General features: G+C 39.7%; 5 protein-coding genes, 1 long non-coding RNA gene and 3 other non-coding genes across 14 annotated transcripts; 8 read left to right on the top strand and 1 right to left on the bottom strand.

Moving 5' to 3' along the window:
* Positions 1 to 4,461: 4,461 nt before the first annotated feature.
* On the top strand, positions 4,462 to 17,253 carry LOC117299311 (secreted frizzled-related protein 3-like). The gene is made up of 7 exons (XM_033782823.1): positions 4,462 to 5,819; positions 11,653 to 11,703; positions 12,421 to 12,492; positions 13,037 to 13,149; positions 14,066 to 14,230; positions 14,824 to 14,984; positions 15,844 to 17,253. The coding sequence occupies exons 1-7, from the start codon at positions 5,366 to 5,368 to the stop codon at positions 15,884 to 15,886; spliced, it is 1,059 nt and encodes a 352-aa protein (XP_033638714.1). The 5' UTR covers positions 4,462 to 5,365; the 3' UTR covers positions 15,887 to 17,253.
* Positions 17,254 to 18,249: 996 nt separating this feature from the next.
* On the top strand, positions 18,250 to 24,520 carry LOC117299309 (BET1 homolog). Of its 2 annotated transcripts, none has more exons than XM_033782822.1 (5): positions 18,250 to 18,401; positions 19,354 to 19,534; positions 20,384 to 20,490; positions 21,593 to 21,649; positions 22,421 to 24,520. In XM_033782822.1, exons 2-5 carry the CDS (start codon positions 19,519 to 19,521, stop codon positions 22,574 to 22,576), a joined length of 336 nt encoding a protein of 111 aa, XP_033638713.1. In that variant the 5' UTR covers positions 18,250 to 18,401; positions 19,354 to 19,518; the 3' UTR covers positions 22,577 to 24,520. The 2 variants fall into 2 exon arrangements, with proteins under 2 accessions (XP_033638713.1, XP_033638712.1); XM_033782821.1 differs by having other exon boundaries at positions 19,350 to 19,534.
* A 629-nt stretch (positions 24,521 to 25,149) lies between these two features.
* On the top strand, positions 25,150 to 81,670 carry LOC117299308 (dynamin-binding protein-like). 5 transcript variants are annotated; one of them, XM_033782817.1, is made up of 26 exons: positions 25,150 to 25,227; positions 48,074 to 48,365; positions 49,855 to 49,980; positions 51,703 to 54,042; positions 55,091 to 55,282; positions 55,409 to 55,645; positions 56,261 to 56,343; positions 56,804 to 56,945; positions 59,291 to 59,302; positions 63,370 to 63,533; positions 64,618 to 64,686; positions 68,245 to 68,368; positions 69,337 to 69,428; positions 69,828 to 69,883; positions 70,217 to 70,310; positions 71,503 to 71,608; positions 72,290 to 72,420; positions 73,130 to 73,234; positions 74,645 to 74,776; positions 75,462 to 75,623; positions 77,282 to 77,374; positions 79,349 to 79,531; positions 79,735 to 79,914; positions 80,680 to 80,881; positions 81,085 to 81,206; positions 81,399 to 81,670. In XM_033782817.1, the coding sequence occupies exons 2-26, from the start codon at positions 48,074 to 48,076 to the stop codon at positions 81,576 to 81,578; spliced, it is 5,619 nt and encodes a 1,872-aa protein (XP_033638708.1). In that variant the 5' UTR covers positions 25,150 to 25,227; the 3' UTR covers positions 81,579 to 81,670. The 5 variants fall into 5 exon arrangements, with proteins under 5 accessions (XP_033638708.1, XP_033638707.1, XP_033638709.1 ...); XM_033782816.1 differs by having other exon boundaries at positions 25,153 to 25,227; positions 48,069 to 48,365; XM_033782818.1 differs by lacking the exon at positions 59,291 to 59,302 and having other exon boundaries at positions 25,153 to 25,227; positions 48,069 to 48,365.
* A 6,081-nt stretch (positions 81,671 to 87,751) lies between these two features.
* Positions 87,752 to 93,003, top strand: LOC117299501 (60S ribosomal protein L32-like). Its single transcript, XM_033783045.1, has 4 exons — positions 87,752 to 87,858; positions 89,641 to 89,758; positions 90,920 to 91,072; positions 92,748 to 93,003. The coding sequence occupies exons 2-4, from the start codon at positions 89,660 to 89,662 to the stop codon at positions 92,904 to 92,906; spliced, it is 411 nt and encodes a 136-aa protein (XP_033638936.1). The 5' UTR covers positions 87,752 to 87,858; positions 89,641 to 89,659; the 3' UTR covers positions 92,907 to 93,003.
* Positions 89,015 to 89,092, top strand: LOC117299722. Its single transcript, XR_004520102.1, has one exon. It is a non-coding gene; the product is annotated as a small nucleolar RNA SNORD35 (small nucleolar RNA).
* LOC117299721 lies at positions 90,195 to 90,273 on the top strand. Its single transcript, XR_004520101.1, has one exon. It is a non-coding gene; the product is annotated as a small nucleolar RNA SNORD35 (small nucleolar RNA).
* LOC117299720 lies at positions 91,401 to 91,477 on the top strand. Its single transcript, XR_004520100.1, has one exon. It is a non-coding gene; the product is annotated as a small nucleolar RNA SNORD35 (small nucleolar RNA).
* A 2,765-nt stretch (positions 93,004 to 95,768) lies between the features above and the next one.
* On the bottom strand, positions 95,769 to 101,931 carry LOC117299461 (26S proteasome regulatory subunit 6A-B). The gene is made up of 11 exons (XM_033783001.1): positions 101,827 to 101,931; positions 101,030 to 101,110; positions 100,802 to 100,927; positions 100,138 to 100,245; positions 99,584 to 99,693; positions 99,201 to 99,291; positions 98,512 to 98,655; positions 98,026 to 98,271; positions 97,193 to 97,338; positions 96,478 to 96,559; positions 95,769 to 96,036 (listed from the first exon to the last, which is right to left on the bottom strand). The coding sequence occupies exons 1-11, from the start codon at positions 101,875 to 101,877 to the stop codon at positions 95,926 to 95,928; spliced, it is 1,296 nt and encodes a 431-aa protein (XP_033638892.1). The 5' UTR covers positions 101,878 to 101,931; the 3' UTR covers positions 95,769 to 95,925.
* A 1,957-nt stretch (positions 101,932 to 103,888) lies between these two features.
* LOC117299462 lies at positions 103,889 to 106,950 on the top strand. The gene is made up of 4 exons (XR_004520078.1): positions 103,889 to 104,015; positions 104,659 to 104,783; positions 106,069 to 106,199; positions 106,732 to 106,950. It is a non-coding gene; the product is annotated as an uncharacterized LOC117299462 (long non-coding RNA).
* Positions 106,951 to 108,033: the final 1,083 nt, after the last annotated feature.

Here is a 108,033-nt window from a genome sequence, read left to right as displayed (position 1 = left end):
AATCAAGCATCTGAAAACACACAACTCCGTGTGACAAGCGTTTTTGTCTTTCATTATTATCTCGCAACTTCGAAAACCGATTGAGCTCAAATTTTCACAGGTTTGTTTTGTTATGTATATAATGAGATATACCAAGTGAGAAGCCTGGTCTTTGACAATTACCAATAGTGTCCACTGTCTTTAAAGCCTAATATTGAGGTATAAACACTAAACAAATAATTATTACAAATTTGAAGAGGTAAAGTCATTCCAGAGTTGAGCACGCGGAACTGACCTATCGCCCCGTGATTTACTACTCTTAGAAACATGTAATACATGTACAAATTAGCATTGTAATAGACGATCGATGAGATCGCACAGGAGTCTAAATAATTTCAGAAAACAATTGATTATTTTGACGCTTACCTGTCGTAGAATTAACTCTTTAGTGGTTGTGCCTTTCAGCTGACTGCTTCCCTTGTCCAAAGCTAATGTAGTAGTCCCGGCCGATGTTGTACCTTCCCCAGGTAGTAGTTCAAAAGTAGGACAGTTCTTTTCAGAACTGAGAAGTCTCCCGAATTCAGAAAATCTACTCCGCGGTAGTAGAGTATGTTATAAAGCAAGACAATTTCTCAGAGGAGCTCCAAGCAAGTAGATACACAAATGGTGTTACCGCAAACCAAAATGATATAGTGGCCAGATTTTGTTTATTTAAAGCGTTTCGTTGAAGGACTCTTGTTCGAGGTGTATCAATTTTCAACTGAAGATTATGCCATATTTTGCACTGCATCATTCAACCAGCGAAATTCTAATTCTAAGGCGGAAGGACTCTTGTTCGGGGTGTATCAATTTTCAACTGAAGATTATGCCATATTTTGCACTGCATCATTCAACCAGCAAAATTCTAATTCTAAGGCGGATTTATAAAATCCGAAAACTAATATTTGTGTTCAATAACGTCTTCAATTTGCATAAAGCCTGGTTCAGATACTTCCTGCGTATGCGATACGAATTTTGACCTCGTAAAATTCGCATCAGTGGACCCAGTGGGCAGCTCATGCGAAAAAACAGCCCTAGCTGACGTCAAAATTTGCATCGCATTCGAATGGCAGGAAGTTTTGAACCGGGCTTAAGACGCCACCTTAGCGGTACACGTGTGTATGGTTTATTTTATCAGGGGAGTGGATCTATTCAAGTCAAATCAACAATGATTTCCATATTGGTAAGCAGGGACCAATTTCATAGCGCTGCTAAGCACACAAAATTGCTTAACATGAAATTTCATCCTTGATATAAATAGGATTACCATCCAAATGTCCACATGATTTTCAGGATGAGCAAACAACAGCTGAATACCAGTAACAAGCAATATGCAACAAACGGAAATTTGGTTGGTAATCTAGCCTTGCTCAAGGCAGTCGAATTATTTACTCCGAAAAAGACCGCCGCTGTATAAAAAAAAACGTATTCACTGTGCGTAACATCGCACGACACGATGCCCCCGTACACTATCCGCATGCGTCCGGCCTCCGCATGTGGTGAGTGGTACGAGTGCAGATGATTTGTGTGCACAGTGGTCGTACGATGACAGTGTGTATATGGGTGGGCCATGCGGTGTGATCACACGCACCACGCACAGGGTATACGGGTGGGTTTAAAGCGGCGTCTTTTCGGAGCGAATAATGCGACTGCCTTGAGCAAGGCTATTGGTAATCCTGTTTTTATCAAGAAAGAATTTTCATGCTCAGCAAATTTTTGTGCTTAGCAGCTCTATGAAATTGGACCCTGAAGTGAGAATATCGTAAACAAATTAAGTACAGTGATGGAAGATTACAATATTAAACGCATCAGTGCGTACGATTTGATTGTCAATCAGAATTGCGCTATTTAGAGCGGTACCAGTGTGCATCCGCTCGTTAACCTATAATAGGTGTTAACCTATAATAGGTTAGCGCCTTAACGACTCTGGACACTATTGGTTATTGGTTTTTTAAAGTGTTAATTGTTTTACACGGAAAAACCTCCCTGCAAGGGCTTCTTAGTAGAATGTAAAATTAACAGTTAATTTTCTGTGGCTCAGTATTTTCGTTTTGGGGCGGGGGCAAGTGGGCACTGAGAAATTTTTAACTTTCTCGGTTACGATTTAAGATTACTCTGTGCTTATTTTTTTTCTTTCCGTTACGACAGTTTGTCATGTTTTCACTAATTAAGTTGTTATTGTGTACGTGTTTGTTTTGGGGGATGGCGCTCTTTAACGCTGTAATCCAATTAAATGTTGCCCTTTTTGATTTTCATAAAGATATGGTTGTATAAACCAGATATTTTCAAATAATAGTTATCGTTACTTGTTGGTGTGAATTTTATTTGTCAAGTTGTTTTACATTTATACTTCATCGCCTCGGCGGCTAAAATCACTACACCGTGACGTCAAGAAACTTTCGGACCCACGTAAGCTCGTGAGCCCCTGACAACAGCTAATCAAACGATCACTTTCGCCCTCTCGTGGTGACGGCATGCACCGGTCACCCTAAGTGACCCAAGTTAAACGAACGCACCCTGTGTATGTCAAATGAATGTAGGTGAAAGGTGATTATGGACTGGGCTATGGACTGACGTAGGACCGAAATGTGACCTTAGATGATTTAAAATTAAAACATTGGGCTCCCTTAATCACTTTCAGTGCGTCGTACTGCCCAGAAACAAGACTTATTTTATATATGGTCCTCCTGCAATCACGGCAGCTATTCGCAAAAATGGCAACGACCAACCTAGCCTTTCGTCAAGGGCTTCGTGGCTTGAACGCTTCATAAACAGCAGAGCGACTGGAACTGGAGACTACGATTCGCCATCCCCTTCCAGTCGTTTTGTATCGCGGCTCATACGAAGCTGTCTAATCAACAATTGGCTTGACGTAAGGCTACGACCAACAACCAGGCTCGGACTGGCAGATAAGTTTTGATTGACGGACCATGTCCCCATTATCAAGCCTGTCTGCGTCCCAACTCTTGGAACCAAAAGCTTTCCCTCATTCCTGTCAGCTTAAAGGGGCATGCTAGGCTCCACACAGCAGCGTCTCACTAGAGTTTGTGTACAGAATCGCTTGGCTGGGCCTAAATTCATAAAGCTGCTTTAAGCACAAAAAGTGGCTAAGCACATAATATGCTTGCCAGAATAAGTTAACCATGCAAAGTACTATGTCACCTGTACACAATATGGATGTGGCTAAGCACATTATGCTTACCAAAATAAGTTTACCAATGCAAAGTACGATGTCACGTGTACACAATTTGTGTCTGGTATCCTGCTCATTTCTGCTTAGCAGACAAATGGCAAGCAATACCTTTTGCTCCCAGCAGCTCCATGAAATTGACACTCAATTAACAATCTCTGTGTCAATGATAACTAATAAGTGTTGAAGTTTCAATTCGAATACAAGAGTTTGCAAAGAGTTACTCAATGTTCCTTAATGTTGTTCATTGTAGGTTTTCATGCTATGCTTCGTTTTTGAAAGGGGAGGTCACCAACGGCATTTTCGGTACGGGTACCATAATATGAGGAAATTGTAATGGGGCATTTGAAGGGGACCAATGCATTTTCTTCTTGGTAAAAAGGGCACCAAAGTATGAGAAATTGTAAATTTCTACTGGAGCATTTCAAGGGCACCAAGGCAATGACCAGAGGGCATGGACTATCATGCCTGGGTGTCTTTGTAATAATACCATGGAGGTAATACAAAAAGTGTACCCATGTTAAAAGATCTGCAAATAGTTACTCATTATTTATGTGGTTTTTTTTTGAGTCTGTGTGTCCTTTCGCAAGAGCATTTTTAGCAATGTTTACAAGTGAAGCAATAGCGAGAAGATTTGACATTTTTGTAAGACCTATTGTTGTAATTTAGCAGGGGACCCTTGCTAAATTACTGTCGTGTGAAATGGGTTTGAAAGTTACACATTTTGTTAGCGTCCATTTTGATTGATTGGATTTCCATATACAGGGTGTATGGGGTGTACGGCCTACACCTTTAACCCACTCTACTTTCAAACGCCAGCTAGGAAGGTCTAACCATGTCTAACAAGGCCTGATCAGCCAGTGATTACCAACGACTTGGGTAAACAACTGACAATTACTTTACAGCCCAGAGCTGTCACTACCCGGAGTGTCCCCTCATGTTAAACCAATGATTGACATGTGTCAAAAGTCTTACCTATCCATGTTGACGGGCCAGGAGGAAACACATGCTTCTAAGCACTGTGGTAGCTGCGCGTGGCCGGGACATGGATAAATAGCTGGAGGGGTGTATAGGGTGGGTGAGTTGTGAAGACACGTGACGCAGGGCTGAATTGCGATTCTGTGGTTTAGGGGTGATGGCGAGGCATGGCGAGGGGGAGGGGAAATTCGTGCAGTACTTTTGTTTATCAAGTGAGAAAGTTTGGCACACACTCTGAAGGGCAGAAATACCTAAAAAGAAAAAAAACTGGCACTTTCTTTTATGTTGTGTGGATAGGGAGTCTATGCGGTGAATTGCTCATGCTGTGTGTGGAATGGGACTGCAGTTTGTCCTATGTGGTTCTATTCACAGTTCTCATGGGACTTGCCAGCACAGTAGTTAGTGTTGCTATGTGGAACAATTTAATCTCCAAGAAATTCTCTTATAGTTTATTGTCTGCTCACCGGATAAACTAGGATTATATATATAGGACGCATGTTTTTTAGCCCACCGCATTCATGAAGCATTCTTGGACGTACAACCAAAGCTACAACTTAAACCGGTGGAGTACCAAAACGACGAGTAAAGAAAACACGGTTAGTGTCTGCGGCCAACCAACGTGAGCAGCCATCTAACCGCCAAAGTCCACGTGTGTGGATGATCCAAGTGACCAAAATCTCGGCTTCGATTGTGTCTTCGATCGTGGTTGAATTTCGCATCGGGCATGCAGAGCATGTTCACAAGAGGTGTACGATACTAGGCCTACCACCAGCCACGCGCACTTAAGACTACTTGACCATCTGATCAACTAGGTTTCTGTATGTTCGACGTTTTATCGTACGTAAGCATCACCGGAGTTCAGCATCCATTGTGTACAGTTGGAATACATGTACCTTTAGGACTTTCAAGTACCCTGAATCTTGAAATGCCCATAATTTTTGGGGGGCTCGGGAAGAGTTCATTACCGATTGTTACCTTCATCTTGATTTTGTGTCGATGAAATTGACTCAATCAGCCTCAGATACATTTTGGTGGATCAAGCAAACTAAGATTTGGTAACACTAGGCTTCACCGCAGCGCAATTAGCGTCACCTGACTGAAGAAGAGAGAGAGTGAGACGTCAGTGGAGTATTTTAATGAGCTTTGGTTTTTAGTGACTGTTGCCGATAATAAAAAAAAATGGCAAATCCTATTTTCGGAGGATTGTTCCTCATCTATGCGTTCCTGACCAGTAGTACCACCGAGGCTGCTGGCTGCGAGGCTATCCAGCTACCCATGTGTTCCGGTATGAAATACAACATGACTCAGATGCCGAATCTCCTGCACCACAGCGCTCAGGAGAACGCCAAACTCTCAATCGAACAGTTCCAAGATCTGGTCAACACAAACTGCAGCGATCTCCTCTTGTTTTTCCTTTGCACGATGTACGCGCCTATTTGCACCAAGAGTCTGGAGTTTGAGGTTGAGGCCATACCACCGTGTAAAGGAGTCTGCGTTGAGGCGCGGTCCAAGTGTGAGCCGACTATGCTGAGGTACAACGTAACGTGGCCGGACTATCTGTCGTGTCAGAACCTCCCAGAGTACACGAGAGGCGTGTGCCTCACGCCGGAGGCGATTGTGGACACGATGCCAGGTAAATATTATTTGATTTGGAAGATTTAAATTTGCATGGTGTGGTGGAACTTTGGAAGTATAACTAAGAGAAGTTTGCGGTAACACCATGTGTAGTGTTGGTGGTTCTGAAACAACTTGTTCTTTTTCAGAACCGACACTACTCAAAAGAGATTTTCACATGGTGTTACTTTTACCGCAAACCTCGGAAAAGTTTCGGGCTGGCGCCCCCACTTTCTCATTCGATATTCAATAACATTTTTACCCCAATTACCATGCACAGTTTCAAATTCTTTGATGTGGTTCTCGCTTCCATAAACATACGGGAATAAAGCAATATTGTCTACCTGAAAATTTCACTATTGTGTGTGCTTTCAGATGCATGAGAAAGGCTTCAGGCCTGAAGTCTTTAAATCAAAATAACCTCTTCTTGAACCTCAAAAACTAAGTAACTCCAGCAGGAGCCGTTTCTTCCTGATACAATATTTTATTTTCAATACAGCTCTCCTTTGCTCACTACCAAGTAAATGTTACTGCTAATATATATTTTGAGTTATAACCAAACGTGCCCAGTGCCTTTAACTGTTAGTCTTTTGACTAGTCAAAAGTGCATTAAGAGCTTATGCTTAGCAAAGCTTATACAAAGGGAAATCCGTGCGTACATCAATCACAAGGGTACTTAAGGTATTGACGAAGGTCGAGTACAACAATTAGCACAATACCTGTCACTCAATCAAGAGATGTCCCACTATGGGGTAGGTTTTTGTTGAGGGAGATTAGGAGGTGAATTCTTCTGTGAGTGTTTTCGATTTTCTTAAGACCTTTCTTGGATCCCCTTAAGAAAGCAGAGGTTGTTTTTAAGACGTGTGAACTATCATGAAGGTTTTAAATGGGTCATTAGAAATAATGAAGTTTCGGCCAATCAATCAGCAAGGCGTGGTTCTTGTCAGTGTATTGATAACGAAACAATTATTGGACAGAGGTTGCAGATCAATCACCCAGATAAATAAATGTCAATGGAATGATTAAGGTCAAACTTTCCATTAAATTGAAAAAAAAATTACTTTGTTCAAGAAAAACATATCAAGAAATGATTGTCATTATGGCGCGCTTCTCGTCATTAAAAGCAAAAAGGGTGAAGGTTTTGAAAGAATGCATTTTTTATTTTTACAATCTGATTGATGGTGTTGTCGAAAGTACGGCCTGGCCTGATGATAGGCTTCTGTTTGAAGTCCCTTACCAAAAACAAAATGTCAACTTAACCATAATGACCAGTGCAGTATCTTGCCTGCCAGAAAATCCAAAGAATGCACAAGGTCACACTTATTGTATACAAAGGTCACATGGTCTATACCCTCCCTTATAAGTAATGATAAATCTGTGAAAATTTTATATTTTCCATCCGTAATACCAATGTTGTTGGCACCCTTTGAGAGAGTTTACATTTCCAATTCATAGAAAAACACCCGATATAATTCCAACGATGTGACACCACAAGGTCTGTATTAAACCGCGTTCTGACAAAACCGCGGAGGTATTTTTTTTTTATAAACATTGCAGCCCATGCGGCTCCCTTGTTTGAGCCTTGAAAACCACACAAAACATCAAAATGTTCAATTGCCGCAAGGTAAACATGGAGAAAACACGTCGTAAAACCTCCATGGTAAAACTAAAATAGAACTTCAATCGCAACCACAAGCAAGAGTAAAAAATAGCAAACAACTAAACCGCTACATACTGAGTACCGATTTATTGTCGACCACAGATTTACCGTTAGGGAAAACAAAAGAAGAGGTTTTGTTTCTCAATCAAAATGTTTACGGGCTGTTTTTTATCTTACAGCAAGCCGTAGTGTTTCTTGTAAACTATAAACACTTTGCTACAGTGTTGCATTTCTCCAACCAGCGATTGCCTTTAAAGAGAACATAAACCTTCTGTATTGGACCATGATTGGACCTTTCATCAATTGCCTTAAAGGCAGTGGACACTATTGGTAATTGTCAAAGACTAGCCTTCACAGTTGGTGTATCTCAACATATGAATAAAATAACAAACCTGTGCAGATTTGAGCTCAATCGGTCATCAAAGTTGCGAGATAATAATGAAAGAAGAAAACACCCTTGTCACACGAAGTTGTGTGCGTTTAGATGATTGATTTCGAGACCTCAAGTTCTAAACTTGAGGTCTCAAAATCAAATTCGTGGAAAGTCACTTCTTTCTCCAAAACTATGGCACTTCAGAGGGAGCTGTTTCTCACAATGTTTTATACCACCAACCTCTCCCCATAACTTGTCACCAAGAAAGGTTTTATGCTAATAATTATTTTGAGTAATTACCAATAGTGTCCACTGCTTTTAAAGGCAGTGGACACTATTGGTAATTACTCAAATTAATTATTAGCATAAAACCTTACTTGGTTCCTAATGAAAAGAGGTTGGTATAGTGTAAAACATTGTGAGAAACGGTTCCCTCTGGAAGGAAGTATTTTTCGAGAAAGAAGTAATTTTCCGCGAATTTGATTTCGAGACCTCAGATTTAGAATTTGAGGTCTCGAACTCAAGCATCTGAATGCACACAACTTCGTGTGACCATGGTGCGACAAGGGTGTTTTTTTTCTTTCATTAATGTCTTCGACGACCGATTGAGCTCAAGTTTTCATAGGTTTGTTATTTTATGCATATGTTGAGATACGCCAACTTACTGTGAAGACTAGTCTTTGACAAGTGCCAATAGTGTCCATTGTCTTTAATATGACATTCGCCATCCTCTACCAGTCTGATTGCTGCTGTTCACAGTAAGCAAATACACGGTCAAACCATGTCAAAACCCAGCTATGTCTGTGACATGACAGTCAATGACGATTAAATCAAATTGCACCAGTTGTTCGCCACGAAAACTATGGTATAAATATATGTCACCAATGACCCACTAAACAGTCCCACACAGACACATTCCCAATCCATTACAGAAATTACTTTTGACATTTTATTGTAAACATAACTGTGTTCCCCTGGTGGGGAGCTAGCTAGGACACTGTTAGGAGTAAACTCAAAAATCACCGGGATCCGGTGAAAGCACCGGATGCCAGCTCAGTCTACCAACGGTGCACTCGTACCCTTTGACGACGCTGGTGTTTTCAGTTCAGCCGAAGGAATGCGAGATACGTGTCACACATTCATGTCACTCAGACATACATTTAACTTCCTGAAATGAGTGTCACCAGGGCCCGATTTTATACCTACATGCTCTAACTTAAAAAGCTAGTCTTCCGAAGTCTTTATTCGACAGTTCGTCACAATCATCGTTGAGTTTCCCTTTAGTGCTTTTAGAGTACACTGTTCTTATAAACGGCATGCGTTCCATTTTCCATGTTTAAAACCCACAAGTAGTTCATGTTTCACATAAAAATGTAGGTCAACGGAACCACCAACTGTCCCCAGGGCTTTGAACATTCTAGGTAAAGCATTTATTTCAACCTAACCTTTCTCCTCATCACTCTCCGAAAAATACTCTCAAAATTTTGTTTGGTACCACTCTTTTTCAAGTGGTTAAGAAGCACTCATGATTTGTGACAAATTGTCTGCCACAAGGGACTCGCAACATCTGTTGGTGGGTGTTTTCAGTCGCCTAGACGGGGTAGACCTCCAGACCCGCCCCGGTGCTCTTAGTAAACACCGACCTCACTCAAGCGATTCTTCATTATTTACAACTGACACTAATTGTTGATGAGCTGATAATGGTTTATTTATTGTGATGGCTAGCTGCTGGGTGGATGACGGGGGGACCTCCCCCGGCTTAGACTTGTTCAAGTCCTTTCTTTGCGGTTGTCTAGACGAAGGATCTAGAGTCTGAAGCATGACAGAGTGATTGTTGAGAGTTACAAAGAAGCAACTCAAAAGAGATACAAACTCGGTCTGACGTTGTATTCGCTTATGGGCCTATTAGGATCACACAAACGCTAGAGAAGTCAGTTACAAACCAATGGACAGTGAGTTACAATGAACATAACAATATTCCATTGGAGTTCATTCCTATATAAAGAGCTCAATCGTATGGTACAACTTTTTTAGCAGAAGATACTCAATAGGGGCTATTAAGAAAAAGTACACTAAGTAGAGAGGTCGATGAGATTTTTAAATTCTAGGAGCGAATCAGTTATTGGTGACGACCGCCAAAACGCACCCATAAGAGGGCGCTGTTTCTGGCATGTGAATCATGTATAGTTATCATTTTCAAATGCACTTGCAATCGTCGTTTTAAAGCACGTGTGTATGTACGCAATATTTTATCATGTATGTACGTGATACCTATTATGTACGTACACAATGATCGTGCACGTACACAATCTTATCGTGTACGTACACAATCCTATCATCTACGTGTGGTAACTTTCATGTACGTACATAATAATAATGAGTATTTTGTTGTACTCATGTGGCGGCACTACGCTTCCTTACCATGGCAACAAGAGAGCAGAAGGTTTCTACATCTCTCACGACGGTTGAGTGTTTAACCCTAACAGCCCTCCCAGGTTAACAAGGTCTGACATTGGAGGCCATCCATCAGACATTTAGACGCGAAACAATGTGAACGTTTCCCCCTCAACATGGTGGTGAAGATTGATACAGTTTTTTTGAAAAGTCATCAATTAGAAGAGATGATTTATATCCGGAAATCGTGTGTCGGTGTGATCAAGTTAAAGTCACTGCCGTCGATTTCACCAAACTCTTAATAGTATTTTTAATAATATTTATTCGGGCAATCACATTTACAAACACATGTACATACATTAAAAATATTTAAGAAAACAAAGTAAAACAACAGTGGGGTGCCCAGGAGAGCATAAAAGAGCCAAAAGGCGTATGTCTCCTAAACTTATAAGGATTAATAATCTTAGGACTTACAACGAGTTAAGTTTAGTGTCAGAAGGCGTTAGATGTTACGCATTGAACCAATCCTAAGTTAGGACGGGTTTACTCGTCCTAATTTGAGATACAATTAATCCTAGCGTTTCGTGAAAACGGCTGCGGGACACGTTTGGTAAAAAATAATGTCAACGACCAGTATCCTCACTTGGCGAATACCAACATTATGCCTTAAATAACAAACATGTGAATATTATTTTGGGCTCAATTGTTCATCAAGTTTGCAAGAGAAATGAAAGAAAATTTAATTCAAGAAAAACACTCTTGTTGCATTACTTTGTGTGCTTTCATATACATGTACATATTACTTGAGCTAAAGTATTTTATTATTTGAGTGAGACATTACCTCATTCTCAAAAACTATGTCACTTCAGAGGGAGCCGTTTCTCACAGTGTTTTATACCCAACAGCTCTCCATTGCTTGTTACAAAATAAGTTTTATGCTAACAATTATTTTGAGTAATTACCAATAGTGTACAGTGCCTTTAAGCAGGAAGGAGGGACGAATCTGTCAACGTTTTGCGTGTTAAGCACCAACTGAATATACTCTTTCATGTGGTCTTTCTGAATGTGGGTTTGGTCTCTGGGGCCATCGCGTTGGTGTGTCTCTCTTTTTTAACCACAGTTTCATTGCGAAATGTTTTTTGGGATACAATTTCTGCATATTTGAATTTGTTGTATATAGACAGGAAAGTCTCAGCAAATCTCAGTTGATTGTATTTGCATATGATGCAAAATATCAACTTTTATAGGAAATTACCGTTTTGACACTTAGCTTGTAATCTAGTGCCACGGCACATTGTGTGTCAGCCTTGACAGTGTTCGGAGCTGTCATTTCAATTATGGACTGTACATAGGCGACCAGGCTATTATTATTAGTCATTTTGGCACTTTACCAATATTTGTATCCTTCGTTTTTGTTTTTCGCAGATGAAGAAAAAGATCTGATTACAGACCAACCATCGAAGCCAAAAAGAACAGGTATGGAAGAGCAGATATATTGCCCAAAAATCTGCGCATGCACTTTGACAGGCCCTCTGTCGACAACATAAAACCATTCGGCAAGATAGTTGCGATGTTCGATACCCTTCAATGCCACGATATAATTATCATTCTGATTCCAATTTGAATTCCGTCAAACAGTTTCTTTTAAAGAGCACCGGATTCAAGCTCTGGTGTTTGATCAGCAGAGTGTGGGTTCGAATCCCGGTCGTGACAATTGCTACATTAAATTGGGGAGGTAGTGCTTTCTGCTCTACCGGCCAGGCTTCGGTCTGATGATACCCAATCCGTATGGACTGTAAAAGGCGTAACCCTGTTTCAGCCCTAGGAGTAGGTGACAACGGCTTCTGGACAAAAATAATTGTAGCCCACACCTTGAAGTGGCCTTCAGGCCTTGTGTGTCTGGCGACTTGCATAACAAAAAAAAAACAAAAAAAAAACCAGTTTTCTCAACCTCGTTTCCAGGTCGATCCCAGGTCGATCTCGCCGTGCCATTTTTCACCCAGCATGCCTTGCCCACTAAGACGAGAGGCGCGCTGAGCATTCACCACTCGCGTGTGTGGTCTCCCCCTCCAGTCGCTTAGGATCGCGGCTCTACGTAACTATCCAAGCCCCAAAGGTACTGACAAAAGGCCGAGTTGTTGTTGTTGTAGCGAGGCTGATTTTTTCCTTATCTCTTAAACTTTTGTTTTTCAGGAAAAAGCTGCAGGGGATGTGAGAATAACAAGATAACGCAAGGGATCTTTATAGAAAAGGCCTACGAATATGGTAAGTCACCCATTGGGGACATTGGTACCTCCTTTTAGGGGAACGTTCCAATGGTCACAGATGCGGTGGCAGTTGTTGTTTGTGCCTCACGGCCCGAGCTGGCAGGCTTCGGGTCACAACGTCTCGAGCCGAGTCTCGAGCCGAGTTCGGCCCGAGTAGCGTCAACTATATACATTTAGGAACAGTGAACGTCCTTTGGAGGTATGCCCTGTAACCCCCCCCCCCCCCATGGGCAACGGTCATGGCAACCTTTAGGCCTTGCTGAAGGCGGTTGAAGTTTTTACTCAGACGTAAACCTACACAACTAAAAACGGACCCAACTTGTGGGGTCCTGCATTTCTTTCCTCATGAATTCCCTTGTGGGGTCCAAGTTGAACAAAATCCATATCTTGTATGGGTCAGCGGTCAGATTATTCCATAGTGTAAAATACTCCACTAGGGCACTCCCATAAGCCCAGGTTCGGTGTGCGTGACGTATGTGGTCCTGTACTACGTTTCCTTTTTTTTTTTACTTATCTTTAATTTTTATATTTTAATTTACCAGTGGTACGTGCTACGGTGGAATCTTTCGTAATTGTTGGTGAAAATCTGATGTACACGACCATCATTGTAAACGACGTCTTGAAATTTACGGATATCAACATTCCGATTGGTGAGGTAAGCTGCTCCTTATTGTCGAACAACAAAAACCGATTTTCCGTTATCTCTTATTTTCATTCCTGCCATCTTTAGCCTTTCCTTCCTGTTTTAGAAATAGACCTTATGCATTGACGTCATGCAGCCGCCATCTTAGAGGAAAAACGGTGACGAAACAATCGAGACGCACGGATTTGTACGTGCGGCGCACAGTATTGGCCAATGAACAACCTCCTTTTGACCTCTAGGTGAGGGCGCCCTACTGAAATGACGTCATGTGCATAATGTCTATTGCCAGTCGGACATTGCATAATGTGTGACTCACGTTACATCATATTTTATGTCCCTACTTTATAAGACGATCCAGTGGGTTTTCAAGGGAAACTTAAGAGTACTTAATGTGTTGCTTAGAAAATGGAATAATTACACTGTGTGACTCATGTTACATCCTAATGTGTTACCGGATTCAGGCATAGAGTCGAATATGTACGTCATAATGTGTAACCTTTAATAGACAAAAGTGATTAAAGCCATTATACACTTTCGGTACAGAAAAAAAAAAGTTCACAGATTTACAAATAATTTACAGGGTTTACAGAAGGTAATGGTGAAAGATTTCTCTTGAAATATTGTTCCATGAAATGCTTTACTTTTTGAGAAAACATTTAAACAATATCAATTCTCGATAGCGAGAATTACGGATTTATAGTAAACACATGTGACACGGCGAAACGCACGGAAACAAGGGTGGGTTTTTCCGTTATTTTCTCTCGACTCCGATGACCGATTGAGCCTAAATTTTCACAGGTTTGTTATTAATTTATATAAAGTTGTGATTTAGAAGTGTGGGGTTGGGACAAGACTGTTTACCGAAAGTGTATGATGGCTTTAAGTGCGTTTCGTGACTCATGTTACATTTTATTTTACACCACTATAGGTTCATCTTGTAACAAAGAACTCGTGTGTGTGTCCGAGGGTAACGCCTGGATTAGAATATGTCATAATGTGTTACCAAGATCTGGAGAATGGACGTCTTAGACTACAGGAGGACTGCGTCGCTCAGGAGTGGGACGACGATTCCAACTGGCCGAGACTCGTCAAGGTAGGGCGCCCTTCAGGGTTGAATCAGGGGAACGCAAAGTTGAATGATTATTGTCTTGCGTACGTGTGAATGTTATATAAAAACAAATGCTCAGCGTAGGCATTTTGTATTGTCATGTCATTTTCATTAGCCTGCACATCTGACGTCACACTTTGAAGCTCGTGAATAATGCACGATACCAGCCTTGTGCGCGTTTAGATCCATACAATAACATTGTAACATTGTTCACTTGGAGATTCCCAGTCAAATCCCACCGGTACATCTATACAACATTTTAATGTACAAACATTTTGCACTCTACATGCAAACGACTGAAAGTACAGCTGGCCAATAACCTTGGGCAAACCAAAGCACAGATACGTATACGTCACTACACCTTTATCCAATGAAATCGCTGTATACAATGAAACCATTGGGTATGTAAAACCAGTGCCTCAAAGTGTGACGTCAGATCTATTCAGACTACCCATGTCTTCTTCTTCTTCTTCTGCTTCAGAAAATTTGAAGATTACGGCACTGTGGCTGCCCAATGTCAATTATAGTTTGGACACCCTGATTGTAAACTTATGCAACTGTTTGTCTGTTATCTCCAGAAATGGAACAAGAAACTCCGTAAAGCTGAACGTCTGAGCTCAGAGAGAACGAAACCCACCTCTCCCACCAGCAGCAGTAGTAAACGTCGACGACGCTCGCGCCCTGTGCCCACTGAAGCTGAAGCGCCCTCTTCTGACAGGAGGGGTCGGGGAAGAAGCCGGTGAGTGTTATGGCCTTGTCATACAAGGAAACTTTTACAGGCAACTTGGAGGCAACTAACTGCAGTGCTTGTTATAGACCTTGTTTACAATAAGTGTGACCTTGTACACTCTTTAAGTATTCTGGCAGGCACTGTACTACACTGGTCCTATGGGAAAGTTGACATTTTGTGTCATATTTTCCACATAAAACCAAGAGTTATGAAAGTAAAAGCTGGACAAGTTTTGAGATGTGCATCCTTTAATCATATCAAAAGTTGATAAGAATTAGACAGTGCAATCTCCATAAAAGATAAGATTTTATATTTTCTTCCATTGAGCTGTGTACAAATTATGCCTGCAGGAAGTCCAGGCTCTGTGGCTCTTTTGTAAACATGTGATGTCACAGGTCACATCGTCTATAGGTCCACCTCGGCATTTCAATGTGTAACGATCCCCCAAGAAAAATAATATGGAGCACTCAATTTTGTGAATGCCATTTCTTTTTTGAGATTGGCTGGAGCTATGTTTCCTGTCAGGATGCAATGCTGTGACATGGCTCGAATGGATTTGACAGTTGCAAGGGACATTGTCTCCTTAAATCTCTCAAAATGTTTGATTGGCATGACTCCTTATTCATTTTTAAGAACTAATCGAGCTCTAAAACACCTACAGTGTGTTGCAATAATATTGAATAGTGATTTTAATCACTAAATTGCCGTTGGAAGTACATTCAGCGGATCGGACGAAGCGTACGTTCCGCGATTTTGTGGAATCACAAAACTTGGTTCGCCAAAAATGTTGGACCATTGACATGTTGTTGTCTATTTTAATCATAATAATGTATCTTCCTCTTCTTCTCTCTCTATGGTTTACATACAGGTACGAAAGCGAGGTTGAGAGTGTCTCCGACATCCCGTGGTGATGGGACCCATTTTGAAGTCATGTGACTGAGTTGGTGATCGCAATCATTATGACGTCATTTTATGCTACGCTGCTGGAAAGTCATTGCACACACGGCAACCAACCTTTACGAATTGCTTCTGCCAGATAAATACATGCCGTTTCAGTACATGGCGTTTACGTCATTCTTGAATCTTGACAGCTTTGCTTATTACATTGTTGTTTTTTGTGCTGTTGTCAATATGCAGTTTGAAACCATAATACATAAAAAACTGTTTGTTAAAAATCCTTTTAAGCTAGTTTGGTTCGTTCCTAAACCAGCGTACAGAGTTGTTATTATTGCTTACATTAAATACAAGTTGTTTTTAATCAAGACTATCCACAAACATTTCTTCTAAACCCCATGTTTCCAGAGCCCCCTTTATGCATGGCGTGAGAAAGTGAATTTGAACGGGCAATAATTTGAGCTGTTTAAACACATAAAAATAATAACAATGATAGGCATGACATTGTCTTGCGCATTAATTTTATGAAAAGTCGTTTCAAAATATATTATGTAAATAATCTAAAAACACTTGTTTAAAGTGACTGAAGTCATTTCCACGAAGAATTAATTTTTCGTAAGTAGAAAAAAGGAATCCGCGTTTTTTTTTTTCCCAAATTAATGCCCGAACTTTCGAATGTCCTAACACTGTTGGAGGGTAAAGGGTCTACATTAATCACTCTTAAAATGAGTGGCAATACATGAACACACTTTTGGTTTAATAGAAGCCTACACAGGTATAAAAGGTATCAGTCGTTATCACCAACAATTTAACCTGATATTTCACCTTGTGTATTCTAATAATTATGGGTTATTCTTTTTGTGTGGACATTACCATTACCACTCCAGATTTTATGTGGACGTGACCAGCACCATTTTAAAAAATTAATAACATTTCATGATGTTTCAATTTCATTTTTTGCAACACCGCAAGGGTTGGAAAACGGTTTTACATTGTTGTCTACAGTGGTTGTATTATTCTTTTAGGGGGAAATTATACCATTCAATAGGGAGTCTGCATAACTTTGGCTGTTTTGTATGATAAAAACAAAAGTGTTAACAAAACTTATAAATAATAATCTTGTAACATTGTATTCATTTTAACATAATGTTTACGAAAGTTTGTATGCGATGTTTAATGGAGTATTTTGCGATCAAATCGCAATGCATTATTAACCGTTTGTTCACTGTTTTAAATGATTTTGTTTGTATCTTGTTTTGGGTTTAACCCCCTGTATAAACTTAAGGGTAGGCCTTAGTAGTAGCATTATCTGAATCTGAATCTAAATGAGAGACTTTGAAACGCTAGGTGGCAGCAGACTTACCAGGTAAAATTAATTTTCATTGTTTACGTAGTTCTGAGCGTGCGCACATTACCGAGAACAATGGATTTTACCTGGTAATACCGCTGCCACCAAGCGTCCCGAAAGTCTCCCATTATAGTCAGTAAAGCATCCTAATGGAAACATCCCACCATTTTGTGTAGAGACTACAATGAAGTTTCAGTTTTAGGAGGGGAAACCCCATAAGGAACCCACACAGCAGGAGGGGCTGACAAACAAATCTACATACAATGCCTCCAGTCCGGACTCGAACCGGGGTCCACAGGGGTAGAAGGCATGTAGACTAACACACTGAGCCAACACTGCCCTTCTCTGACTTACCAAGGACTTGTTCCCAAAGCTAAGATCGGGCTCTGGCTTAAGGATCCAGTTTGGCTCCGTCGTCAAATTTTGAAGCATTGTGTTCGATCACATGAATCTGCGTTGTTGAGATCAACAAAATGGCCGCTTCGTGTACGTTTCGTGGGTGTAGCAGAATTAAACACTCTTTTTAAGTTCCATCAACACCACGCCATGGTCGAATATATGTCATGAAGTATTTTAGAACTCTTTATTTTGTATAGTTCGTAAAGGCCTACCAAAATAACAAGTAGCCTACCAAATATTATGTGTTTGAAGTGCTATGTTTATGTAATAAATGATTCATTATGCTTATTAACAAAACTACTTTGTCAATGACAACTTAATTGTTTATAAATTATTGATATCATTGGTCAATCTTTCTTTAAGGGGAGGAGGGCACTTCTGGTAAAAGCGATAATGATTATGTCCTCCGTCTTCATTGGGCTTATTATTCCCATCATTGATGAGAGGTGTTCACGAATTTTATTTCATGAAGAGGGTCCAAGTTGACCTAATAGTTTAAATTGAGCAAGGTTTCGTTTAAACTTTTGTTTCTACGGGTGTTAAAATAAGCAACTGCGCCCTCTGTTGATCAAATGATTCGGAGTTAAAAAACACACTTGCGCCCTCTATTGTTGAAATGATGTAGCGGTTAAAGTTCACCAATCTTGACATGCTAGTTCGACGTGGAACTTGTAGTTTTGTATCGTGAATTTCCTCTCTGTTTAGTGTTTTTATGGTATAGTCACAAAATACAGATTGATGAGTGTGTTCTCTTTGAGCTGTTGTAAGAATCACATTATTTGGGGGTAAGTATGTTTCGATAATTTACATAGACCATTTCATTTGACTGAATTGAGAAATGCACCCATCAGATGTCGATTATCATGTCATTGTGTAGCAATAGCATTGTGTAAAATCATGGAGCAATATAAAATAGTGTAGGGACTGTAGTCACTGTTTGTGTAGGTGCACCATGGAGGAAGAATTTCATGATCATGGGCCAATTTCATAGAGCTGCTTAAGCAAAAAATTTGCTTATGCACGAAAATAGCTCGCTTATTTTACACATGTTACTGGCCAAAAGTTAATGCCCTCATTGCTTGTGACTGGTATTTAGCTGTTGTTTACATAGCAATTAGCATAACAATTGTGTGGAGTCTTGGCCGGTAATCTGATTTTACTAAGCAACGATTTTTTTGCTTAAGCAAAATTTTGTGCAAAAGGGATATCTCTGCAGCTGCTGCTCATTATCATTGAGCCTAGTACGTCATTCCATGTCTTAGGGAAAATGGTTACGACCTCGCCACCAGATTCTGGCCTTTTTCCTTTTGACACCTGAGCTGAGGATGCATTTAAGGATTTAATCAAATCATGGAGGTAGATTTAATTTTAATCAATTGGGCCAGAGTAAGCAAATTTACAAAAAGTGGTTTTCATAGGGGACCGGTTTTCAAAAATTAAAAAGTGGTGGCGCCATGGGTACGACAACTTTTCCATACTTTTAATTAAATACTCAAGAAATTAAGAAAAGTTTCTGTATGCTGCTGCCACTTTGTTTTAAAAAAAAGGGTACATGTATTATTGTGTTTATAATTTCTGCAATTTCGATTCAATCTTAAAATAAGTTAGATTGCTTTTTCTTTGGAAAAATGAATGAAAATGGGGTGGCAGGAACCAGAAATTGTATCCCTCAAACAGAAAATATGGAACTAGCTATGAAAACAAGTGTAGTAAATTAATCTTTTAACTTTCAGATAGTTGGTTGTGACATGGTTGTGGTGACGTGTCATAAGATTCACTGAGCTGAGCACTGTGTGTGAAAAAAAAAAAATCTCAACTTAACTCAAGTCGTCATCGAGGGGAGCTGTAGCAATCTTGGTTTTTGGATTTATTTCTTGTTGAGATAAAATCTGATCAGGAAAGATGCGACGAGCGGGAAGTAAGTTCTGAAATTGTTAATAACTCTCATTGGCATTTTTATAACAACTTACTTGGTAACATTCAAGCAATTGAGAGTTGTTGATAGTATGAAACATTGTTAGAAGTGCTAAACGTAGTTTTTGAGAAAGTTGTAATTTCCCACTAAAATATTTGAATGTGAGAAAGACTTAAGCCCTGAAGCCATTCTTATGCATCTGAAAGCAGGCGTGTATGCTTCGTTTTAGAAGGGCAGGCAAGGGCACCAACCAATGCATTTTCTCCTTGGTAAAGGGCACTCTATGAGAAAATTACAAGTACATTTCTACTGGAGTATTTCAAGGGCACCAAGGCAATGAAGTATCAAGCTTGGACATATTTTCTGAGAAAGAGGTCATTTCTCACTAAAATATTTGAGAAAGAGGTTATTTCTCACTAAAATATTTGAATCAGAGAAAGCCATCTGAAAGCATACAATTGTGCAGAAGAATGGTGTTTTTATGTCATTATTTTCTTGCAGCGCTGATGACCAATTGAGCTAGATTTTCACAGGTTTGTTATGTTATGCATATTTTGGAATACATCAAGTGAGAAGACTGCCGTCGATTTCACAAAACTCTTCCTAACTTAAGTCTAATCTTAGGACTGAGGACGAGTCCCAACCCTGCACTGTAGCATACAGACCTTAAGACTAATCCCAAGTTAGGACGAGTTACTCGTCCTTCTAACTCGAGATAAGACGAGTCCTAACTCTTTGTGAAATCGACGGCTGGTCTTTGATAACTACCAAATGTGTCGTTGCCTTTAATTTGTATTAGTCTGTGAACATTTATGATTACAATCTTACCAATTTTGTTTCTCTTGATTACAGTGGAGTCGGGTGGTAATCATATGTACCAGTCGGATTACAATGCGGTTGATGATGAAAATGAAAGACTTGTTGTCGGACTTCATGATAAAGTTTCAGCTCTGAAATCGGTTAGTACCTCAGGAACCAGACCTTTGTCATAGATTGCCTCAGCCCTGTTAAAGACTTCACGACTTCCATTGGTTACTGTAGGGTGTAGTACGTTGGGAAAAGGTGTATACCTCACTTGCTACATGTATGCTGTTCTCATTAAGCTCGGAGGATATAAAGTTATTATCGAAAATCACAATACTAGTTCTTGAACGATGACGATATTATGTCGGCTTCGATGACAGGAAGGCACTAAAAACTAACTTTACAGCGGTTCGGAACTTTTTGTGTGCTCTCGGAACATTCCGGCACGGTTCGCGACGATCCCCCACGCAGCAGGTTTGGGGAGTTGTTACATAAGAGTGGACTAACCACTAGGACCTGGTTGTTAATGATTTCATGTCTAAAAGATGCAAGTACTGCTTCAGACCTCTTTATTCAAGTACATTTGTAGCAGCAGGTTTGGGGAGTTGTTACATAAGAGTGGACTAACCACTGGGACCTGGTTGTTTATATTTTCATGTTTAAAAGATGCAAGCACTGCTTCAGACCTCTTTTCAAGTACATTTGTAGCAGCAGGTTTGGACATTTGTAGCAGCAGGTTTGGGGAGTTGTTACATAAGAGTGGACTAACCACTGGGACCTGGTTGTTTATATTTTCATGTTTAAAAGATGCAAGCACTGCTTCAGACCTCTTTATTCAAGTACATTTGTAGCACCAGGTTTGGGGAGTTGGTACATTAGAGTGGACTAACCACTAGGACCTGGTTGTTACGCTCGGGTATTCTCCGATGGGCCGAACCGCTGTGGAGTTTAGTATTTAGTGCCTTCCTCGATGAAGAGTCGCAATGCCTTTCCTAATCAAGACGATCTTGCAACAACAACCAGCTACTGTATTACCAAACCTAGAAAGTCACAGACCCAACCGCGAGATTCCCCAATATTGATCGCGACCCGACCGAGTTTCTTCGAAAAGACTATATCAAAGCCTTTAGCGTTCATGCGATCGGTCTCATACATGTACCTCAAACACTACAGAATGTAACACATATTATGGTTGCTAAACTGTGTGTCACAGCTATTTCAATTTAACAAAACGTGTAACCTTTTTTTTCTTTGCAGTTATCGATTGACATCGGAACAGAAGTGCGAGACCAGAATTCTTTTCTGAAACAGATGGTGGGTGTAGTTTAATCCAGAACCCAGTTACATAAAGCTGTTTGGCAGAAAAAAAATGCTTAGCAAATTTATATGTTGAGTAAAAGGTGGGTTGGGGCCCCATCAAAACATCATAATGGACTCTTGGCTGGTAAACAGTTTCTGCTAGGCACTATTTTTTTCTGCTGACCAAGTTTTTGTACTGCAGCATCCTTCTTATTCTTTAAAGCCAGCATACACTTTCGGAACAGAAAAAAATTTAAAAGTTCACAGATTTACAAATAACTTACAGGGTTTACAGAAGGTAATGGTAAAAGACTTCTCTTGAAATTTTATTCCATGAAATGCTTTACTTTTTGAGAAAACATTAAAACAATTATCAATTCTCGACAACAAGAATTACGGATTATAGTAAACACATGTCATAACACGGTGAAACGTGCGGAAACAAAGGTGGGGTTTTCAAATTATTTTCTCCCGACTCCGATGACCGATTGAGCCTAAATTTTCACAGGTTTGTTATTTTATATATAAGTTGTGATACACGAAGTGTAGGCCTTTGGACAATACTGTTTAACGAAAGTGTCCAATGGCTTTAACCACTTCACGCTCGACAACATATTATACCTCAAGTTGTTTTTGGACAGACTGTTGTCTGAATTTTTGTTATTGCCCTCAACAACTTCAGACTTTCCTTCCAGAATTGAAACTTGATCCCAAAGACTTGAGACTTGACTTGACATTTTCCCCAAAAGATTTACGGACAATTATTTGTTATGTTTTCTCATTCAGGATGATGATTTTGATTCGACTGGTGGTTTCCTGAACTCCACGATGGGCAGACTCACCAAGATGGCGCGGTCAGGACACAACTGCTACCTGTGCTATCTTCTTTTATTCTCCTTCTTTGTGTTCTTTGTCATCTATCTCATTATCAAGTTTAGATGATGACAGTAGAGGGCGACAAACAACCATATAGCAAGTTTAAGTGTGCACCATGTTTTAACTAAAGGTTGACTATTTTGACTTGAACCCAGGCTGGTCGACCAATGGTTGATTACAGTGGTCGACCATTTGGAACCAACCTTCACTGGTCTCAATAGCCTGTTTAATGCTTACAAGTGTTAAGGCGAAAAGGGGAACCAGTGACACTTTAGCGAAAATGCGTAAGGCAACGGAGTGTTGAGTACCGTGGTACTGATGGTTGACTAGGACTCCAAACGAGTCGTTCGAGTAAATGCGTAAATGCCCATGTACATTGCTGGCCTGTAGTTGACTAAAATGTGCACACTCGAACTTTCTCCTAGAATTGCTGTGTTTGTGGCTATGGCTGCTGGCTACAGCAGCCATGTTGATCTAGCCACTGTTGCCATAATCTTGGCTTAATCAAAGCTGTAGCCTTTGTGTCAAACACAATCTTAAATCACTGTGTCCATGGCTATGGCTGCTGGCTACAGCAGCCATGTTGGTCTAGCCACTGTTGCTGTGGTCTTGGCTTAGTCACAGCTGCAGCCTTTGTGTTTTAAAACACAACTTAGAGTCTCTTTGGTCTTGGCTACTGCTCGTGGCTATAGCCGACATGATGATCTAGCCAGCGCTGCGTACTACCCCTAGCCATAGCTACAGCAATTGTGTCAAACACAACCTAAGTTTCTTGGGGCTTAAGTTTTTAAACTTATCCCTAAAATGTGTGGATTTGATATTAAAACTGCCTTGATTCCAGAATTCATGTATTAATGTGTAAGTAACAGATGTAAATATACAAATTTAACTACCAAATACTCTACATTGGGCGTATTTATTTTAATGTTACTAAATATACAGAGGTCAAAGTACTATTGTATGATTATTCCGTGGCCATCTTTTTTTTCCAGATTATTTGTTATCGGTTGGAATCTAAACCTTTGGGTGGCATGGTTGGCTAGTGCATAAAGCGCTCCTCTCTCACCACTGTGGCCCTGGTTCGATTCCTGGATAATAGGGCCATATGTGAGTAGAATGTGCATGGCTCTCATAGGATTTTTCCTTAGGCCGTTCAGTTTTTCCCTCCCTGCGGTAATATCAACCACTTTCGATCTAAGGCTGTGCTCCTTGGTCATTGGTTGATTTAGCATGGCTGCCAAGGGCACTCTCAGATGCCTGTGGCTCCAACATGTATGGGTCTGTCCTTTGCATTTCAGCTTCTCAATAGACTGATCCATTGCATATTGACCAATCTCAACCCATTGCACAACCAAACGTCCGACATGCATGCGCATAATGCTTAGTGCGCGCGCATGTGGTCAAGTGCAGAATGGCATTGGAGAGGCTCACATGTTTTTGGCTCACGTGTTCTTGCTCACAGGTGTGCCGTGGGCGGAGCCTAATGGATTGGTCTATAGTAGCCTCCAAAATTATGATTACTTATATTATTGTAAGAAGGGTAAGACTTATCCTCAGGATTACAAATTTGCTTTTCCTCCTTGAGGCGAAGGCTAAGTGCTATTATTTCTCTATGGCCTTCGCACTTGTTAGTCTCATCTCAAAACTTTGTCAGCTCAGTATATTTTACAATTCCTTAATTCAACAGTCGTTAAAGACAAGGCTAAATAATGTTATGGGCAACAATTTGGTGTTATGAAGAATTCATTTGTTAATTTCATCCCATTTTCTGTATATTTAATGTTAAGTGACACCTGATTTTAGTGATTCGACTAGCCATAGAGTGAGTTCTTTGTAATGCTTTCAGACATGACTACTTCTCTTTTGAAGGCTCCTGATAGTCGTACTATCAAAATAGACGTCCATCTTATAAGTGTGGTCGTTTAATAAGTGATGTGGTGATGTTGGCTAGTGGGATCGGGTATAACTATGTTGATATACACTCCTAATAAAAGATGTACAAACATTTTAAAGAAACAGTTTTCTGTATCCAGTTTGAATTTATTTGTTATCAGGAAAAAGAAAGAAAAAGTTACACATCTTTTGACCCCCCCCCCCCCCCCCCCCTCCCTCAGTTTGATAGAAATAGTCCAGTCTAGGGTATCAATGTCGGGGAAATTTGCGGTAATTTTAACAGTTATCCCAATGATTACACATAAAAAGGCCGCGTTCAAAGAAGTTTTTGGTCCTGGAACACTGGAGGGACTGGTTGAAGAGTGGTTTTGTTTGCGGTACTAATCCACAAGAGGGCGCTGTCTGAAAACTTAGGACAGACTTGGAACCAAGTCTAGTTCTGTCAAATTTCATAGTACATGTAATTCGGCGTAACTTTCGGCTGCTGTTTTTTCCCCAAATAGAATTAGAAATCCTTGAATTCCACTTGTTACAAAAATGTAAGTGTTATGTCTGTTTTTATGCCTTTTGTGAATATCTTTAATTTGTTTTACTAGTTTTTAAAACGAAACAAGGACTAGTAGCTAGTTTAACTTCTCCAGTCACATGTCGTACTCCCAGACTTGTCAAAGCCTTTTACTTGCACAGCATAGCAAAAATACGGTCGGTGTTCTTATGGAACCAGACTGGTCACAGAAGAAGGCGGAATGCAATGGAATAATGTCAATCGTCCGGAAACTGTGTGGATTATTTTGCTGAATTTACAAGAACTGTGACAAAAACAGGTGAGTTTTTGACTTTTTTTGACTTTGCAAACTGCCTCTTGTGTTGTAGTGTAGAGTAGGAATTCAGGGTGGTTGTAAGAGCGAGATAATGTTAGGTTTTGTCAGCCAAACCATGGGCTACTTCACTTGGAGATCGATTTGTGCTACCGTGCCGTGACGACGGCTAGTGATTCAGACCGGCCGAAGAGCACACACATTGCCCGGGCACATTCTCGAGTCGGCGGCCGGGCAACGGGGGCTCGCAGTCGTGCCTCTCGTCGGCGGAAGGATGGCAAAGGAGTTGTTTCGTCGGTGTGTTGCAAATTTTTCGTATCCTGTCACAACTTTTGGGAAAATTTTACGACCTTTTTTTGCACCTGAGGATTCAATCGATTAGGCTATGGAATAAATTGGTATATAATTTACAAATGAGACATAAATTCCTTTTGGTTTGCCAATTTTGAATTTTGGTAAACATGACGTGTTCACAGACGTGACATGATGGCGTTGGCAGACATGGTAGAAGACGGTTCTGCAAACCAAACTGGTGGCACAGCAGGATACGTAAATCTTTCCAAAATGAAGAAAAATGGGAAAATGAAACGCATACCATAAATACAATATACGTACCAACCAAATTACCAAGATAAAAAAATAAAAATGTTAAGACAAAATTTAAGCACATTGACTCCTGTCCGAGATGGTTATTGTGAAATGCGCTAATTGAGAACATGTTAAGTTACAATTTTTTGTTGTTATTATTATAAATATTATTAAACTAACAAAAGTAAAAGATTAGTTTTGGAAAACTTTGTGTGGAATTGTTCCTGCCAGGATTAATGTTTGAACTCAAGTCAAGCAGCGACTTTTTTTTTCTTTTTTTTTTTTGGGGGGGGGTCGGACTAATGTACCCAGATTTCCCAGGCTCTTTCCAACTTAATTACCCTTTAAAAAAATCCTCTGAAAAAGTAAAAGATTAGTTTTGGAATCAGACAAATAAACATAAAAACTTTGTGTGCAATTGTTCCTGCCAGGATTAATGTTTGAACTCGAGTCAAGCAGCGACTTTTTTTTTCTTTTTTTTGGGGGGGGGGGGGGACTAATGTACCCAGATTTCCCAGGCTCTTTCCGACTTAATTACCCTTTAAAAAAATCCTCTGGAAAAGTAAAAGATTAGTTTTGGAATCAGACAAATAAACATAAAAACTTTGTGTGGAATTGTTCCTGCCAGGATTAATGTTTGAACTCAAGTCAAGCAGCGACTTTTTTTTTCTTTTTTTTTTTTTGGGGGGGGGGGGGGACTAATGTACCCAGATTTCCCAGGCTCTTTCCAACTTAATTACCCTTTAAAAAAATCCTCTGGAACATCAAAATAAAAAGGAAAAAAACGGTTGTACTTCCGGTAACTACTAATAATATCTGTATGTACATTACATACATTGTCTGTGTGTAAAAAAAAAATGCTTTTCAAAACATTAAAAATACTACAATTTTTAAAGAAGCATTACAGAATTGGTTTTGCTAGCAAAACAGGTGGTGGCAGTGTAAGCACTTCATGTAATCCACCATACACATAAACTGACAAACCTGTAGACGTTTGAGATTGATCGACCTTCTGGGTCACTAGAAAATAGTGAAAAACTGATTACAAATTTTGCATTGCATCGATGCCAAAACAAAAATGAATAAAACGCTCACAGAGCGATTAACTCCAAACGCGCAATTAGATTATTTATTTCACATTCAATATGAAATTTCAGACAGAAATATTTCAAGGGATGCTTTCTACTATCATCTTCATTAGACCGTGTAAGTTTTATGTAAATCTGCGATCTTCATGATTTTGGTTTCTTACCAATTCTGTAACGTTCCTTTAACTGAGTTATGTAACATTTTATTTGGGTAATTACGGAGGGGCAGCATGTACCCATTAAGTGACATCTCTCCAACTGGTTCTGCATCATCCCCAATCAGTTTCTTAATGGAACCCCCACCATTTTTATTGTTCAGATTGTCCCATAATCCATTAGCACTCTGGACCATTTGGCACGCTCACTTTCTCCTTCAATTTGCAGTCCTTTTTCGACGCTTCAAGTAGGCGTACACGACACGGTCAGACACGTCATATTCTGTTCAAACTGCCACACTGTGTCGTAACTCATTTTGCTCTCTATTTGCACTGTAAATTGGCCAGGCAAATCTAATATCGTCCTAGTTGGTGTTTGTGTGTAATGCACACGTGTGAGTTGCAAAGCGCTGCTTCCTGTTATTACATGAGATTATTGCTTGGAGAAATATTATGTTTACGTCCGTTAAAGGATTTGGGTACTTTTTCAAAATGTCCATAGATTTACGTTAAACTTACAGGGTTTGAAGATAGTGATAGTTGAAAGCTTCCCTTCAAGTATTACTTACCGAGGTGTTGTAGTTTTTGAGAAATTAGTAAAAAAATGTCATGAAAATACGTTTGTAAATGATTAAAATAATTTTCATGACATTGTTTTACTCATTTCCCAAAAACTACAGCACCTCAGCACGTAATATTTTCAGGGAAGCTTTCTACTATCATTATCTTAAAACTGTGTAAGTTTTGTGTAAATCTGTGGACATTGTGGTTTTTGTCCTACAAAAGTTACATACACCCTTTAAGAAGTTGAAGGGTAGGGTACAATACCCGTACGTCAGTGTAGTTCTCCTGACACAGTCTCCTGACGATAACTAGAGCAAGCTAGTTGAAATATTGAGACCAATTTAAGAACTGACTCCGCGGTAGTGTACAGTTAATTATGATCCTGTAAGCTAAAGTAGTAGTCACAGCCTATTTTTATACCATCCGCCCGGGTAATAGTTAAAAAGCAGGACAGTTCTTTTCAGAACTGAGAAGTCTCCTGAACACCCGCTAAATCTACTCCGCAGTAGTAGAATTAAGCAAGACAGTTCTCTAAGAACGAACTCTACCTGGCAAGTAGATACATACATGGTGTTACCGCAAACCAAATATACAGTATAAATTGTAGTTCCTTGGTTATTCATACATTGACCTTGCATTGGAAGATGTGCACGACCACAATCATGAGTTACATTTGTTTCGCTTCAATTTTATGAAAATCAATTTGTAAGTCCGTACAAACCTTGATGAGAACAAATAATTTGGCACAAAAACAAAGTTGTAGACCACATTAGCTAACATGAAACCTACAAAGAAAATAGTTTGATTGAATAAGAGAAATGGGTTAATTTGGAATTTGAATGTGCTATAAAAAAAAATAATATTAATAATTATATTTATTTTGGCAAAAAGTTGGACATAAAACTTTGAAACAAATTTTAAAAATTGCGTCAAACAGGTTTAAAAGGCCTACAATAAGGCCCCCTATCCAAAAGATTTATTAAAAAAAAACCACTAAAGATCATAAGAAAATCACATAATGTATATATAAGGCCTTACAATTAAAAAAGCATTTAACAAAACAGAAATATTGCAGTGAGACATGAAGGAGAGTCTTGAATAAAAATGCTGAATTTGGAAGGGAATTTAATCTAATTTTCACAGCAGCCAGGTTTGTTTTCGGAGCATGCCATCAATAAAACGGCAACATTAGCGATAGTGTGTGCTGTGTGTACATTGATTATTTGTCAAATAAGTACCTTCCACATGTACTCCATCTTCCGTTGCTAGGTTTCAGCACTGGTTATGATTAGCCCTGCACACTTATACTAGGTAATTTATTGACGTGCACATATAGAATACTACTCTAATACGTACAAAGCCCTACGTATTTGATTAATACATGTAGTACGTTCAGATCACTTTATTAGTTATTAGTGACCCAGTAACTTTGCAGAACATAATAATCATATTATAATAAAAAATATTATCTTCAAGTACGCGCTAATCCTCCAATCAGATTGGCAGAATGGAGTGGTGATAAAAAGCTATATTGCACGCCTAATATCAATACCTGCGTCTTGTGTGTTCTATGGTCACGCGCCAAGTTTGCTTGAAGATAATTATACGTTATCACACGCACGCTCGTGGAAATACGGAAAATATAGCGCTTCTGCGTCCCATATCCAACTGTGCCTACGCCATCTTTAGATATGGGACGCATACGCGCTATATTTTTCCGTATTCCACTCGCGCTTGTGTGATAACTTACAATATAATGTTGACTCTATAGCGAAATTCCTGGCCTGGAATTTCATCTTTGAAAGGGCAAGGCCATTTTCAATTTGCATTCCTAGGGCACTTCCATTGGTTCTCCCTTGGACAGAAACTTTTGTTAATTACTCCTCAAATAAATAAATTGCCCCAAAAATGAGGCACTCTACAGCTGATGATAGTGATATATATTGAGAAACAATTTCCTTCAAAGGAATTTTGTTTTAGAGAGAGTGATTCAAAAACATTTCAATCTGAGAAACATTTTTGGATGAAATCTTTCTCAGATTGTGATTCTAATTACCGATCCGCTCCGGACTTTCAACAATACATGTATCTTAAATGCTATCTCCTTTTGAAGTGAAATTCCCACAGGTTAGTTTTAATGTATCCATGGGATTTTAAAACAACCAAATGAATCAAGAAACCAAAGGTACATGTATACTTTGCCTTGAACAATGATGTGAAATAAGGCCTTTTGATTGATGAAAATTTGTGTCTTTGTACTGTGCCTCAGCCGAACTTGTAAAGTTGTGGTCCAGAATCCTAGACAGTTTTGACTATTAATCTTGGGGAGAGCCTCCGCATCATGCAAACCACAGGGAACTCTGAAATGTAAATGTCAACCTGACAGTTTGATTCGTCTTAACCAAGGCTTTCGGGATTATTTAAAACTCTCGGGAGATAGACAAAATGACAACGTGCGCAGGTGGGGGAAAGAAAAGATAATCAATTTGGCGGCGGGCAGAGTCGGTGAGGTGGCGGGCAGAGTTAGGTGAACTGGAAGGCAATGAAGGCTGGATTTTTTAGATACAATGAAACTGAGGCCTTTTGAGAATTATTTGATCAACAAAGTTAATTGATTGATAGAAAACAATTTTATTAGTGTACAATGTACTATACGTAGGGGGAATGAGTAAATGAGAATGGCTTTTTGTTATCAAATTTGAAGTGTAAAAATTAATCACTGTCTCGATGCAATAATGACATCAACTGTATAATCCTTAACTCCAGACATAGTCCAGCGTACATTGTATAGTAAAAACTATGCTTGTTTAAACATAACTTCTGAAGTGGATTGTTATGGGAATCTATCCCATGCACTTATGGACCAATACTCAACAATTTTGGCTGACACAGCAAATAAAATTATGTGTGAAGTACATATGAGGCCTGAAACTACATTGGGTGCGTCCGTTTAGCTTCACGATGTGTGGCATTTTTTTTTCTACAAAAACGAATGTGGGAAATTATCTGCACACGTTCGTCCTGGGAAAAAAAACTGCCACACACAGGGGTCGACCCGGGGAAGCTAAACGAACGCACCCATTATTTCAAGGAGCACAAAGGCAACGACAAGGGGCATGGAAGCAATCGTCTATTTGTGCCTCTGCGAAGAAGTATTAGGCTTGACACTCAGGCCTGATACTTCACGGAGGCAACAAAGGCGATTGCTTCTGTGGCCCCTGGACATTGCCCCTTGAAATGCTCAGGAGCCTGTAGAAATTTTCATACACAGCTCCCGAACTCTGGAACCGGCTTCCAATACATATTAGAAATGCTCACTCACTGGATCTATTCAAGAAATCACTTTAAAACTCATCTGTTTACTCAGTGACTTTTTCAATATTCTGCCAGCTATTTCACATTGGTGTACTTTCCTTTGCCTATAGTTGTATATATTAATGTAGTTTAAGTAGTTTTCTTTGTATGTTTGTTATCATGCCTGTACAGCGCATTGGGGTCTGTCTTTGACGGAATGCGCTCTACAAGAGTGATTTATTATTATTATTATTATTATTATTATTATTATTATTATTATTATTATTATTATTATAGGGTGCCCTTTACAAGGAGAAAATGCCTTGGTGCCCTTGCCCTTTCAAAACGAAGCATGCAGGCCTGGACACTACTTGTGTAAAACATTTCAAGGGGCACCAAGAACCATGGAGGCAATTGCCTCTGCTTTGCCTCTAGCTGTGAAGTATTTAGGCCTGCTTTGAAACATTTCAAGGGGCTCCATGGCAAACAAGGAAGCAATTGCCTCTGCTTTGCCTCTAGCTGTGAAGTATTTAGGCCTGCTTTGAAACATTTCAAGGGGCACCAAGAACCATGGAGGCAATTGCCTCTGCTTTGCCTCTAGCTGTGAAGTATTTAGGCCTGCTTTGAAACATTTCAAGGGGCACCAAGAACCATGGAGGCAATTGCCTCTGCTTTGCCTCTAGCTGTGAAGTATTTAGGCCTGCTTTGAAACATTTCAAGGGGCACCAAGAACCATGGAGGCAATTGCCTCTGCTTTGCCTCTAGCTGTGAAGTATTTAGGCCTGCTTTGAAACATTTCAAGGGGCACCAAGAACCATGGAGGCAATTGCCTCTGCTTTGCCTCTAGCTGTGAATATTTAGGCCTGCTTTGAAACATTTCAAGGGGCTCCATGGCAATGACAAGGAACATGGAGGCAGGTGCCTCTGTTGCTATGTGAAATTGTATCACGCCGACGCCTGTGTGCCCATTCTTGTGGCTCGCAGGGTTTCCAGACTGATCTAAAATTGTGGCTTAGTTTCCCTTTGTAGATACATTTGTGAAGATTGGTTTTGAGGCATGTGTGAAAGCTCTCAATAATTAAAGGAGAACAGTTTACTGCACTGTCTTCAGATTTCTGTTTAAAAAAAAACAGGAAGACAAAAACAGAATCTTTCTTAAAATTCTTACACTAAGAACCAAAACACAAATTATGGCAAAGCCTAATTGACTTGAACTCTTCACAGGTTATTTATTTAGCATCCAATTAAACATGCATTAAATTTCCTTCTGGTTGTGATGACATTACTGCATGATACTCATCTATTATGTATACAAGATTCTCCACTTTCTTCCGATGAATACAAACCTGTCTTGCTCCGCATCAACTTGCATTCAACGCCTACTCTCTCTCTACCTAACTCTCTTTCTCTTCCTGTGTCTTGACATTTCGAGGACGAGGAGTAATGAGCCACAAAGGTGTTCAGAGTCAATAGATTCCCATCCTATGAAGGATGTTAGAGCATGGAGGGAGGGATAAACACTATGGTTGCTTTATATCAAAAGGGATGGGGTGAGGGGATCGAATTAAAATTGGGCCTGGCTGTTGGTTGTCACTCGATTGGGGTATTAGATGTTTGTTTGTTTGTTTGTTTGTGTGTGTGTGTGTGTGTGTTTGTTTGTTTGTTTGTTTGTTTGTTTGTTTGTTTGTTTGTTTGTTTGTTTGTTTGTTTGTTTGTTTGTTTGTTTGTTTGTTTGTTTGTTTGTTTGTTTGTTTGTTTGTTTGTTTGTTTGTTTGTTTGTTTGTTTGTTTGTTTGTTTGAATGATATTCCCATCAAGGGAACTCGGCAAACTCCCACAAAGGGATACACATGGTAAACACCAAGCTAGCAAAAGCCAATCTCTCTCATACAAACATTGGTTTAACGTCTATGGTTATGAATTACACAAATCAAGAAATTGTGATTAAGTAACTAGACGACAATACTTATAGCAGTTAGCTTGGGGATTCGAACCAACAACCTTATGATTGAAAGTCCTGCAGTCTAACCACTTGACCACGGTTGGTTTAAAGTTTGAAATGGTAGTTTGGATTGGAATACTGAGCGGGAGTATGTTGGAGCATGGAGGGAGAGATAAACACCATGGTTGCTTTAAATGAAAGGGATGGGGTGAGGGGATTGAATTACTATTAGAGGCAGCTGTTGGTTGTCACTCGATCGGCGTAGCTTTTGGTCCCCATTGGTAGGGTTTAAAGTTTGGATGGGAATACTGAGTAGGGGGAAAATCGCAGGTACTCAAAATAGATGGGTGTTCAAGAGGATCAAAGGACAAACCCTGTTACAGGTATTGTTCACCGGATTGGGTTATATTTAGTATCCTCATTGGTGGGTTTAAAGTTTGAAATGGTCCGATTGGGGGAGTTTTGATGGGAATACTGAGGAGGGAAACAAACAGGGATGAGATACTTAAGACTTTTATCTGAATTCCTGAAAAAGTAGATGAGGGATTAATTCAACATGTATATTGCTTGGGAATAAAACAAGAAAGTGGAGGTGTTTGTTTTCACGCGTTTGGCGTTCAATTAATATTAATCGTTTGTGAGTTAGTCCCAGTAGACTTATGTGGGCGCTGTGGATTGACTGAAGTCTTGCATATATTGTGACCCGTTAAAGTACTCGAATGTTTGAAGATTTGCACGGTCTGTTGTGACAGATTGAATTAAGGATGAGGAAGAGGAAAAATAAACATGGCTGCTGATGAATCATGAATATTTATGAGGTTGGGTAATGAATATTTAAATTAATAAGGCTGGAGCAGATGCAATAACAAGTCACTCAGAGCTGGTACATGTAGTGGCCATCATGTATGGACATTTTTTTAACCCTAATTTGCTGAACGTACATTTTATGTAGATTACAGTTAGTCATTTTACTTATTTATTTATGTTTTTGTTTATTCTTTATTTAGATTTTTTTTTTTTTTTTTGGGTGGGGGGGGGCAATAATGAAAGTGTCGTGCTTAAGGACTCCGGGTTTAAGACCAGGACTCAAACCCACACTCTGCTGATCAGAAACAACAGAGCTTGAATCCAGTGTGATTGAACACTTGCTTACAACTCCTAGATTATGGTGTCACCACAAACCTTCGAGGTTATAAACTAAGGCCTATTTCCTATGTTTTCCTTAAATCTTCATGAAACATTGAAGGAGATTGAGGGAAAACAAGTCAGCCGCCCGGCCGGGGCTGTACAAATTGTAGATTTGTGGCGTTCTTCTCAAATCACTTGATTTGGAAGCGGCTTTCAGCTTAGTGCTCTCGTGGATGTTATAAGCCGTGCATGCTTTTCGTTTAAAAAAAAACGTCATTCTCATGTGTCCAAATGCAAACCTTATTTTTTATTAAAATAAAATCCTTTTGAGGATTGAGTTTTAATCTAAATGCAAGTGAGTAGGTGTTCATCTCGACTTGATTTTCTAACGGTGAACAACTCCTACACACTGTATTGTACAAGTTACATGTAGTATTGAAAATCCTTCACAATAATAATAGTGTCTAAATGTAAATTTGTGATTTATACTGCACAGTCAAAATGAGCCTGATGAAATATAATAACACATTTTCTTGAAACATTGAATTTGATAAACCTTTGACAGGTTTGGCTGTAGGGTGTTTTTTTTTAAATTGTGAGAATGGTTAGAAGTGTGACTTTTTTAAAACAGAAACGTTTTTTTCCTGGTAAAGGCAAAGTATACCTTATTTTTCTTTTTTCGTTCCCTTTAAAATACAGTAGGAAAATTTTCGACCAATTTAACAACATTAGAACACCATGACAAACTTGACACTGCCAGAGACGCTGATTAACACCCAAAATCTTGTTGGCAATTTCACACAGATTCGTTACAGGTTTTCACTGGCCAGATGGTGACTGAAGTGCCACTAGCTCATTTATTAAAACAATGCTTTTACGATGTCATGGTAATGGGCAATCAAATCCCTAATAAGGTAAACAGTAATCTCTGATGAAAACAAGTGCTCTGCAGTTTGTCTAATGAATAACTAAGTGCTGCAGGCCTGATACTTCACGGAGGCAACGAAGGCGATTGCCTCCGTGGCCCCTGGTCATTGCCTCAATGCCCTTAAAATGCTTCAGTAGAAATTTACAATGTCCTCATAGGGTGCTCTTTTCAAGGAGAAAATGCCTTGGTGCCCTTGCCCTTTCAACAACGAAGCATACAGGCCTGGTGCTGTATTGCTTGGATAGCAAATTGCACACTGTACATCATTGTACTTGTCCTATAACAAATAAGCCTGGTACAAAATATTATGCAGAGTGCACACTGTGTATTAAAGGCAGTGGACACTATTGGTAATTACTCAAAATAATTATTAGCATAAAATCTTACTTGGTAACAAGTAATGGGGAGATCTTGATAGTATAAAACAGCGTAAAAACGGCTCCCTCTGAAGTATTGTAGTTTTCGAGAAAGAAGTAATTTTCCACGAATTTGATTTCGAGACCTCAAGTTTAGAATTTGAGGTCTTGAAATCAAGTATCTGAAAGCACACAACGAACGTGTGACATGGGTGTTTTTTCTTTCATTAATATCTCGCAACTTCGACGACCGATTGCGCTCAAATTTTCACAGGTTTGTTAGATTATGCATATATGTTGAGATACACCAAGTGAGAAGACTGGTCTTGGACAATTACCAATAGTGTCCAATGTCTTTAAAGGCAATACATTTTGCAGTTTTTTTTGAGCCATTCGATTAAATTTTGTAAAATAAAATTACCAGTAATGTGAAAATTTCATTTCAATAGGTGGACATGTTTTTGAAATATCGCCAAAAATTTGGAGTAAATACTTATGTCCACACAGGACTTGAGAATAACCCCTTCAATACATAGTAGGAATAAACAATCTCAGAAGCGATACCTCAGATTCAGGCATACATGTAACCTGTAACCACATTGTACTTCAAAGTGAAATGTTTCTCAAAATGCTTTTATCGAAAGTTGCAGTAGGCTTACATAAATGTACGTATTTAAACCGAAGGTTTTTATTGCCATTAATAAACATATCTTCCCTTTAACATTTTACAAATGCATACCCAATGTTTGACAAAACATAAAAAGTCCCTAATGGTTTTAGGAGTCCGTATCTTTCAAAATTTCTTCCTCACGACGTTTGAAACATCCTTATTGTTTTAGCCCAGAAAGCCGGGGCAATTCAGTCGTAGTCCCCCATCCCTCCGACCGCCGTAGGGAAAATAAAATAAAAGCTCTTCCCGAAGCATGTAGGAAATAAAAAAGTAGCGGCGCTCGCTCATTGTCGTTGCTGGGGTCCCTGCAAGCCTCAGCCATGGCATTTCAACAGCCCCCAATCAGCTCTAAGATAATCAATACCCTGTATGCACGAGGGGGGAGGGCTTAAAGGGGTAGTCTGGTATCGCATTTAAAGGGGCAGTTGTATTTAATCTCATTACCTTCAATCTTGTCTAGCCCCGCTTGTGTGACTCAGGTAGAGGATCAGGGCCCAATTTTGTGACTCTGCTCATCGAATTAGCAAAGAATCGACACTTACAGAAGCATGGAATTCTGTGCTTAGGATATGAGGCATTCTCTGCTTACACGGCTACCGCAGAAATTTGGAGTAAACCCTCCCTTTAAACCACTGCGATACGAGTTAATATTTTTGGCTACTGCCCTCCAAGTTTTTATAGTTTTATTTGTCCAAATATCTACCTCTCCCCCAATCCTTGATGGTGCAGACTCTACTCTCAGACTTATAGTTATACAACCTCCACCCCTCCTCCCTGGGGACATCTATGGCTTATAGCCACCAGCATGAAAACATAAATGCTCACAAAATGCTTTAAAACGTACACATTGTTGTCAAATTGAGGAGGCATTCAACGACGACGAACAAAAAATATGCATTGCATTCCTCAAACCTTGCCCTCGTGTGTTAAACACTCTCAAATTTCCTCCGAGTAAACATTGCAGACTTGGCCGTTTTCCTTTTGCCCAAGGATTTTTAATATCATATTCGTGCAATTTGCGAGCAGGAGGTGGTTGACAAAAGCGGCACAGGTTCGTAAGAAATTTCTGGTGTGACTTTGAATAATTATAGATTTTTTTCTCCTGAATTTTGTATTTGTGTTTGCATTTTGATGGCTGGTTGAATATCGTATTCTCGCAATGGGAGGGCATTGGTTAACAAAACCGACAAAGGTCGTACGACATTTCTACATTGTAAGTGTGAATTTTTTATGGCTGTTTCAGTTCTTCAAAGGATTTTCAATATCATCTAAGTGCAATTTGTGAGGACATTAGTTGACAAAACCAGCAAAGGTTTGTCAGTAATTTCTTGTGTGACTTTGAAATATGAGAATTTTTCTGTATTTTTGATGGGTTTTTTAAAATAATGGATGGCTGTTATATCATATTTGTGCAAATTGCGATGACAGTGTGGTTAACAAAACCTTGCAAAGGTTCGTAAGGAATTTGTAGTGTGACTCTAATGTTCTTAATTTTTGATAACTTCATTTGAAGTGGAGTCCTTGACATTTGAATCGTGATGAATTTGACAAATTTCTATTCCTAACGCAGCCGAATTATTTGGTTTGGTTTTATTTTGTTGTTTGGCGGTTTGTGTGTGGTGTGAGGGGAGGCGGTTACATCAATGTACATGGGAAACTTTAATCTACATTTGAGGAAAGGGGACTACCCTCTGCTACCAAAACTATCAGTCCATGAGCGGTTTGAAGGTGGTTGAAGTAAATCAACAGTCAGTCGGAGTGTAAAATTACATCATAGATGTGTGCTGTATTAATGTACAATGTAACCCGAGTAGTTGAATGGATTAAATTACACCGTAGCAGGTCTTGGGACATACATGTATGGGGAAAATGTGAATATTTGCTTGGAATTTATTTGGTTAAAAGATTGTGTTTCTGAAGTTTAAACTGATTGTTATATCTTTCTTGTTAATTCTGATAATGACTATATACAAGTGTTTATAAAGGGATTTTTTAAATGTTTCTCTGTACGCGCCACGGAGCATTGTTTTTTCAATGGATTTTGCGCATTGTTGCTAATATTTTGCTATTAAAGTTGGACCCTTCCTTTAAGTATACTTTCCCTTTAAAGGGAAGCGATGTTTACATAAATCTGCCACTATCTGATACTCTTGAAGCATGATCCATACATGTACCTGCTAACCAAAGGTTTTTATCACCATTAATTTTAAGAGTGGTTACCAAACATGGACCTTCACTTTAAGAGTGATTGCCAAACTACATTTACAAGTACCTTCCCTTTAAAGGAAAGTGATGTTTACATAAATCTGCCACTATCGGATACTCTTGAAGCATGATCCGTCTCCCTGATAATATGAAGCTGGTTAATCAAGCATGGTCCATTAGTGAAGCCAGACTTCAAATCACCGCATCCATTTACAGAATGCCATTGAACCTAAACACGCTAAATGAAAACATGGATTGGAGCATTGTTCAACCAATATCATAAAGCTGCTTAAAAGGCACTGGACATGTTTGGTAATTACTTCAAATATTAGCATTTATAAACAAATTACTTAGTAACGGGCTCGAGGGAACAGTGAAGAATTGTTTTCTTATTGACTATTACAATAAATAATATGACAACATAACTTTAAAAAGAGGAATAATCATATTAATTTTGGTTTTTACCCATACACCGATGTGTGTTAGCACTGTATACTCAGTACTTTCCGAGTCCTGTGAAAAAAATATCACAGGCATGTTACTCGGGTGGGATTCGAACCCACGACCCTTGCAATTCTAGAGCAGTGTCTTACCAACTAGACTACCGAGGTTGCCCGGCAGCTAGAGGCAGATCAAATCATTTGTTTTGGCAGCGGGAATAATCATGTTACCAAGGTATAACAAAACAATTGCCGTGGACCCCGTCACAGCGTGCAACAATTGTATAATGTACAGCAGCCCTGGATAAATGCATTTTAAGAAACATTTCACTTCAAAGAATTGCTGTTATGGAAAAGCAAACACTTTTTATCCAACAAATTTGAATATGAGAATCGATGCCACATAAACACTTCTAAGATTGCGTATTTCTTATGGGATTATTCTTCCTTTGTTGACATACAGTATTCGCTACGGATTGTTGGTTATATCTCAATTTTATTGTATAAAACTACATTTTATATTGGAATAAAACAGTCATAAACGAAAAAAAAGAGAAAAAAAAAGGTAAGCTTTGCTTTTAATTTTTGGACTTTTGAGAGGAGAAACAAGACTTTCTCTTAATTTGGCGGTTTGAGTCAATACATTGGTTCAGATGGATGAGTCACTAGGGTATTGATGGAGTGATGACCAATAGGGGCAGATCATCAGATCAGGGGGATTAGCAAGAACAGGCTCCTCATACTTTCCCCGTGGGTGGGGAAGGGTTTAACATTTTTAAACCAATAATAAATTGGGTTGGTTTTAGCTGTAGACTAGTCTTGGTTCCAAGACCATTGGTGTTGCGTGGTCACACACAACCAATGTTTCGATCCCGAACTATGCTAATCACATTCATGCATGCGTACAGACCCTGTTGGTTGGCAAACACCATAGAGTGGTGCACTAAGCAGACCCGCAATCGCGTCTGCGTCACGCACCCATTAGCCGTGTACAAAACAGCCCGATGTTCCCTCATTTTGCCAACCAAAACGTTAGTGCGCACGCGCTATGTGCAATTTACATATTTCATGGGAAGGGTCTATTGTGAGCTTGCTACCTTCCAGTGACTTTTGAAATGAAAATGAATGACGTACACAAAACAATGGAAATCGAAAGCTTGCCTCCAAGTTTTCTTGCTAACTTGTGAAATCAATTGCCTATCTGGGGCACATTGCCTCCTATATACATGTACATGTACATGCAGGTCTGGAATTTCACGGAGGCCACGGCGGCCTCCGTTGCCCTTGTCTTGGCCTTGGTACCCTTTCAAAAACTCCAATAGACTATAAGATTTACAATGGAATTGCCCTTTTCAAAATGAAAATGGCCTTGCCCTCTCAAAGATGAAATTCCAGGCCTGTACATTATTGCACAACATGCCTTGAATTTCGTTCTTGAAGGGGCACAGAAATTTTCCTCTGATAAGGGGCACTTCTGAGAAAAATTTGTATTTGAACTTTGAGACAAGGGCAACACATCAAAAGCACAGGGCACCTTGGCAATTTGTGTTATTTCGAGGCCAGGGGTCGATTTTACAAAGAGTTAGGACTAGTCCTAACTTAGGACTAGTCCTAGGAGATATACAAATTGCATGGATGGTCCTAAGTTAGGACGAGTAACTGGTCCTAACTCGAGATAAGACTAGTCCTAACTTTTTGTGAAATCCACCCCTGGAATAACTCCTTGGGCTAAAATGTGGTTACCCCCTCCAAAGTACAACCTGTATGCATGGTATCATCCACTAATAGCATGGCTGCTGGTAGCGCAGAATGCACGTCTACCTTCCCAACTTTCTATGAAACAATTATGGTTTGTGCCTTGCTCCCCAATGTCTAGAAATATCTGATTTTGTCGTGCCAGGATAGTCACTTTAACAGTTCTGGATAAAATCACTCTCTGATTGTATTATACACACATGTACTCGGGGAATTCCAACTGACGATCTTAATCTCCATTCACACAAAGTCTCCACACTCCCCTGTCACATTTAAAAGCTTCTAAAATACATTTAAAATCGTTCCCACTGCATCAAGAAACCCCCTCACCAAGATTCTAAACTCTTTCCTGTTCATTGCATTGACTGTACTCCTCGCGAACCCTCAGTTCTCGAGTCTAATACACTCTGTCAATTAGAATTTACTTTGAATTGAAAGTGACAACTCTAAACCAATTTATTGTTACTGTTCCACACGGAGGTAAATTGAGATATTCTAAGTAGTTTATCAGAGTTGACTCAAAGCTGGCAACGTTAGAAACATCTGTGGTGTTGATTGTGTGGTTGAGAACGGTCCTGTAGCGGTTAAAACTGCTGTGTGCCAGTGGCTACATGAGAAAGAGAAATATTTTGTTACAATTTTTTTGTTCGGGTTGGGAGATGGATCGGGACTCTGACAGTGTGTAGTTGTAGCTAAAGGCATTTCTGTCAACTCTGGGTTGTCAGTGTTTGTACAGGTCTATTTTAAAGCCATTCACATTTCAATGTTCACCTAATTTTCTCTTGGATCGTAAGACAATGTCTGAGAAATTGCTCATGGACTACCAAAGTGGTCCTGTAGCATGCACTGCAGTTGGTTGCCTCCAAGTTGCCTATAAAAGTTGCCTCATGTGACAAGGCCCTTAGCATACATGAAATAATTTTACAGTGCACCACCAGCCTCTTACATTGGTAAGTGTTAGGACAAGTGCCCAACTTTATAGAGGACTGGTGCTGAGCACACAAATTTGCTTGCCATGAAATTTCTTCCTTGGGCCTGGATAGTGTACCCGATACCAAAGTTAATCAAACAGGATTACCAACCACAATGTCCATTTGTTGCATATTGCTTGTTACCGGTATTCAGCTGTTGCTTGCTTATCCTAAAAATCATGTGGAAACTTGGTAGCCTAATCCTGTTTTTATCAAGGAAGAGATTTCATGCTTAGCAAATTTTTGTGCTTAGCAGCTCTATGAAATTGGGCCCAGTACTTTAGACCAGGACAAGTCCGATGATCTACATCTATTTTTTTTTTTTTTTCAGTTCAATATGGTTGTCAAAGAATGCTGTTCAAATGTTTGAGTTTGCGTCTTACAATCCCACTGAGTATCACCCAGCCATGTCTGTAACACTAGCAGGCCTGAAACTTCCTGAAAGCAACAAGGGCAATTGCCTCCATGCCCCCTGGGTTTGCCTTGGTGCCCTCGAAATGCTCCAGTAAAAACGTACAACTTCCTCATACAGTAGGATGCCCTTTACCAAGGAGAAAATGTCTTGGTGTCCTTTCCCATGTATTCCACACCAAAGTTAATCAACTTGTTTTTCGGAATTGTAGACTTCCATCAGGGAGAAAAGTTATTGAACCGTCCTACGTATTTTTGTTATTTTTTTTCCGGTTTGAAGATAAATATTTTGTTAGATGAAGACTTTTTAGAGAAAAAAAGTCACTAAGCTGTCATTGAATAAAGATTCCATTTGGAAAGAGTTACAACAAACAAAATTTAGCATGAAAGGAAGGTTTAGCATGAATAGGCCCCCCCTAAGTAAAAAATAATACTTGGTTTTCCTTTCAATTTAAAATCAGAGAATATGTATTTACTTCGCAACACGTTTTCATAATGATTTTATTCCACGTACTGCATCTCTTTGGAACTCCTTGCCTTGTGGCTGTTTCCCCATTCCTACAATCTGGACTATTTTAAGAGGAATATCAATTCCTGCCTACAGCTCTCCTGAGTTATTGTCATGTTTAATAATGTTCTTCTTGTAGCCCCTTACAGGTACCCAGAGTGGCTTAGCCTTGTTTGGGGCGAGCTTGCATTTAAACAAAAAAAGTTAAACAGCCAATAAAGGATTCTCAAATATATAGATATTACAGTTTTCTAACAGCATGTAGTCCATCCAGGAAACATGAAAAATATAACGAGTCTCTTACCTCACGTTAAACATAGTAAAAATGGGTTTTCTCCAGAACGCTCCAAGCCAAATTTCTGAAAAATGTGGGGTCAAACAAACCCGCGCGACAAAGGAATCGTGACGTCAGTGGCGGCTATTTGGTGTGGAAATGCCAAAGCTGGAGAACTGTGTTCAAAACCAATAGGGGAAAATCGTCACTGGCGTCCTTGGTCATTAGTATATAGATAAGCCATTTTGACTCTCGGCTGGAAAAAGCCGCGCGGCCGGGTGCATTTTTGACTCAAGTTATTTATTGCTAAATGCAAATTTTGAGAGTAAACTGGTTATTTACCATGTTAACCGGTATCTGCGATGTCTATTTGGCCATTAAAAGGTAATAGTTGACATATTGGGATCATCCTATATTGGCTCTTTAAAAATAAGAACTCAAAAGGATTTTTTTTTTTTCCTTTTTTGATAAGATACTGATAGTAAAATGTGTGTAATTTTGACCAATGGTGCAATGTATCATATAATTGTTTCTTACGTTACATAAAAACATTATGAATCGATGAACATGTCCTTGCATTGCAGCGCCATGTCCATCTAAATACACCGCGTGTCATGTTTTGCTTTCTTAATAATGCCTCAAACCGAAGCTCTCTCTCTCTCTCTATCTATTGACAAGTGAAAAAAGGCATTTTTAATTTGGATTCACGGCTTCTTTTCTTACTGTCATGCCGGTCTGTATTGATTTACTCAATGTACCGGTAATTTCATTACATTCATTTACTGTACATAGCTACTGGAGCTCGGTGTGTTTGGTGGCTGCTGGGGGTAATTTATCAGCTGCGGGGGTGGAGGGGGATGGGGTGATGAATGGAGGGGACAACCATGTGATACGGAGGGGATCTACTCTGTATTGGTGGGGGGGGAATTATTCATGTACTGTGTATGGCTACTGGAGCTTGCTGTGGTTGGTGGCTGCTGGGGGTAATTCATCAGCTGCAAGGGTGTAGGGGGATGGGGTGATGGAGAGGGGGGGGACAACCATTTGATGTGGAGGGGGTACCCTGTATTAGGGGGGTACATTCATTTACAGTACATGGCTACTGGAGCTCGCTGTGTCTGGTGGCTGCTGGGGGTAATTCATCATACAGCTGCGGGGGTGGAGGGGGGTTGAGGAGGGGGTACTGTATCTGTGTATGATGATTGGTACAATTTTTTTTTTTTTGCTATAGAGTTGTGTTGTGAGATAGGCCTAATAATGGAAGAAAAAACACCCTTGAAACACGAAGTTGTGCGTTTTCAGATGCTTGATTTCGGGACCTCAAAATCTTATTCTGCGGTCTCAAAATCAAATTCGTGGAAAATTACTTCTTTCTCAAAATCTATGTTACTTCAGAGGAAGCCGTTTCTCACAGTGTTTTATACTATCAACAGCTCCCCATTACTCATTACCAAGTAAGGTTTTATGCTAATAATTATTTTGAGTGATTACCAACAGTGTCCACTGCCTCTAAGGTACATGTACGAAGTGAATATGAAATCTACAACACATTACCATACAATCCATAATGTACAATGCACCTTTGTGACCCAAATAACATGTGGGAAGTCATCTTTGAACATGTGTACATGCAGGCATTGCAGTCTGGAACTTTCACTTGAAGAAAAAAAAAAGGAATGTTTTCGTGTCTTGCAATGGCGTGGCATGACATTAACAGAGTGGCACTGCTAGGCTTTAAAGGCAGTGGACACTATTGGTAATGACTCAAAATAATTATTAGCATAAAAACTCACTTGGTAACGAGTAATAGGGAGAGGTTGATACTAAAAAACGTTGTGAGAGACTGCTCCCTCTGAAGTGACGTAGTTTTCGAGAAAGAAGTAATTTTCCACGAATTTGATTTTGAGACCTCAGATTTAGAATTTGAGGTCTCGAAATCAAGCATCTGAAAGCACACAACCTTGTTTGACATGAGTGTTTTTTCTTCTGTATTATCTCGCAACTCCGACTCCAAATCACGCCCACATTTGCACAGGTTTGTTATTTTATACATGTGTTGAGATACACTGAGTGAGAAGACTGGGGTCAATTTCACAAAGAGTTACATGTAGGACTCGTCTTACCTCGAGTTAGGACGAGTAACTCGTCCTAACTTAGGATTAATCTTAAGGTCTGCATGTTACCGTGCAGGGTTGGGACTCGTCCTTAGTCCTAAGATTAGTCTTAAGTTGGGAAGAGTTTTGTGAAATCGACGGCTGGTCTTTTACAATTACCAATAGGAGACTTTCCAACGCTAGGCGGCAGCAGACATACCGGGTAAATTTCCATTGTTTACGTAGTTCTGAACATGCGCATAATTCTGAGAACAATGGATTTACCCGGTAAGTCTGCTGCCCTCTATCGTCCCAGAAAGTCTCCCATTGTGTCCAGTGCCTTTAATATTGAGTGGATTTGGACACTAGAAGACTCTGTATACTCTAGGGACTGTGCACAGGATACGGGAATCCTCGTTGAATTACTGCATTGTACGATGTTAGAAAATTTAATTTATTGCACAACGGTGGACGAGACCTTTTGAAATGGTATTTGTGTGCAGCACATGTCATTCTTTCCTGCTCTTTTAAAATTCCTGATAGTATGCCTGATTCCTGTTCAATACAACTGTACATTTCAACTTTGCAGTATGTATACATGTATAATACTTTGTAGCTTTTCTGCAACATGCGAAAGGTCCATTATTATTATTATTTTTTTAAATTTTATTTTTCTCCACAAAGTCAATAAATTCACGTTTTTGTTAGTTATCCACAACATGCAAAAGGGCACATTATTATTGTTGTTATTGTTATTATTATTTTATTTGTCTCCACAAATTCAACAGAATTACACACAAAAGAGAAACAATAAAATCTAAATTGGACACGGTTCTCCGATTTTTGGAGGAAAAGGCTTCACTGTGGAGGAAAATGTAAATTTTTATACAAAATCAAAAAGCCATTGGACATAAAAATTATACAAAAATTCTAGACTCAAGATTACAGAGAATGGCTTCCTTCGTGTAGGTTTAACAATCTGTGGAATTCCAACCAACTTGCTATCTCTCTTTGCCGAACCGAATGTTCATTCTGGAACATGGTTTTATCTTTAGGAATTTTTGGGGAGAAATTTGTGCATACTGGCCGATACGCTAACTTAGTGCAGTAAGAGAACCCTGACTTCATCCTACGCATTTCATTCCAATTCATTATAATTTGCCCACTACATATTATTTCCCCCGTGTCCTTTTGTCGATCGCGTCGGCGTCGTCGGCTGAAATACCAAGCCTGCCGAAGTAGACACTTCAATTTAATCATAAGCCACTAATCGCAGTCTTTCTCATTTACCTAATGAACTTACTGCATGTACCTCACCCCAAAACCCTCGATTGCCAAATGGATCGCTATGCATCAGAGTATTTACTTAGCGAGGCCATGCTAATTAAAACACCGGTTTCTTGTACAATATGTCTTGGTAAAATTCAGATCAATAGATTTTTTTTTATTAAGATTTGTCTTAAATGTGTGTACATAATGAGAAAATCCTAAAAAAAAAAAATTTAAGTAAAATTATCTTATGCCAAATTATTGATTGCAAACCAATGCTACCCTAATTGGTTTTGTGTAAGCTTCCTAAGGAGGCCATGCAAATTAAAATGTATGTTTCGCGTGTATACATAATGTAAGTTTACATTATTCCCCTAAAATGCTAGTCATACACTTATATAAATTGCAACAGAAGAACATAAAATGTATCTATAGGACAAAACAAAAATTCAGGTTTCTCAAAGAGCCGCTTTAGATTAAAAAAATGTAAAACACACTTGTTCATGCTTGCTTTCTAACGTCTTGACTGTTTTTGACAATACTTTAACTTACTTCTTCCAGACCAGCGCCTTTGAAGGTTTTCAGTAAAGTGTGCCTTATAACTTATGCTGTAGTTTATTATTAATATTTTAACAAAATAGCCTTCGAGAAAGACTCTGTTAGGATCAAGAAGTCAGGCCATTAACTATTTTTTGCATTTATAACCATAGTCCTTTTGGTTGGTTAGTTGTTTGCAACAGCTAATTCTAATTCTTTTTCCGCGATGCAAATTCAACATCTATAATATCGTTGCGGTACCCGCCCGCTGACCACAACATACATGTAGAATTCGAACTGCCTCTTCCAGGCAGTCTCAGTAGTCTAGTTGGTAAGACACTGCACTAGAATTGCAAAGGTTGTGGCTTTGAATCCAACATGAGTAATATGCCTGTTATAATTTTTCACAGGACTTAAGGGAACGTACTGAGTATAATGTGCTTAACACAGCCACACATCAGTGTACAAGTTAAACCAAAATTAGTATTCTTTATCCCTGATGCAAATTTAAAATCTATTATAAATCTATTTTCTCATTATTTTTACAACACTGGTGATGAGAAACTAAATCAAATTTTCCTGTGGCCTGAAGCATCATCCAATCCTGTATCTCTACAGAGTAGAGAGGGATCTCGGGAAAATACAGCCTCGAGGTTCATGAATATTCATTGATATAGAACTGGATCCAGGGGGGGGGGAGAGAGAGGACGAGTGGGTCTTAGTGTCAGTAGAGATTCAGAAAAGGAAAACACGGCGGAAAGACTGGCCGTGAATTTCAAGTGGCTCTGTAAATTTGGCTGGAATTACCTATACACAGTATAAGACATTGGAATGATGGAGGACATCACGTTATGATTAGATGAGACTAATGCATGCTTGTGTATGTACCTGTATTGGTGTATGATTCAAACAAGCTAAATGCATTTGTCTGAAATATCAGCATGAAGAAAGAGGCCAACAGGGGTGACATTTTCGGGGGAAAAATTGTAAATTTAAATGCTAAAACATATCTTATTTTATATTGACAACATGTGCTTTCCTGACATCACAAAGAAGGGTTAAAATTATCATTAAAAAGAAATGTTCCATTTGATGTATTTTCATTAAACATCTCGACATTAAACCCCTTTTTCTCAGTTTTGTAAACATTTAAAAAGAGACACATTGCTTTCGTATAATAAACAGACAAATAAAAAATAGGTTTGTTTCTTGGTCGTATACATGTACGTGATGTGATGTGATCAAGCAAAATGAGTCGTTTGTAGACCCAGGTCATTAAAAAAAGAGAGAACATAATACTTTAATACTGTTAAAACCCCATGGTGAGTGCACATGCAGGCCTGATACTTCACGGAGGCAACGGAGGCGATTGCCTTCGTTGCCCCATGCCATTGCCTTGGTGCCCTTGAAATGCTCCAGTAGAAATTTACAATTTCCTCATAGGGTGCCCTTTGCTAAGGAGAAAATGCCTTGGTGCCCTTGCCCTTTCAAAAACAAAGCATACAGGCCTGCACATGTACCTCCTTTGGTTCAAAAGTTATGAAAGTAGAAACAGAAAGAGATGGGATGGACTCTGATCACAGCAGGGCAATGTGGAAAGACTATTTCAAAGAGCAAAATGTGCAAAAAGTAACATCTTGCATGTCTTGATTATTTTGTCCATTTCCTCCAGGCCAGATGGAGCCAGGAGCAAAGGTCCGCGCCCTCTTCGATTTCATCGCTTCAGCCTCGGACGAGCTACCCCTCCATACTGGTGACATCATCACTCTAAAACAGAAGGTGGACCATGATTGGCTGATCGGATCATGCAACAACCAATCAGGGACGTTCCCTGCAAACTTTGTTGAGTTGATCGTCGGGGAAGGTGGCGGTGCCACGGAGGCGAAGGGGAGATTTGCCAAAGGTCAGCAGGTCATTGCCATAGAAACGTTCACAGCAAAGGCAGATGGGGATCTGCCATTCCAGAAAGGTGAGATGAGATGATTATAAATTTATGAAAAAGATTTGCGATAACGAATTTGGATTAGTGAAGAGTTATTGGCTCATTGACTTTGTACATACTCCAGGCCCTCGAAAAAACCCACGCCACACACATCAACTGCCGTGGTGCCCTGTGCTGTTGTTGTGTTGCCCTTTGCAAAGATCCAACACAAATTGATCTTTAGTAGAGTGTCACGGCCGAGTGGTTAAGAGCATCGAATTCAAGTTCTGGTGCTAATTCACCGGAGTGTGGGTTCGACTCCCGGTCGTGACACTTGTGTCCTTGAGCAAGATACTTTACTATAATTGCTTCTCTTCACCCAGGGGTATAAATGGGTACCTGCGAGGGTAGAGGTTGATATTGTGAATGAAAAGCTTTCGGAGCGCCACGGCAGCTTGGGGGCTGTATACTCTCCCTAATGGGAGCTGAGAAAGATTAAAGGGATGTTTATTGGCCCAATGACCAGGGGACTAATGTAAAGCGCATTGATACGGTTTATTATGAAATGCGCTATATAAGAATTTGTTATTATTATTATTATTATTATTGACATTTTCCTCCTAGAAGTGCCCCTTTCTAGAGGATAAATTGCTGTGCCCCTCCAAGAGTGACTGTCAAGGCCTGAGAATATACATGTACAGGGCCCCATTTCATAGAGCTGCTAAGCACAAAAATTTGCTAAGCATGAAATTTCTTCCTTGATAAAAACAAGATTACCATCAAAATTTCCATGTGATTTTCAGGATAAGCAAACAACACCTAAATACCAGTAACAAGCAATATGCAACAAATGGAAGTTTGGTAGGTAATCTTGTTTTTATCAAGGAAGAAATTTCATGCTTAGCAAATTTTTGTGCTGAGCAGCTCTATGAAATTGGGCCCTGTAGTAGTTTGAGGAAATCGTTAAAGTGAGCGTATACGTTTGGTAATCACTCTGAAAATTAATAATGGTAATTAAAACTTAATTGGTTAGAAGTACAGCAGATTTCGATAGTACAAAGCATCCCAATTGTATTCAGTTTGTTGGGCGAATAATTTTTTTTTTTTTTACATGTACATTAATCTTGTTATTAAAAGATTTGGGTACTTTTTCAAAATGTCCTTAGATTTACATTGAACTTACAGGGTTTGAAGATAATGATAGTGGAAAGCTTCCCCCTTCAAATCTTACATACTGAGTTGCTGTAGTTTTGTGAGAAATGAGTAAAACAATGTCATGAAAAAAACGTTTGTTGATTAAAATAATTTTCGTCTCATGAGACAAAAATTATTTTCATGACATTGTTTTACTCATTTCCCCAAAACTACAGCACCTCAGCACGTAGTATTTTCATGGAAGCTTTCTACTATCATTATCTTCAAACTGTGTGAGTTTAGTGTAAATCTGTGGACATTGTGTTTTTTTGTCCTACAAAAGTTACATAGACCCTTTAAATGCATTATTTTTGTGAACTGATTCTGTGTTATTTATGTATAGGAGACGTCATTGAGGTATCAAAACAAATTGATGACAATTGGTTGGCAGGTAGACTTGGCAATGCTGCGGGAATATTTCCAGTTGCTTACATTACGGAACAGAAGAGTAAACGCATCAGTACCACAGGTGAGTTTAACCCTGAATCTGAACCCCTCCCCTCACACAAACCGCTGACTCATAACCCCTGAGCCCTTGAAGGAACACATTGCCTTGGATCGGTCGAGTTGGTCTTTGAAAAGCGTTTGTAACCGTTTGCTATAAAATACATATGGTTGGGAAAGATGGTTTAAAAGTAGAATACAATGATCCACACAAATATGCTTCGAAATTGCACGGTTTTCCTTTTACCTCGTCGACTAACACGATCGGCCATTTATGGGAGTCAAATATTTGACTCCCATAAATGGCCATGGCCGATTGTGTTAGTTCTTAAAGCAAAAGGAAAACCACGCAATTTCGAGGCAAATTTGTTTGGATCATTGTATTCTACTTTTAAAACATCTTTCCAACCTTATGCATTTGAAAACAAACGGTTACAAATGCTTTTTATACTGCCAACTCGTTCGATCCAAGGCAACGCGTCCCCCTAACCCTAACCCTAACCCTAACCCTAACCCTAACCCTAACCCTTCACAACCCTTTCCCTAACCTTAATTCAAATCCCCTAACCCTCACCCCTCGCCCTAACCCCTCATAACCTCAACCTAACCCCTAACCACTTATGCATATTCTTTAACTCAAAAACCTCACCCAAAACCCTGACCCACTAAACTACATGTAACCCTTAACTCTCAAACTAACCCTCACCCTAACCCTCAACCTACTTGGAACCACTAACCCCTTTTCTCTAACCCTACCTCTAACTCTTTCACCTGGCCCAAAACCCTGTCCCCTAATTTCCCCGACCCCCTAACCCTCACCCTAGCCCTAACCTTTAACCTGAGTGTACCCTTACCCTAACTCCTAACCCTCACCCTAACCTTTAACCTGAGTGTACCCTTACCCTAACTCCTAACCCTCACCCTAACCTTTAACCTGAGTGTACCCTTACCCTAACTCCTAACCCTCACCCTAACCTTTAACCTGAGTGTACCCTTACCCTAACTCCTAACCCTCACCCTAACCTTTAACCTGAGTGTACCCTTACCCTAACTCCTAACCCTAGCCCTAACCTTTAACCTGAGTGTACCCTTACCCTAACTCCTAACCCTCACCCTAACCTTTAACCTGAGTGTACCCTTACCCTAACTCCTAACCCTCACCCTAACCTTTAACCTGAGTGTACCCTTACCCTAACTCCTAACCCTAGCCCTAACCTTTAACCTGAGTGTACCCTTACCCTAACTCCTAACCCTCACCCTAACCTTTAACCTGAGTGTACCCTTACCCTAACTCCTAACCCTCACCCTAACCTTTAACCTGAGTGTACCCTTACCCTAACTCCTAACCCTAGCCCTAACCTTTAACCTGAGTGTACCCTTACCCTAACTCCTAACCCTCACCCTAACCTTTAACCTGAGTGTACCCTTACCCTAACTCCTAACCCTCACCCTAACCTTTAACCTGAGTGTACCCTTACCCTAACTCCTAACCCTCACCCTAACCTTTAACCTGAGTGTACCCTTACCCTAACTCCTAACCCTAGCCCTAACCTTTAACCTGAGTGTACCCTTACCCTAACTCCTAACCCTAGCCCTAACCTTTAACCTGAGTGTACCCTTACCCTAACTCCTAACCCATGCCAGGTTATGTCGAGGCCTGATACCTAACATTGAACATAGGCTTTAATGTCTTGATATATCAATCAATAAATTAAATACTTGTTATTTCTTCTTACACCTTCTCAAGGTGAGACCCTTCAAGCACGAGCTCTAACAGACATCTCAGGACAACTCAAGGATGAACTCAGCTTCAAGAAAAATGACATCATTACAATTATTGAGAAAATTGATGAGGATTGGTACCGAGGAACAGTTGCCGGGACGACTGGAGTCCTGCCGGCACTCTGCGTTGAGATCCTCAACTCCGGAGGACATTCGGAGGCGGGGTCGTCTGCGGCCACTGGGAAAAATAATATTGACTCCGGTAGTAGACTCGGAAATACATTCCAAGGAGGTGTTGAGGCTATCTCACCAGCCCCAGCAAGTCCGAAGATAGTCACAGACAGTTCCAGCATTGGGGAGACGCCATGGGCGAGGGCGCTGTTTCCGTTCGGCGCGGAGAATCCAGGTGAGATCAGCTTCATCGACGGCGACCGCATCACGCTCCTGAGGAAGATTGACGACAACTGGCTGGAAGGGGAAATCGGCGGGAGCTCGGGAATCTTCCCAAGTAACTACGTCCAGATTCAAGTCGACGTTCCCGAGGGGTATGTACCGCCGCAAAAGAAACAGACGAACTCGCTGAGCTCTGCGCAGAAGCCGCAGAGCTTACCGGTGCCCTCCGGTAGCGCTAATAATAACAACTTGAAAGCGGGCGGGTCAAAATGGAAAGGAAAACGTGGTAAGATTCTGTTTGATTTCAAGGCGGAGACGGATCAAGACCTCGGGGTGAAACAAGGCGAGGTCGTACAAATTATCGAGCAAGTCGACGGGGATTGGTTCGAGGCAAAGCATCCGTCCGGCAGGACTGGCTTTGTCCCTGTGAATTATATAAAAATCATGGAGAAGCCGAAAACTCCATCCTTCAAGAGACCTGCCCCACCACCTCCCAAACCAGCCCCATCTGATGCCCTCATGCAAAATGGGAGCTCGTCAACTTCCGCGACTGAGGATCTTCTTGATATATTTTCGTCGGCGCCAGCGAAACCTTCTTCTGGGAAGCCAGAACTGAAACCCAAACCGCCTTTACCACCCAAGACGACAAATGTCTCGTTGGACAAACCGAAAGCTCCGTCAGCGATTGACGACTTGCTCTGTTTTGACCCTCTCGGTGACACAACTGGCAATTCATCACCACATATTCTCCCTGACATACAGCCTCTAAAACCCCAAGTACCCCACCATGATCAGGTCGGGTTCAAGCTCGGCAGCGGGACATACAGGAAGATAAACTTATCTGGACAATTATCACCTCCAGAGGGCGCTTCCCCGATTCAGCCGACGACCGCCAATCCCTTCAGCAATACCAAATCTAGCAACTCCACAGCGGTGAATCAGAACAAATCCCTGATGGACATGAGTCCGATTGACAAACCAGAATCCTCAATTTTAGCACCTATGAGTGCTCCTCTCTCCCCGCCACTTGTACCCCAGAGCCTGCCCCATGCCACGGGAGACTCCAAACCATCATTCCAGCGGAAGATGAGCTATGAGTCGCTAACGACAGCCAAGCCATTCAGCGTAATGACAGCAGCTCATATTCACAGTGTACCGCGACCGGGATCATCAGGGTCCCCCGCTTCGCCAGCCTCACCGAAATCTCCGAAGGTGAAGTCGGATCTTTTGACGCTTTCGCAAGTCAATCAAGACTTGGATCGAGCTCTTGCCGGAGAGGAAACCACAGAGTGTGGTCCCTCCACGGTACCAAAGTTCAACCCTTTCTCGAGAACCGATTCAGAGGATGTCAAACCCTCAGAGACACTGCCACCTGTTCCGCCTCGCCAACCCTCACCGAATCCGTTCTCGGCCGAGAACCAATCCACGGCGATACCCGCGCAGATAACGGCACCCCCGCCATTACCGCCCCGTCAGCCCTCGCCGAATCCATTCAAAGCAGAGTCGCCTCCTCCGGCTTCGGTACCTCCCCCTCCAATCATCACTGCCTTACCTCAAGCAATTCAGCACCTGACCCCGACCCCTGCCATCAAACCCCAGCTGCCACCCCAACCCTCAGATCAATCTCCTTCCCTCATACCATATTCCCGTCCACCCATGAACCTCATCCGCGACGACAGCATGGCGTCAGACTTCTCCGACGACTACCTAATGCAGAACATCAACTTCAGTATTCGACCGCCCTCCAGCTCTGATTACCAGGCGCCTACCGCTTTCAAACTTCCTCCCCCGCCGACCAAATCAAAACTGAAAAACCCTGCTGTGTTGGAGTCTCCAAAAGCGAAGAGGTTTAACACCAAAAGCGCTGTACCGAGACCGCGAGGCAGAAGTTCCGATGGAGAAGGAGGTTCTACCCCGCCGCTATACAGCCATCCTCAAGACTTTGAACTACCACCGGGTCTAGATTCTCAAGGTAAATGTAGCTAGAAATATACTTTTGAAGTTCAATATGGATAAATATTGGATGCTTGTCAGCGTCATTTCAAATATAATCGTTTCCCGCCTGTTTTTCCAAACAAGGCAAATTTGAAAACACACAAACATTGTTGGTGTCTACACGGAGTTGCCCAATGCAAACACACTTTCACAAATGCTTGTCCATTATTTCTGCCATTTGGGGAATCCATTTCTTCGTGTAATTATTTTTATAACGATGGTAGAAAGCTTTCCTTAAGATGTTAATTGACGAGGTGCTGTAGTTTTTGAGAAATGAGTAAAACAAGTTCACGAAAAATATTTTTTCGTCTCAATGAGACAAAAATAATTTAGTTTTGCATGTACAGCGGATTTACCCCGACTCTCCTGAAAACATTGCTCCGTTATTTTCACTTTTTTATTCAAAAACTTGACGACTAATGAAGTTGTATGAAGCTAAGACTTCTACAGGTGATTTATATTCATCTTCATTCACAATGAGTAGGGATTCGTTTCATAGTCAAAAAACTTGATCAACAAAAGGTATCAAAACCCTTTAAGAATGTACAGAAAATGCCATTTCATTGATACTTAATCATGGCCTTCTACATAGGCTTCCAGTTCACTCTTAAAAAGACACTTGACACTATTGGTAATTGTCAAAGACTAGTCTTCACAGTTGGTGTATCTCAACATATGCATTAAATAACAAACCTGTGAAAATTTGAGCTCAATCGGTCGTTGAAGTTGCGAGAAAGAAAAAAACACCCTTGTGGCACCATAGTCACACGAAGTTGTGTGCTTTCAGATGCTTGATTTCGAGACCTCAAATTCTAAGGTCTCGAAATCAAATTCGTGGAAAATTACTTCTTTCTTGAAAACTACGTCACTTCAGAGGGAGCTGTTTCTCACAATGCTTTGTACTATCAACCTTTCCCCATTACTCGTAATCAAGAAAGGTTTTATGCTAATAATTATTTTGAGTAATTACCAATAGTGTCCACTACCTTTAACCTCCGCTTCCTAATCTTTGGTTCTCTAAGCAGATCACGATCAATTCCAGCAAGATCTTCAAAGCTTCCAGGCCAGCGTCCAGCAGATGTTTGATCCGAGTAAATTCGGAGAGGATGATTTCACCGGGATGCCAGAGAGGGAGCCTCCACTGCCGCCAGATGCTACTGCCATCACGACGGACCAGAGCGCGTCTCTCTTGGACGGGGACTTTGATGTCTTCTTTGGTTAGTGTTCCACCAGTGCTCAGTTTCATATAGACGCCCAAAATGCCCTATTTTATTATTATTATTATTTGTTGTATGTGTTTTCAATTTTATAAGCAACTTTTGTTCTTTTTATTTCCCTTGAAGATTCGCCTCAACCCACCACTGAATTCGACTCGGCACCGGTTGAAGATATCCTCAGTCTTGGCATGGAGCCAAGCCCAGCCACCGAGTCAAAGGTCAAACCGGTAAGACCACCTCCGGCTCGACCAAAGGAGCCGGCCTCAAAGAAGAAGATGCCACCCCGACCTGCGCCTCCTAAATTTGGACCGGGACCGAGATCAGCCGAAGACGATATTCTGGCAAAACTGAGACCTGAAGGAAGTAAGTTGAGGGAGCTGACAGAGATGTGATTTCTCCATTTTTGACCCTTGTATTGTTACCCCATCCCCCAAAAAAGTTTTTTTTATTTAAACTGTTATTTTAAAAAAATACTTTCATAAAAATAGTATTTGAAACTTTGTAATAAAAGCTAATAATACTAATAATAATATTGGGCATTTATGTTTTGCCGGTATCCATCTTTAAAGGGAAGGTTTACATTTGGTAATCACTCTTAAATTTAATGGCGCTACAAAAAACTTACACCAGCTTTTAATAGTATAAAACATTTTTTGGAACGTTTAACTTTTCAACGTATTGTGGTTACGTTTAAAGATAAAAGATTTTATTCCCCAAAATTTGATTCTGAGAACAGATTGTGTGTTCCTATTAGGGATGATTCTTCCTGTGTTGAAATATTTGCTCCAGTTTTGCAGCGATATCTCAACAACGCGACCACCTTTTGAAATGAAGTTTTAGATGTTAGTTGTATTGTATATTTCTACATTTATATAGGATTAAAACAATCGAACCAAAAATTAAAACAATCGAACGGTTTTAAAAACTAAAGGAACACTTTGCCTTTAATCACATGAATTTTGTTTTTGTTTTTTGCAGATATAAGTCAGGAAGAATTAGAGGTACAGGAGACTGTGAATGCTTTAAAAGGAAGTATTGCGGAGCTGAAGGTGATCATTGCGGTAAGTTATATTGCCCTCTTGTGTAATTTCTGTCCTGTCCAGTTCCACGTTTTTTATCGTGGGCTACAAAAATTTTCCCGTCCGCACTGTGAATACTTGACTCCACTTTTTTCTTTCTACACTTCATGCGCACAGAGAAACAGACTGCACATCATTAGTTGTGCTGTGATTTTGATATGTGAGTCTGGGACTAGACCCGGTCAATGGCAGAAATGTGTCCAAACATGGGGCTAAAAGCTAGCCCGAAAAACAGCTTTGGTGGCAGTTACAGCTATCGTTAGACTCGGTGCAAAGGGCAGTGTACATGTATGCTTCAATGCATGATGCCATGCTGAACGGTAGCTATTTTCAAAGCCTCTAACGGGTGCTGAGTTTGTCAAGTTGAGCTGGTCAATAAAAGGACAAGCTTTTAATTGTAAAAGAAAATGCCAACTGTCTCATGTTGTAATTTTGTTTACAGAAACAACGAGAAGAGAAGAAGGCCCTTGAGCTGGCGTTACAGCAAACATCAGATAATACTGAAATGCAGGACATAGAACAGCAGTTGACTGATTGCATCGGGAATATTGAAAATTTGCAAACAGAAGTGCAGAGTCTGGAAGGTAAACATTTATAAAAAACTTTGTGGTTTTGAATAATTTGTTGTAAAGAAGTTGCAAAGATCAGAACAAACTTTTGCTAACAAATTGTGGTTTTATGCACAAGTGGTCCAGTTCACCGGACCCAAGCTCTGGGTTATCAGCAGCAGAGTGTGGGTTCGAATCCTGGTCATGACACCTGTGCTCTTGAGCCCGGCACTTGACCATAACTGCTTCATAAAAAGTTGGGAAGGTAGTGTAATCTGCTCTACCAGCCAGGCTCCTAGTGGATGATACCCATGCCTACATCCTTATGGACTGTGAAGGGGGTAACCCTGTTTCAGCCCCAGGAGTAGGTGGCTCCTAGTGGATGCTACCCATGCCTACATCCTTATGGACTGGGAAGGGGGTAACCCTGTTTCAGCCCCAGGAGTAGGTGGCTCCTAGTAGATGCTACCCATGTCTACATCCTTATGGACTGTGAAGGGGGTAACCATGTTTCAGCCCCAGGAGTAGGTGGCTCCTAGTGGATGATACCCAAGCCTACATCCTTATGGACTGTGAAGGGGGTAACCCTGTTTCAGCCCCAGGAGTAGGTGGCTCCTAGTGGATGATACCCAAGCCTACATCCTTACGGACTGTGAAGGGGATAAACTTGTTTCAGCCCCAGGAGTAGGTGGCTCCTAGTGGATGATACCCATGCCTACATCCTTATGGACTGTGAAGGGGGTAACCCTGTTTCAGCCCCAGGAGTAGGTGGCTCCTAGTGGATGATACCCAAGCCTACATCCTTACGGACTGTGAAGGGGATAAACTTGTTTCAGCCCCAGGAGTAGGTGGCTCCTAGTGGATGATACCCATGCCTACATCCTTATGGACTGTGAAGGGGGTAACCCTGTTTCAGCCCCAGGAGTAGGTGGCTCCTAGTGGATGTACCCATGCCTACATCCTTATGGACTGTGAAGGGGGTAACCCTGTTTCAGCCACAGGAGTAGGTGGCTCCTAGTGGATGTACCCATGCCTACATCCTTATGGACTGTGAAGGGGGTAACCCTGTTTCAGCCCCAGGAGTAGGTGGCTCCTAGTGGATGTACCCATGCCTACATCCTTATGGACTGTGAAGGGGGTAACCCTGTTTCAGCCCCAGGAGTAGGTGGTTCCTAGTGGATGCTACCCATGCCTACATCCTTACAGGCTGTGAAGGGGGTAACCCTGTTTCAGCCCCAGGAGTAGGTGGTTCCTAGTGGATGCTACCCATGCCTACATCCTTATGGACTGGGAAGGGGGTAACCCTGTTTCAGCCCCAGGAGTAGGTGGCTCCTAGTGGATGCTACCCATGCCTACATCCTTATGGACTGTGAAGGGGATACACCTGTTTCAGCCCCAGGAGTAGGTGGCTCCTAGTGGATGCTACCCATGCCTACATCCTTATGGACTGTGAAGGGGGTAACCCTGTTTCAGCCCCAGGAGTAGGTGGCTCCTAGTGGATGCTACCCATGCCTACATCCTTATGGACTGTGAAGGGGATAAACTTGTTTCAGCCCCAGGAGTAGGTGGCTCCTAGTGGATGATACCCATGCCTACATCCTTATGGACTGTGAAAGGGGTAATCCTGTTTCAGCCACAGGAGTAGGTGGTTACTAGCCCTAGTGAAAGTTGATTTGGGGTTGCCTGCCCAAATCAGTTAATTGTTACCCTCATCTTGGAGTGGCCTTCCGGCCTTGTGATGTCAGATGATCTCTCAAATTATGTTTAAAACAAACTAGAGTTGCATGCCTAAGCAGCTTATGTAGAATGCTTCGAAAACTTTATCGGCAAAATTAATAATGGGTATTACAATTTTAAAGCTGAATATTATACTTTGTGTTTCAAATATTGTATTCTAAGCTGTGACATAAACATTAAAGCCATAATACACTTTCGGTACAGAAACAAACAAAAAGTTCACAGATTTACAAATAATTTACAGGGTTTACAGAAGGTAATGGTGAAAGACTTCTCTTGAAATATTGTTCCATGAAATGCTTTACTTTTTGAGAAAACATTAAAACAATATTAATTCTCGATAGCAAGAATTGCGGATTTATTTTAAACACATGTCATGACACGGCGAACAAGCGGAAGCAAGAGTGGGTTTTCCCGTTATTTTCTCCCGACTCCGATGACCGATTGAGCCTAAATTTTCACAGGTTTGTTATTTTATATAGAAGTTGTGATACGAAGTGTGGGACTGGGACAATACTGTTTACCGAAAGTGTATAATGGCTTTAACATTTTACAGCTAAATTATGCTTTGTGTTTCAAATATTTTTTTCTAAGCTATAAACCGTTTTATTTTAATTATTATTTTGTCGTCTTCCAACTTTCAGTGGCAGTGGGAGGTAGGTTTGATGTGTCGACATTTATGTTACAGACTATACCTTAACTTGATAATTGTTCCAACTTGGGCTTGCCCAACTTAGTTCTTGCCGCACTTGAGTACATGCCAAATGTGGTGTACACAAGTTGGGTCATGCCCAATTGATGCCAAACTTTAGTGAACACAAAATGGGCTAGGCCCAATTGATGCCAGACTTGGCTGACACAAGTTGAGTCGGGCCCAATTGATGCCAAATTTGGGGGTACACAAATTGGGTCAGGCCTTCTTACTTTTGCTAAATTTGATCGTTCACAAGTTGGGTCCATCATGCCCAATTGTTGATCAACTTGCTTTTACACAATCTGGGTCATGCCCAAGTAGTGTTGGAACAGTTATTCAATTTAGGATTCAACACACGTACAGATTTGTACATTAGTGTTAGAAGTGTAGAACCCATTTGTACATGTAGCAAAAGGTATAAACCTAAAACAGTAATCCAAAGTCTCCCAATAGAGGTATTTATGTACTTGTGTATACCCCAATTGAGGTAGTAGTATCCATGTGAGGCATTTACTACCCGCATTGAGAGAGTATACCCCCTTATGATGAATTTGTATAGTAATGTGTACATTTGGTTTTACCCTTGCACCCGATGTGTGTTAGCAGTGTATACTCAGTACTTTCCTGAGTTCTGTGAAGAAATCACAGGCATTATTACTCGGGTGGGGGTTCGAAACCCACGACCGTTGCAATAGACCGATCCAGTAGTCTGGAGAGCTGTTGATACAATCGAACATTGTTGGAATCGAAACCCTTTAAAGTAATGTGGTTTTAGAGAAAGGGATCTTTTTCATCCACAAATTTGAATCTCAGAAAGGCTTAAGCCTGAAGCCTTTCAGGAATCTAAAAGCCCACAATTCTGTGCAGTAAGGGTGTTTTTCTTTCATCTTTTTCTTGCGACTTTAGAAGCAGTAGACACTATTGGTAATTACTTAAAATAATTATTTGCATAAAACCTTACTTGGTGACGAGTAATGGGGAGAGGTTGATGGTATAAAACATTGTCAGAAACAGCTCCCTCTGAAGTGCCATACATGTAGGTTGAGAAAGAAGTAATTCTCCACGAATTTGATTTTGAGACCTCAGATTTAGAATTTGAGGTCTCGAAATCAACCATCTAAAAGCTTACAACTTCGTGTGACAAGTGTGTTTTTTTTCTTTCATAGTTATCTCGCAACTTCTACGACCAATTGAGCTCAAATTTCACCGAGGTTTGTTATTTTATGCATATGTTGAGATACACCAAGTGAGAAGACTGGTCTTTGACATTTTACCAATAGTGTCCACTGCCTTTAATGTGCATTGAAGCCCAATTTGTCACAGGTTTGTTATTTTATGCATATGTATGTTGGGATACACAAAGAGAGAATACTGGTCTTTGACGAAAGAAAACTGACACTGTCAGTTTCCCTTTTGTTTTATTATTTGAAATTTGAAATAAAAAGTTGCATCCCTGTAAGGTGATCCCCTGTGAAATCAACCTTCCAAACGAAGCTATTGAAATGGAAAGAAAAATACCTGTTTTTAATATAGAAGGCCACTGGTACGATAACAAGGTTTTAAAGGCACTGGACACGTTTGGTAGTTGTCAAAGACCAGTCTTCTCACTTAGTGTATCCCAACATATGCAGAAAATAACAAACCTGTAAATATGTAGACTCAAGTGGTCATTGAAGTTGCAAGAGAATAATGAAAGAAAAACACAACCTTGTTGCACAAATAGTTTCAGATGCCTAAAAAGTCTTCAGACCTGAGGTTTTTTAATATATTAGTGAGAAATTACCTCTTTATTAACAATAAGGGAGCCAATTCTCATAATGTTTTTGTACTATCAACTGCTCTCTGTTGGTAGGATTTGAAACTTTGCATGGTGGAAGTAAGATATAGAAAAGTTTGCGGTAACACCATGTAATAACAATCTCTAAATGAGTTGGGGTGGTTCTGAAAAGAACCGTTGGATTAACTCGACGTTTCGATCAGTATGCTCTGATCGTCTTCTGGAGAATGCTGGACTCTGATGCTGCATGCTGCATGCTTGCTCTCTGTTGCTCGCTACCAACAAAGTTTGTATGCTAAAAAACAAATTGGGGTAAAAAGTGTCCGGTGCCTTTCAAGAATGAAAGGAATATGAGATTAAATGTTGGCTTATCTTGCCGTTGAGGAAGTTTATATCGTTAATGAAGGAGAGTCAAGTTTCAACAAGAGGAAGTAGATTACACGTATACAAGGCTTTTTTGGAATTTGATCGTCGGGGATCATGGATTAATGTGCAATTGATTGTTGGGTCTTGTCCTTGTTTGGTTCCTGGCCTGTAGCGAATGCTCCTCTGTTTTGTTTTATTGGTATTTATTGTTAGTATTTGTCCAAAGTCTGACTGATTGTTTAGTGTGTTGTTGTCTATTTGATATGGAAAGGTTTGCGGTAACACCGTGCAGTGACTATCTCTAAATGAGTTTGGGTGGTTCTGAAAAGAAACGTTGGTTTCAACTCGATGTGTCGATCAGTATGCTCTGATTGTCTTCTGGAGAAAGCTGTAGACAGTTTCGGAGAAAGTTGTCTATTTGGTTTGCGGTAACATCATGTGTGTATCTACTTGCTAGTAGAGTATGTTTTGGTGAGAACTTGTCTTGCGGAGTTTTGAATTGACCTCAACGTTTTGACAAGCTTGCTCTAGTCATCGTCAGGAGACTGAAGGGTGTGAGAGATATTGGCGTACCTATAAGAGTTCAGTTTATTGTCAATGTGCTTTTGTGGTGATATCTGTGGACTTCTGCATGTATCACTTACGAAATAATTTGTGGTTGAACAAAGACAAGTTGACTAGAGCAGGATTTGAAGCAACGACCTCCAGATTAGCGTACCGGCGCTCTACCAACTGAGCTATCTAGCCTTAATGTTGGTGGTCTCTCTACTTTATCAATATCTTTGCTAGGGGGTTGCCAGTCAGATCACACCCAAGTTTTCGATACAACCCGGGAGTAATGGGGAATAATTTCCAACTGTTGTTCAGACATCTATGAAATACTATCTATAACTGAGTAGTTTACTGCCGACTAAGATAACTTTGTTCTGTTTGATCAGTGTTTTTGTAGTACTTGAAGAGGATTTGTTTTCGCTTTGGCGTTTCTTAGCATTTAAAGGGGCTGTACTTACTGCCCACTGATTCATCCAGGCCAATCCAGCCCATCAACAACAAAATTTGTTTGGATTGATCAGTGTTTTTGTTGTAATGGAAGAAGAGTTGTTCTCAGATGTGTTCGATTAGTTAAGGACTTTGAAATATTTTAGGAAGATTTTTGTGGAGGAGTTTCTTGTTTTGTGTTTTTGAGGAGAAACTGTCACAGAAAATGTTTTATATTGATTTGGGTAAGTCAAAATCTATACCTTAAAATTTTTAACTGTTAACCTAAAAAAAAGTTTAAAATCAAATCTTTGAAGACAGTGGACACGATTGGTAATTGTCAAAGACCAGTCTTCTCACTTGGTGTATATCAACATATATACATAAAATAACAAACCTGTGAAAGTTTGAGCTCGATTGATTGTCGGAGTTGCGAGATAACTATGAAAGAAAAAAACACCCTTATCACACGAAGTTGTGTGCTTTCAGATGCTTGATTTCGAGACCTCAAATTCTAAACTGCATGATGTCAATACGAGAGCGGTGAGTGATCGTTCGTTTAGCTCTTGTCAGGGGCTCACCCGAGTGAGCACCGCGGGGTAGACCCAGGGAAGCTAATCGAACACACCCTATGTGTATATCTACTTGCTGGGTAGATTATGTTCTTTTGGGAACTTGTCTTGCTAATTCTACTACCGAGAAGAAGATTTTTCAGAATCGGGAGACTTCTCCACTACTGCGGAGTAGATTTTTTAAAATTCTAGACACTACTGCGTTCTGAAAGAACAATTCTGCTTATTAAATACTATCTGGGTGAAAGACTCAACTCCGTGGAGACAACTACCTCCGCTTAGTGGAACGATGGAACTTCTCATTATTTACCAATATCACCTCTTCATTTTTATCAGAACAACTTCAAGATGTCCAGCCGACACCCGTTCCGGAGTCGAAGATGACGATGGGAGACTTCCGCGAGAAGGTCATCGCGGAGTTGCTCAACACGGAGCGAGATTACGTACGAGATATCAAACTATGCCAGGAGGGGTTCATGTCTGTGTTGAAAGATAAACAGGTACAGTGAAGAAACAAATTTATTTTCTTCTGCACTTTAGAATTGCCAATACCATCCTCATTTCCTGATTTTTGTTTAAGGATTCACTTTTTGGGATCAATTTAGAAGAAAAGAAGTTCCCCATTGAAAAGCACTACAACAGTGGCAATTTTAAAGTGCAGAAAAAAACACAATCGCGTTAGGGGGGGGGGAATTCTTGTAATAATCTTCACTGTAGACCATATGCATTGTATCATTCAGCCACTATCTTAGAGGTAAAACTACCAGGGCCCAATTTCATAGCGCTGCTTAACGGTAAGCAAATTTGCGTGCTTACTGTAGCAGAAAAATTTGCTTAAGCCTTAGCGTATTTCACATGTTAGCAGAAAAATTAGGCAGCCATATTGCGTGTTTACCGTGGATTTGCATTGTGACGTCATTTATTTTTGTGCCGTAAGCACCGGAAGGTTAGCATGCCTTTTCGTGTGCTTACGGAAAGCAGCGCTATGAAATAGAAAATGCACAGTAAGCACAAAATCGGCCGCTAAGCAGCGCTATGAAATTGGGCCCTGGAAACAAGTACAGAGCTGCAAACTCTGCAAAAGGTTCTCGGAAAATCAACCAATCTTTTCATGTTCTGATGGACTAATTTGAAAGTCTCCCTGATTATGGAAGCATTTTCCCTGTTGTGTTCATTGTAATTTTTAAATATCTCCCTGACTGATATGTGAAGATGCAGATGTTGCCAGCTCTGCAATGGAAACACTCGTATTTGTGCGTACGATGCAGAGGATTGGCCAATAAAAATACTCCTTTTGACCTCAAGGCGAGGGCGACCCACTGAAATTACATCAAATGCATAAGGTCTATTCCTAAAAGAGATAAATTTGGTTTCAACTTTATGTCGACCTTGCTCTAGTCATCGTCGGAGAAATCTTCATCTAGACAAGAATTTGAATAACATGATTGTACCCACAAGTTTACTATTTTTAGTTACTTCTTATTGTTCAGTGTCATTTGATATCATAAACATAAATAGATTCATGAAAGTTCATACACTGCGCCGTTGTTTTTGTGATTTTCGTGAAATAATATTACCTTCCAGGAGATCATCAGCAAGATACTCATTCAGCAACAACTTGATGAAAACGAGAGAACGGGAGAAAAGAAATTGGTATACCCCACCCCCGTCTTCCTTACACTCCACCCCTCTTCCTTTACCACCACCCCCCCCCCCCCCTGCATCTTGCATCTTCTCTGCTCGCATCTCTAACCACGAAAATCAATTCTCGCTTTCTGCTCTTTATTTGTTGAGAAGTTAACTCCATCACGGGATAAATCCATTAAAGAATTTCTGAGTGTGGACCAACACAAATATTCTTTTCATTGAGCGAGTATGTATCAATGAATGACTTGGGTCTTCAAACTTAAAAGAGGAGCTTTTAATTTGCCTGGGGAAGTCACCATCCCTACTGGCTTGTGCATAATCCAATTAAGTCTAATGTTTGGAAAAAGCAGTTACATGGAGATAACAGGTGTGAGTTGCCAGACGAAAAAGATGTGTCTTTTTAGGACCATTTAATGGACCATTCCCGTAATGCAAAATGCTTGTTTTTTTCTTTTTTTTATATTTTTTATATATATATATATATATTTTTTTTAATTACATCCGAAACTGTCTGTGGTCTTACTTATTATAAAATGTTTATGGCAATTTGAGTAATTGGTTTTTGTTGGGAGACTAACACTTACAGCTCGTTCTTTTGCAGGTGAAGGGTTTAGCTAGATCTGATTTATGCACAGTTTCTTACAAGAATAGTGTTTCCCTACCTTATTTTTAACTCCTTACGGAGGTCAGTTTTTAAGTGTAAGGGCCTTGTCACACAAAACAACTTTTACAGGCAACTTGGAGGCAACCAACTGCAGTGCATGCGACAGGACCACTTTGGTATTGCATGGAAAAAAATTCAAACAATGTCACACAATCCCAACAAATTTGTTTGAACATTCAAATGTGAATGGCTTTTTCTTCTTGGAGATTGCCTGGAACTGGCTCCCTGTAAATTGCAGGCTCGTGTGACCAGGCCCTTACACTAAAAAAACTTACTAGAGCGGTGTAGCTGGTACTGGCATCATCCTCACTGATTATTCCTATGCACTGACTTCAAACCAGAGCTGTGTGTTTAGAGAGTTGTGACATACATGTAGAGGGACCAGGGGTTCGATTTCACAAAGAGTTAGGACTAGTCGTAACTTAGGACTAGTCCTAAGAGATATCAAAAACGTACAGCTAGTCCTAAGTTAGAACTAGTAACTCGTCCTAACTCGAGATAAGACTAGTCCTAACTCTTTGTGAAATCCATCCCAGGGGTCATTTTCACAAAGAGTTAGGACACGTCTTGTCAAACTCAGCTTAACTTACACAATGACTTAGGACTAGCCGTAAGTTTTTAATTACTCCAAAAGAGTCCTAGGACTAGTCCTAAGTTAGGACTATCTTTGCGAAATAGACCCGAGTTTTCTTTGGTCCCATTGATGCTAGATGCCATTTTTGGTCCAAACAGCACAACCCAATGGGCAAGAGTAGTCCAGCACCCTGTGTTCGCCCATGTATTTTGGGGCGGTTCTTTTGACACAAAATGGCTTCTAATCACAAGTTGTCACAACTCTCTCAATCTACGGCTTTGCTTCAAACACAGCTACACTCTGCCCCCGAGTCAAAATTGCATGTAATAATTCGGTGAGCGAGTTATAATTCAGTAACACACAGGGAAACTGACTCCCAAAATGGCCCAACCAAGACTGTGGTGGTGGCGTCGGGGCCCAATTTTCATGGCTCTGCTTACCGGCAAACTTCTGCGCAAGCTGTGTAAGCAAAGAGTGCCTAGTATACTAGGAGTTCCCAAGCGCACAAGCACAAATTTCCAGCTAGCTCAAGCAAAGAGTGCCTAGTATACTAGGAGTTCCCAAGCGCACAAGCACAAATTTCCAGCTAGCTCAAGCAAAGAGTGCCTAGTATACTAGGAGTTCCCAAGCGCACAAGCACAAATTTCCAGCTAGCTCATGAAATGGGCTTACCCTAAGCATGGAATTCCCTGCTTCCATAAGCCCTGATTCTTTGCTTACGGTAAGCAGATCCGTTAAATTGGGCACAGATTTAGGAAATTGGGTTTTGAAACTGGTCTTGCTTATCTATTTCTTGCCATAACTCTTGCACTAAGCTTTTAACATCTGAACTTTTCTATGGGCAGGGCTCAATTTCACCAAGCATGTAAGCACAAAATTGTGCTAAGCAGTATTTTCTGCTAAACAGCTTTATGAAATTGGGCCCAGGTCACATCATGGAGGTCGATTATTTTTGTCTATCTCCATGGTTACATTTTATTGCAGGTGAATAGGTTGATGCCAACTCAGTCCGGGGAAAACAAAAAAACAATATTCGGAGAATGGAGCATCATGGTTATTTTTCTTGCTTTGGACTCTTGTTTGATTTGGGTGATTTGGGTTTGATTTTGATTGGTGACGGGAACTCCTAACACGCATGATATTCTTAAGTCTGATTTCCGATTTTGTTTGTTGCCCTTAAAAAATTTTGAATCAGGCTTGTCACAATAAGGTTAACAGACAAAATATCTTTTATCGGGTATTTAAAGGGAAGGTACACATTTGGTAATTACTCAAAACAAATATTAACTTAAAACTGACTTGGTAACGAGCATTGGAGAGCTGTTGATAGTATAAAACAATGTGAGAAACGGCTCCCTCTGAACTGAAGTACATGTAGCATAGATTATGAGAAAGAGGTAATTTCTCACTAAAATAATATAAGGCTTCTAGCCAGAAGTCTTTTATTCCTATCTGAGAGCACACAAATTCGTCCAACAAGGGTGTTGTTTCTCTCATCAATTTCTCGCAACTTCGATGACCAATTTAGCTCAAATTTTCGCGGGCTTGTTATTTTAAGCTTATGTTGAGATACACCAAGTGAGAAGACTGGTCTTTGACAATTACCAAACGTGTACCTTCCCTTTATAAGATGTACCGGCTTCTAAGACATAGGACTCAAGTGCCTCTGGGCAATCTCGGTAGTCTCGTTGGTATGAAACTGCTGTAGAATTGCAAGGGTCGTGGGTTTGAATCCCAACCGAGCAATATGCCTGTGATTTTTTGGGGACAAAACTCGGGAAAGTACTGATAATACAGTGCTTACACACATTGGTGAATAAGGTTAAAACCCCCCAAAATACGTACTGGTATCCTGCTTGTTTATGCTAAGAACAAAATTGTCAAGCAATGCAGCTTTTGATATAAACTCTGTACTTTAAAGGAACGTTACAGAATTGGTAAGAAAGTAAAATCGTGAAGATCACAGATTTACATAAAACTTACACGGTCTAATGATGATGATGATAGTTGAAAACATCCCTTGAAATATTTCTGTCTGAAATTTTATATTTGATGAGAAATAAATAATCTAAAAGTTTTGAGTTTATCGCTCAGTGAGCGTTTTATTCATTTTTGTTTTGGCATCGATGCAATGCAAAATTTGTAATTGTTTTTTTCACTATTCTCTCGTGACCCAGATGGCCGATCGATCTCAAACTTCTACAGGTTTGTCAGTTTATATATATGGTGGATTACATAGAGTGCTTACACTGTCAGCAACTGTTTTGCTAGCAAAACCAATTCTGTCATGTTCCTTTAAATAACATAATTTATTTCTTTTTTGTAGACTAAAGGCTTAGAGCTGGAGATTCTATTTGGCAACATGGAGCAAGTCATCGAGATATCAGATAAATTTCTGAATGATCTTGAAGAAACGATTGAGGGAAATGCTCCTGAAGATCAGTTTATTGGTAAGAACTTCTTCATTTGTAGCATCCAATTTTTCATAAAGCTAGCAAAGAGTGGGTATGTAGCTATTTCTCTCCTGCTTTTATTTACAAACTTTTAGTCTTAAATTTTGTTAAGGGTACTATTAAAAAGGTGTTAAATTGTTTTAAATTCTACCTAAGGGTATTAATTCATTGGATTGCAGCAGGCATTACACAATACAAGGCCAAAAAAAAAAAAAAAACAGGTTGATCGTCCCCGCCAGCATCTTTTTTTGGGGCCGCATCTTTTTTTAAAATTTTTTATCCATCTTTTAAAAAGGACTGGCCTAGGAGCTTTTCCCGAATCTAACTTGATGCTCTCGAACACTTGTAACCGTCTGTTTCATAAAACAATATTATAGAATGCCTATACCAGCAAATCTTTTTAGTGTTATCTGACCCTGTTAGTGTTAACACAGGTCCTCATGCAACTAATAGGTATAAATAAGTTTGCGGTTGATTCAAACTGAAGAATTGGTGGCCTGTTTGATTTGAAATACTTAGCGGCCATCTTGAGAAAAAAAATAGTAAATAGTAAGGCCCTCATCCTTCTCTTTTTTGAAAAATCCGGACGATCAACTGGTATTTTTTGTTGTTTGGCCCAATACAAAAAAGAATGTATATAAAGTGCTCTTACAAGCTTTATCACCGTGCTTAAAAAACAAACAGAGTAACATGCAAAAAATTAAGGGGAAAGAAATTAAGGAGTAAATAAGTTACTCCTATGAGCTTTCAAGAAGGCAGTCAGTGATTGAGCATGACGAATGTTATGAGGTAACTTATTCCACGTAGTGGGCCCAGCAGTGTAGAACCAACAGTCGCCAGATAATGTACGATTGTGTAGGATAAGCTTAGTGTTGGGGTGATAAGAAGTCTATAATATTGAGCAAATTGCAGTCCACTCCTTGCCTGAACGTATTTTTTTGGCTTGGGTATTTGATTGGTTTCAGGTCAGTGTTTCATGAGACACAGTAACGATCTACACAAGGCGTATGCAGAGTACTGTAGGAATCATGACGACGCTACAACGCTACTTGAAAAGGTACGCCTGTAAAACCTGGGCTCATTTTCTCAAAGCACTAAGATTCATCTTAAATGGAAAGTTTGGTAATCACTCTTAAAATTAATGGCAATAACAACTTTTGGTTTTCAGTTCATTTCTGGGCCCAATTTCATGGCTCTGCTTACCGTAAGCACAGAATCGGCGCTTACGGAAGCAGGGAATTCTGTGCTTACGGCAAGCGTATTTCACAGGTTAGCGGCGAAGTTTGGCTCCTGCGCATGCGTACTGCACGTTACTAGGCATTCTACGCTTACAAGGCTAGCGCAGAAATTCGGCGCTTGCACATAAGCGGGGAATCGTGATCGTAAGCGTAGTATTCGGCGGTAAGCAGAGCCATGAAATTGGAACCTGATTGCATGACTTTTTATTCCTTTTCAGTATGAAGAAAATGACGAAGTACAAGAGTACATCAACCAAGGACTGGAACTTGTCAGGTAAAATTCGAATAAATATCAAAAAGTCAAACCTCCAAAAAGAAATTAGCCACAGCTTGATCCAGAGTTTTGAGCTTGATTTTTTTTTAATGATTATAAAGCTGAGCTCTGCAGAAAGTTCCCTGAAAATAAAACCAATCTGTTTATGTTCTGATTTTAAAATTTGAAAATCTCTGATTATGGAAACTTATCCCATATTAAGTTAAATGTAATTCTAAATATCTCCCTAGCCTTCTCATTTGAATTTTGGTATTGGATCCTTCAGTCTCCTGTTACATAACTGTGTTTTTTTTCTTCTCTCAATTTATGTTTCTTAATTATATCCCTTAACAGGCAGAGTACGAACTGTTGGGATCTAGCGTCTTTCTTGATCAAACCTGTTCAAAGGATATTGAAATACCAACTTCTCCTTGGTGAGCTGGACAAGGTCAGTAAAAAACTCGTTACTGTCCTTTACGTTCGTTTTAAGTTTAACATTCTCCTTGCAAAATTTGGCTTTTTATCATGTTTTGATGTTCTTGTTGTTTGATATGTAATATCACCTTTGTTCATTGTCTTTTAACTAGCCTTGTGTATCCTTAATGTATTGATCTAACAGTATGTGTTAATGTTCCATTGAAGATGTTCTGTGTTTTCACTGATGATGAATAAACGGAGTCTTAGAGCTCCACTCAAAAGAAAAAGAAAAAAAAACTCGTTCAGACATTTCAAAGTGAGAAAATAGAGCAAGCTGCTGCAAACTGCTTACCAACAAAAAGGACCAATGGGATAAATGAAAAAAAATAGTTAATGGTCTGATGTTTCGACCCTGGCAGAGAGCTCAAGATTTAAGAAAGAACACAGATGGGGTAGATGGTGAACAGGAAGACAAATCGGGGAGATTGGTTTTGAGGTAAGGGGCTGGTTGGGACACAAGAAGATGGAAACACAAAGGATAAGATTGAGGGTAGGAAGATGGAGAAAAAGTAATTGATTAGTGAATGAGGCAGTGGACACTATTTGTAATTACTCAAAATAATTATTGTCATAAAACCTTTCTTGATTACGAGTAATGGGGAGAGGTTGATAGTATAAAACATTGTGCGAAACAGCTCCCTCTGAAGTGATGTAGTTTTCAAGAAAGAAGTAATTTTCCACGAATTTGGTTTCAAGCCCTTCGATTTAGAATTTGAGGTCACGAAATCAAGCATCTGACTCTGAAAGCACACAACTTCATGTGACAAGGGTATTTTTTCATTACATTATTATCTCGCAACTTCGACGACCAATTGAGCTCAAGTTTTCACAGGTTTATTATTTTATGCATTATATGTTGAGATACACCAAGTGAGAAGACTGGTCTTTGACAATTACCAATAGTGTCCAGTGTCTTTAAAAAAAAGGAATACATTTATAACTTTCTCCAGAAGACGATCAGAGCATACTGATCGAAACGTCGAGTTGAAACCAATGTTCCATTTCAGGACCACCCAACTCATTAGAGATAGTCATTACATGGTGTTACCGCAAACCTTTCCTGATCGTATTTCCACTGTGCAAAGTTTCAAAGTCTACTTATATCGTTGGAGTTTTTTTAACGATTATTGGGCTGAGAGGTTTTTGTTTGTTCGTGTTTTTAGTATTCAGAGGAGAGTTATGCGGACAAACCCAACCTGCAGGAAGCAATACTAACAATGACGGAAGTAGCAAAGGCTATTAATGAATTCAAGAGGAGGAAGGACTTGGGTAAGTCTACTAGTTCTTTTTTCTGTCAGTGTATTTCATTTCATTTAGTCTGGTTTTGAAGCCTTGGACTCTCAGGAAAGCAAACTTAATCACTGTACTAGCCAAGAACCCAATAGAGAGAAGACGAGGAAGGAAGTTGTAGGTTTAGATGTGGGAGGAAAACCCCAGAGAATTATTCCAGGGAAAACCCACACAGTCGGGTAGGAACTGAATTAACCTAAGCCACATACATGTAGTGCCCCCGGCGTGAGTCAACCCGGGGTCCTGGAGGTGATACCACTGCACCATCCCGGCCACCTGGGCCCAATTTCATAGAGCTGCTAAGCACAAAAATTTGCTTAGCATGAAATTTCATCCTTGATAAAAACAGGATTACCAACCAAATTTCCATGTGATTTTCAGGATAAGCTAAACAACAGCTGAATACCAGTAACAAGCAATATGCAACAAATGGAAGTTTGGTTGGTAATCCTGTTTTCATCAAGGAAGAAATTTCATGCTAAGCAAATTTGTGTGCTTAGCAGCTCTATGAAATTGGGCCCAGATCTGCCAATTCTTACGTCACATTCCTACATTATACGGATGTGATCCGTTATTTTGTTCATCCCCAGTTTAATCTCACTTGAAGATTTATGAAATAAATTTGTAAAAACTCCTTTTCTTCATATATGTCTTTTCTAGTGATGAAGTACAGGCGGACGCCCCAAGATGCAATAACGGATAAACTTGGGCGACTCAATCTACATTCCATAAGGAAGAAATCACAGCGGATAAACCAAAGGCTAACTCAAATGACCGGATTAACAACACAAGTAAAGCAATTTCTTTATCTTAGACGTGCCGTGTGTAATAAATATGCCATAAAGTCTTAATGTTTCGTAGTCGTGATACTTGTCTCCCTAAGCAAGACACTTAAAGGCAGTGGACACTATTGGTAATTGTCGAAGACCAGTCTCCACACTTGGTGTATCTCAACATACGCACAAACTAACAAACCTGTGGAAATTTGAGCTCATTTGGTCGTTGAAGTTGCAAGAAAATAATGAAAGAAAAAACACCCTTGTCACACGAAGTTGTGTGCTTTCAGATGCTTGATTTTGAGACTTCAAATTCTTTATCTGAGGTCTCGAAATCAAATTTGTGGAAATTTACTTCTTTCTCGAAAACTACATTACTTCAGAGGGAGCCGTTTCTCACAATGTTTCATACTATCAATCTCATTACTCGTTACCAAGTAAGGTTTTATGCTAATAATTATTTTGAGTAATTACCAATAGTGTCCACTGCATTAAAACTAAACTATTAAAATTTTGTAGCAGTTATGTACACGCTGGAAGAACAATCCATAATTGGAATTCTCAATCGCTTCTTAAATTTAAATGGTCGGGGACGATACATGTAACTTATATCTTTTTTTCATAACCACATAACTTTGAAGTTGCTGTAGGCTTCTAACCAGACGTATTTATTGCCATTAATTTTAGCGACTAAACTTATACTATCCCTTCCAATGTCTTCCAGACGGTTGACGGAGACTTTGATCAGATGGAGAGACGATTTAGAAATCTAGAGAAGACCATTAGGATCTTTGTTAAGGATGTAAACGCTTACTTGGAGCAACTCAAGGTAAGACCAATCTAGGATAGAGACATCCAGGCATGTGAGATTTTCTCTTTTCGGGGTTGAACAAAGAATTGACTAGAGTGGGATTCGAACCAACGATTTCCGGATTAATGTGCCGGTGCTCTACCAACTGAGCTAGCTAGCCCTATATTGGCGGTGTCCCTATTTTGTCAATATCTTTGTTCGGGGGTGCCAGTCAGAAGCCATACAACCGTTAACTGCCGTGTAGCCAGGGATCACACCCAAATTACGATACAACCTGGGAAGTGGCAGCTAGGGGATCACCTCAAGGGGATGTGACTTTTTGTTTTCGGCACGTTAATCCGGAGGTCGTTGGTTCGAATCCCACTCTAGTCAATTCTTTGTTCAACCTCAAAAATCATTTACAAATTTACCCAGTCAGTTTCCCTTGTGGTTTATATTGATATTTTCTCTTTTCAGCTGACTTTCTCTTTTGGGGTTTTGATTTTCCTCTTTTTTTCTTCACTTTTTGTGTACAAAAGTACAGGAATATCATCTTTTTCTCTTTTTTCTTGCCCAGTTTTACTCTTTTCCTCTTCTTTTATGGATAGTTAGTTTCTCACATGCCTGGACATCTGGGCCCAATTTCATGGCTCTGCTTACCGCCGAATTCTGCGCTTACGATCACGATTCCCCGCTTACGTGCAAGCGCCGAAATTCTGCGCTAGCCTTGTAAGCGTAGAATGCTTCATAAAGTGGAGTACGCACGCGCAGAAGCCAAAATTCGCCGCTAGCCCGTGAAACACGCTTGCGCTAAGCACAGAATTCTCTGCTTCCGTAAACACCGATTCTGTGCTTACGGTACGCAGGGCCATGAAATTGGGCCCAGATTTCAAAAATCTGTTTTGGTATAGACTGAAAACCCAAAGGCTCTGTTTTTAGGCGGGATTCGAACCGTGGTCCAAAGAGGTGAAGAAAACACTGAGTCAACCAGGGCTGAATTTCATGGCTCTGCTTACCACTGAATTCTGCACTTACGATCACGATTCCTGCTTACCGTGCAAGTGCCGAGTTTCTTTTGCTAGCTGTGTAAGCGAAGAATGCTTGGTAACGTGGAGTATGCACCCACACCAGCAGAAATACTCTGCTAACTGTGAAATACGCTTGGCTTAAGTGCAGAATTCCCTGATTTATTGCTTACGGTAAGCAGAGCCATGAACTTGGGCCCTGGTCTGAAGCTCTTACACATGTAGACCTTATGCACATGACGTCATGTCAGTTGTGTGCCCTCACCTAGAGGTCAAAAGGAGGTTGTTCATTGGCCAATCCTGTGCGCTGCCTACAAATCTGTGAGTTTTGATTGTTTCGTCACCGTATTTCCTCTAAGATGGCGACTGGTTGACGTCCATGCCTAAGGTCTGTATTCAACAAACTTTTGATTTATTTCCCCAGGATGCTACTTCCTCAGAGGCTGCTGTAGGTAGCGACATCTCGGACTACTACGCCAGTCAGTCCAATCTACATGAAGTCAATAAATATGAGGCTGTCCAACGACATCTTGCCAATAAACTCTATAAAGATTATGTGAGTATAGCGCCCTCTATATCCAACGCCATCTTGCCAATAAACTCTTTAAAGATTATGTAAGTATAGCGCCCTCTATCATGTAGATGCCTGCCTTTTTTCAATAATGCGTTGTACACATCAGTAACTCATGAACATAAATCCTAACAACAGAGGGCTTACTCTGAGTACATTTTGTTCTTACAAAGTCACCACATCTTGGTGCCAGGGACCACTTTCTCACAGCAGAAAGATTCATCTTCTGTACCGCTAAAGTGATTTGTATTGTGGCATCACACTTTCTTAGAAATTAAGAGTGATTTGCAGTAACAATCTTAGATTTTTGTGAAATTTATTCATGGCCCCTTTCTCAAACCTCGGCTTGGGCTCTGTCTCTTGGTTTTGGCTCTGCACACTCTATGTTGTGGAAACGTAGGTCAGTCTTCAGGCCTATACATTTTTGAAGAAGTGTGAATTGTGCGGGTGGTGGTTCAAACATGAGCAGAGGGTGCCAGAGCCGAGGTTTGGGAAAGGCCCCAGGTTAACTTGTCCATAAAGCGCGTAACACAATTTTAGTTAATGGATGATTGATTTTGTTTCGTTTTCGCTGTACATATTAAAATCATTTGAAACTAAACAGAAAGTGAAAGAGAAACACAAAAGTGAATGGAAACCTCTGACGATCTTCTTGATTTCCTTTCTCTAGATGTTATTTGTACAGCAGAGGGTGATCTCACCACTGAATGGACTCCTCATCATGTTCCAAGGACCTCATAAACTCATCGCGAAGAGGTACCACAAGCTTCTTGACTTTGACAGCCACAGTAACAAACTAGAGAAGAATAAAGATAAAGACAGAATGAAACAGGTGAGTTCAATTTGACTATCTTTCAAAAATTCATTCAAAAGCATTCTCCTTTTTTGTGTATAGCGCCCCCTCTTGACAGGTAGTAGTTATCTTCAGGAACCCGCCAGAGACCTGCTTCCAAAACGGGCGTAGATTCACCTTTGATCTCAGTCACTTCACATAGAGAAACGCTGTCAACTTCTATGGACCGTTCCGGCTTTCCACTAAGCTCCGCCCACTGCACACGTGAGCAAGACACGTGTACGAGCACTCCCAATGAGCACTCCCAGAGGCCGTTGCCACCTACTCCTAGGGCTGAAACACCTTTACAGTCCATACGGATGTACATGTAGGCTTGGGTATCATCAATCCGAAGCCTGGCCGGTAGAGCAGAAAGACTACCTCCCCACCTCTACGACCGGGTTTCGAACCCACACTCTGCTGATCATACACCAGAGCTTGAATCCGGTGCTCTTAAAGCCATTGGACACTTTCAGAACAGAAAAAAAATTAAGAGTTCTCAGATTTACAAATAACTTACAGGGTTTACAGAAGGTAATGGTGAAAGACTTCTCTTGAAATAGTATTCCATGAAATGCTTTACTTTTTGAGAAAACATTAAAACAATATTAATTCTCGACATCAAGAACTACTGATTTATTTTAAACACATGTCATGACGCGGCGAAACGTGCGAAAACAAGGGTGGGTTTTCCTGTTACTTTCTCCCTACTCCGATGACCAATTGAGCCTAAATTGTCACAGGTTTGTTATTTTATATATAAGTTGTGATACACGAAGTGTGGGCCTTGGACAATACTGTTTACCGAAAGTGTCCAATGGCTTTAACTGCTCGGCCATGACACGCCACAAATTGTTTCCAAATAACAAGGGTAGTACAAGACTAGTAGACCTTGCATGTTTTGTACAGTGATCAAATATTTGGTAGAACAAGTGCCCAGGTAAATTTGTTCATTTGCTTCAAAAATTTGCTTTTTTTTCAGCAATCTTGGACCGTTCGCATCTGGCTTATTTTGATTGCGGCAATCTTTATAAGCAACGGTTATTTTTCAAGTTTTTCAAATACCATTTTCTCAACTTTGACAGCCTTTCAGACGGAAATTTTTCACTGGACGTTTGGTGCTGGTAAGAATGTTTGTATGCGTGAAGTTTTTTGAAATTGCGTTTTGAAATTGAAAAAGAACAAAATAGCTTTGTTGTTTGAATTACCAGCGCAGTTACTTACTTTAAAAGACACTGAACACTATTGGTAATTGTCAAAGACCAGTCTTTTCACTTGGTGTATCGCAACATATGCATAAAATTACAAAACTGTGAAAATTTGAACTCAACTGGTCGTCAAAGTTGCGAGATAATAATGATAGAAAAAACATATGAAGTTGTGTGCTTTCACATGCTTGATTTCGAGACCTCAAAATCTAATTCTGACGTCTCAAAATCAAATTCGTGGAAAATTACTTCTCTCGAGAAAACTACGTAACTTCAGAGGGAGCCGTTTCTCACAATGTTTTATACTATCAACCTCTCCCCATTACTTGTTACCAATCAAGGTTTTATGCTAATAATTATTTTGAGTAATTACCAATAGTGTCCACTGCCTTTAAAGAAATATTATTTGTAAAAATGCCATGTTGTAACTTTCACAAAATTGCCGCTCAGAATAAAAGCAAAGAGAAGGAATTGGATGACAGCGACGACGACATGCCGACGGGCGGCACTCACAAACGTCTGAAGGAGAAACACCGAAAGGAGGTTCGAACCCGTAACCCTGGTGTTGAATGTCATATGGTGCAGATAATGTAGCTTGTACGTTGTGTGCGATGTGACTTGCATGCTTATTATTTCCACAGAGTGTGAGAGTCATTTATGAGACTTGTGGTTGCTACAGACCAATGTTGGATTGGAACCCGTAACCCACACATTACTCGTACTGGTGTTCATAGGTTTTTTTGTGTGTTGTATAATGCATTTTTGTTTAAAAGAACCCAGTGCACTTACAACTAGTCAATTAAATTGGGTCTAATGATGCATGTGCATGTTTACTGTTCAGATGTTTGAACAAACTTGGTTTCAAGGCGAAGTATACAGTGTTTTTTGTGTAACTGTTCTATTGTTTTAATCCTATATAAATGCAGATGTACATATAAATGTAGATGAAAAGTTTTGAAAATACTTTATAATTTTGAAAGCTGCTGTAAGCTTCCAATCAAAAGTTTTTATTGCCATAAATTTTAAGAGTGATAACCAATTGTGTACATTCCCTTGAAGCACTTCCATACAATTTTGGACTTGTGCACTGTCCATAGTGATTTTGCATGGTATTTAACTGTGTAGTGAAGTGGTTCTAGTAGTATTATATAGCATGATAGATGTCAACTCTGTCAAATCAATGATAACATTCGGTTTGCATTGCGAGGTGTTTTTTTTTTATGACAGGAACTTTCTTGGAAAGTACTACTGTTAGTCCAGAAACCTTACCATTTGTTCCCAGCATGCCTTACTCGCTCATACCCCCTTTAATGTGCTAGATTCTTAATAGACCCTTCCCATGAAATATGTAAATTTGCACATAGCGCGTGCGCACTAACGTTTTGGTTGGCAAAATGAGGGAACATCGCGCTATTTTGTACACGGCTAATGGGTGCGTGACGCAGACGCGATTGCGCGTCTGCTTAGTGCACAACTCTATGGCGTTTGCCAACCAACAGGGTCTGTACGCATGCGTGAATGTTATTAGCATATTTTATGGGAAGGGTCCATTAGGCCTGTGGCCAATCCACTGTACTCACCCGCTCAAGTATTGAAACGTGCAAAAGAGGCATCAAGTCAAAGAGCAACTGGTCCCCTCTCATTTTTCTTTGATCTTGTGATATGTTTAACTGTTTGCAGTTTAGGCTGACCGTATAAAAACATGATTCATTTGAAATGGAATCGCAGCAAAATACTTGCATTTTCACCTGCACAAACCAAGCACCATACAAGCGCTGAACAGTTTTAACAAGCATGCATGCGAGGTAATCACCCTTCTTGGGAGCGTTGTTTCTCAGTACATCTCAACCGGGGGTTAGTGTTGAGAGGCATGGACACGGTGTGCTGCTCATGGAAGTGAGGCTGCCAGGCACAAAGTTTGTAGGACGTTACGCGGGCGCACGCCTACGCATTGAGTCCGTCAGACTTTATGCTTGGATTCAGTGTGCGAGGACAGTATGTGGATGGACCCCCATGTGCGCGATTTTGGTCGGTGTTACTACAAACCTAGAATATTTAAAGGCAGTGGACACTGTTGGTAATTACTCAAAATAATTATTGGCATACAACCTTACTTGGTGACGAGTAATGGGAAGAAGTTGATGGTATAAAACATTGTGAGAAACGGCTCCCTCTGAAGTGCCATAGTTTTAGAGAAAGACGTAATTTTCCACGAATTTGATTTCAAGATCTCAGGTTTAGAACTTGAGGTCTCGAAATCAACCATCTAAACGCACACAACTTCGTGTGACAAGGGTTTTTTTCTTTCACTATTATCTCGCAAGTTTGATGACCGATTGAGCTCAAATTTTCACAGGTTTGTTATTTTATGCTTATGTTGAGATACACCAACTGTGAAGGCTAGTCTTTGACAATTACCAATAGTGTCCACTGCCTTTAAGTCTTTTCATGTGCAATTAGAAACCATGAGAGATTTTAATCTGAGAATGGTTTTCTATTTTCCTCCCCCTCATCCAGCTCAAGGATGATAAAGATGTAGCGAAGAAGAACTACGAGGCCATGAATGTACAGTTGAAAGACGAACTGCCGAAGCTTTGTGACATGGGACTGTCTCTCTTCAAGAGCTGCGTCGTCTCGTTCATCGAAGCCGAGAGAGATCACATCAACTCGACTCTGAAGAAACTATATCCCCTGCTTGAGGTGAGTATCATGCCCTGTTTTGTTTCTCTGATAGGGCTGTTTGTGAGTAGAGTTGTGCGCTGGTTGTGCCTGGGTGGCTAGTCCATAAAGGAAAAGGTATACCTTAAGTTTTTGAAACCGTTGATTGTTTTAATCCTATATAAATGTAGATTCAACAATAAAACTAACGTGTGAAGATTTCATTCTAAATCTTCTCTCCACAGCTTTCCATCGTCAAGACCAACTCCACCGTAGACATCATGAAGACCTTTGAGATCTCCATGATGGCCGCCATGGAGGAGATTCATAAATTCCCTTTTGTGCCCAAGAGTCTGGATAAGAAAGGAGACAGACGTTCCGTGTATGGCAGCAACTCGGAGCCTGTACCTCCACCGAGCCTACCAGTAAGTCTCGAAACTTGGAGTATATTTTTGCAAGTTCACCCCAAACAAGGCTACAATGGGTAAGGGGCTACAAATAAAAAATTATTAAGGATGAAAGTAACTTCGGGGAAGCTGGAGGTGTGAATTTATATTCCTCTTAAAACAGTCCAGATTGTAGGCGTGAGGGAAACATCCACCAGGCAAGGAGTCCCAAAGAGGTGCAGTACGTGGAATATAGCTGTTAGCCTGGTGCTTTGTTCTACGTCTCACTAAAGCAAGAGTGTGTTGGTGAGAAGAAGCAGAAAGTAATAATACTTGTGCCCTTGAGCAAGGCACTTAGACATGTTTGCTTCGTAAATAAAAACGTGGGAAGGTAGTTCATTCTGCTCTATCAGCCAGGGGTCGATTTCACAAAGAGTTAGGACTTGTCTTATCTCGAGTTAGGACGAGTAACTCGTCCTAACTTAGGATTAATCTTGAGGTCTGCATGTTACAGTGCAGGGTTGGGACTCGTCCTAAGTCCTAAGATTAGTCTTAAGTTAGGAAGAGTTTTGTAAAATCGACGGCTGGCTCCTAGTGGATGATACCCAAGCCTACATCCTTACGGACTGTGAAGGGGGTAACTCTGTTTCAGCCCCAGGCATAGGTGGCAGCGGGTCCCGGGTGGCAGTTATATGTAGCCCTCACCTTGAAGTGTCTGTCTGTCTGTGGCCTTTTGATATTAGGCAATCTCTCTCTAAAAAAAAATGTTTTTAAGTTTAAAATTTGTTATCTTACTTTTCACAGAAACCCCAGCCAGCATCACAATCTGACAAGCAGAAAGTCAGTGTTAGTTCTCGTTACCCTAGCAATCGCGTATTCTTGGTCTCAACGGATTTCAAAGCTCAGCAGCCGATGGACATCTCGGTGAAGAAAGGAGAGCTTGTTGGGATCATCAAGGAGCAGGACCCAACCGGTAGCGGCATAAGGTGGTACATCGATAACGGAGGTAAGTTGGGTGGCATGGTTGGCTTGTGCGTAAAATATTACTGGAAAGCTCCATTAAAGAAAGAGTCTAGAATAAGACATCCTTTTCATCTGACAACTCACACCTGTTATCTCCATGTAATTCCTTTTCCAAACAGTATACTTAAAAAACATTGGTGTTTGGGTAAAAACAAATTATACTCTTTATCCCCTGTTTTTCTCCAGCTTCCCAGGGGTTTGTGCCGTCGTCGATTCTTAAGACAGAAAATGACGCTGCTGCCCCTGCTCCCCCTGATGACGACGAGGATGAATGGGATAACTTCACACAGATGCAACAACAAGCTCAGGTAAAGATCTCCCGTACCCCATGTCTCTCCCAAACAAAAACAACAACACTTTTGTGCCCAGGTAGTAGTTAATAAGCACGACAGTTCTTTTCAGAACTAAGTAGTCTTATGAATTCCACAAAATCTACTCCATTGGAGTTATTCTTTTTTTCCTTTGTGTTAAACTAATCGTTGTTTTTTGTCTGCCGACAGTATTATTATGCCGAGTGGGAGTTCACTGCGACCGGATTGAACGAACTTTCCTTGGCGGAACGAGAAGTCGTGCAACTCATTTCCGATAAGGACATTGAAGGGAACTCTGAGTGGTGGCTCGTCGACAAGAACGGCCAACGTGGTTACGTTCCTTCCATCTACTTAGCCAAGATTGACTAGGTGTGATCAGAGCCTGGTTTTATGGCTCTGCTTACCGCCGAATTCTGCCTTACAATCACCATTCTCCGCTTACTGTGCAAGCGCCGAATTTCTGCACTACGATGAGTATGGACGTGCACAAGCAAAAATTCCCTGCTAACCTGTGAAATAGGCTTGTCGTTATTGTGGAATTTTCTATTTCCGTAAGCTCCAATTTGTCGCTTATGGTAAGCAGAGCCATGAAATTGGGCCCAGAATTTGAAACGTGTGATTCTTAATTGGGCATTGTGCTTTCATCCCTCCTGCTTGGTATAGATATAGTTCTTAGTTGGGCAAATATTGTTGATACTGCCCTTTCCGCTACTCATCCATATAAGACTAAGTGGTTATTTAAACACTGAATGAGGAATTCTGTATTGGGTATGATTCATGTTTGGGTCATTTTAACAATTTCGTTAATGCTGAGATAGTCCATTCCAGAATTGACGGCTATACAGCTATGGCTACAGCTGGATGCCACTTCATCATGCATTGAGTGTCCTTAGCAACTGTTGTATGTAGCCGTAGCCGCCAATTTGGAAATGGCCGTAGACTAGCTTTGAAAACAATGCAATATATAATGAAGGATTCCTAGTTGGGTAGGATAGATATTTGGGCCATGGTAGTGACTACCCAAGCTATCTTGCCAAAAAAACATTGACCTTAGCCTATAACGGTATTAAAGGGAAAAAGAGTCTGGTTTCTTTGTACAGTGAATAATAGCATCCATTAGTGGTTGTGGATACAGGGAATCATGACCAAAATGGTTACAGTTAATGATATATTCTTAACAAGTATATGTACCTTGGAGCCGATTGTATGTGGACTGAAGCTACGACTATTTTGGGGAAGAATAAGTAACGTGTATATTTCAGAACCAGGTGTCGATTTCACAAAGAGTTAGGACTAAGGTATAGGACTAGTCCTAACTTTGTGAAATCCACCTCTGGAGTTTCAGTTTTACATCTCACAAGGCATTTTAAGATTGGAGTGAACAGGGAAAGATTAAATAGAGCGGGATTTGAACCTGGGTCCTCTGGATTAACGTGCATGCGCTGTACCAACTGATCAAGTTCAAATGCACACAATGGTTAACTAAAGGCTGACTATTTTGACTGGAACCCAGGCTGGTCGACCATTGGTTGACTACTGTCCATTTGGAACCAGCCTAAGGACAATGGGTTTTTTCATGGTCCAAATAGCCTGTTCCATGCTAACATGTGTAAAGCACAGAAGGGAACCAGTGACACTTTAACGAAAAGGCGGAATGCAATGGATTGTTGAATACCATGGTACCGATGGTTGACTAGGATTCCAAACGAGTCGTTCGAGTTTGTGCGTCACTCCTAGCTTCAGAATTATTAAGTTGACAACAATACACTCCCTAGTTATTTTACTGTGTTTGCAGGTTTACAAAGAGACAAAAAATATTATGGTCAAGTTACTTTATGCTTTGTATGTTTGTATTTTTATATGCTATTTATTTTATATTATTTTATGCTAATGCTGCGTTGAAGATCACACTTTCTTTGAACAGTTTTCTGTATCCAAGTATATCCTTGAGCATCTTATGCCTGCAACGATATTAAAATAAAAGTAGTCTGGTTCCTTTTTGTACAGTGAATAATAGCATCCATTACTGGTAATGGATACAGGGAACTTGACCAAGATGGTGGCAGCATGGTAAAGGTCTATGGAAGTGAAAGCTGGACCAGGGGGTAAATTATTTATAAAAAAACTCTTCGATAAAACATTCATGGGAATTGGATTTTTTAAACTTGTGGATGCAAGAAGTTACCTTTATTTGGACCTTTTAGTTGAATGGAAGTTTCTCAAGGCCACTGTGGACGTTTTTGGTACAAGGTATCATTTGTTGCCGCTTTGGTTTTTTAAGTGGCAATCGAATGTAATAGTAAAACAAAAGAGGCAAATGGTTTTTATATCAGGCAATCAATGAATGGGCGATTCAGTTTTAACATCAGTATTTGCTATTAAAGTATGTTGTGGACAACGAAATGCGTTATTTTGTTTTATAAATCTATTAATTTGTGGTACAAATCAAATGTACTATTTTGTAGTACCAAGCAAAATTATTACTTTGTAGTACAACTTAGTTTGTCACGCATATACTGTTTGTATTACAAATGTTTTCTTTTGTAGTACAACCTAGTATTTGTTATACATTGCATTGTTTTTGTATTACAATGTGTTCTTTTTGTATCAACAATGTATTACTTTGTAATACACGTTGTATTACCTTGTATTACAAATGTATTACTTTGTATTACAGATGTTTTACTTTCTATCGCAAATGTGTTACTTGTATTACAAATGTATTACTTTGAATTTCAAATGTATTATTTTTGTATTACAAGTGTATTCCTTTGTGTCACAAATGTATAACACTTGTTCTACTTTGTATTACAAATGTGTTACTTTGTATCACAAATGTATTACAAGTGTATAACTTTGTATTACAAATATTATTTTGTATCACACATGTATTTTGTAATTGTTTACCCAGCAGGCAGGTTCCATTATTTGTACACTGTATACACCAAGCAATATATCTTACCAGTCACAATTTTTGTAATAATTTGTATCTCCAGGGTTTGTAGCTTTAGCATGGCATGGACCAGTAGTGCGTAAACATGTGTAAGTTGAGAAATATTTTGAGACAACAAAAAGCAATAATCGATGTCTGTTATTCTGTCTGTGGTAGACTTAAGACTCTTTTAGAAACCACATCTTCGCTTTGGTTCCGGCTTTATCTTCGGCTTTGGCTTGAAGTCCTTTAGTAAATTTTAGAATTGGGCTTTATAACAGGTGGACATGGGCCAAATTTCATAAAGTCTGTAACGTATAAAAAGTTGCTAGGCACAGAAAAATATTACTTTACATAAACTGGTCACCAGCCAAAATTCCATGAGGTTTATATTGATCTAACTGGTGCCCCACTTCTTAGCAAAGAAATTTGCAAAGCTGTATTTTCTGAATTTAAAAAAACCTACACGTTTATAGTCTAAATAAAATGTTTGTGAGTTAGATTTGAATAATGCACTAAACTTACGTGTGGTCACAAAACACTCGTCAAATTTTTATTTTGACATTGTATTAGGTCACACAATAAAAGAAAAACCACACAATTCAAGATATTTTTTGTGTAGATCATTATATTACAATTTTAAAAATAGCCCAAATTGTGTGTAGCCCAAATCGCCGATCCAAAGCATTGTGTTCCTTTAAGAGTAAATTCAAAGGAAAGTGTTTGAGGTGCAGACTTTTAAGCATACTTATAACATTGGTAGAACTAAATGTAATTATTTCTTTTTATAAATACCGTTAAACAGTCTTCTTTTATGTAAACTTTATTGCTATATAATATTTTATGTGAAATTATGAATATCTACTTAATGGTGAACACCAAATTAGAATAGTGGCTCTGTTAATTTCCCTATATAGTTGCTGTTATATATAAATAAGCGTGGCCCACAAAATGCAATAACTAATATCGTGGTATTATATATTCATATGCAAAATGTTTATAAAGTGTGTTATGTTTATGTGTGTTAATTATTGTGTACAGAATACTTCACGTCTATAGTAAGTATTTGAGGAATAAGTATCATGTGAAGTTGCTACCATAAAATATTTTATCTTGTGGAATTTGTGATGTTATTGGTGGAGTATTATCAAATTTATACGAAGTAGTAGATGTGTATAAATGAAAGTAATGAAATAATAGCTGTTATTTTGTCAAATAATAGCTAGTATACTGTCAAATACTAGCAATTATATTGTCAAATAATAGCTAATATACTGTCAAATACTAGCAGTTATATTGTCAAATAATACATAGATGTTGTGTTGTCAAATAATAACTATTATACTGTCAAATAATAGCTGATATATTGTCAAATAATAGCTGTTATACTGTCAAATAATAACTGTTATATTGTCAAATAATAACTGTTATACTGTCAAATAATAACTGTTATATTGTCAAATAGTAGCTATTTATTGTCAAATAATAGTTGTTACTGTCAAATAATAGCTGTTATATTGTCAACAAAAAAGTAGCTGTTATATTGTCAAATAATAACTATTATAACTATCAAACAATAACTATTATACTGTCAAATAATAGCTGTTGTACTGTGGAAATGTTTCGGTTGTGCTAACACATAAAATTATAATATACTTGTTTGTTACAGGGGAAGACACATAGTTGCCGGGGAAATTAACGAATAAACGAATATAATAATAATATTGACAATGATAAACACTTAAATAGCACCACATCCTTCTGTTCAAAAGCTGACAAGCGCTTTTACATAAAGTCAAGTGCAAATACAAGAGAGCTGTTGATAGTATAAACATTGTGAGAAACGGCTCCCTCTGATGTAGCATAGATTTTGAGAAAGAGGTAATTTATCACTGAAACAATAACAGACTTATAGCCAGAAGTCTTTTATTCCTATCTGAAAGCACACAAATTCGTCCAACAAGGGTGTTTTTTCTTTCATCATTTACTCGCAACTTCGATGAGTAATTTAGCTCAAATTTTCACAGGCTTGTTATTTTATGCTTGGGTGGGATACACCAAGTGAAAAAAGTTTTTGATGAAACAGAAACAAGTCTGGTTCCTTTTTTGATAAAGGAATCATCGATATTCATTACTGTTGTAAAACACTAGGGACGATAGACAAAAGTGGCGACATTGTGATAACGGCAATGGCAGATGTCGGCTGTGATTGGTTGGTTGCATTTATTATAGCTATGAATACATTCCTTTGAAATAATTAAATACACAAACAACGTGACAAGAGATGACTTATTAATTGCCATTCGTATAAATTCAGCATGTAATTATTGACATCCCAAAAATCATGTGAAATCCATTGATAATTGGTAAAAATATATTTTGTGCAGCATGTGTTCCAGTGTATAATACGCACATGTTTTTCACATGTGTGTCACACTGTCTTATTTGTCACAAATGAGTTACATGATATGTCACATGAGTTACGTATGTGTCACATGTGTGTTACTTGTCAAACAGAAGTGCATATATACGTTAAAACACGAGCCCATACGTGTGTATTTTATGAGATATTTCAAATAAATAAACTGCAGATGGCTGCATGAAATGTTTCACAAACATTGAATGAATGCCATTGTTTGTTTTCCACTTGTGGATGGACATGCATGTGCTTCATTGGTTGTCCAATGTTGAACAACAACACAAGTGGTAGGCCTACGTCAAGTATTTGTTTCAAATTGTTGTCTAAAATTGAAAACAAAATGGCAACGCACGCTACACGCCATAGTTTATCTTATTTAAAAAGCCACTTCTTGTGCAGACACTGCCGACCAATCAGAACGCTTTATTGTTGCCCCATTATTTAGCGCGTGGTGGAAACAATCGCCCCCGTTTTGTTTAAAAAAAAACATTTGCTCATGAAAAAAGAAGACACTATCAGACTACATGCGATCGAAGTTAAACAAGAAAGATGCAAAGCGCTGGCAGGGAAGGACAAGAACGCCAGAAGGGGCAGACGTATGGGACCGAAAGGGGGGGTGGCAAAACTCCCGGGGTCCCTGTCTCGCTCCCTGTTGCACTACTTTGTTTTGTGTATGTATTTAGTACTTCTAGAAACTAGAAGTAGTATGGATTTGTGATGTGTTTTCATGCAATCCATGGATTGTGGTGAAGTTCGAACAATGGACCATTAACCTCAAACCCTTGGAAGTGATTGATAATCATCCACCTGCCAGGTGGCCTCGCCTAATCAGACCTATGCCTCGGCCTGTGCTGCCCCGTGGGTCACGAGGTGTCGAAGGCTACCCAGGTTGTTGATAATTTATCTTCGCCCTTAGACAGGCTTATTAACCTTGCATCATTACTCATGAAAAACTTTTCTAGGATTCATCGATCATTGCTCTGCATTCACATTTTGGTCAACGCCTCCATGATGAATCATACATCAACATTCTGGGCTTTTTTGTCCCACTCATAAAGGGAACAAGAAGATCGCAGTTGACCCGATAGGGCCGCCCCTAATGCCTCGATCCCCCTTTCGGTTGTCGCGAGAGGGCCTTGTGCGCCCTCAATGTTGGCGTTGCCAAAATGGATGAATACATACGAGGTTGATACATTTATATCGCTCCCACGATAATAAGGTGCAGCGCAGTTGAGGGGAACACTGGGAATGAGTTTACTGGCCTCTTTGGCCATCTTCCTCACGTAGCTGGTGTGAAGGTAATGGAATGAGCTTTAAAATCCGTCGAAATCCTTACTTCTGGAGACACATCACGTCTCATATTCTTACAGATTATATTTTTGTAGATGTTTGTCATACTGTTGATTGGTTTTTGTTCTTATAAATTGCATTATTGTGAAAATATTTGATTAGTTTGTAGGTAATGTAACGTGAGGTTTCCATTAGTGTTGTAGCATATGAATGCAGTTTTATTTTGAGACGAGCTGATTTTATTCACGATGCATTCAACATAAGTAACAGTTAGTTTTGTTTATCCGTGTGTAATAATTGATTGGTGCTTGTGCTACTGGTTTAATTGTCTTTTTTGTTGGCGTAAATGCTGCCTCGTTTTGTTTGGTGGCAGTGCGTGCCTCGTTATTTGTAGGCTAGCCTATGCCAAATTATTATTTTTAATCAACGATTATAATACGATCAGATGTCGATACAAAATTACAAAACAAAAACAATTCATTGGTTCTTTTATTAATACAAAAAATCTCAGAAAGATTTCTGTATCCTCCCAACACTGTTTTCATTTATTTATAAAAAAGATACTAATTTTTAGATACTAATTTTTTTTAACTTTTAAAAATGAAAAAATTGTGGGATACGAAATACGAAATTTTTTCAAAAATTAATGAGCTACGTGTTTTTTATTTCGGCAAGTTTTAGCTAAATACGCTGCCTACTTAATGAAAAAACATTTTGAGATACTGTCAAGTGTCGGTGTCAGCATGGTCAGTGTTTGTGTTGCAGTGTTTTCTGAAGAATGTCAAACTTAAACCCTTACACGTAACTTATGCATTCGACCATGCTGGCACTAACTAATTCAATCAATGCAACAGTAGTGACGTGGCCGTGGGTACTGTCACTAATTTAGTGGGCACCAACCGCATGCAGTATTCCAAAACGAACACTGCAGTTAAAAAAAAGGCACTTAAATTGTATTAAATTTTTTAGTTGATCTTTGTAATTTTACACTTGTTACAATGGGTGCAATTCAGAGCAGAGTCGGGCGAAAGAACTTTTTACCCACTTTTCAACATCGGTGACGTAGGCAGTAGGTTTTTTGAAAAAAAAATGGGGGGGGGGGGGTAGTTTCGTTTCCAAAGTATAATCCTACCATTCAATTCAATAGCAAACACTATTTTCATCTGCAAATGATGTTTCTCACGATGGTCTTCAGACACTTCATGGTGACAATAGCCACTGGCTGTTTGCTGATGCAGTTCAACTTTGACCCTCACTCAGTTCAGGCTTGGAATTTCATTTAAGAAAGGGCAAAGCCATTTTCATTTTGCAAAGTGCACTTCCATTGGAAAATCTTAGAATCACTGGCAAAGTTTTGAAAGGGCACCAAGGCCAAACCTAGGGTTTACAAAGGCTGTGGCTACTGCATGTTTTTCAAGGCCTTATAGATTTCCAACTAGTTTTGCATTTTATCGCAAGAAAAGTTTCCGTATGGCGCCACCACTTTTTCATTCGATATGAAATAATATAGTATCTTATTTACCTCAATTAGATAACCCTTTTTGTAAAAATTAGTGAAAAAGTGGTGGCGCCATACAGAAAGTTATCCCAACTCCTTTTAATGTCGAATAGAAAACTTATCTTTCATTTTTCTTGACGCACACATTTTATTTGGTGGAGAAGTCATAATTGCTTCTTTTTTTTAAGAACTGGTTTGGCCTAGGAAACTAATTGTGTAATATTCTCAATGCAATAAATGTTATTTGGTTGCTAATTTGTTTTTTTTTTCCCTTCTGAATTCACCACTGTAGCCCTCTTCACCCGCGAAAGATGGCGCCGTCCGTCAGACCCCTCGTTAAGCGAAAGATCGTCAAGAAGAAGCTGAAGAAGTTTAAGCGTCATCAGTCCGATCGCTACCACAGAGTGAAGGTAGGTACCGTCCAGGAACGGACTTTCATTTTTGGAGGCGCAGGGTAAATTTTACCCAAGTACTCTTATTCCATCACCAACCTACTCCTAGAGCTTTGAAGATGTAAGCCTATCTTTTCTGTCACCTCATAGCTCCCACTGTTGTAAATTTTATAAGAAAGCTTTTTTTCTGCCCCATTTGCACCTAGAGTGTCTTTTTCTAAGTTCTCGTGCAAAATAGCTCTGTGTTCTTTGTATTCTCCAAAGGCCTTGTCACACAAGGCAAATTACAGGACACCAGTTTCAGGCAATCTATAAGAAAATTAATTGTCAGTTCAGTTTTCTCATTTTATTTTTGGAGATGCTTGTGTAAAAGTCTTGTATTTTCCCTCGGTACTGGCCAAAGTTTATCCTTTGAAGACAAGATTTTGAATAAAATTGTGTTTGGGTTAATAACTGCAAATGATGTTTTCTCACGATGGTCTGCAGACTCTACAATGGTGATACTGCCACATGGCACTAGCTGATGCAGTTATACCTTTTGCCCTTTGTATAAAGTCTTTGTGGTCTAGCTCGACGCACGGTTGGTTCCATGCCAAGACTGCTATTAGTTTAAAAAAATTCTCCACAAACCCACAGGTCTTTTACCTCAGAAAATTTACTGAATTAAGAATTGCCTCGTTATTGCCTCGCATGACATGGCCTTAAAGGCAGTTGACACTATTGGTAATTGTCAAAGACTAGCCTTCACAGTTGGTGCATCTCAACATATGCATAAAATAACAAACCTGTGAAAATTTGAGCTCAATCAGTCATCAAAGTTGCGAGATAATAATGAAAGAAAAAAACACCCCTGTCACACGAAGTTGTGTGCGTTTAGATGGTTGATTTCGAGACCTCAAGTTCTAAACCTGAGGTCTCAAAATCAAATTCGTGGAAAATTACTTCTTTCTCGAAAACTATGGCACTTCAGAGGGAGCCGTTTCTCACGCTGTTTTATACCATCAACCTCTCCCCATTATTGTCACCAAGAAAGTTTTTATGCCAATAATTATTTTGAGTAATTACCAATAGTGTCCACTGCCTTTAAGAACTGAGGCTTGGGATCGCCTGTGGACAAGTGAGCCTATGGAATAAGGGTCAGAGAAATTTCAACTATTTTTTCTTTGGTTGTTTTTGTAGACAAACTGGAGGAGGCCCAAGGGTATTGACAACAGAGTCCGTCGTCGTTTCAAGGGACAGCTGAGAATGCCCAATGTGGGTTATGGAAGCAACAAGAAGACAAAGCACACGCTGCCAAACGGCTTCAAGAAGTTTGTCGTCCACAATGTCAAGGTGAGAGTTCATTGGAGAAAGGGAAGGGGTTGAGTTGGAACCTTGGACCAAAAGCATGTGGGATGAATACCTACTTGTGGTTTTTATCTCTGTAAACACAGTGTCTTGAAAATGCTGTGAATCATAGGGTTTTTTTACTTTCTGAGATATGTGTTAATTTGTTGCTAATCTTTAAAAACTGGTACCACAGACTGCTAGAAACAGACCGGATACTTTGCCCGAGCAATTGCCTCTTATGCCCTTGGTCATTGCCTTTGTGCCCTTTTTGATAATGACATCAAATTTGAAGGTTTCTTGACCTTCGTTCGTGGCTTGTTTCTAAATTGACTGCAAATGATGTTTCTCACGATGGTCTTCAGACTTCCAATGGTGATACTGCCTCATGGCATTAGCTGATGCAGTAAATAAACACAGCCTGATGTAATTTGAGCAAGAGAGAGAGCACACATAGGCCCTTTTCGAAACCACGGCTTCAGCTTTGCATTCGGCTTGAGATTCCGTTCTCTCGTCTGAAACCCTGGGTGCGTATAGATCAATCCAACAAAACAAAATTGGTAGCGCCCTCTATTGAAAATTACCAACTGCGGTGTCTTTTTGTGCACAATCAAGGCATTGAAGACACCACAGCACATGGTGCGTGGTGCTCAGCACTTGCGCGCCCTGTGCGCGTCTGATTGGTCTGTACGCAAAGCATGCGCAATTGTCAAAACAACCGCTGGGCCAAGGTAGCCTGAGCCGAATCCAAAGCCAAATCCAGTTGTTTCGAAAAGGGCCATTTTTTTTTTTTTTTTGTAGGGAGCATGGCTCTCCAACCCATGCTCCGAATACTGTATACTGGGGTGGATATGTCCTATATCTTTCTGTAGTATTGTGTTTTGTGAATAATCTTTTTATCTGAGAAATTTATTTAATTCTTAGGGTACAGTCGGCTCTCATTATAAAGAAAGAGGTTGTGCTTATAAGGACTATGTCCTGAAGTCCAAAATCTCATTTCTGCTTTGTGTTTTTCCGTTTTGTGTGCTATATTCAGATGTCATTGTGTTGTTTGTGCTGTAGTACTTTAGTGTATGCTCATCCATTTTAGTGAGGGCAGGCCTGGTATTTCATCTTTGAGAGGGCAAGGCCATTTTCATTTTGAAAAGGGCACTTCCATTGGAAAATCTGTCTATGGGAATTTTTGAAACGGCACCAAGGCCTCCGTAGCCTCCGTGAAATTCCAGGCCTGGAGAGGGCTTGCCTCCTTCCCATGCCTCTACAATACATAACCAAATGTTCCAACTTTACTAGTGAAATAAGCACAGTAGAAAACCACAGTTTACCTTGTCCCCTCAACCCCAACCCCTCAACTGTGGTAGGATAGCTCTGTAGAGGTGCTGGTCACCTGTTCCATCTTGCCACTCACTGGCGATTTTCCTGTAAACCTTTTTGTATATTTGTATACTGTGTGTAATTGCATAGTGTTGGCCAGACAGGTGTATGGCTGTATTTTGATCATCCTGTTTTAATTTGGACACCTTGTGTTATTACATTATGAAATGTTTTTAAATTTAAATTTACTTCAAATTTTTCTTTTTATTATCTAGTAAATAATTTTGTTTTGGATTGTGCCAGTTGATGTGTAATAAAATAAATAGATAACTAATAATAAATAAACAACTTCATCCCTCATTTACAGGAGCTCGAAATTCTCATGATGACCAACAGACGTTACGCTGCCGAGATTGCCCACGGTGTCTCCTCAAGAAAACGCAAGACGATCGTCGAGCGTGCCCAACAGCTGGCCGTCAAGGTAACCAACGCCCATGCCCGCCTCCGCAGCGAGGAGAACGAGTAGATGGAAAAGTTACATTTTGGACTTCAATCGCAAATATTATTATGGAACACAGAGGGGGGATGTCAAGAGACGAAATAAATCTTACAAAGCTACGGTAGAAAGTTGTGTCAAGTTTGTTTTATTAAGTTGTCTTCCTTTGTGCTTAACTCTCCTATACCAGCCCTAGGGCTAGGTGTTGGCGGCAACTTGCCCCTGGTGACCGTTGATTTAGGTCAGCTATAGGCTTGGGCGACTAGTGTTGAAGTGCAACAAGTCGGGTAGACGTAGGAGTGTCCAGGCCTGATACTTCACGGAGGCGATTGGCCCCATGCCCCCCCCCCCTGGTCATTGCCTTGGTGCCCTTGAAATGCTCCAGTAGAAATTTTTTCATAGTGTGCACTTTACCAAAAACAAATCGAATACTGGCCTGTTGTCTTATACATGGATGAGAAGTTTAAGATTTTTTTAAAGTCTACATGGTGAACACAAAATTTCTAAATAAACTGAAAACTGATTTTTTAGAACCTAAGTTAACACATATCTAAGTGACAAAAAGCTTTGTTTTGACAAAATACCACTTCCAGGTGACTTTAATCCTATATAAATGTAGACGTACACAATGTGACAATTTCATTTCAGAAGGTGGTCCGATTTTTGAGATGGGCAGAAATTTTGGAGCAATTATGTCTATGCTTGAATATAAAGAATAGGAATACACAGTCTGAGAAACATTACTTACAGAAGCGCTTCTCAGATTCAAATTTGGGGGCATAAAAAGTGACATCTTTTTACATGAATCACATTATTTTCTCAAAATGCTATTGAAAGCTGATAATATGCTTCTAACCACGGGTGTTTATTGTCATCGATTTCAGGAGTTATTACCAAATGTATAGCTACCCTAAAAGCAAGACATTCCACAAAAAGGCTTGGACTTCCATCAGGCATAAAGGTACGCTGTATGTCCGATAAGAAAACAAAATCTTGTATTCATAAATACCCCAGATAGTCTCGCAACTCCTATTGGTGGAGAGCGCTACACGTGGGGTGGTTAAACGGTTGATAATGATCAGCTGATGCCTGATTTTGTGCTTAACGGGCGCACCTAGCAAATTCATCATTTCATAGTCTTTTTAAATTACTCAAAATAATTATCAGCATGAAACTTTACTTGGTAACAAAATTTGATTTCAAGACCTCAGAATTAGATTTTGAGGTCTCAAAATCAAGCATCTGAAAGCACACAACTTTGTGTGACAAGGGTGCTTTTTCTTTCATAGTAATTTTGCAACTTCAAACTACCAATTGAGCTCAAACTTTCACAGGTTTGTTATTTTGTGCATATGTAGAATTTACAGACATAAAGAACCCATAGACGGACAGTAGGGGGCGCCAAACGGTAGTATTGTACCTTCTCAAACCGTCGTGTCTGAAAGAAGTGTCGGCACTTCAAATTGAGATTTTTACATTTAAAATAGTTTGTAAACAAACAGAATTATAATTTGTTTGAGTAATAAGTAACAGCGCGTGATCAATATTTATGAACGTGCGTTCACACAACCCACGCGCACCTATCTGATTTTTTACAAAAATGTGTTCAAAACCTCAAATTTGCGATTAGAATGTCTTGCCTTTTTTTAACAAAAGGGCACTTATGAATGGGAATAAAAGAGTAGTGAGTTGTGTTTAAACGGCCGTTTAAAACCTTGCAGGGTCATTGCCATGCAATAAAGACCCTCGACTTCAGCTTGGGCCTTTTATCGCACAGCCACGAAACTGCCGGTTTTAAACGGCTGATTAAGAACTCCTCTCTACCCTTTTATTCCCCTATTCCTAAATACCCAGGACAGTTTAACATTCAGTTTATCCGATTGGTCGAGAGGGCATCACGTGGGGGTGTTTAAAACATCTAATATAACCACAGTAAAAAGTGTTTCAATAAAAAGTATTTAGATAAAGGCCCTTGCCTTCTGCTCGGGCCTTTCACGCACAACCACGACCTTGTTGGTTTTAAACTACTGTTGATTTTTATCAACATTGGATAGGAGCATTTTATTGATCAAAGTTAATTTAGGGGCTGTGCTGAGGGCACTACTTGCAATATGATCACACATCAACAGTGGCTCTTTTTAATGTTAAAATTCTTTATTGAAATAAACTTTTGGATGATTTCAACGAAAGATTTACTGGTACATGTACAAATAGTTTTAACATAAACTTGAGACCAACATCAACTTTTTTTATAGTGTGTACTAATACAAGGTCCTGAAATTGTTTTTCTCACTGGTCAATTTAGGACAAAAATGCAAGATGTTTATTGAGTGAACTTCATAACTTCTTCCGGCTTTAATTTGGTTTCCATTTTTTTGTTCTGCCTTCAGTAAAATCAGTGTAACTGTTAATAAATAACAACCTTTTTTCTAGGACGAAATATTGTGCCTGATATGGCGACATTCTACTGTAAAATAATTCACATAAGTATATGCATTGTAGGTCAGCTCTTGTACAAAGTTGTCTTACAACCAAATATCTTGCTTGTAACACACACTGTAGAATGAAATAACAAACAGAATTGGGCAGTCGCATCCAGAAATTAAAGACATCTTAAACTTTATGATCCTATCTACAACTTCAAAGTCAACTTTGTTAGAACGAGGTCTCAGTTGCCCAGTATCATAAAGCCTGTACGCATAAAAACTTACTTCCATAATGTACATGTATACATTATCGGGGCCCATTTTCATAGAGCTGTATTAAACAAAATTTTGCTTTAGCGAAAAAATCCTTGCTTAGTAAAATCAGATTACGGCCAAGACTCCACTCAATTGTTATGCTAAGTAAACAACAGCTCACAAGCAGTGTATAATGGCATGAAATTTTGGCCAGTAACGTGTAAAATAAGCGAGCTATTTTCATGCTTAAGCAAATTATTTGCTTAAGCAACTCTATGAAATTGGCCGGCCCCTGATTGTTAGAGTTTTGATAGCCAGTAAGCAAAATAATTTTGCTAAGAAGGGTTATCGTAAGGTGGTTGAAGTAGCTAAGCGTAGTAGTTAAGGTTGGCCTTCTTCTTGGCTTGTACTTCTAGGATGCCATCCATGTAATCCTCATGAGCCAGTTCAGTAGCTCCTCGTCTCAATGCGATCATACCCTGAAGGAAAAACACAAAAGAAAGTCTTAAGTCACTTGACTAAACAAAGTGTTGTATCCAAACGGATAAGAACACCCGACCTAATCAGAAGAGTGTGGGTTGGAGTCCTGGTCGTGACACTTGTGTCCTCAAGCAAGAAACTTAACCATTATTGCTGTGTCCTTTGCATGGGTTTTAAAGCCATTGGCCCTGTGTGTTATGTAATGAACGTAAAAGAACCCAGTGCACTTATGTTAAGAGAATGGGTTTGCCCCGGTGTTCCTGGGTTGTTTGGCTGTATATTGTGCCAACTGTACCTTGTAAACCATGACACAGTGCTATAAAGGAATAGGCCTCCAACAAAGCTCCACAATACCTTGCAGGAAAAAAATACTGAGCGCAGTTGGTTGCCAGCAAAAATGGCCAAAATAGTAAAATTGTGTCGCATAAATGTATACTTACTGCTTCTACGCACACTGCCTTGCATTGTGCACCATTGAAGTCATCGGTACACCGGGCCAACTCCTCAAAATTAACATCAGATCTGGAAATAAAAGGAATTAAAATTCAGCTTAATGAGCTAATGTATTGGGTAAAACAAGTATATTTGGTCTTGCAAAGGTTTTGAACTACAAGCGCTGCAGTCACCCTGACTAGGAATGTAATGTATGTGGGGTGAAATTGCACACAGGTACTGAATGGAACTCGTGTACATTGGAAATCCACATGTGATGTTATTGCATCTCGGTAGCGTCATATAAACTGGAGAAATGGTCTGTACGAGTGCTTTCAAAATGCTTTAAACCATTAGTTGATAATCTTTGAATGTCTGTACTAATGCCTAACTTCTGTTGGGGGGGGGGGGGGAGGGGGTGATTGAAGTTCAGGATTTAACCAAAATATCCCTGTACAAAAATGTACAGACCCACGTTTCTCTGACCGATATCATCAAGGCCCAATTATATAAAGCTGTTGATAAGAAAATACTGCTTAGCAAATTTCGTTGCTAAGCAAAATGATGATTGGGGCACCAGTTGCAACGATGTAACTTTACAGGATCTTGGCGGGTAACTAGTTTTTTTTTTAAACATGATTTTTCTGTGCATATAAAGTTTTTTTTTATGCTTAGAAGCTTTATGAAATGGAACTGTTTCTGATTGTTCTTTTCGGTACTTACCCGACATTCATTTTCCTGGAGTGAATTTGTAGAATTCTTGCTCTGGCCTCCTCGTTGGGGTTGGGGAACTCTATCTTTCTGTCAAGACGACCGGATCGTAGGAGGGCTGGATCCAAGATGTCGACACGGTTGGTTGCTGCAATCACCTACAAAAAGAAAATGTGTACAAAATACTGACTTTATTAAGCACATGTGCAAGATTGGTTATTGTCAAAGACCAGTAGCCACTCTTCATTTGATCAAACGTATACATTGTAACATTCAAGTAACTATTATGCGTATTCACCTGGTACGATTGTTCCTATGTTTCAGCACAATGATGCGTTCTCTAAGAGAACACTCTGGCAGTCCAATGGGTTGCAGGCTTGTGCTCAGAAGGGATCATGCTTTTGTGTCAAGACTTTGGTTTAAGGATGACCGGCTTGTGCTGAAGGGAATATGCTTTTGTGTTGAGAAAATGTTTCCAATCTCCTTTAAGGATGGCAGGCTTGTGCACAAGGGAACGTACTTTTGCGTTGAGAAAATGTTTCTAATTTTATCCATGGATGGCAAATGTGCTTTTGCGATGAGAACATGTTTTGAATCTCTTTAGGATAGCGTGCTTTTGCAGTTAAAGGATGGCAGGCTTGTGCCGAAGGGAACGTGCTTTTGCATTGAGAACTTGTTTCCTATTTTGTGTAAGGATGGCAGGCTTGTGCCGAAAAGAATGTGGTTATGTTTTGAGAAAATGTTTCCAATTTCGTTCAAGGAAGGCAGGCTTATGCCAAAGGGAACATGTTTTTGCGTCTAGCAAAATGTTTCAAATTTCCTTTAAGGATGTTTTACAGTCTTACCTTGATCTCTTCACTAGAGCTGAACCCATCCAACTGGTTAAGTAGCTCCAACATCGTTCTCTGTACCTCCCTGTCCCCAGCTTTTTCGCTGTCAAAACGCTTGGTCCCGATGGCATCCAACTCATCAATGAAGATGATTGCCGGGAGTTTCTCCTTGGCCAGGGCGAAGGCGTCTCGGACCAGCTTAGCTCCGTCTCCGATGAACATCTGGACGAGTTGAGGTCCGGCGAGTTTCAGGAATGTGGACTGTTATGGAAGAAAACAAAAAGATTGTTATAGTTTGTTGATGAAAATAAGATAATGGCCCTGTGGCTCTTGGTTAACATGTGATGTCACAGGTTACAACGTCTACTCCTTTCTGGATAGAAAGAGTTGTTAAAACAGAACCAAAATGGTCACTGGCTTTTCAGAACAAATTTTCAGCGTAAAACTAGATCGATTATATACACGTACCAACAGCGCCCTCGTGTGTTCTAGATAGCTTACCTTTGTTTGTGCTGCACACGCTCTGGCCATGAGCGTTTTCCCGGTACCCGGCGGTCCGTACAAAAGAACTCCTTTAGGTGGCTGGATACCGATGTTTTCAAAGCGTTCTTTGTGTGTCATTGGTAATACTACTGCCTCAATCAACTATGAACAAGAAAGAAAGAAAAGATATTGTTATTAAAACAGGTTTCGCAGTGTCATGACCGGAAATCAAACCCACACCCAATAACAAGAGCTCTAGTCCAATGCATTAAAGGCTCTGGACACTATTGGTAATTAATACTCAAAATAATTTTCGGGATAAAAACTTGAGCTGTTGATAATTTAAAACATTGTGAGAAACGGCTTCCTTTTCGAGAAAGGAGTAATTTTCCAGTAAAATATTTGAATTTCATTTTGAGACCTCAGAAAGCACACAACTTCGTGTGACAAGGGTGTTTTTTCTTTCATTATCTCGCAACTTCGATGACCAATCGAGTTCACATTTTCACAGGTTTATTATTTTGTGCATATGTTGAGATACACCAAGTGAGAAAACTGGTCTTTGACCAAAGGTGTCCATGTCTTTAAACCAGTCGACCATGAACATTGTTTATTGTAAATAAATAAATTAAGTACCCACATCTTAATCCCTAATGTAAACGGGGATCCAGACAAAATGGCCGCCGCATGGGCGATACACTATATACCTCTTGTATCTGCTTGTCCAGCCCACCGATATCGCTGTACTGCTCTGTAGGTCTCTCGTCAACCTCCATGGCTTTCACTCGAGAATCAAATCTAAAATTTACAAAAATATTATAAATATCATTTACAAGAATTGATAACCGCTTAAATGGGGTTGTGTCATCATGATTAAGGCAGGCCTATAGCCCCTTTAAGAGGAGACCTGATGATGTCACAAGTTTGTTTACTACTTTGTTTTGTGACATCAAATTAATAGCAACTGCGATTGATTTGCAGTTGAGGTCAATCTTAGCTCTTGATGAAATTGGGCTAAATTCTGTTATGAACATTGTTTTTAAGTTTTGCAAAATAGAGTAAATATTGAGTTGAAATCCAACAATCATACTCTTGCGGGAGAGTTTCCAGGATAAGGTATGAGTCTTTATTGACTCCGACTAGATCCCCGGGATGAAGCTGTTCTGGATCAACTAATCCGATGACTGGCAGGAAGTATGTCTGTGGAGTAACAAAATAATTATGATTATTAACCCTCACTACTCTTTGACCATTCAATATTTGTAGTTTTGATTGATAAGCGATGCAAGCTTGTGATATGATATCGGGAGGTGAATGTTTCTACACAGTCAACCCTCCAACTGTTTGACCATTCAATATCATCCACTGTGGTTTTGAATGAAAGATAAGTTATGCCAGCCTCAAATATGATGTCATACAGTGAATGGTGAATGCACACAGTACTCATGTGAACCCTCCTACTGTCTGACCATTGAATATAATCCATTGCACTAGTTGCTTACTTTCTCTGATGAACGTCGTTGACTTGAAGAAAACAAATATTGAATTGAATAAAGAGAATGGATGAAAATTAAAGCCTAACTTTTTAAGGCAAATGGGGGCAGTCTCTAATCAAGAATCTGTTTGTTCACTTTTCTAACTGACCTGTCTTGTTGAGGTTTTGATGACGGCACATTTGCCTTTACGCTGCGAGTCCAAATCAACGTTAGCGCCCTCAGCCTCTCCTGTATCCTCTGGCTCTACATCCAATAGCTGAGGAAGACAGCAAAACGATATAAAATAAAAATAAAAAGCATTAATTATAATAAAAACTAGTTTTTATACGGCGCATTTTACAATAAAGTATCAATGCGTTTTACTAGTGCCCTGGTCATTGGGCCAATAACAATCATGTAATCTTTCTCAGTTCCCTGGGAGTATACAGCCCAGGGATTCCGTGGCACTCAAAAGACTTTTTCAAACACAATATCAACCTCTACCATCGCAGGTACCCATTTCTACCCATTTTCTAGAATATTAAATGTGTGCCTTCAGTATTATCTAGATTACTTTCTTATGAAAGAGTTATTCCTGTAGGGGTTTGCCTCCAACATCTTGAACTGAAATTTCTTCACTGTCTTCTCTACAAAAAGTTGGAGTGGTGTTTCCATTAGGATGCTTTGCGAACTATATACTTCGGCTACAGCTACGGCTAGATCGTGCACATCTGCCTATTCTTCAACACTGACAAGTGACAGACGCCCGGATCTAGCAGTAGCTGTAGCCGAAGTCACAGTTTCGGACACGGCCAAAGGTTCTAATACTTTACCTCGATCACGTTTGACACCAAGTACGGGAGAGTTTTGTTCACTTTGATTTTCTCTTGATTCTCCTTGATTTTTTCTTTTTGAGCTTGCAGTTCATGATTGATCCGCATGATTTCGCTCTTCATTATCTGCAACGGAAATTTAAATAAACAAAATAGGAAATTTGTTACAATTTGTAAAAATTCCAAAATGGTAAATTTGCAAAATGAAAATGGCCTATAATCACCAACCTTGATTTCATTGTCCAACAGTCTAGTTCGTCCAACGATTTCATCGTTTGACATCCGTAATACTTCCTCACCAACTGAATCCTGCAGAGTGAAACAACGACACAAAATATGAACTTTTTGATTATTTAAAGTAGCAGCTAGCGCCGTTTAGTGGCAACAAAAGTTTGAAATATACAATATCTGTCGTGTCACTTTAAATTTAAAAACAAAAATGGCACATTTATTTTCATTCTTTTGTCAGTGAAGTTATAAATTATTTGTAAATATACACCAAGAACTGATGAACTGAAAATGAACACTAAGCATTCCGAAAAGTCAAAAAAAAAGTAGTTATCATTGTACTTTTCAAAACAAATTACGAAACAGAAATTTTAAAATTCCCCAAAACCAACTCAATTTATTTAATTATTAATCATCAAAAATGTCAAAAAGTCAAACATAAAGTTTAAACAATAAGGACACTTATGTCCATCTAAATTATAATATTTCCTGTCTGAAAGTAAAAAAGGACATTCGAAGGATAGTATTCAACTTCCGAATTTCAAAGTTTCATTATTCTTTGTTTCGTTTGTTTATAAACTGTGCATCGGAAACTACACACATTCAACCATTGCCTATGATTACACACGGCATGACTCAGTAAATTTGCAGATGTTGGACGATTGTTTTCTTCCTTTTAGTTTAAATTTGATCGTATGAGATGAATTCACCGTTTACACAAAGTGATGTTCATTCATTAATAGAAGAAATCTATTACTGAAATTTGTCGCAAACAGTAAAATAAGACATTTATTTACCTCTCCATCTTCCCAAATTGCCTTGTCTTCCAACTTTGCCGAGGCTGCCATTTTGTTTTTATGAAGAATTTTTGAATCACGTCATAAAACAGTCGTCGGTCACTTGTGGTACCGCGGTACAATCAGGCAGAACACGACGACAGTTTTAACACGTGTTCCTTGATATAATGTAGTCTACAATGTATATGCTTTAAACACTGCGCATACAACAGCCGTAGGGTTCATTTAGACCGCGTGCGATTGGGAAAACTGTAAAACGTAAGTTTCTTGCTCGGTTTTATCACATTTTACTCTTGTTTAATTGACATTGTAGTTTCCAATTGTTATCAATATTTGGAATTGAGCGTGTATAGAACAATTACTGAACATTTGACAAGCAGGTCTGTGAAATTGGGCCCTCAAAATGTCTTAAAGATTTTCCAAAAAATAATACATGTATTATTATATTAGCCATTTTGAGACGCATCCCCTGCTGGTGTAGGACGTCAGCCACGAGAGGGCGGTAGTGATCAATGCTATTTCGTGTTTTTGTCAATTTCAATTTTTGTTTCATAAAATATTGTCATCAAAGGATCAAAAGAAACAAGTTTTATCTCAACATTCCAATAGTTCTAGCTAAGGAATATATGTATGTAAAATTTCAAATTTTATCATCTCAATTAAGGACGGTAAAAATGTGAGTTAGTAAGTAGTAAGTTATTCATTCGGGAGGGCTTGAAGTTGACGTTGAATAATTAAAGTTCACCACAGAACAAACAAATGACACAAGTTGAACTCGAAAGTAAGTTGATGTCACGATAAACGATTTTATTAAGAGTTCTCTGCTCAAACTCTCCTGTTCTCCAGTCTAGCTCAAAACTACCTCTTCTTCTTAGGTTCCTTTTCTTTATTCCAATCCTTGTTATTAATTATCTTCTAAATCACAATATTCTTAATTCTAAACCAACCGCGCACACGCTCGCACTAAGTAATTTGCTCGCGCTTTGTAATTAGCTCGCGCTTTGCGGTTGGTTTAGGGTAGATCACTACACTATGATCAGAAGTTATTGTCCGCTCGTAATGGTAAAAAAATCTGACAATGCTGAGACAATAATTATTTGGCAAGCTCTTCGTTAAAAGCGATCCAGTTTGGCGTGGTGTGAATAGCGTCATTGTGTTCAGCGTGAAAAAGCCCCCTTGGGTTGATCTTGGTCGCTACTTTTTTCCGGTTGGGATAATAAATAAAAATTAAAAAAAATAAATAGCAAAAACATCACGATATTTAATCGATATCGCAATATATCGATATTTCAATTAAACCAAATCCATCCAATATCGAAATCGTTTCCAAATTAATATCGCAATATTCGATAATATCGTGATATCGCCCAAGCTTAGCATGGCCTACTGTCTTAAACCAGCCGGTATTGGACAATTCTAGATGACTCCATGCATAGTTTACTCACTAAATGTTAAAATTTGTACTCGTTCTGAATTTACAGATTAACTAACCCAGACAGAGTGTCAGATCGTCAATCATCATGGCTGGCTGTCTATCGTACTCAGCAGAGATGTGTCATTCAATCAATGTTAATGCATCGCAGAGTGGCCAGCAATCTATGAGAGTTCACATCCAAAGGTACGAACAAACAAAGATTCAAATTGAACCATGAGTAATGTTTTTAGTATGGCAGCTTAATGATGCTGTCACACTGTGGCGAACATGAATATTTGAGGGCGTTTCAGAGCATTTTCAACATTATTAGCACTGGTCACTGGGCCTTAATTCATTCCTTAAACCAGCTCGGCTCCCTGTGGAGTATACAGCCTGTGCAACATTAAAATGTGCTATCGGCTAAATCAATCAAAAGAACCAACTCTGCCCTCACAGGTACCCATTGACCCCTGGGTGGGGAGAAGCAGTGACACAAGTGTCACGACCATGATTCGAACCCACACTCTGCTGAACAGAAGCACCAGAGCTTGAGTTCGGTGCTCTTATCCGCTCGGCCACAACACCCTACTCACTAATATTTAAACTTGTACTCATTCTAACATGTTTTGTCATCAACTTACCGATCAACTAACACAGACAGAGCGTCTGATCTTCAATCATGATGGCTGGCTGTCCATCGCACTCTGCAGAGATGTGTCAATCAATCAATATTGAAGCAATGCAGAGTGGCCAGCAATCTAGCTCACATCTAAAGGTACACAAAAGTTGATTGCAATTGAACCGTGAGCAGGCCTGTATGCTTCGTTTTTTAAAGGGCAAGGGCACCAAGGCATTTTCTTTTTGGTGAAGGGCACCCTATGAGGAAATTGTAAATTTCTACTGTCATCATTTCAAGGGCACCAAGGCAATGACCCCGCCAGGGCATGGAGGCATCAGGCCTGCATGAGTAATGTCTTTTAGTACGGCAGCTTTAGCCTAAACTGCACTCTTGAAGGGCCACGAGGCAAATGTGAAATTGTATTGGAACCCTGCAGAGGGCACCACAGCAAAAGCACAGGGCACCAACGCAATTGCTGTGGAGGCTAGGGGTTATTTCAAGGCCTGCAACTTATGTGAAAATCAGTACCAAGTATTCTGAACAATCCCTCTTTTGGGAAAGTGTCGTGGCCGAGCGGTAAAGAGCACCGAATTTCAAACTCTGTTGTTTCTGATCAGCAGAGTGTGGGTTCGAATCCCCAGCCATGTACTTGTGTCCTTAAGCAAGACACTTACACATTGCTTCATCCTTCAGATGGGATGTAAAGTCGTTGGTTCTGTGTGTTGTGTAACGCACGTAAAAGAACCCAGTGCACATAGGCATTTAGTTTCAATCTCGTTCCCTTTTTTTTCATCTACAGATCAAGTGAGCCAAGTCTCTGTTCGTCAAACTGAGCAGAGGAAATGTCTCCAAGCTGTCGTTGTTGAAGCTCTGGAGACCGTCAAGCAAGCTGCTTTGACAACTCTGTCAACTTTCTGTGTACAGGTACGACATTAAGTTGATACTGATAATAATAAAGTATGAATCATATTGATGACATTGTCAATGTTCACAAAAAGGTGAACAACATGCACCATACGACGCCGTACACAGAGCACGGGTACCAGGCACGCGTAAGATACATGTATGTTTTGTAACTGTGCAATGATTATGGAAAGTTGGAAAAACTGTGTATAATTTTCATCATTGCTTCGTGGTTTTTCAAAGTTGAATTGTCCCAAACCCAAATAATTCTGAAAGCTAAAGGAATAATCTTTCAGTTAAACTTTGTGTTGGGTAAGAAATACTGCTAAAATCATGAGGAACATGCACGGAAAATTGCGAATGTTCCCTGGTCTTCAAGCCGAGTATACCCATGGGGGTTGATGCTATCGCTGAGTGACAGCAGTGACAGCTGTCTAGTGCTGGGCGAAAAGTGAAATTTTGGTATGCGGATACTGCTGGCCAACTAACCAAAATTAACCGGATTAAATTTATGCTGTCTTAATAGAAGTTTCATAAGGATTCAGACAAAACATTCCTATCAGTTGTCGCCCGACGTCCGCGGATATTCGGATATTAAAAGAATATCCGGTTACTTGGTTGTAATTTACAGAATTATCCAGTTTATAAATAGGTATTCGCGCCCATTGCGGATATCCGGTTAAGAAAAAAAAGGCCTTTCGCGGTTACGGATAGGAAAACCTATTGGCCATTAACCGGATATTCGAATAATTCGCCCAGGCCTACCTACAGCTGTCCTTACTCTATGTTCAGGCCTACCTACAGCTGTCCTTACTCTATGTTTTGAGGGAACGAAACTCGCATTTCAAGTTGGAAATATCAACGCAAATTGCTCTAAAATTTCAGGTAAAGATTGTCAAATTTATTGTTGAAATTGTCAACACAGTATAACTAAACTTCTTGTTGGGTTGTTTGTACATTATGGTAATTTTGTTTGTCTGACTTCAGGGGGTTAAAAATGGATGTTTTCATTTTGTAAGCAAATATTATTTTGATGAGCGTTTTATTTTTTTTCTGGCATTTATGTTTTCCAAAATGGGTTGTAAAATCAAGCGTCAAGGTCATTAAAAATTCCACATTATTTCAGACAGGAAGGTCGTATTATCTTGATTTTAATTTTATTTAAAATGTTGAGATTTGCTTGTTGGGATGAGGATGATAAACTCAAAAATGAAATTTACTCGATATTCTTCATTTCGACAGAGAGGATCACATATAATCAGTGATGATAAACCTTTTCTCTATCTTTTTTTGTCGTCTTCTACAGATCAAAATCCAGACAGAGAGTGTCGGATCTCACACGGAGTCAGCGTCCATCACTGGTAGAGTGTCACCGCCTTCAAATTCCAGACAATGAGTGTCGAACCGATCATCACCAGTCAAGCATCCTTGTTGCAGGTAAGCCTACATAATTATACATTTTTTTTGGCAGTGATAGTAAAGCTTGCCATTTATAGGACAAATTTTAATGAACTTTAATTATCTGCAATGACTTGTACCTCTTGCCATTGTTTTGAAATTTCAGGTAAAAATTTGATAAAACTGCTGGACTTACCCCTTTCCGATTTTTTCAATATTAGGCCTAAATTTGATAAAGCTGCGGGACTTAATCATTTGCAATTTTTTTTTAATTTTCGGAAAAAATATTACTGGAATACCCCTTGTGATTTTTTCAATTTCGGGCCCAAATTTGATAAAACTGCTTGACTGACGACCCTTGTGATTTTTTTTAATTTTAGGCCCAAGTTTGCTTAAATGCGATTTTTTAACGAAACTCTTGTGATTTTTTTTCATGTTTAGGCCCAAATATGATAATACTTATGGACTTGCCCCTTGTGATTTGTTTCACTTTTAGGCCCAATTTTGTGTGGCGATTGCTATATCATCAAAATGATGTATCTTTTCTTGTTCTTTTTGTCGTCTTCTACAGATCAAAATCCAGACAGAGAGTGTCGGATCTCACACGGAGTCAGCGTCCATCACTGGTAGAGATGCACCACCTTGTAGTATACTTTGTAGTTATTTGTATATTATAGGGATATAGTTAGAATTAATTTTGTGGTACATCGCTCACACTATTTGTTGTGTGGTGAATCGCTGACACTTTTTGTTGTGTGGTGAACGCTTACACTTTTTGTTGTGTGGTGAATCGCTGGCACAATTAGTTGTGTGGTGAATCGCTCACACTGTTTGATGTGTGGTGAATCGTTCACACTTTTTGTTGCGTGGTGAAACGCTGACACTTTCCGATGTGTGGTGAATCGCTCACACTTTTTGTTGTGTGGTGAATCGCTCACACATTTTGTTGTGTGGTGAATCGCTCACACTTTTTGTTGTGGTCAATTGCTCAAACTTTTTGTTGTGTGGTCAATTGCTAACACTTTTTGTTGTGTGATGAATCGCTGACACTTTTTGTTGTGTGGTGAGTCACTTACACTTTCCGTTGTGTAGTGAATTGCTCACACTTTTTGTTGTGTGGTGAATTGCTCACACTTTTTGTTGTGTGGTGAATCGCTTACACTTTCTGTTGTGTGGTGAATCGCTCACACTTTCTGTTGTGTGGTGAATCGCTCACACTTCTCTATGTGATGATCCATACTTCCCTTGTGTGGTGAACCATCAAACTCTCAACTTGAAACGTTGTCAAAGGCTTAATTAGGAATTAGCTCATTCAATTTAGATGTGCTGATGTGTGGAGTTGACAAACTTGGTTGCCATATAGTGGAGCCGGATGGGAATTTTTCCCCAAGAGGGTATTAGATAGGCGGGGTTTTGCCCATCTCATACATCAGCAAGCAGGCATGCAATATCTGATTTTTATGGTTTTGGTTTTTTTTAACCACTGAAAAACTTAAAAACACAGTACAAAATCTTGCTGTGCCTGGATCTCTGGAAATGTCATGTCTTTTATCAAAATACAGAGTTGCATGGCTGTTAAAAGAGACACTTTAGTGTCTAAACTCGTAGGAGTCAAACCAAATTTGACTTAGTGTTTCCTGTTAGTTTATTTGTTGAATATTTTTGTAGATTAGTCAACGTTTCAGGGTGTGCCACACTTCCTTTGTGTGTTGAGTAAGTGACAGACACTTTCCCTTGTGTTACTCTGAGTTGCTCACACTTTGTGTGGAAAGTGACTGACACTCTCCCGTGTGTTATTTTGAGTTGCGCACACTACCTTTGTGTAGTGAGTAACTAACGCTTTCCCTTGTGTTACTGAGTTGCTCACACTTCC

This window comes from Asterias rubens, chromosome 14 (assembly GCF_902459465.1).
Source record: "Asterias rubens chromosome 14, eAstRub1.3, whole genome shotgun sequence".
Lineage (NCBI taxonomy): Eukaryota > Metazoa > Echinodermata > Asteroidea > Forcipulatida > Asteriidae > Asterias > Asterias rubens.
The sequence above is the reverse complement of the archived record's forward strand: the minus strand, read 5'-3'. Positions and strand labels throughout refer to the sequence as shown.

Coding starts and splice junctions, on each gene's coding strand:
- LOC117299501 (XM_033783045.1), top strand. CDS start 89,660: ATGGCGCCGTCCGTCAGACCCCTCGTTAAGCGAAAGATCGTCAAGAAG. Junction 89,759..90,919: donor ATCGCTACCACAGAGTGAAG/GTAGGTACCGTC, acceptor TTGTTTTTGTAG/ACAAACTGGAGGAGGCCCAA. Junction 91,073..92,747: donor TTGTCGTCCACAATGTCAAG/GTGAGAGTTCAT, acceptor CCTCATTTACAG/GAGCTCGAAATTCTCATGAT.
- LOC117299308 (XM_033782817.1), top strand. CDS start 48,074: ATGGAGCCAGGAGCAAAGGTCCGCGCCCTCTTCGATTTCATCGCTTCA. Junction 49,981..51,702: donor TAAACGCATCAGTACCACAG/GTGAGTTTAACC, acceptor CACCTTCTCAAG/GTGAGACCCTTCAAGCACGA. Junction 72,421..73,129: donor TGACCGGATTAACAACACAA/GTAAAGCAATTT, acceptor AATGTCTTCCAG/ACGGTTGACGGAGACTTTGA.
- LOC117299311 (XM_033782823.1), top strand. CDS start 5,366: ATGGCAAATCCTATTTTCGGAGGATTGTTCCTCATCTATGCGTTCCTG. Junction 12,493..13,036: donor AGAAAAGGCCTACGAATATG/GTAAGTCACCCA, acceptor TTAATTTACCAG/TGGTACGTGCTACGGTGGAA. Junction 14,231..14,823: donor ACTGGCCGAGACTCGTCAAG/GTAGGGCGCCCT, acceptor TGTTATCTCCAG/AAATGGAACAAGAAACTCCG.
- LOC117299309 (XM_033782822.1), top strand. Junction 20,491..21,592: donor AAGTTTCAGCTCTGAAATCG/GTTAGTACCTCA, acceptor TTTTCTTTGCAG/TTATCGATTGACATCGGAAC. Junction 21,650..22,420: donor ATTCTTTTCTGAAACAGATG/GTGGGTGTAGTT, acceptor TTTCTCATTCAG/GATGATGATTTTGATTCGAC.
- LOC117299461 (XM_033783001.1), bottom strand. CDS start 101,877: ATGGCAGCCTCGGCAAAGTTGGAAGACAAGGCAATTTGGGAAGATGGA. Junction 100,928..101,029: donor TGTTGGACAATGAAATCAAG/GTTGGTGATTAT, acceptor TTTCCGTTGCAG/ATAATGAAGAGCGAAATCAT. Junction 97,339..98,025: donor GCTCTAGTGAAGAGATCAAG/GTAAGACTGTAA, acceptor TTCTTTTTGTAG/GTGATTGCAGCAACCAACCG.